Source organism: Brassica napus, chromosome C1, assembly GCF_020379485.1.
Source record: "Brassica napus cultivar Da-Ae chromosome C1, Da-Ae, whole genome shotgun sequence".
Lineage (NCBI taxonomy): Eukaryota > Viridiplantae > Streptophyta > Magnoliopsida > Brassicales > Brassicaceae > Brassica > Brassica napus.
Genome location: NC_063444.1, coordinates 10,048,378 through 10,177,136, shown reverse-complemented (window position 1 = coordinate 10,177,136; position 128,759 = coordinate 10,048,378). Strand labels below are relative to the sequence as shown.

The 128,759-nt window shown below is 37.9% G+C and overlaps 13 protein-coding genes and 1 long non-coding RNA gene across 16 annotated transcripts; 5 read left to right on the top strand and 9 right to left on the bottom strand.

Moving 5' to 3' along the window:
* Nucleotides 1-23,818: 23,818 nt before the first annotated feature.
* On the bottom strand, nucleotides 23,819-27,615 carry LOC106435501 (L-ascorbate oxidase homolog). The gene is made up of 6 exons (XM_013876397.3): nucleotides 27,357-27,615; nucleotides 27,161-27,270; nucleotides 25,971-26,241; nucleotides 25,075-25,523; nucleotides 24,605-24,973; nucleotides 23,819-24,315 (listed from the first exon to the last, which is right to left on the bottom strand). Exons 1-6 carry the CDS (start codon nucleotides 27,489-27,491, stop codon nucleotides 24,024-24,026), a joined length of 1,626 nt encoding a protein of 541 aa, XP_013731851.1. The 5' UTR covers nucleotides 27,492-27,615; the 3' UTR covers nucleotides 23,819-24,023.
* Nucleotides 27,616-33,078: 5,463 nt separating this feature from the next.
* On the bottom strand, nucleotides 33,079-33,971 carry LOC106435503 (ATP-dependent DNA helicase pif1-like). The gene is made up of 2 exons (XM_048743632.1): nucleotides 33,200-33,971; nucleotides 33,079-33,125 (listed from the first exon to the last, which is right to left on the bottom strand). The coding sequence occupies exons 1-2, from the start codon at nucleotides 33,969-33,971 to the stop codon at nucleotides 33,079-33,081; spliced, it is 819 nt and encodes a 272-aa protein (XP_048599589.1).
* An 8,705-nt stretch (nucleotides 33,972-42,676) lies between these two features.
* On the bottom strand, nucleotides 42,677-45,651 carry LOC106435504. The gene is made up of 9 exons (XM_013876401.1): nucleotides 45,361-45,651; nucleotides 44,677-44,982; nucleotides 44,385-44,449; nucleotides 44,189-44,313; nucleotides 43,682-43,763; nucleotides 43,490-43,601; nucleotides 43,255-43,412; nucleotides 43,066-43,186; nucleotides 42,677-42,973 (listed from the first exon to the last, which is right to left on the bottom strand). Exons 1-9 carry the CDS (start codon nucleotides 45,649-45,651, stop codon nucleotides 42,677-42,679), a joined length of 1,557 nt encoding a protein of 518 aa, XP_013731855.1.
* A 12,519-nt stretch (nucleotides 45,652-58,170) lies between these two features.
* Nucleotides 58,171-60,029, top strand: LOC125580680. The gene is made up of 2 exons (XR_007318414.1): nucleotides 58,171-59,511; nucleotides 59,611-60,029. It is a non-coding gene; the product is annotated as an uncharacterized LOC125580680 (long non-coding RNA).
* A 12,786-nt stretch (nucleotides 60,030-72,815) lies between these two features.
* Nucleotides 72,816-74,159, top strand: LOC106435499. Of its 2 annotated transcripts, none has more exons than XM_013876396.3 (2): nucleotides 72,816-72,997; nucleotides 73,540-74,159. In XM_013876396.3, the coding sequence occupies exon 2, from the start codon at nucleotides 73,545-73,547 to the stop codon at nucleotides 73,935-73,937; it is 393 nt and encodes a 130-aa protein (XP_013731850.2). In that variant the 5' UTR covers nucleotides 72,816-72,997; nucleotides 73,540-73,544; the 3' UTR covers nucleotides 73,938-74,159. The 2 variants fall into 2 exon arrangements, with proteins under 2 accessions (XP_013731850.2, XP_048601571.1); XM_048745614.1 differs by lacking the exon at nucleotides 72,816-72,997 and adding an exon at nucleotides 73,019-73,201.
* Nucleotides 74,160-74,494: 335 nt separating this feature from the next.
* Nucleotides 74,495-76,430, top strand: LOC106435512 (5'-adenylylsulfate reductase 3, chloroplastic). The gene is made up of 3 exons (XM_013876409.3): nucleotides 74,495-74,734; nucleotides 74,834-75,001; nucleotides 75,079-76,430. Exons 1-3 carry the CDS (start codon nucleotides 74,656-74,658, stop codon nucleotides 76,242-76,244), a joined length of 1,413 nt encoding a protein of 470 aa, XP_013731863.2. The 5' UTR covers nucleotides 74,495-74,655; the 3' UTR covers nucleotides 76,245-76,430.
* Nucleotides 76,431-76,491: 61 nt separating this feature from the next.
* Nucleotides 76,492-77,694, bottom strand: LOC106435513 (autophagy-related protein 8a). Its single transcript, XM_013876411.3, has 6 exons — nucleotides 77,549-77,694; nucleotides 77,387-77,440; nucleotides 77,158-77,213; nucleotides 77,032-77,084; nucleotides 76,831-76,949; nucleotides 76,492-76,754 (listed from the first exon to the last, which is right to left on the bottom strand). The coding sequence occupies exons 2-6, from the start codon at nucleotides 77,421-77,423 to the stop codon at nucleotides 76,651-76,653; spliced, it is 369 nt and encodes a 122-aa protein (XP_013731865.1). The 5' UTR covers nucleotides 77,424-77,440; nucleotides 77,549-77,694; the 3' UTR covers nucleotides 76,492-76,650.
* A 5,588-nt stretch (nucleotides 77,695-83,282) lies between these two features.
* Nucleotides 83,283-85,507, bottom strand: LOC106435510 (uncharacterized protein At3g43530). The gene is made up of 3 exons (XM_048745613.1): nucleotides 84,980-85,507; nucleotides 84,744-84,905; nucleotides 83,283-84,659 (listed from the first exon to the last, which is right to left on the bottom strand). The coding sequence occupies exons 1-3, from the start codon at nucleotides 85,505-85,507 to the stop codon at nucleotides 83,880-83,882; spliced, it is 1,470 nt and encodes a 489-aa protein (XP_048601570.1). The 3' UTR covers nucleotides 83,283-83,879.
* Nucleotides 85,508-85,808: 301 nt separating this feature from the next.
* LOC106435509 lies at nucleotides 85,809-87,672 on the bottom strand. Of its 2 annotated transcripts, XM_022712875.2 has the most exons (3): nucleotides 87,469-87,672; nucleotides 86,834-87,372; nucleotides 85,809-85,938 (listed from the first exon to the last, which is right to left on the bottom strand). In XM_022712875.2, exon 2 carries the CDS (start codon nucleotides 87,303-87,305, stop codon nucleotides 86,844-86,846), a length of 462 nt encoding a protein of 153 aa, XP_022568596.2. In that variant the 5' UTR covers nucleotides 87,306-87,372; nucleotides 87,469-87,672; the 3' UTR covers nucleotides 85,809-85,938; nucleotides 86,834-86,843. The 2 variants fall into 2 exon arrangements, with proteins under 2 accessions (XP_022568596.2, XP_013731859.2); XM_013876405.3 differs by lacking the exon at nucleotides 85,809-85,938 and having other exon boundaries at nucleotides 86,629-87,372; nucleotides 87,469-87,649.
* A 5,386-nt stretch (nucleotides 87,673-93,058) lies between these two features.
* LOC106435511 (peroxidase 42) lies at nucleotides 93,059-95,347 on the top strand. The gene is made up of 4 exons (XM_013876407.2): nucleotides 93,059-93,477; nucleotides 93,642-93,830; nucleotides 93,933-94,098; nucleotides 94,573-95,347. Exons 1-4 carry the CDS (start codon nucleotides 93,247-93,249, stop codon nucleotides 94,980-94,982), a joined length of 996 nt encoding a protein of 331 aa, XP_013731861.1. The 5' UTR covers nucleotides 93,059-93,246; the 3' UTR covers nucleotides 94,983-95,347.
* A 5,799-nt stretch (nucleotides 95,348-101,146) lies between these two features.
* LOC106435514 (calcium-dependent protein kinase 15) lies at nucleotides 101,147-103,721 on the bottom strand. Its single transcript, XM_013876412.3, has 8 exons — nucleotides 102,891-103,721; nucleotides 102,544-102,687; nucleotides 102,299-102,451; nucleotides 102,107-102,219; nucleotides 101,859-102,026; nucleotides 101,628-101,755; nucleotides 101,453-101,552; nucleotides 101,147-101,376 (listed from the first exon to the last, which is right to left on the bottom strand). The coding sequence occupies exons 1-8, from the start codon at nucleotides 103,702-103,704 to the stop codon at nucleotides 101,278-101,280; spliced, it is 1,719 nt and encodes a 572-aa protein (XP_013731866.1). The 5' UTR covers nucleotides 103,705-103,721; the 3' UTR covers nucleotides 101,147-101,277.
* Nucleotides 103,674-104,808, bottom strand: BNAC01G13350D. The gene has a single exon (XM_013876413.3). It carries the CDS (start codon nucleotides 104,500-104,502, stop codon nucleotides 103,981-103,983), a length of 522 nt encoding a protein of 173 aa, XP_013731867.1. The 5' UTR covers nucleotides 104,503-104,808; the 3' UTR covers nucleotides 103,674-103,980.
* A 3,390-nt stretch (nucleotides 104,809-108,198) lies between these two features.
* LOC125579784 lies at nucleotides 108,199-109,257 on the bottom strand. The gene is made up of 2 exons (XM_048743631.1): nucleotides 108,558-109,257; nucleotides 108,199-108,503 (listed from the first exon to the last, which is right to left on the bottom strand). Exons 1-2 carry the CDS (start codon nucleotides 109,255-109,257, stop codon nucleotides 108,199-108,201), a joined length of 1,005 nt encoding a protein of 334 aa, XP_048599588.1.
* A 10,081-nt stretch (nucleotides 109,258-119,338) lies between these two features.
* Nucleotides 119,339-120,110, top strand: LOC106363831 (protein pxr1-like). The gene is made up of 2 exons (XM_013803510.2): nucleotides 119,339-119,736; nucleotides 119,804-120,110. The coding sequence occupies exons 1-2, from the start codon at nucleotides 119,339-119,341 to the stop codon at nucleotides 120,108-120,110; spliced, it is 705 nt and encodes a 234-aa protein (XP_013658964.1).
* Nucleotides 120,111-128,759: the final 8,649 nt, after the last annotated feature.

The window sequence follows — 128,759 nt, the reverse complement described above, 5'->3', positions numbered from 1 at the left end:
AATGGTGTTGATCAAAATGTGCAGATAAATTGATCAGACTGAAGGTTCTAGCAGTGAAGAGAAAGGGTCAAAAATACCTTGAGGATAGTCTGTTTATTTGGTTTGGATCAAGACAAGAAGGATTCTAACTGAAAAAGCGAAGAGTTGAGGAAATTTGGTTTGTAGTTCATTTGGTTGTAAATGCAAATCAAAAACAGATGTACTTGGCTCAAGGAAAAGTGACTCCATCGCGTGGAATTAGACAAGGAGATCTCCTCTCACCCTACCTCTTCATCATATGTACTGAGGTCCTTTCTAGACTGTGCTATAGGTCAATGCAGGATGGGAGTTTGGCTGGGATCAAAGCGGCAAGAAACTGCCCTCTCATCAACCATTTATTTTTCGCGGACGACACCATGTTTTTCACAAAAACAAGTGTCGTCTGCTGTGAAGCTTTGAAGTGTGTACTCTCCTTGTATGAAGGAGCCTCAGGACAGTGCATCAACGTTGGCAAATCGGCCATAACTTTCTCTGCAAAAACGCCAAGCGAAGTGAAATCTCGGGTTAAGGAGCTACTTAATATACATCAGGAGGGAGGAACTGGGAAATATTTAGGACTCCCCGAGCATTTTGGAAGGAAGAAGCGTGACATCTTTGCCAAGCTCATTGACCGGATCAGACAGAGATCGATAAGTTGGTCAACGCGATATCTCTCGAGTGCTGGGAAACAAGTGCTACTACAGGCAGTGCTTGCAGCTCTCCCAACATACACAATGTCATGCTTCAAGTTGCCGCTCTCTATCTGCAAACAGATTCAAAGTGTACTGACCCGGTTCTGGTTGGACGCAAAACCAGAGACGCGGAAGCTATGTTGGGTATCATGGACAAGGTTAACTCGGCCGAAAAGAGCTGGGGGATTAGGATTTAGAGAGATAGAGCAGTTCAACAATGCCCTGGTTGCGAAACTCGCGTGGAGAATCCTTAAGGAACCTCATTCGCTGCTTGCCCAAACTCTTATGGAAAAATACTGCCACAACTCAAACTTCCTTGATTGCCTATCCCCTGCCTCCGCCTCGCATGGATGGCGAGGTATCCTTGTAGGTAGAGAGGTCCTCAAGAAGGGTCTTGGCTGGATAGTGGGGAATGGAAAAGATATACAGGTCTGGTCTCAACCTTGGTTACACCTCGACAGACCGACAGCTCCCATAGGTCCTCCAACGCAACAAAACGTTAATCTCTACGTAGTGGACCTTCTAAAGCCAAACTCACCCAACTGGAACCTACAAGCGATCAGAGAACATCTACCACAGTATGAGGAAACCATCAAGGCGATCATCCCTAGCGAGTGTAATATGAAAGATGAGTTGGTATGGCTGAAAGACAAGACTGGGATTTATACTACAAAGTCGGGATATGCAATGGCCAAACTCAACTCTAAAGCGGAACCATCTGATAGCTTTGACTGGAAAAAGCACATTTGGCAGGTAAATACCTCCCCAAAACAGAGACACCTGCTCTGGAAAGCTACAGCAAGAGCCCTGGCAGTAGGATCAGCTATCAAAAACAGAGGTATCGACACAAATGCGAAGTGTAAGCGGTGTGGTGCTCATGAAACGGAAATTCACGTCTTGCTACACTGCCCGTACGTTTCAAGAGTCTGGAACCAAGTCCCCTGTTTACACTCACCATCTTCGCTAACTCAGAAGCCCAACTCAGTCACGGCTCTACTTGATAGCTGTAGCAAGATCATCAACCTGCCTCCAACAGGCTTAGGAGAAGTACCTATCTTCCCGTGGGTCTTGTGGACCTTATGGACGAATAGGAATAGACTATTGTTTGAAGATAAAGACTTCTCTGTGGAGAAAACATTACTTAAAATTTTACAAGATTCAAGAGCTTGGAAGGGAGCTCAAGAATCAAAACAACACCAAAAAGTGCCACAGTGTGTGGATCCTTCCCTGCGGTTGCCTAACATCCAACGGCCTTCTATCTTTCCTATTTCAGGTACCACCTCATGGAGCCTCTACTCAGATGCGGCTTGGGATCCTAAGACTGGAAGATGTGGCATGGGATGACATTTTCGAGATGATACAGACGCACCAGCAGGCAACTTTTCACTACAAGAAAACACATGCTTAACGACAAAAATTAACGAGGAAAAACAATCCTCGTAAATTTGTGTCGAGTTTACGACGAATTTACGTGAAAAACTAAAGTCATCGTTATTTCCTCGTAACGCAACGACAAAACTGTTTCGTCGTAAAGTGGATGTAATTTTACGAGTATTTTATGAGGAAAAACTATTTCCTCGTAAATACGACGTAAACTTTGCGTGGTATTTACGAGGGAATAGTTTACGTGTATTTAGCGAGGAAATTTTTGAATCCACCAACTTCATAGGTGTTACACGTTTTTTTTGCCCACCTAATTAATTTTCGTCGTAAATTCATAGCAAAATTACAACTACCAGATTCGAATTTTCCTATAAATATGAATGTTTGAACATCATTTTAAACACACCAACAACAAAAAACGTGAAAGAAAAAAAATGGCTGGCTCCGGGACTATTTACGAGTTGCGGAAGTGGATGTATATGCATAGAGATGCTAACGGGAGAGTGACGAAAGAATACCTTGCGGGCCTGGAGACATTTATGCATCAAGCAGATTCAACACCGCTCGCCCAAGGAAGTGGTAAGATGTTCTGTCCTTGTCGGAAATGCAATAATTCGAAACTGGCAAACCGTGAAAATGTTTGGAAGCATTTAATAAATAGAGGTTTCACGGCAAATTACTATATCTGGTTTCAACATGGAGAAGGTTTTAATTATGATCAGAATGAAGCTAGTAGTAGTAATAGCAATTTTCAGGAAAAAGAACCGGTTGATCATCATTTGCATAATGAACATAGTTACCATCAGGAGGAGATGGTAGATTATGATAGGGTTCATGATATGGTAGCTGATGCATTCGTAGCTCATGATGAAGATGAAGAACCTAATATAGATGCAAAAAAGTTTTACGAAATGTTAAACGCGGCGAATCAACCACTTTACAGTGGTTGTAGAGAAGGTCTCTCTAAATTGTCGTTAGCTGCTAGAATGATAAATATTAAAACTGATCACAATCTACCTGAAAGTTGCATGAACGAATGGGCGGACTTGTTTAAAGAGTATTTGCCGGAAGACAATGTTTCTGCTGATTCTTATTATGAGATTCAGAAACTGGTTTATAGTCTTGGGTTGCCTTCGGAGATGATAGATGTTTGCATTGACAACTGCATGATCTATTGGGGAGATGATGAGAAGCTAGAAGAATGACGATTCTGCAAGAAGCCACGATTCAAGCCGCAAGGACGGGGACGTAATAGGGTACCGTACCAAAGGATGTGGTACCTACCAATTACAGACAGATTGAAAAGATTGTATCAATCAGAGCAGACTGCTGGAAAGATGAGATGGCATGCCGAGCATACTCAGACGGATGGTGAGATGACTCATCCATCAGATGCAAGAGCCTGAAAACATTTCAACAGAGTACATCCAGATTTCGCTAGCAATATCCGGAATGTGTATCTCGGATTATGCACAGATGGATTTAGTCTGTTCGGAATGTCAGGGAGACAATATTCATTGTGGCCAGTCTTTCTTACTCCATACAACTTGCCACCGGAGATGTGCATGCAACGGGAGTTACTATTCTTGACCATATTAATACCTGGTCCGAACCATCCAAAAAGGTCCCTGGATGTTTTCCTACAACCACTGATAAAAGGGTTGAAGGATTTGTGGTCAATAGGGGTGAGGACGTATGACTGTTCAACGAAGACGAATTTTACGATGCGAGCGATGCTTTTGTGGACCATAAGTGATTTCCCTGCCTATGGGATGTTGTCTGGATGGACTACACATGGGAGATTAGCTTGTCCATATTGTAATGGAACGACAGATGCGTTTCAACTGAAGAATGGTAGGAAGACAAGTTGGTTTGATTGTCACCGTCGATTTCTTCCCATTGGCCATCCTTACCGAAGAAACAAGAATTTGTTTAGGCACAAAAGGGTTGTGAGAGACACTCCTCCTCCATATCTAACTGGAGAACAAATTGAAGCGCAAATCGACTACTACGGAGCTAACGAAACAGTTCGTTGGGGTGGTAATTGGCATGTCCCTCGTAATATGCCAGATTCTTACGGTGTTCATCACAACTGGCACAAGAAGAGTATATTTTGGGAGTTGCCATATTGGAAGGATCTTCTTCTGCGCCACAACCTCGATGTGATGCATATAGAGAAGAATTTCTTTGAGAACATCATGAATACAATATTGAATGTCCCAGGGAAGACAAAAGACAACATAAAATCGAGGTTGGACTTGCCGGATATTTGCTCAAGAAGCGAGTTACATATTAAAAGCAATGGACAAGTTCCCGTTCCGATATTCAGATTATCTTCAGAAAAAAAGTCGGTGTTGTTCAACTGGGTGGCATCAGAAGTGAAGTTCCCCGATGGGTATGTTTCGAATCTCTCTAGATGTGTTGAAAAGGGTCAAAAGTTCTCCGGGATGAAGAGTCATGATTGTCATGTATTTATGCAACGACTACTGCCCTTTGCATTTGCGGAGCTACTTCCAACAAACGTACATGAAGCACTTGCAGGTACGTAGTGTATTATATCACAATAATTTACAAAATAATATATGACTAACAATGTGTTTAATTTTTTTTGAATATAAAAGGCATTGGAGCATTTTTCAGGGATCTGAGCACACGCACTCTTAAAGAAGAAGTTGTGGAACAGCTTCAGGAGAACATTCTCATCTTATTGTGCAACTTGGAGAAGATATTTCCTCCCGGATTTTTTGACGTCATGGAGCATCTAGCTGTCCACCTCCCATATGAGGCATTGCTTCGTGGACCTGTACATTACGGATGGATGTATCAGTATGAGCGAGCCATGAAATATTTGAAGGGAAAAGCAAAGAACCTCGCCAAAGTTGAAGGTTCTATAATTGCTGGAAGTTTGACGGAAGAAGTTTCTCACTTCACATCGTACTACTTTGCGTCAAAAGTACGTACACGGAGAAGAGCTCCAAGAAGATATGATGATGGTGGTGTTGCGCCAACATATGCAGTTGCTGGTGTTCCAGACATCTTTAGCCAGATTGGGCGACTCGGTGGGAAGTCTAAAGAGGTTTGGTGGTCGAGTGAAGAAGACGCTCATAGTGCACACACCTATATTCTACTCAATTGCGAAGATCCATTGATGCGTTATTTTGAAAGGTAACATATATTGACACTTCGAAACACATATAAGTATAATTAATTGTATAATTGCGAGAGATTCATTCCTATAAAATGTGATTTTACAGCCTATTTGTTTCTCAAGTCGAAGAAACATTTCCTGGTATATCCACAAGTGACGTAGACAAAAGGAAAGATCAACACTTCATTAAGTGGTTGCGGAATCAGGTATTAACTAAAACGTTTTTTTCATACATTATCTGTATTTCATTAACATTCTCTTTATTTTTGCAGGTTGATTATGACGACGACGATGCAGATTATCCTAAGTGGTTACACGAAGTAATTCAATCTCCACTTGTAAAGGTCACCACATCACAGATGTATTTCACACGAGGCTATACTTTTCATACATATGACTATGGTAGACAGCGGGCGACCAGTAACTATGGAATATGTGTGAAAGGGGAAACAGATTTCTACGGGATCTTGACGGAGATTATTGAAGTCGAATTTCCAGGGATACTGAAGCTGAAATGCGTCCTCTTCAAATGTGAATGGTTCGACCCCGTCGTCAACAGAGGTGTTCGGTCTAACAAATTCGGTGTAGTTGATGTCAACGGTGGACGAAGGTACAACAAATTCGAGCCTTTCATCTTAGCTTCACAAGCAGACCAAGTTAGCTTCCTTCCATACCCTCGGATGAGAGATTCAGGTATAAATTGGTTAGCAGTGATCAAAGTTACACCTCGAGGACGAATCATCAGTGGAGAAGAACCACCATTGCAAGAAGAACAGATAAATGAAGTTGAGGAACCTGAACAAGAAATTGATGACATCCTTCTCATTGATCCGCATAATCACGAGTACGAAGATCTTACCGATGATGCCACAGACGAAGCTGTTGAAGACGAGTTTAATGAAAATGATGATGTTTCTAGTGATGACGAGAATGTCGATGTATCCGATTGATGTATTTGTTTTATGAATAAGATGAGGGAGTTTGTTTTATGAATAAGATAGTGTGGGGTTTGTTTTATGAATAAGGTAATGCCGGGAGTTTGTTTTATGAATAAGCAAATGTGGGAATTGTGGTTTGGAATGGAAATAAAGATGGGGTTTGGAGTATATGAAGTAGAAAATAAGGAATATGGGGTTTGGGGTTTCGGATTCAAGGGATTTAAACATAACACTCGTTAATTCCACGTAACAAAAAATCGTCGTAAAGGACTAGTAGGTCAACGAGGAAATATAAAAATACAGAACGCGGGACTCGTTAATTCCACGTAGGACAAAATCGTCGTAAATACCACGTACGATGAATTCGTCGTAAAAACCACGTAGGATGAAATCGTCGTAAATACAACGTAAGACAACGAGGAAATAACGACGAAACCTAAAAATAAAGATGGGGTTTGGAATATATGAAGTAGAAAATAAGGAATATGGGGTTTGGGGTTTGGGGTTTCGGGTTTCGGGTTTGGGGTTTGGGGTTTCGGGTTTTTGGTTTCGGGTTTCGGGTTTAGGGGTTCGGGGTTTGGGGTTTGGGGTTTGGGGTTTAGGGGTTCGGAGTTTGGGGTTTCGGGTTTAGGGGTTCGGGGTTTCGGGTTTCGGGTTTTGGATTTCGGGTTTCGGGTTTCGTGTTTCGGGTTTGGGGTTCTAGGGATTTAACCATAACACTCGTTAAAAATAACGACGAAACTTAAAATTAAATATGGGGTTTGGAATATATGAAGTAGAAAATTAAAGATGGGGGTTTGGGTTTCGGGTTTCGGGTTTGGGCTTTCGGGTTTGGGGGTTGGGGTTTGGGGTTTCGGGTATGAGGTTTCGGGTTTCGGGGTTGGGGTTTCGGGTTTCGGGTTTGGGCTTTCGGGTTTTGGGTTTTGGGGTTGGGGTTTAGGAATAACGACGAAACTTAAAATTAAATATGGGGTTTGGAATATATGAAGTAGAAAATTAAAGATGGGGGTTTGGGTTTTGGGTTTCGGGTTTGGGCTTTCGGGTTTCGGGTTTGGGGATTGGGGTTTGGGGTTTCGGGTATGGGGTTTCAGGTTTCAGATTCTAGGGATTTAAACATAACACTCGTTCATTCCACGTAGGATGAAATCGTCGTAAATACCACGTAAGCATAAATCGTCGTAAAGACCACGTAACCAGAAATCGTCGTAAAGACCACGTAAAAAGATTTAAACATAAAAAACGTTAATTCCACGTAAGCATAAATCGTCGTAAATACCTCGTAGTGTAAAAACTATAAAAAAGGGAAAATGATCAAAATACCAGAATAACATGTGGCAAGACTTCCAGCAATTATAATACGTAAGTCTCGCCCACATGAATTCTAATATCTTATCCTTTTCCTATTTTTTTCAAATATTTATAATTTGAATATGATTTTGCTGAAGAATGTGATTTCAGATAGGTGTGTGATTTGGGAGTTTATGTGTGGTTTGAGAATGAGAGTTGTGGGTATATTTATAGGAAAGCAAGCCTCGTTAATTTCACGTAGGCAAAATCGTCGTTAATACCTCGTAAACAAAAACACGGGCCTTTGTGATTCCTCGCAATTTCCTCGTAAAAAAAAACACGGGCCTTTGTAACTGCTCGCTATTTCGTCGTAAACTTACGACGAATTTGCGACGATATGTAATCTTATATATACACCCGAGCGCTCACTCTTTCTTTCCTCTCTACTTCCTCTCTACTTCCTCTCCATTTCGTAGCAATGGTAAGCCTCTCTGATTCCTCTCTAATTTGGTTAGTTTAGGATAGATTAGGTGGTTAGTATAGGGAATTTAGATAGGTTTGCGGATTTTATGTTATTTAGTGTTGATTAGGTGGATAATGTTGGGAAATATATTGTTGATGTTAATTTTAAAAATTTTATTTTTTTCCCAGGTTCGAAAAGGAAGACTTACTGCCCATTACAGAGAGATCTTCGGTGAGCCGGGTAGTCGTTTAGACCCGGCCTCTTCTTCCGCTCCCAGTTCTTCGGGCCAGGAGACTGTCCCCGAGACTCAGTACACTCAGAGAGTCTCTGGGTCTACTTCTTCTAGTGCACCATCGGCTCCTCATGTGCCTCCTCCGATGCCTCCTCCTGTGCCTCCTCCGATGGCACCTCCGATGGTCGCCGATATTCATCCTGATCTGATGGTGCCTCCGAGTGCTCCTTACTCGCAGTACACTGTAGAGGACATTCTCAGTCTGCCAGGCAGAGAAGGTTTACCAGTCATCGACCCAGACCGACCGGACGGAACGTTGTGGTATGTTGCATTAATTTTTTTTAATTCGTTTAAATTTCTTTTATAACATTAAAAAATAATTTATATTTTAAATTTGTATTTTCCAGGTGGGGGGTTGACGGATGTCTTGCATCGGACGTAACCGACACGATCAAGGGTTACTTCTCCATGGCACATCCAAACTGGAGTAAGACGCCTCACTACGTCAGAAAGACGTGGTTCAAAATTTACGCTGTAAGTTTCTATTAATTAATTATATATATTTTATTTTTTCATGATTTATATATATACTTTCTAAAAAACTAATTGTTAATTTATTTTTTCCAACAGCAAAAATATAATTGGGCCTTGGGGATCACTGAGAGGGTGAGGAAGAAGTTTAACGCGAAAGCGAAAGTTCGCTTGTTGGACACGGTCTCCAACTGGAAGGGTGACTGGATCGTGAAGGGGTATGAGCGTGGCAAACCCGCTGAGCTCACCACGGATGTGTGGGATGGCCTCATCCGTTATTGGCGCCTTCCTGATTCCATTAGAATCGCCCAGGCTTGCTCTAACTCCCGTAACACGGTCGATGAGCACGGGAACGGGCCGATGCTTCACACTACGGGCCAAAAACCCCACGCCGGTGTCCGTTTGGAAATGGTAATTAAATATTTTATTAAATAATTTTTTTAATACATATATTAATTTATTCTAACTTTCTTAACTGTTTTTTAGGCCAAAGAGACGGGACATCTCCCGTCTCTTATGGAACTTTACGAGAGGACCCACAAGAACAAGGCGGGCGTATTTGTAGATGGCAAGTCCGAGCAAATCTACAACGACGTAGTTGCTCGGGTTGAAGACCGCCAGACTCAGCTGACCCAGCAGTCTACCGACGGATTACCCGTCACCTTATCCACACTTGAAGTGGATAAGATTTACGAGGAGGTAAATTTTCAAAAAAAATAATTTTTAATTATTCATTTAATTTAACTTTAAATTTTTACTTACAATATTTATTTTTTGTTTTTAAGGTTGTCCCTAAAAAAAAGGGACGGACGTTGGGTATTGGTTCCGTCAACGATGTTCCGAGAGCGACATCGTCTTATGGTCAGCGACGGGATGATGAAGTCACGGAGCTGCGTAGAGAGTCCGCTCAGCTGCGTAACGAGTTGACCGCGACAAAATCTCGTATGGGTGGAGTCGAGGGCTTCTTGGACGTTATTGCGGCCACAAATCCGGAATGGGAGTCCATGTTGAGGAACATGCGACAACAACATCCCATTCAAGGCGAGTCATCCGACGTACATAACGAGGCGGATGTTACGAGGAGGAGTGATGAATTCTACCGGGCGATGAACGACCCTTAGTTTTTTTTTTGGTTGTTGTATTATATAAATTCAAAACTTATTTATATATAAAATATTTTCATATTGATTTATTTTTATTTTGAATTTTAATTTATTATTAAATTAAATAATTTTAATTATTTTTTAATTATATTTTTAAATTCTGTAAAATAATAAAAATGAAGTAAATTCGTAGCCAATGTACGACCTCTTTACGTGGAAACCTTACGAGGAAATGACGAGAAACATTTAACGAGTATTTTACGAGGAATCATTTACGAGGAAATAACGAGGAAAAGTTTACGACCATTTTACGAGGAAATCATTTCGTGGTTTTTACGTGTATTTTGCGAGGAAACTCTTTCAAGGTATTTACGTGTAGGTTACGAGGAACTATTTTCGAGGTATTTACGAGGTATTATAGCGACATCCTTACGTGGAATATTGACGTGGTCTTTACGACGAATCGTCCTACTTCGTCTTTACGACGAAATATATTCCTCGCTAAGTTACGACGAATTAGCGAGAAAATATGTGTTACGACAGACGTGTAACGAGCAAACGCGTTTCCTCGCTAATTCGTCGTAAATCCTCTTTTACGACGAATTAGCGAGGAAAACCGCCCTCGTTAAGATTATGTTTTCTTGTAGTGTTTCATCAAAGCGCCGCTTTGTTCCCTCAGCCCTTGTAGCAGAGGCCCTGGCGCTAAAGGCCGCAGTCCAATCTGCAGTGTCTCGAGGTGTTGACGCCATTAGAGTCTTCTCAGACTCCAAAAGTCTCATCTCTCTTCTGGTCACTAGCTAAGAGAACAATGTTTGGATTCAAGGAATTCTTTTTGATATTCATTCTCTATCACTTTCCTTTAGTAGTATTTCCTTTCGTTTTCTCCCCTGTGGGGGTAATACTTTGGCAGATTCACTTGCTAAGGCAGCGCTACTCTCATTGCCTAACTATCCGGGTTGTGGATCAGTGTTTGAACCCTCTGTTTTCTTAGTTTCCAATCAAGTACGTTTGCCCAAAAAAAAAAACAGATGCACTTGATGTAAAAAAAATTTCAAAAAAAAAGATGTTTCAAATAGGACAAGCCATGCCCATATGTATAAATAAATTCTCATCAATTTGCTAGGATCTTTTTAGGAGAAACTCTTTCTTTTTCTTTCTTTCTTTTTAGTTTTTATATCTTTTTATTTTGTAAGAAATTTACAGAGAAATCATTGATGATAATGAAATTATGAACTATGTTTTAACATTTATCCAAATTTTTTTTTTTTTTATCTTTGTTACTATATTGAAGATTTGAGTTTTGAAACCTTTAACTTCAAATTGTGTGATCAACATGTTGACTTGATGTCATAATTTTAATTGAGGAACTATGGCCTATACATACATATTGACATGTATGTATATAATATATATATATTTCTGAGGTTCATATGAAATAGTAAAGTCCCATCCGGCCATCCCATGTGACTTAAAGAAGGTTTGGGACATAAGGATTTGGTGTTTGGTATATGTAGAATATTAGATGCATAGGAGTAGTTAGCATATTGCGTGAAACTAATATTTATCCAAGAAATTACATTCTTTTATCATTGTAACCATATTGAAAATTTGAGTTTTGAAACCGTTCAAATAGTGTGATCAACATGTTGACTTGATGTCATAATTTGATTTGAGGAACTTTGGCCTATACATGCATTTATATACATATTCATAAGGTTCATATGAAATAGTTAAGTCACAGCCATCCCATGTGACTTAAAGAAGCTTTGGGACATAAGGATTTGGTGTTTGGTATATTTTGATGCATATGAGTAGTTAGGACCTATGTGTTTGTGTGTGTGACGATTTCAGATTATACATTAACCAATTAATGAACAATTTTTTTTATATTTGGTTCTATATTTATAATTATCTGAATTCTACGATACCATGTATATGTTAGGTATATTGCGTGAGAGTGAGACTACCAATATCCAGCCAATTGTATTAGGTTAGAAATAATAATTAAATAAATGAAAATGAGCACGGCCATCGGCATGCGACCCCTTAGTAACACCATATCCGAAACATTTTAGTAGCTGCTATTTTGTTTCTAATTAAGATTTAGCCTTTATATTCTTCTTGGATCATAACTCTTTATTTGCTATATTCAATGCACAGTCTAGGTCTGTGCATTTCGGGTATCGGTTCGGTTCGGGTATTTCGGGTTTCGGTTAGTTCGGGTAGGGGACTAGAGGATCCATTTACTACTTGACCTATTTTCGGTTCGATTCAGATAACTTCAGGTTCGGTTCGGTTCGGATAGTAAAACTAGGAACCGTATAATATCCAGAAAAAATCGGTTCTCATTTGGATCCGGTTTGGGTTCGGATAGTTCGGGTAGTTCGGATAATTCAGGTAAAATATCGGTTATTTAGGGTAAAATATCAAATAATTAGGATGATTTAGATAAAAAAAATTGGATATTTCGGATTACTTTGGATATTTCGGATATAACTATCCGAATAGTTTCAGATACTTTTGGGTAGTTCGGATACTCTATAATAATTTACTTATCCTCAACTATTTTCAATAGATTTTTAAATAAAATATATATTTTTAGTTATGTATATATAATTAATATTTTTTATATTCGGGTACCCGTTCGGTTCTCGGTTCGGTTCGGTTATTTCGGATATAGAATTGTAGGAACCATTCAGGTATTTGAGGGTATTGATCCGGTTCCGGTTTCGGATATTTCGGTTCGGTTCCGGTTCGATTCTTTGGTTCCGTTTATTTTGCCCAGGCTTAGCACAGTCGTGAATTCATATTCCATCCATTCTTTTCGTCGGTAAAGTTCATAGTGTATTGAGGGAAAATAATAAATCCACTTAATTAGACTTATATGACCCGTTTCAAATGTTTGAAAATATTAACATAACTAAGATATATAATTGTCTTACTCATATTGTGGCAATTGGCTGGATATTCAAATGAAATAACCCGCATGAATTGATGATGCTTCCCTTCAAAGAAATACATTTCTAATATGGATACCAGGCGTTCAAAAATATGTAAATCTAGGATTTGATTGGTAACATGTATTACATTTTTGTGTAAGACATATAACTCAACAATATTAATCATGAATTAGTTTTGAATTTTTAAAGTTGTGATTGATTATTAGTTACAATTTTGAGTTATAGCTTTTATAAAATTGATAACTCAAATGTTAAATCAACATCAACAAAAATCTCATATATTAAGACTTGAATAAGAAGATTGGGTTTTATAATAACTGCCCACGTCCATCTTTTATTTTTATCAAATTAAACAATTTACAATACTTGATCATATAGTTTAGTATGTTTAGTTATATTAATTAATACCATATATTTAATCATTTAATATAGCTATCTAATTGTTAGCCAAAAAATTCTTAGAAAAACTATTCACACTAATTAGTTAATCAAAATTGTTTTCGCTTCTTTATTGTTAATTGATATACTATGGATTTAACCTATTTTCATCCATAGTTTATAGGTGTTTTTACTAATAATTATTATATTATAGAGTCTGTTTATTATATTTATAAGATCAGGAGTGTTTTGGAGATAAGTGATGATCTTGGAGCATTTTGGAGATATTTGGAGTAAGCACCCGAGATGATCATCGAGCTCGACCATCAGTCGATATTGGAGAGGAATAATCGATCGATACTCACATCTGTGTATCGATCGACAGCGAAGCGCGCAGAAAGCTCGTTTGGTCACAGCCGACTTGAAGCCCAAGTCTTCACCATTTTACAAGATTACCCCTAACGAGTTTTCCCCTAATTATATAAGCTTTGCCGCCATGTTAGATGCAGAGTGTGTTTTTCTAGTTTTATTATTTTTACAGCAAAGGTTTTTTAATATTTTGATAAATTGGAGAGAAGATCCAAAGTTATAATTAGTGATTGGAATTTCATTAATATCTATTTATTATTCCAATGAAGTTTTCTTACTTAATTGATGTTATGAATTGCTTAACCATGTCTGAGTAGTTACATTGTTAGATTTTAAGGTTTAAATAGGTTAGGAAGGATTAGCCCCAACTATAGATTGCTGAGTTGTGATAATCATCTTTAGGATTGTTCATTAATGCATGTGTCTAGATTAGCTACCTAGAACCTGCCCTTGGATTGATTGATAAAAGCGAGAGCTTTATTCTCATCTTGAAAACATTCTAATAGAACTATGTTTCTTGCTATGAGCAAGGCGAGAGCTGATCTAGTGAGCTTAGTAAACTATTATTCAATCCGCGCATAAAGCTTGACAAGAACGCGTTGATCGATATCACACTTTAATAATCGATCGACAAAGCAAAAGGTGTATCGATCGATATCCCTATAGGATTATCGATCGATACTTTCTATTGATCAAAATACGACAGTTGAGATCAATAGATCTAGTTAATAGACAAGTCAATACATGCGAGAGCTGATTGACTTGTTGATCAAGTAGTTGAGCTTTACATTATCATGCATGCAACTCATTAGGCATCTGTAGGATTATAATCCCAATTTTCCTGAATAAAAACCCTAAGTCTAACTATTTCCTTTTTAAAGCACCAAAACCTCAAATCAGCTATTGAACAAATACTTGTTCAATATAAAACTGCAATTTATATTTAAAAACTCTAAAACCATCTTGCTTAACAAATCATATTAGATTTCTTAGGTTTCCTAGCTCCCTATGAATTCGATCTCTAAGTATGACAACTCGGCATCTTATTTGAGAGAGTATAAATCACTCCTTAGGGTAATTTGAGTGGTATCATTAATTTTGTTTGGTAACTAAAAATTTATGTGCATAAATTATTTTTTATATATATGGAACATTTATATATATATATATATATATAGATATATGAATATCGTTAGTTAATCTTCAAGTTAGTATATTTTATTTTTCTCTAAATATGTGTATTTAATATTATTTTTATTATTTTTATATGTTAAAATTAATACATACTACAATTTATACATTGTAAAGGTTACCAATCAATTATGTTGCAAAAATAGTAACTCATATTTTTACACCAAACTCACCACATAAATCTATTGTTTGTACCATATAGTTTTTACTGCAAGTTACACCAAATCATATTACCCAAAAAACTAACAATTAAGAAATTAACAACAATCAAGTTACATCAAACCATATTAAAAATCATTTTAATTGTTTTAGTAGAATTTAATTTTAGCGTGCTAACAACTAATGCCAAACCATTACATTTCTTAATAGATACTAGATCTTGACCCGCACATCCGTGCGAGTTTTTTCGTTCTGCGCTAAAATATTTTAAATTTATATAACAAAATTTAATAATAATTTAATGTAATTTAGTGTTATATTTCTATAATACCTATGTTTATGTGACTTATATATTATTACTATAAATTTTATAATTTTTTTTATGTAACAAATTTTATTTTGAAAACATTATTATGTAATGGATCTTTCAAACAAAATATTTGTAAAATGTATTTTATAAAATTAATCATTTAAATTTTAATTATCATTAAAATATAGTTAATAATATTTTATATAATTTTAAATTTTTTTATAAATCAAAACTAAATTTTGTTAATTTCTAGTTATAGTTTATTATAATTTAAATTTAAATTAAGTACTTGTTATAAGTAAATTTTAAAATGATTCTGAATTCCTTTTAAAAGTATTTTGTTAGAATTTTCTTAAAAATATTTATTTGTATTTCAAATAAAAAGATGACGATATTAAAATCATGGCTATATGAATAATGTGTATTATAGTTCTCTTGAACTCTAGATGAAAGGATACAGTTTATAATGTTCCTTTTTAATTAAATAGCTAAAATGAAATTAAAAAAAAAACACATGTTAAAATAAAAAAAGTGGCATATGTTTAGGAAGGAAATCAGGAAAATATCTCATTAACAATACGTTGACTTAGTTGTTTAGAAAAGGAAAATATCGTTGTTCGGAACTACGCTAGGCGCTAGTTGGGCGGTAACCCCGGACCTAGAGAGTTACCAAAAAATCGGAGAATACTCGGGGATTACGCGGAGTCTAGTTTTAAATACAATTTAATATATTTATAATACATTTAGCTGATTTTAAACATGATGATACAAGTTCTTAGACATAATTATATAGTTTTTTTATATATAATTTTAAACACTCTTTTTTTATTCGCAAATGGTGGGTTTGGTATGGAAAAAAATCCCTAAATGTAGTATGTATGTGTTTGTTTTGGGTTTGATAGCTAATTATAATTATTTAGTAATGAATAATTACACAAAACCTGTCAATAATTAGTATTATCAACCGTGTTTTAACTTACACGGACGGGGAAAAAAACTTAGGCGGTCAACGCGGAAATTAGGCGGTCTTACGCGGATCAACGTCTGACTACACCGATGTTGGCATAATCGCTGCGGTCAACCTCCAAACAGCGCCTAGACGACCGCGTTTTTGAACAGGAGAAAATACTAAAATGTAACCACAATTATTGTTATGATATTATTATGCAAATAGAAAAATTCATTAAAGTAATTATTTAGGAAAATGTCTAACTTAAAAAATTACACATGAAAAAAATTGTGACTTCTGTTTTAATAGATAAGATATATACGTAGTAATGTGGAAATACTTATAGCTTTGGATGAGTATGAATTAACATCTACAATACGTATAGGGAATTTGGGAGAGCTTAGCGTTGAAGGAAGTCGTAGATGGGAGAAGTCTAGTCTTAGATTGGTACTCGGTAGTTTTAGTGGAAGCAGCTATAGTGGAAGCAGCTAGAGAACTAGAATAAAGTTTAAACTATGTGTGAACGCATGACCAAATATGGAATACTACGCTGTAATATATGGCAGCGTTCACTGCATTTTAAATCGTCCAACAGGCGGCGACTTTAGGTTTGTCAATCTCGATCAAATCTTTAGTATGCTTCGTCTGACATTGAGGCATTTTCACTTTATGTAATGTTTCGGGCCTATAATCGTGACCAATCTTGACCTCTAAAAGAAATCGGACTAATCTTGACCCCTAAAAACACTAATCTTGATTCTTGACCCCTAAAGAAGTTCATGACAAATTCTCCTGTATTTTTCGTTTTAAAGATATTTTTTGCAAATTTTTTTAACCGGTTGATCTCAAAATTTGTAGGTTTTTATAATTGTTGCGCCGGATTAGCTGGTATATATATGTTAGAATATATGATTAGATATGATTAGATATGTAAATATCTTTGTGATACACTTAGATACTCTCTAGACCCTTCTATTGTATCCTATATATTCCTCTCATCTCTAATGAATATACTCACGGAGTTTACCAACTTACATGGTATCAGAGCCTTTAACCTAGCCCCCAAGCTAAGCGATCGATCCAAACCTCCGCTCTCTTTCTCTTCTCTTTCTCTTCTCTCTCCATCCATCTCTTCCTCTCTTCTTCTTCTTCTTCCTCTCTGTCATGGCTGCTTTCACCGCCAAAGATAAGCCCTACGGGATCTCTCAAATCAAGGCCTACATCCCCATCACCCTTGATATGAGCAAGCTCAACTATGACAAATGGCGTGAGCTCTTTGAGACCCATTGTGTCAGCTTTGGTGTAGTTCAACACCTCGATGGCTCCTCTACCCCGACTCCTGAAACAGAAAAGGAGTGGAAGGAGCGCGATGGCTTGGTCAAGATGTGGATCTATGGAACCATATCCGACTCTATCATCGACACTATTCTCAAGAAGAACGCTACGGCTCGCGATCTATGGCTCTCCATCGAAAGCCTCTTCCGCGACAACAAGGAAGCTCGTGCCCTTCAACTTGAAAACGAGCTTCGTACAATGGTCATCGGCGATCTATCTATTCATGACTATTGTCAAAAGATGAAGACAACTGCTGATTTGCTTGCCAACATTGATGCTCCGGTCTCGGAACGAGCTCTTGTTTCCCACCTCCTGAACGGTCTGTCTGACAAGTTCGACTCCATCATCAATGTTGTTCAGCATAAAGTCCCGTTTCCAACACTTCTGGAAGCGCGATCAATGCTGCAGATGGAGGAAACTCGTCTTTCCAAACAAACGAAACCAACCGCACGCCATCATGATACACCGTCGTCTTCAACGGTCCTCTACACTGAAACCGAAACAAACCCACGCAACTTTAACAACTCTGGACGTGGAAACAGAGGCCGCAACCGTGGTGGCAATGGCGGCAATCGATCTCGTGGCAAAGGTCGTTTTTCCAATAACTGGCAACACAATCAGCCTAATCAGTTTGCGTCCCCGTGGTACTATCCTCAGCAACCTCCAGTCTATCCTCCGATGGTACCATATCAATCATTTCCGGGGTATCCTCCAGCCTACTCGCAAGCACCATATCAGCCTCGTCCTGGAAACACAAGCTATCAAGGCATCTTAGGGTCTCACCCATCACGACCTCTCCAGGAAGCAAACCTCGCTCAGCAGACCCCAGCTCCACAACTGACGCAAATACCTGCTGGCCTGCATCAGGCTTTCAGCACGATGACGATGCACGAGCCTGATAATACTTTGTACATGGACTCCGGAGCGTCCACTAACATTGCTTCCAACACAGGTAATCTACAATCTCTTTTTAATACTAGCACCATGCCTTCTGTTACTGTTGGAAATGGATCCATAGCAGCCGTTCAGACCACCGGCCATGGTACTATAGCTTCTCCTAAACGTTCTTTCTCTCTTCGTAATGTCTTAGTGTGCCCTGCTATCATTAAAAACCTTATCTCTGTTCGCAAGTTTGTTACCGATAACCTTTGTACTATTGAATTTGACCCTTTCGGTTTCTCCATTAAGGACTTGCAGTCTCGGATCACTCTACTCCGATGTGATAGCTCTGGACCTCTCTATTCAGTGACGCCTACTCCACCACCATCAACTCATTCCGCTTTCTCAATCACGTCACTGGATAGCTCAGTCTGGCACAAAAGACTCGGTCATCCCAATAGCTCTACCCTTTCTCACGTTTTATCTACTTTTTCTACTAGTATTCCCAAACCCGACTTGACAACTTTGTGTCAAGCGTGTCAGCTTGGGAAGCACACTCGTTTACCATTTTTTGACTCAAACTCTACTGTTTCTTCTCCGTTTGAGATTGTTCATTCTGACATTTGGACATCTCCAGTTTCCTGTATTAGTGGGATGAAATACTATCTTCTTTTTCTTGATCATTATACTCATTTTCTTTGGGTCTATCCCCTTCATCGGAAAAGTGATACTTTTGGAAAATACCTTCATTTTTCTAACTATGTGCAGACTCAGTTTAACCGACAAATCAAATCTCTACAATGTGACAACGGCGGAGAGTATGATAATCGTTTGTTCAAAGAGCACTTAGCATCAGCTGGCACACTCTTGCGGTTCTCTTGCCCACACACCTCGCAGCAAAACGGCCGCGCCGAGCGCATGCTCCGCACCATCAACAACATGATCCGTACATTACTCTTTCAAGCGTCGGCTCCTCCAGAATATTGGGTCGAGGCTCTTTACACAGCAGCTCATCTTCTCAATATCCTGCCATCGACAGCAATCAAGAACGACGTACCATACACACGCCTCTTCAACCGCATGCCCACATATCAACATTTACGGACGTTCGGCTGCTTGTGCTATCCAAACCTACTCTCAACGGTCAAGCACAAATTAGCTCACCGGTCCACTCCATGCGTGTTTCTCGGCTACCCTACGGACCATCGCGGATACCGGTGCCTCGACATCAACAGCAAACGAATCATACTCTCTCGCCATGTCATCTTTGATGAGTCGGTATTCCCTTTCCCCACTATCTCTGCTTCTTCCTCACCTTTCTCTACTCCTTTAGTTCCTCCTACTCCTATCAGTCGTCCCACTCGACCCCAAAATGCTGTTCCTCCGACACCTCCAATTCCTTCACCACCTCCTTCTCCTACTCCACCTCCGTCACCTCACGTTCCTTCTCCACCACCTTCTCCTCAAATTCCTCTTCCTCCTCCTGCTCAACCTCAAAACACTCACTCCATGGTCACTCGTGGTAAAAGCGGAATTGTCAAACCACGTCTTCCTGTGTGTCTTCATACTGACACCTCTATCTCCCCTATTCCTTTATCTCATGTTCAGGCGGCTAAGGATCCATTTTGGAACAATTCAATGGATGTAGAGTATGGTGCTCTTATTAAAAGGAGAACGTGGATCCTAGTGCCGCGACCTAAAGATACTAACATTGTGCGTTCTATGTGGTTGCAATAAGCATAAATTTAATGCTGATGGAACTCTCAAGAAATACAAGTCCCGCCTCGTTGCAAATGGGAAGTCCCAACAACTTGGAATTGACTGCGATGAGACCTTCAGCCCCGTTGTCAAACCGGCTACAATACGCACAGTTCTTCACATTGCTCTTGCTCGAAACTGGCCACTTCATCAACTTGACGTCCAAAACGCCTTCCTCCATGGCGACCTTGCGGAGACCGTTTATATGCATCAGCCCCCAGGCTATGTGGACAAAAGCAAACCGGATCATGTGTGCTTATTGAAATGCTCTCCCTATGGCCTGAAACAGGCACCTCGCGCCTGGAACACACGCTTTGCCTCCTACGCTAAAAGTTTGGGTTTCAAACAGAGCAGCTCTGACAACTCTCTCTTTGTCCCCAGTTCTGGAGCTGACCTGGCATACCTCCTTCTCTATGTCGATGACATAGTCCTCACTGCCTCCTCTACAGCGCTCCTGAATCGCCTCATCTCCGCTCTCAGTTCCGAGTTTGAAATGTCTGATCAAGGACCACTTCATCATTTTCTCGGCATCACGGTCAAGCGCAATGAGTCTGGCCTTTTGCTTCATCAACAAAACTACGCAGCTGACATCCTCCTCCGTGCAAACATGTCAAACTGCAACCCCTGCCTCACTCCTGTCGACACGAAACAGAAGCTCTCCGCCGACGACAGCCCACCAGTCTCTGATCCTACAATGTACCGGAGCCTAGCAGGCACACTCCAGTATCTCACGTTTACCCGTCCCGATCTATCCTTTGCGGTGCAACAAATTTGCCTCTTCATGCACGATCCGAGAGAAAACCATCTCAATGCTCTTAAAAGGATTCTTCGGTACGTCAAAGGTACCATCTCTTACGGTATCAAGATGACACGTTCTACCTCCCTCTCCATCACTTCTTACTCCGACGCAGATTGGGCCGGCTGCCCCTCTACCAGACGTTCGACCTCTGGCTACTGCATCTACATAGGAAACAACTTAATATCTTGGTCATCTAAACGCCAAGACACAATCTCCCGGTCAAGCGCAGAAGCTGAATATCGTGGTGTAGCCAATGCAGTTGCAGAAACGACTTGGTTGCGCAACCTTCTATTTGAACTCAAGATCAACGTCACTCATGCAACCGTCGTTTACTGCGATAATGTCAGCGCCATATACCTCTCCTCTCACCCGGTGAAACACCAAAGAACCAAACATGTTGAAATTGACATTCATTTTGTCAGGGAAAAAGTTGCCCTTGGTCATGTCCGGGTTCTACACGTACCATCCTCACAACAGTTTGCTGACATTTTCACAAAAGGCCTCCACTCACCTCTGTTCTTCGAGTTCAGAACCAGTCTCACCGTTACTCCAACTGACGCTTCGACTGCGGGGGAGTGTTAGAATATATGATTAGATATGATTAGATATGTAAATATCTTTGTGATACACTTAGATACTCTCTAGACCCTTCTATTGTATCCTATATATTCCTCTCATCTCTAATGAATATACTCACGGAGTTTACCAACTTACAATATAATCCTGCACAACAAATTATATTGTCCATTGAAATTTAAGTCATTTTTAAAATCAATAAATTGCTCACTGACTGAAAATATTATGCTACTCTTATCTCATTTATCTTTTATGAGAATTTATTGGCTTCTAGCATCAGCGAGTCATTCAATATCATATATGGATGATACGCGTGTAGATGAAGGGTAAATTTGGACCTCACTTGGAATGAGGTATATTGATAGTTTGGTGATTTTCCCTTGCTCATGCACGGATATATATATTTCTAAAATATGCTATAATACTTGATTGCTGTTTATTTTTAATTTTAAATTAATTTATAATTTGTATGTATCATTTATATTCATAATAATATATTACTCTAATTATACATATGATTTTATATATATTATATCTAATTGGTTTTGTTATTTTTACAGTCGATTTAGTTATCATTTGGGTAAATTGAATTGCATCTCTAGATTCAATTGTAATATTTTTATTCTATATATTAAAATTTTGATTAATTTCTTATTTGCATTTAGGTGGTTGTTATCTTAGATATGTAAATATATTTTATGAAGGTTATGTATAACTTAAGATATATTGTGCTTAGAATGAAATAAAAAATAAACTAAAGTGTCTGATTCCAAATTACATAAATTAATATAACGATAATATTCCGAAGTCTCATGCATATATATAAATTTTACAAAAGAACTAAATTGTAGCAATTGGTTAATATTTTTTTTTTAATATGTTTTGAGTTGTCCTATGATTTATATTTATAAAATAAATTACTATTCTTGTAAAATTATATATTCTTATCGTAGTTAAATCTATGATTTTAGATATAAGTTGGATTAGTCGAGTCACTCATGTTGTGAGTATATTGAGTTACATATATTCTTTCAAATTTAAAATTATGTATAATTATTTGTTATTATAATTAAGTCAAGTCAAATCAAATCAATTTTATTTATCATTTAAATGTGCATGTATTTTCATGATATTTATCAAATTATATGTTGATGTATTTAAAAAAATAATAGAAAATAAAACGATGATCAGAAGGAAGTTACATGCATAAGTATCTGGTACATTTTTGAAAACTAATGAACACATATCAATATTTACAATAATTAAAATATTTTTTAAATTCTAAATAACTTTATGTCTTTGATTTATTGAATGAAAAAATGAATTTTATTTTAAATAATCTTAAAAAGAGAATTCAGATTTGCTTTAGTATTTTGATTATGGTTCTATTAAGTTCCACAAACATAAAACATAAAATTTTAAAGTAAATTTAATATTAAGAAAAAAATAGCTTTAATAATGATAAAATATAATATATCTACATCATTAAACTATTTTGTAACTATTTGATCAAACGATGTTTATTTTTAAAATTTATTTTTAGTTTTTTTTTTAACATCTCTTAAAAATAAGCAGTTAAAATTGTGATTGTGTTTGAAAATAAGATTATATAAGTAAAATATAATTTATCAATATTTTTTTTGTAATTGAAAGCTATTATAGTCAACAAAATATGTGAAAAGTAAATAAAACATTTCAATAATACTAATTATAAACTATTTTTAGTCAATTAAACATATATTAGTTTATGTTGCTTAATTATTTCATGTAATAATCTAAGAAAATAGACAGATATATAAAATATTTCTATTACTTTGAATTTTTTGGTATTGTTTAAAATTATGTTTAAAAAAATATTTATTTTTCTAATATCAAGATTATATGTGTAAATTTCTTTTAATGAAATCACGTTATATACAAATTTATTTTTCATCTAAGAAAATATAGAAATAAAGTGTTTTATTACTTCAAAATTATATTCTATGTTATTTAAAAATATTTTTTAAATATAATATTACTATTTTGTGAATTTTCTCTTTTTTTTTATGAAACCATATTATATATACATATATTTTTCGTTTTTCAATTCAGTTTTTTTTTACTTTATAAAAAAAATCTTTTTTTATTATATGTATATGTTTTGGAAAATTTTAAATTAGAAAACTAAAAAAAAAATTAATAGTCTTTTAAATGTAATATTTTTAATTCATTAAATATATAAGTGTAATCAACCACCGTGAGAGTTAACGTGAGAGCGATATATACGAAACTGACTTCTGAGATAAGTCTCGTGGTCACGTGATAAATAACTTTAGTAAGTTCTAAAAACATGTAATGAAAATAGTTTTAAGAGTTTTAAAAACAAGAACACTACATTTGATTTCATCATTCAAATTAAATTGAAAGCTCAAGTCAAGCTCCAAATTGTTTTCGTAACTTTCATGCCGTAGTGAACAAAATCCAGGAAGCTCACATTTGTTGCCACCCTCTCGTGACAATACTAAACATTTCAGATCATCCGATCATAAATAAAAAAAGTTGAGCCGTTGGATTTTGATATTCGTTCTAGAACGGCCTAGTGTGACGGCCTCTAGCTCGTCCGCACATAAGAGCGTTCTTTGGTGGCGGATACTCGTCTCGGTACGAAGTAGAAGACGTGTAAACTCTGAGATAGAATTGTTGCCCTAAGTATTGTCGTGCCCAATTCTCCGACCGTATGTTCCACATCCCAACATTGTCTAAAGCTATGTAGATAGCTGTCCATGCCCTCGGGTAAACCTGAACAGTGGATCGTGAAACTGCGTCCCGGAGGTTGTACTTTGATCGGCTCCCCTGTGTCCATTGGCCTCCGTCCATTCTGTTATCCAAGAAGATATGAAATACATCAAACATAACTCTAAGATCAGTGTAATGGATCTACACATCCTAAATGAAACGAGACTCAGACCACGTGAATCTCTCATCAATTATATTAATATTTTGATAGAAAATTCTCGGTAAAAAACTATTCTCGGATAAATCTCTTTAAGTTTTTGAGAAACTTTCTATTTAAATACTAATATAATTAATGAGAGATTCTTAACGCTAACGCCCATTTAAACAGAACCAAAACAAAACTGAATCGTTAATAAAATTGACTTTCTTACCCAACGACAAAGAAAGAGTAACCGGAGATGTGCCAAGACTGGACTGAGTTTTCCCAGTTCTGGAAAACAATCTCGATGAACTCTCTGAAGTTAGCAGCCATAACAGAGGTTGTAAGGTAACCTCCGTTCCCACCAGGGGGATTTGTTGGGATGCTTCCGAGGTTGAAAACGCCAGGGATCTTGAAGTAATCGGCGAGCTTCAACGGCGTGTCAGGCGCAACAAAAGAGGCACCGTTCACGGCGTATCTTTGCTTGCCGTTAATCCACGGAGCTGAGTTGGCGAGCATGATCGTACGGGCTGGTTTGATCAAACCGTAATGATACGAGCCTTGCGGGTTTGGTCTCGGACCACTCGCGGTTAGATTCCTCCTGTTTATCGCATCAAACACACATCAACAGAAAAAAAGAACACCCTGTACAAATCCCTTATCTATAGCAGTTACTTGTGCACCAAGAAACGTGTTTCTTACTTGATAGTTCGAGCTTGGAAGAGCGAAGAGGCAATGTTCAAAGTGGGTCCAGATGGAGCAGGACCAGAGACGCCTCTTCTCGAGTTACTGTAATGGAGAATCGAAGTCGTAGTGAGGACTTTCCGCGTGAACCTTGAGGAGACGACAATGTAATAGTCTTGTGGCGCTTGGTTAGCGGTAACGAGAACAGAGTAAGACTGTCCCAAATGAACGTCGAGTGAAGTGTAGACGTTTTGAATAGTGTGGGAGCCTTCCACTTCAACGAGCTTCATTGTGTGGCCTTGAATCCTGAAGTTTAATGTTGTCGCGGTCCCAACGTTTGATATTCTGAATCTGTAGGTCTTACCGGGTTGAACCGTGAAGGTATTGCCTCCCCAGCCACGGCCATTGATAAGAACTCCATCAGGGAACGGTATATTCCTCCCGGCTTCCAATAGACGTCTCAAAACCTAATTCAACGGAAGCAATGAGATTTGTTTGCTAAAACCGAACTAACCCAAACAGAGTCGGTTCAATAATTTTATTTGCTCTAGAAAAAAACAATTTAAGCCATAGAAACTAATATTATTTTAAAATTTTAATAGATATTGTTAAAAAAGACACAAATAATATTTTGATAAAATTTCTGATGAAAAAAATATATTCTTTTATTAATTTTTGGTACAAATATACATCTCTTTTTTTAATGGGGTACTAAACCGAAAACAAGGTTGAAACAGCGAACCAGTTAAATTTAACCGGAACTAAACCAAATCACAAAATGGCTTTATTTTCTTTGTTTATAGTAAACCGCTAAAACCAAACACCCTAGAAACCGAACCGAAATCAAACTTGCAACCGTATAATCCAACTCTTTCTTGCGATTTAGAAGTAATAGAAATAAGGAGTGTACTTACATAGTGATTGGTTTTGTACCAATCTCCGGCAAGAAGCCAGAAGTCACCATCAGGAGAAGGGAACGGGACGGGGATACGAGGACGGCTCCAGACACGGATGGCTCCAAATGCACCAGCGGCTTTGTGGAAGGCAAGAGAAGGAAAGTAGTAGAAGCTACCGATTTGATCTTTAACTTGAATTATGTAAGTGAAGTTTTTGCCTGGTGGTATCGGACATGTTGTCCCTATGACTCCATCTTGATATGAGTTCTTCCTCTGTTGGACACCGTTCCTAAAATGAAACAGTCTTCGAAGATTAGGTATATGGTTTAGCAAATTAAGAGTTTGGGTTTTCAATTTGGATACTTTAATAGATCAGGGAGTTTAAAACTAATCATAGTGCGGTTCTAATGTTTCCTACTGACTCTTATTTAAACGTCACATGTGGCATCGCATGTGACTTAGTTGCATGGATCTAGTGGAATATTGTAACTTTCTGATGGCATCTTTATTTTAGAAAAGATAAAACCTACTATATTTTATCTTTGGGTCTTGGACAGCCAATCATGTCGGGTGTAAGAAGAGCTTTTAAGGCTCAAAAAAATAAAGAAATTAACATGTTCAAAATAATTAAAACAAGAAAATAATTTCGGATTTATTTAATTAAACTACTACACTGCTACATTTTCCTGATTGAAGTGAATAATCCCTCTTGAGACTTTATAGTTTTATTTAAGACACTGTGGTTATAATTTGTATATACTCCTTTAATTAGCTAACAACAAACAATACTACTATTAAACAAGTACTTTTTTATTTAATGTACATATACCTTTTTAGTAGCATTAATTTTTTGGTAAAAAAAAAAAGAATAACCGAATTTTTTCTATTCATTACAAGTATCTTTCATTGCAATAGATCTATCTTATACTGTATTTTTCTTGTAGGCAAATACATAGATATATAGACACATCACAATTCATACATGTATATGTAAGCATTAATAATGTGTGAGATCAGATGTTTTCAATATACATTTTCCAAAATCTGCATTTAATGGGACAACAACAACAAAAATAAAGATGCCGTAAATCAAAAGTTAAGATCTTATCCTACTTTTCAATCGTTGTTGCTCCTTTCCGTTCAGAATATTCAATTTTCTTGGCAATCGGTAAAGCATATTTTCTAGGGAAAGAATCAAAAGAACTTACCAAGAAATAAGGAAAGGCTCTCTCAAGTAATTGAAAACACTGATGATGATATTATCATTTGTGACTGCGTCAATGTGAGGTCCAGGAAACTGCCCGTTTATCAATATTCCCTGCATTTCGTAGATGACAATGGAGGAAATGTTATCACCAGTTTTCAAAACCAAAGAAATGTGAAGAAATAAAACAGTAAAAATACCTGTTGTTTGACACCAAGGGGATAAATGTCACCATACGTTATTTTCCATGTGAAGAATCTATAAGGGTTATCTCCCAAGACACCATTGATAAGAACCAGAAGAAGAACTATAGAGACTTTGCAAGAGTCTCTCATTTTTCTCTCTTCTTCTGTTTATTTTTGGGAGGGGGAGGGGGTTTGAGTTATTGATTTGAGTCTGAGACTGTGAAGAGGTGTAGATCCATATACAAAGGATTTTGGAGAATTTATTTAAAATGCTCTCTTAAATTTTATTGGCAGTGGCACCGACGTAATTAATGTATTTTGGTATTGTAAATGATTTTTAATTTGGACGTTGTAACCTTTTTTTAAAACAGAACAAAGTAACTTAGGGGGGTGTATTCAATTAAGAGGTTTAGAAGATTTTAAAGTGTTTTAATTTTAGTGAGTTTTAAGGTGATTTCAAAGTTAATGAGTGGTTTTAATGAAATCTTAAAAAATAAAAAATAGAAATCTATATGTGATTTGGTAGATATTCTCCATAAATTTTAGAGTTGTTTAGGTGATATTGATCACATATACGTGGTTATCTATCAAATCCTACTAAAACAACTAAACGAGAAGCCCATATTATAATTTTATAAGAAAACTGCTCATACGGCATAAAAATTATATATATTGAACTTGAGCATATGAAGTTAAACTTGTACGTCTATGCATATTAGAAGACTTGGATGCAATCACTGGGTCTGACAAAAGTGATGTTTGTTTTTCCTATAATTTTGTACTTGTTATAGCAACACGTTTCTCTCTTGCTGGGCCAGTTGTAAGCCAGCACCCTGAACTGCAGAGTTTCGCCATCAATATTCTGAATAAGACATGTGAAGATCCTTCATGATACAAGCTGAACGGAGAAAGAATTGATGCAATCATTGTTTTCGACTGAGCACGTGAAGAAGAAGATGCCGACAACAGCAACAACAACAACAACTGATGAAGAGGTTAAGAAGATCTTTGGAGAAAATGTTTCAGAGATTGTTCACTGAGACTGATGAAATCGCCATGCTTCAAGGCTCTTTTTATTTCACCTTTACTAGAGGAGATCCTTACGAGAACATGGATGTCTTTTGTATTAAGTCAAGACGTTGATTGATTTCAATGCTTCCAAAGCTGATAGATACCTATTCTATATGCTGACGTGGAAAATGAGGAAGCTGACTGGGACAAGGAATCAGAGTGAAGGAGACCTTCTAACTGGTTCAGAAGCTTTGCCGTTAGTGAGAAGGAGGCAGCTGCATGAAGATGGAGAGTATAAAGAGGAAGCTTTTGATGCAGAGGAGTTTCATGCTTTGTATGTTGTTGTTCGTAGACGCCATGAGTCTCGGCACGGTCGCCATGAGATCGTCGTGATCAGTCATCTTCGCCATGAGAAGGTGATTGTGATCGGAATCTGCAAAGCTATCTTGTATTCATTGTTCTATCTTGTATTCTGGTTTGATTGAGGAGTTAGAGATATCCAAACTCTATCATTAGCTCAGATAGTTAAAAGCTAAAGAGGTGATGCTTGAAAGAGTTATGGAAGCTACTGGAGTGAAGAGTTAGAGCTGAAAGACTTTTGTATGGATACTGACCCGTTCAGCTTTTTGTGAGTTTGTTGTTTCTAGTTCTTTAGTTTGTATATTCATCAAAGGTATGACTTTTATATATTTTTGAAGTTGGTATGAGATGTGAGAGTCTCACCTTATGTAGCAGTTTCATTGTGGCATGCACGCTTTCGCTCTTTCTGATTTTGGAGTTGAATGGATTCTATTGTGGAGCTTAGATCAAAAATCTTATGGTAAGGACGAATCAAAGAATGAACTCCTTCAAGCAGCATCACACTGATATAACTTACGTTTTGCTCTTCAGTTTTGTGCTCACAGAGACATATATCGATTAGGTGGTGTTTTAAGTTCGACAATGATAGTTTCTACTAACAAATCAAAGATGGTTTCCGCTGGAGACGGAAGTCGTCTAAGTCAAACGCCCACGTTCTGCTTTCGGAGGCAAGAAGACGTTAGACGTCTCCTAGTTCTAGGTCGATGTACGACACTTTTTTTTTGCTGAATGTTTTATTTTACTTTTTAATCTATTTGCAAGTCTCTTCAAATACCAGCCTTGGGGATGTTATTCTAGATGAACTGTTTTTGACTAAAAATGAATCTAAACTCTCCTAAAATCCTTACCACAACAGTTTTTTCTTAAATATTGTTTAACGTTGAATAACAGTGGATTTGATATAAGTTTTACAAACTGTTAATTGAATAACAAGGGATTTCAAGTGATTTTCAATAGCTTTATTCAAATTTTATGTTGAATAACACTGGATTTGAAAGGAGTTTTTAAAATCATCAGTTCAATAACATGAGATTTTAACAAAATCCTAAAATCTCTTAAAACTCTTGTTTCAATACATCCCCCTTAATCTCTTCCAATGTTATCAAAGTGATTTGCACTATTAACAATTGATTTGTATTTAATATGGATACCGGGTTCAAGTGAAGAGACTTTTATATAAGTTCGACATCATTTTGTAGTATTTGTCCACTACACGTTTTTTTGTAAAATATAAATGTATATGCGTACGTTGTAAATATATTAAAACATCACAATTCATTTTTTTGGTCTTATAAAAAACACTCTTAATAATTCCATTAATCAGTAAGCCTAGTATTACCAGGTGTTGTAACTGGTTGTAAAACAAATATTTTGTAAAATAAAGTTAGTTATAACCAAGGGGTTCATATACCATTAAAATATTAGATTTGTCTTAAGATTCTCTGCCTTTTCCCTCTTTTTGATCTCACATTTCTAAATTAAATTAATATTTTTAAATGTTCAGTCTTTTTTGGGTCAAGAGTACATCATCGACCATCGCTCCGTATTGTCCGCAAGCGAGGTGTTTTGAAACGCGGCGTGTGAGCTGTCTGGATGTAGACATCACGTGTGTTTATAAAATGTTGAAATGAATCTAATTGGTCGTTGGATTTTAGCAATAGCTGAAGTCAATGCAATGTAGACGGTGGAGATTATAGATCAGGTTTACTAGCGGTGAGGGTGTACGGTGGATATGAAGCGGACGAAACAAGTTCTGCGCTTTCACGTGCTTGAGTACCACTCTGCACCATAAGCATAGATTGAATAAAAATACAGACAAAAACAATACTGTTATTTGAAATAGTATAGTATTTTACATAATCATAATGGAACTGGTTCAAAAAAAAATAATAATAATAATCACAATGGAACTGGAAGAGCATGGTTATGTCATCACTTGAGCTTTTTTTTTGTTTAACTTACAGTATAAACTTACGTTCATGTTTGTTGAATTATTTCCAAGAACAATTTTTTTTTTTTTTTGATAATCCAGGGGTTCCCCGCTTTGCGGATCATTCCCCTGGGCCCGGTCAGGCAGCAGTCCACTTCACCCGGGAGGGCTTTACCTGGGCTGGATCGAACCCAGTACCGCTTTGGTGTCCAGAAGAGGCAGGGTAGTTTCCGCATGGAGAGGAAATCGAACCCGGATGGTAATTGCCACCACAGGCTCGTCCTGCCACTTGGACTACCTCGTCCGAACCAAGAACAAATTTTTGAAATAACAAATGTATAGTCTAATGCAGCCTTTACACTCACAAATCAATCAACTGGTATTTAAACAATAATATGTTTCATCTTTTCGACTGCAGGGCAGGAGTAGGACCATAAGCATGAATAACTGATTATGTTCTTTCCATTTGAAAATGTAAACTGTTAAGAGAATTTTTTATTTTAAGAAGATATAAAATATTTTCATATTCTAAATATATTTTTATTTTGTTAAGAACTATATAACTGTAGGCATGGGACGGATCGGATATCCGAACAATTTTAAGGTATCCGGATTCGGATCCTTATCCGGCGGATCCATAATTTTACTATCTTTATCCGGATCCGGGGTTCTCGGATATCCGGATGTCGGATATCCTTCTAAAAATTGTAATATCCGGCGGATATCCGGATCCGGATTTGGATCCTTAAAATAAATAAAAAATAATATTAATATATATAAAATATTAAAAATAATTAAAAATAAAAAAATATATAATGTTTTTAATTATTTCTATGTATAATATTACAAAATTTACATACAATTTATATATACTATTATAAAAATGAAAATGTATTAAATAAAATTAATTTTTATATATAGATATTATTATTTTTGAAATAGTTATTAATAAAACTTACGGATCTGGATATCCTGACTAAAAAATAAAGATATCCGAATCCAGATCCGGCTTTGACGGATCCAATATTTTACTATTCGGATCCGGATTCGGCCACTCCGGATATCCGGATTTTCAGATCGGATCCGGATCAAATCTCGGATCGAATCCGGATCTCGGATAAAAGTCTTAGACCTATATAACTGGGTGGTATAATTGACTGAATTTTTAATTTTTTTTTTAAATAACTTTTTTGAAAAGGAAAATTTTTAATAAATTTTAAAATAATTTTTTAGATATACTTAATTTTAATAAATTTTTAAAAATTACTCCTTCCGTTTCATATTGTAAGTAGCTTTAGCGAAATGTTTTTGTTTCAAAATGTAAGTAGTTTTCGTATTTCTAGGTAACTTTTACATTTATTGAATACAGTGTGACCAATCCAAATTAAATAGATTTATTTTTTATTGGTTAAATTATATCTAACCAATAATTTTCTTAATCTTCGTGCTTTTAACCAAAACTACTTATATTATGAAACGGAATGAGTATATTTTATAACAGAGAGAGTATCATTTTTTTGTTCACGTGGAGATTTCTCATAATTGAATGTATTATGTATACATATATTGCCATGCACCGTGTAATTAATACGACGGAGTCCACCGTCTCTCCGTCACCAATAATGTGTTAATAAACTAAGGATCCGAATGGTAACAGCGGATTGAACGGTGTGGGACAAACGGTTTGACTGCGGTGCGGTTCTGGTAGTTATAAAAACGTATAGATATATGGTATATGTAGAGATTTTTGTTACTGTTAACTACGGTGCGGTGCGGAACGGATGTTACCATTCGGAGCCTAAATGCATTTCCGATCGCCTCATTTAATGCTATTAATTGAGTATATTTTTATGTTTTCAGCAAAATGCTTTCAGATCTATCTATCTATCTATTATGCTTCTACTTACGCCACATCAGCATAGAGCATAAGGCATTTTGCGCCCCCTGTCACCCAAAAATTCTTTTCAAGAAAGCTGACTTTTCGTTCTAGGAATCATTTTGAAAACTAGAATCTTTGTCCGCGCTACGCGCAGAAAATGGGTTTGAATATATTATTAGATAACCTCATTTAGTAATATTAAGAATCTGTTTGCTAAGTTCAATTATGTTTGATTGGATGTTTTCATTTTGTATAAGTTTTAATGTTTTTTGGTTGGTATAAGAGCATTATTGTATCTATCAAAATGATGGAAAAGTTGGTGAATATCAAGTTATGCAATTGTTTTAAAACAAAAGGAGTAGCTTAACTAGTCATAAATAATATCAGAAGGAGATCAAATGAACATAAGCTACGATGTGGATCATGAGAAATAAATAGCCTGAAATTGGTAAAGATTAAGTTAGTTTACTTAAAATTAATTATATCCTAAGCCATGATTATTTATATACAAAAGATACATACTTGGCATAGCTGGGTAGAAACTCTGTATAAGTCCTTTATTTGATTATCTCATCGTTTAGTTGATATGTTGGGCATTGTAAATCTGTGAATAGAATAATTTATCAGAAAATCTTTGAAAATTGTGGATGTGAAAAGTTCTATTTTAATTTAAAATACCTTTGTAGGGAGGAAGACCTTTGAAGATTTCTTTGTAAACTATGTTCTTCACTTTCAGCTGGTGAGAATCTTCGCTTTTGATGATCGTTAATCCTGCTTTGCTTGTGACACGTGAGAGGGCCACATAAAGTTGACCATGAGCAAAGACTGGTTTAGGCAGATATAAGATGACCTCTTTTAAACTTTGGCCTTGGCTTTTGTTGATTGTCATTGCGTAACACAACGTGATAGGGAATTGGCGCTGACGTAATGTGAACGGTAGCTTTGTTTCTTCATGCAAAAGAACAATCCTTGGGATCAAGACTTCTTTTCCAATGTGCGAACCAGTGATAATTTCTGCCTTAAGCATGCGGTCGCCTATGTGGGTTAGGATCATATGGGTACCATTGCATAATCCCTTCTTTTGATTTATGTTTCGCAGAAGCATAACCGGGGCACCAACTTTCAGAATAAGTTTGTGCGAAGGCAACCCTGAGAATTCCAAGGAATTGAGATACTCAACAGCGTATAATGTATCATTTTTATCTGACTGCGTGTCCGATATCTCAAAGCTGTCAAAGCTGAAATAATCTCTTGACAGCTTGTCGGTGTGCGAGATGGTATAAGCATTAATTTCATCGATGGTCTCATTACGGGGGGTGAGTATAGCTTTATCAGTGTAGGAGGTCTGGGAAGTTGTCCTTCTGATGACTTCCCTATATGCGGCATCGACTACTTCTTTTAATGGGTCAACATCACTCTGACGAATCAATGATCTATCGACAGTTATCATTTGTTCGTGGTAGTCTTCACACTCATATTCTGATCCTGGTTGTGGATGACCTTCCCCGACCTGAAGGAGCTAATCGGAGAACTCCTTTTCTTCATGATTGACTCTCATATTTGTTTTTAAAGAGAACTTGTGGCAGCTATCTCATAGGTATGTGTGACTTATTGAAGCTAAGATAGTATCAGCTATGTTACCTTGTGGAATCAAAAGTAGTATCTGTCTAAAATTACCTCCTAATAGAACTGTCTTTCCGCCAAAAATCTGATCCTTTGCAGAAGGATTATTTATAGACATTATGTCTTTCAACGTTTTGTCCAGTGCCTCAAAAGCATGCTTATGTGTCATAGGTGCTTCGTCCCAAATTATAAGATCCGTTTTCTCGATTAACTCAGCCAGCATCGTTCCTGGTTTGATGTTGCAGAGCTTATTTTCGGTGAGATTTAAAGGGATATTGAAGCGTGAATGAGCTGTTCTACCGTTAGGTAGCAACAATGCGGCTATTCCTGAAGAAGCAACCGGTAGAACTATTTGTTTTCTTGACCGAATCCTGGGTATAATGGTTTGGTATAGGAATGTTTTTCAGGTGCCACCTGCGCCATATACAAAGAATAGCTTCCCATCCTTTTTATCAACAGAGTCTAAGACTGATTCGTAAATTGTACGTTGATCAGCATTAAGTTTGTTGAATTGCATGTCATGTCTTAGTGTTTCCTTGGAAACATCGTAATCCAGTTCTTGGTTTCACAAATTGTTTCCCAGTTCTTTTAGAAAAACATGTTTGATCTTTGGCATCTCTTTAATATCACTCAATGAGCGGTCATGCATGCGCATCAACTTTTCTATTTCGATTAACGTGTATTGCTCAAGGGTCTCATCATCCAGCTCCAGATTTGTATGAACTAAGATTCTCTGCTTCTTGTAAAGTATGTCCTCGTTCATTGATCTCCATGAGTTTTCCCATAGGGTTTTAGGACTCGTAACAAAGCAGTTGTTTAGGAACGTGACAAACATATCGCGGAGTTGGTATGGGGTAGCCCATCTAGCACCCTCTGACATAGACTAGTTCCATTCAACATCATTATCCAAATAGCCGCGTGCGTGGCAAACCGATTTGAAGTTAGGGTATTTCACATCGTTCACATCGTTAAACGTTCTGAGCTCGTCATAACTTCTAGAACCCTTAATCTTATTTATGAGGATCCTTAGATAGTAACGATCACCTGCTGATGGATGGACATCTATGATTTTCCCAATGCATTTTCCTTTCTTGCGTTCAGTCCAGACTTTGGTATTGTTGTTCTATACGAAATATTATGGTATTTGCACATAAGTCAATGTTCGTGCAAACTCTGACCTTCTGCATAAGACCATCCACTCAGTGAACATTGTCTTCTCGATGCCTGGCTTGAGGATTAAACGGCCGAGGTTATCAGTTCCTTTAATTGTGATATTATGTTCACCTTCTAAGTGAATGATAAGCTTCTCAACTGATGGCTTTCTTTTGTGTATGTGGAATGCGAAAGTCCGCCACATAGACTCACAAGCTGATAAATACCTAGCATCGATGTAGTCTTGGATCTCATTCCGTTGCTTCATAACTCTCTCTTTTGGTTCGCCAGTGGCCACTGTGTCAGAGGTAGTTGCCGTATTTCCTTTTCAATAACTGCGGTTGCTCTGTCAACCCCCTTGGTTATATACTTGAATAAGTACTTCACTGCACTTGTACGATTACACCATTCAACATTAATATGAGCTTCATATTTCTTCAGGAGTGTTATGAGGTACAACAAAATTGTTGTTTAGGACTGTCCCATCCTTTACCACAAACACATTTTTGTTCATGCGCCGACGATATAACACATACCCTGATTTGTCAATCGATGTATAGTCATTATACGGCCGAGGATACTTTTTCGTGCACACATTATTCTCCATACATGGTGACTTCCGATTAATAACACCACATGGACCATAGATCATGTGTTTTGTTACTAAATTGTAAGCTTCTGGGTCTTCTTCTTTGTCTGGGAGTTCAGCTGAAATTATCTCATCTACTTCCTCTGCACTTGGTGTTCTGGAAGAGTTTCCAAACCACAATAATATATGTGCATGAGGGAGCCCTCTTTTTTGAAACTCTATCCTGTGAAGAGCTGATGTGTATGGCTTGAAGAAGGTTCTGTATTTGAAATCTTTGAGTAGCTGATCTAACTTCATCTTAAAGACTCGACATTCAATGTCAGGTCTATCATTGGAAGAGTCTCCACCATATTTCGAAAGATGCCCTTTAATCTCTCTCCAATTAGGATTGGCCGTTATTGTGATAAACAAATCTAGATTTCCGTATTCTCTGCAAATAGCCATCGCATCATGGTATTTCTCAACAAAGTACCGGGGCCCGCCTGTGAAACTTGGTGGCAGTATGAACCTTTGACCAATCATTTTAGCATCAGTGTCACCCTTCCTTACAGCATCGAGTACATTACTGTAGAGATCGGCTCTCAAGAAATCTTGATTATTCCTCACCCACCTTAGTCGATCTTCCTCAATTGCCGTATAAACGTCCACAACAAATTGATGGAGGAGACGACCTCCTTTAATCAATGTCATCCCTTGGTTAAGACGTGTCTGGATTTGAGAAGCGTAGTATTGTCTTGAAGTGTCTGTCTCAAGATGTAGTGGGATCTCTGGGTGAAACCCATACTCACCATATGGAAACAAAAGAGGATATTGTAGGCTCATGTATAGAGGATGATCATCACGTATTTGCTGCAGAGTGTCAGATTGAAATCGGACCACTATATCTCGTACCCCAATTGTTGATGACATATCCCCTACAATAAGGCCTGCCACCTCACTTGTACTCGGAAGACCATATTCTTTCCCCTTTCCTTTATCTGGGAGCAACCTAATAGCAAACTCTGTCCTAACGCCTTCGTAGTGGTCACGTGCCCGTCGAAAAATCTTAGCTAAACAATTATTCTCGTCAATCATCTCGATGAGGCGCCATAAGGTTGTCTCATCGAGATTACCTTCTACTGAAGTTTTCTCCATCGCATTTAAGCGGTTTCTGACTTCGTTGCTCGTATCAAATATATAAAGCTATAGATATTCTGGGAGACGGCCTTGTTGCGGTATAAGCGAACCAATTTTGTGGTGAGTTTGACCTAGGATCCGTATAGTGTAAGGACCAGGCGCATGCACCACACTATAATCCATTTTCATTCCAACGGATGTGAAAGCCAGTACATAATTATAGACTGGGATAGTATCTTGGAACCATCTCAACTGAAGAAGTTCTTCTAATAGGGCTGGGGGTTGATTGATCTGCGGAAGCCTGATTTGACCATGGTTACAGCAAATTGTGAACGTTGGTTCACCTGTTTTGCGGTCCGTACCGTGCTTTTCGAAGCTCACATTAACGCACCACATTTTGAGCATGCTAGGATTGGTTTTCTTCGGTTTGTGATGTATATCCTTTATCTGAATTAATATTTGTTAAGAACTATTAAATCATAGTTTATTTAATATTTTAGAAATTTAACAGAGTTTAAATTTGATAACATCTATTGTTATTTGCAAATGTATATATTCTATAAAAAATATAGGGTTTTGATAGTATGCACTTTTCTTATTTGCTTGAGTGTGATGCAATACATGTGGTCGTGGTGGAGCATCTGATTATGTGCATAAACAATGTGTATTAGAATTTAAAATGTATTAAATCTAAGTGGATTTTTCTATGTATGATGCTTACCCTGCAAACGTGCTAAAGTTCGTTTCGATACCAAGATGACTTTTCTCATACTACGTGTATTTTTTGCTTGACTATTAAGATTAAAAATTATTAGCTTAAGAGGATATAACGTAGGAGATACAAATTATAGTATTGTTTCTTACTGTAAGAGTCGCAGTCATCGCAACCACCTATTTGATTAAATTTGAAAACTCAGTTTGTTTGATGAATAAGTATTGATTAAAGTATAATGTTATAATCCATATAAACTTACAGTCATAATATTTTGGTTTGAATGTTGGTCGATCATTAACCAGATGAACTGAAAATATACATAATTAAAGTACTATGATGAGAGAATTTCAATCTTAATTTTAAATATTTTATGAGAGTAAGGACTCACCTTTCGTACGTGATCCACGCAGACGGCGTCGTTTCTTTTTTGCGGTTGTCCGCCTGAAATATTTGTATGGTGAAAATCAAATAACTGTTTATTTTAAATTAGCAAAAAAAATTTAAAAATTAACTACACATTGTTGTTTTAATGTATTTTGGGATTTAATGTATAGTATAAATTTAATTTGATATTTTTATGGTGATGTGATAAATGTATTTGTATATTCATCTAAATATATGTATTTCTGTATACATCGTAATAAATGTTAATTAACTTGGGATTTCAACTATAGTTACAGTTATTTGAAATTGGATTATAATTTTTCATGTGCTAACTAAAATATGTTTGAAATAAATATCATAATTAGATCAGGTTTCAACCATGTTATATATGTTTAAACAGTTCAGAAGAAACTATATATTGTAAAAAGAGACAAATTTTAAGTACGAATTGATTGAGTACTATTTTTTATTTTTTATTTTTGAATACGCAATTATTTTTTACTAATAATTAATCTATAAAGAAAAGGTGCACACTATTTAAACCTAATATATATAATTGATTGTTGTCACTTTTATTGGATAGTGATCTGAATATATAATATCCTTGAAAAATTGTACGTGCTATTGGAATTATTTAGGGGTGTTAAATCCGATAAAAAAGAATCAACTAAAAACGAACCGAACCGAGATATAGAAAGTGGTTTGAATTTGGTAATACCGAGTATACTGAATAGATTTCCTTTTTAAGAAATCCTAATATATGGGTATAGTTATGTATATAAACCTTTCGGACTAAATAAATCAATCAATTAAAATATATTAGTATAAGTATATGTAAATTATATAATAAAACTAATAATATATACCTGTTTTAATTTTTTTGATGTGATCCTCATATTTAAAAGTTTATTTTAGTAATTTAATATTTTATTTTAAGTTCAAATTTTTTTCCAATAAAAAAAAATTATTATTTTTGGTTAATATTATTGGGGATTACTAATATATCTTATTTTTATTCCTTAAGACTATTACTTATAAACTGATAATTTAAAATATAATATTTTGAGTATATGTTAATTATATAATAAAATTAATAAATATACATGATCTATTTGTTTGATATGATCCTCATATTTAAAATGTTTATTTAGAAAATTAATATTTTATTTTAAGTTCAATTTTTTTTTTATCAAATCAAAAAGATAACATAGTTTTTGTTTGTTTGTTTAATACTATTATGGATTACTAATATCTAATACACGTGTTCCTGGTGAGTGCTGACTAAGAATTTGTATCTGACCAACTTTATGTCCATGTAATTAGGTATGGAACAGAGAAACACATTTGTTTTGATCTTTACTGAATATAGATTACATCAATCGACACAAACACAACTGTACCGTATGTAGCCTTATACACAATAGCTAAGTAGTTTATTTTGATCCAGTCGGTTGGTTCTCTTTCAATACAGTTGACGTTGTGACGGTGAAGACTATTTCCAACAGATGTTTGTTTAGTACTTTATCTAAACCAAATTAACTTATTGTCTAATAAAAGTTTCCAGGGATAAAATACTTGTTGCAATTAAATTTTAATTTAGTTTTAATTTGTAAACGTAAATATAAAATATGTTACATTTAATGATATTAAAAATTTGCATTGATTATATTAGGAAAATAAATTTTGTTGTTTAAATAATTCTCTATATTACATTATAATTAATTTTGCTTTTTTTATATATAGACAGTTTTTTTATTGATAAATGATTTATAATTTTATATTTGTATTTGTGGTCTATATAGTTTAAATTTAATTATGTTAATATAATTGTTTTTATATTTTTATAATTTAAAGCGTCAAATAAAAGGATGCAGTGATAATAATTTTTTTAACGTATTTTAAACAGTCAATGTAGGCAATCACATTAAAAAGTAAAAATAGTAGTGAGAAGAATGCAACCGGTTATCACTATTTACATGTACACCTTAGTCTTTTTTATTTCTTGGTTTATTTTTAATTTTGTATTCATTTTATTTGACCAATTTAATTTGAATATTTTACTATTCTTTCTTACTGGTATATATGTAGATTTTTTTTCTTTTATAGCACATAGTTTATGTTATTGTAGTTTATGATTACGTTACTAGTTTTAAATTGATTTTGATACAAATCTTGAAACTGAAATATATTTTATAACTATGATCAATTTATTAAGGTTAAGACCAAGTTATGTTTATTAATTTGTAACTTCTTTACTATTCAACATATATTAATGTTGTAACTTATGGTGTATTAAAAAAAACTTTTAGAATTTGCCACATATATAAATCCCTACATTCTGATTCCATTATACAACTCCTCCATACCTCTAAACAACTCCTCCAAAATCTAAACATGAGTCAAGTATTTTGGGTTCTACGCCACAAAACGAAACCATCTTTATCATCTCCAAAAAGAATCATTACCATGAAGATAAAGAGGCCAAGGACACAACAAACAAAAATTGTGATATTCGTCGTCCTGAATACAGCAAGCAATGGCCACCTAATCCACGATACGGTAGGCGATATGGAGTACATGCTTGAATACCATGAAATTGATTTTGATTCGGTGATGAAGATTATCAAGCAGACTTCTGACTTTGTCGCATGCACTATTCCGACGCTCGATGATCCCACAGATACAGATCTTGATATAATTGTTAAGATATCTGATCACAACCTAGACGCTTTCCGCAGAATTGACCTAGGCGTCTATATCATCGAGCTTCGTTAAAACCAAAGAGAACCCATCCCTAGTGAAAAAGATGATATATGCCCAATTTGCGGAAAGCAAGTTTTTGCGGAAAGCAATTCCGCAAATTGGGCATAAATCATCTTTTTCGCTAGGGATGGGTTCTCTTCAGTTTTCACGAAGCTCGATGATATAGACGTCTAGGTTAATTCTGCGGAAAACGTCTAGGTTGTGATCAGATATCTTAACAATTATATCAAGATCTGTATCTGTGGGATCATCGAGCGTCGGAATAGTGCATGCGACAAAGTCAGAAGTCTGCTTGATAATCTTCATCACCGAATCAAAATCAATTTCATGGTATTCAAGCATGTACTCCATATCGCCTACTGTATCGTGGATTAGGTGGCCATTGCTTGCTGTCTTCAGGGCGACGTATATCACAATTTTTGTTTGTTGTGTCCTTGGCCTCTTTATCTTCATGGTAATGATTCTTTTTGGAGATGATAAAGATGGTTCCGTTTTGTGGCGTAGAACCCAAAATACCTGACTCATGTTTAGATTTTGGAGGAGTTGTTAAGAAGTACGGAGGAGTTGTATAATGGAATCAGAATGTAGGGGTTTATATAGGTGGCAAATTCTAAAAGTTTTTTTTAATACACCATAAGTTACAACATTAATATATGTTGAATAGTAAAGAAGTTACAAATTAATAAACATAACTTGGTCTTAACCTTAATAAATTGATCATAGTTATAAAATATGTTTCATTTTCAAGATTTGTATCAAAATCAATTTAAAACTATTAACGTAATCATAAACTACAATAACATAAACGATGTAATATAAAAGAAAAAAAAATCTACATATATACCAATAAGAAAGAATAGTAAAATATTCAAATTCAATTGGTCAAATAAAATGAATACAAAATTTAAAATAAACCAAGAAATAAAAAAGACTAAGGTGTACATGCAAATAGTGATAACCGGTTGCATTCTTCTCATTACTATTTTTACTTTTTAATGTGATTGCCAACATTGGCTGTTTAAAATACGTTAAAAAAATTATTATCACTGCATCCTCTTATTTGAAGCTTTAAATTATAAAAACATAAAAACAATTATATTAACATAATTAAATTTAAACTATATAGACCACAAATACAAATATAAAATTATAAATCCCTTATCAATAAAAAAAACTGTCTATATATAAAAAAAGCAAAATTAATTATAATGTAATATAGAAAATTATTTAAAACTTCCAAAGCCTCACGCTTCTTACTAAACCATTAGTTTATTCTCAAACATAAGAACAAAAATATTGAAATTTCATTTTCATACTGCAACTCCACCTCAAAAAAAATCTAAAAACTGTCCATAGTTATGACAACATTTAAATTATAGTCAAATAGGACGTGCTTTACACACTTGAATTCTAATATGAACCATTTCTAATTTATTACAAATTTAAATCATAATCATTAAATCTTGGCCACCTTAACCGATCATAATCACACCTCCCTGTTTTGGCAAGTAGTATTTTAACCTACGTTACGAAGAATATAGCAACAATTTTTTATATACACTACTCCGTCGTTCAGCCTTCAAGCAGGTATAATGATTTATCTATCATTTTTTCCAAATTCTCATATATATATATAGATAGGCATTATTGTTTTTTTAGTCAAACTCTATAACATGGAAAGAGATTAATAATAGATATTATAAGCAAAAGAGATTATAACCAAGGTTGTTATAATGCTGCAAAGGCAAAATCCCGAAAAAGGAAAAAAATAAAGCATAGTCTTAAATAAAACAAAACCAGTAATAAGACTTCATTAGCCACTTTTGGCACGCTTAGCACCTTCTGACTCAATCCCATCATCACCCCTTTTCACCGACTCATCTGCATGATCCTCCCTTTCATTATCAGGTTCCTCATCAACATTCTCTCCTAAGTTGCCTTCGGGTTCTGGGGCTTCAAGAGGGAGCACCTTTGTCACAGTTAAAGTCTGGCTCTTGGCTGTCAGATTGTGATTTAAAACCTTCACAATGAACTTCCGTGTCTGTCCAATGGTATCAATCATAGCTTGAGGCACTGGAACTATATGATCCTCTCCTACACTATCATTGGCCTAACATACATTTAGACATTCTCAGAATACATCTTCAAATTTTTTGTAAGAATAAGTTTTTAAATCTCATAAACATACAGGTTTCTAATTACCTGGTAATAGCTCTCAACCAATTCAGCAGCTTTCTTTCCAGTCAACTCCTCACCAGCATCACCAAGGACAACAAATACGGCTTGATCATTGTGGTCATAAACAGAGAGCTTCGACAGGTACCTGTAACAGAGAGACATCAATAACCATTGCAGTCAAAGAATGTGTATAACTAAATCTAAACCACTTACTGTGCCACACCAACAATTTCACTCTTCCCACATTTCTTACACAAAAGCGTTGTAGGTCCTTTGGTTGCCTTAGTATGGCACACACCACAGCCTATATAATACCACCCAGAACCGTGCACAACATCATCAATAGTTTTTGTGCACTCAAACCAAGCAACCTGGAAAAGTGTTTGTAAAATTCAATGAGAAACTTAGATTATCTTATTGAATGTATCAGACATTGGGACTATAATACCTTAGCGGGTGCCTGCTTCATATAGGAGAAAAGTTTCCCCAAGGTCGCTGTCTCAGGCTTGGTGACCACCTTTGCGTTAACTCTGTTGGCAACATCTAACTTCGAGTTCAGCCTGAAGAAAATGTCAAACCAGACATTACAATAGTGGAGTAATTCAAATGACATTCCAATACATGAAACCTTAAACCTTACCAACTGAGGTATAACCGGGTTTCTTGGACATCACTATCCAGAAATACCCGTGAAGGCGTCATAGAAGATAGAGATAGGACGCCTATAACAGAACCAATGCCATGATACAGAAGCAAAATTATGATATAATGAAATTAAGAGAATATGCATATTCATTTGAATATCTGTTACTCAGATCCTGTCTTGCTCAGTCTACTCTTAATTATTCACATATTTTTTAAATGCTTCATAGCTAATAAACTCTAAAGTCAATTCAAAAAAGCATTTCTACCAATATCTTTTTCTCAGATCTCATCTAGCTTAGTCGACTCTTATTTCTTAACATATTTTTTCAAATGGTACATAGCTAATAAACTCTAAAGTCAATTAAAAAAAAACAGTTCTACCAGTATCTTTCAATAACTCTGCATCACAGAAAATAATACTTACTTAAAGCTAACCTAACCAGATACGATCCCAACCCTATTTAACATCTTAAAACAGCAATTAAAAGTTGGTAATACAAACCTACAAACCGTTTCGGGTTTAAGGTGGTGACTAAGATAACACGTGCAGTGCCTCCAGATGCTTTAAACTTTTCACAGAACTCAAAGGCAACCTTGTCCCAGAGGTACAGCTTCAACACGAGATCGCTGTAACAACACAAACTCGTGTGGTAAGATAGACCATATGTGAATATGGAAGAAGATAGAGATTAACTTACTCATGTGTTTGAACATGAAGCTCAACTCGGCGGGATGCAGCTATCTCTGCTTCATCAAGCAGAGACTGTCATTGGGAACCTGCCCATTCAAAAGTTTGATGTGGCCAACATAATCTGCAAGAGAAGACAATCAAACTCAATGTTTTATATGTTATAAACCCAGCAATAAAACCGAAATTTCTGAGTCTGTATGAAAACATTATCCTAGGCAAACACTTCAGAATCAATACAATATTTAATCAGATGATAACATAATATTTAAGACTAGATTAAACTATTATCCAATACAAACAGTGATGGGGTGTAATGATGTTGAGAACTTACCATAAAGATCACCTCTCAAGTCGCATGCAGCTTCAAATTCTTTGTATCCATGGATCCGGAACCAATCCTCAGGGAAACGGATCGAACTGTCCTCGAGAACAGAGATGACAGAGTTCCCTGAGAAGCTAATAGTGACACTTGGTTCAGCTACCCGGTAAATAGTCTTGCTCTTTGATCCGTAAAACTTGTTGAGTCGGTAAGTAGCACCAGCTTTCATGTGACGCAAATAAGTCTCAATCCTTCCATGGGGAATGAAGCTCTGGATTACAGTTTCCTGTTGTTAAAAGAGAATCAATTAGAGATGCTACTGAGGATATCTTTAGTTGAAAACAAAAATAATTAAGATATTTAACCTACAATGAACAACAACAAAATTCTCATGATGGTGCTAACAACAACTAATTATCTAATCAATCTATTTTGTTGCTAAAGTAATCTTAACTATCAGTATGTTGGATGTTGCTGAGATCTATTAAGACATCTTTAGCAAACATTTGGTTTAAATCCACTATGTGAACGAATCGTAACCGTTAAACTAACTTAGTCTTCTTAACTGTGTAAGCGATGATTAGCAAACAGGTGTTATGATATCATAGCATTTCGACCAAACAATTTTCTAAACTAATCTTGTAAAAAAGATCTCGGTTTATACCTCTTCATCGATGAGAAGCATTTCGAGGTCGATAAGCACCTTCGTCTGAGCATTCCAAACCTCCCAAAAGTGGATCAACCGAAACTGTACCTCGCCTTCATGGGGCCCGAATGTCACGCCTTTGAAGGTAACCACATCCCCTACGTTGTCGGAGACGATAGCTTTGCCTTTAGCGCTGGAAGAAACAGAGGCTTTGCCCCTAACGCCGATGTTGAGGCTGGAAGAGGCACCGGTTTTGCCGATTAGTTTGATCGGACTGGAGGAGACAGCCGCTACGCCTTTTGATTTCATCTAATTGACATCGCCGGAAGAGACACCGGTTTGGGCGACGGGTTTGACCGGACTGGAGGGGACTGCCGCTTCGCCGTTCGTTTTCACTGTGTCGGGAACACCGGAAAACGTCATCGCAATGTACAGTCGAGAGGATATAACGACTTTTGATGAAAATAAAACACCGAGTAAGATATATATATAGAATCTCAGAGAGAGAAAGCGAAAAGAATCCATAGAATCTCAGAGGGAGAAAGTGAAAAGGATCCATTAATGAGATTAAAGAGTGTACATGAGTGGGGAGGGAATTGATTGTTCGTAGGTGAAAGATTCGTGAAACGGAGGAAATGAAGAAGAGGAAGAGGAAGGGTTTGACAATCGATTTTGCAAAATTAGGGTTTGTACTTCGCGGAAAGGGGAAAGGGAACTTAGTCGCGAGATGGGCTTCACGGGCTTCTCGAATTTGAACGATGTCGGGCCGGTGAAATTTGAAGCCCAAATGGCGTTGGCGAGGCCTTTGACGTGGCAGAAATCTGTTTTCCTATAGGTCGATTTTTTTGGGGATGTGGACACCCTCCTCATGGCTTATATTTGCTTTTACTATTGTATTGATTGATACTTGCATCTTCTCGATTTGTTCAGATTTCTTCATGGATTAGTTACTGTTTGTACGGGATTCAGTCGACTAGGTTTAAAAAACTCGAAAGTGGGATGACTGAAGACGTTTTATTAGATCTGATCAAGAGGGTTACAAGAGTGACAAGAAATCAAGGAGACAAGCCGGAGCTCGAAGAGCTAACCGGAGGAGGTACCAAGCGATTAGAAGTAAAGAGAGACTAAAACCCTAGATATAGTCGCTTAGTGTGTGTGTGTAAAGTGTCGATCCCCCCTTTGCTGCTACTTCCTCCCCTTTTATAAGCTCTTCATCCTGGAATGTCCTAATCTGAGCGTGTCTTTGGGGCCTTATCCAAGTGGACCGAGTAAATGGGCCTTCGGGGAGTCCCTTCGAGCCATACACTTTTGGTCGGCTCGGCTCCGTCGACTAAAAGCACTATGGGGCCGAGCCGATGATTTTAATCGCCGAGCCGAGTAGATCTCCTGCTTATTGGGCTAGACCTTGTTATCTGATGGGCCTTGTGGAGGGATGCAATCCATCTCCTACAATAAGCCCCCGCCCCCAATTCACTTGTGAGCATCGCAACGGTCTCAAGTGAATTTGTGGGTCAGGTTTGCTCGGATAACAAGTTCTAGGGCAAGAGACGTGTCATCGTTAGTCGACTGAGTAGAAAGATCATAGAGGTCTTCCTTTCGTGAGTTTCAATTCTTGGTTGAGAACACATTTTACTCGGCCTTCCTAGCCATCCTTAAGCACGTTTAGTCGCTTGTAGTTTCTTCTCGAAGTGACTGTGAAGATGCGTCTCCCTGATCACCGTTAGACACGTTAGTCCCTTGAGTAAAGTTTAAGTTTTGTCGAAGTTTGCCCGCTTCGTTCTTGTCGTTTTCACGGCATAGGACGCTTTTTAGGCGGATCAAGAGGTTTACTCACTAACCATCTAACGGTAAAACCCGGTCTGGGTGTAAACCGAAGATTGATTTTTGTTTGTTCGTTAACCAGAAATCGGTTTGGGCGAGAAACCGAACCGTTGCGAGTAGGTTCTTGGGCAAGTAGGCGTCCCTTGAGGCCCATTTCGGCCTTTCTAGACCTAATGATTACGCTTGGGAAGTGTGCCTCCATTTTTGCTATAAATAGGCTTCTTTACTTTGCTTTCGTCATTCTCCTCTGCATACTCAAGTATCCAACTTTCTCTCCCTTCTCTCTAGTTTAATTTCTCTTTCTAGATTCGTTTTTGGTGAGTCAGCGCTTCGATTGTCAGTTTAGTCGTCCTCAGAATGACAAGCACGCCTCCGAAGAGTCGACTATCACGCGAAGAGAAAGGAAAGGACATTGCTACCACTCCGAGCCCGACCAAAGACTTGACGGCGAATGGTAGCCCGTTAGATGAGTTTGATCTGATCCATCGCGACGTCATGCGGGATACGGAGAATATGAGTCTATCTCAGCGCCTTCTAGTCGCTGAGTCTCACATGCAGATTCAAGAGAAATCCGCTGGTCGTACCGAAGTTAGTGTAGGTAGCGATGCGAGCAGTAGTGGGGATAATGACCGAGAAGATCGAAGTGGTGTCTCGAGAAGTTTGGAACGTCACAATTCTGGAGAGTTAAGCCAGGTTTCGAGGCCTCCGAGACCGGCTCGTCTGATAGACTGGCCTACGATTTACCATCCTGACGGAATCTTCGAGGAGCTTTCTCCACTTCCGCCGGAATCGTTGCGTGATCCACGGGCCGACGGTCAGTCGTGGAAGAACGTGTTTGATTCTTGCTTTTCTCACAAGACGGTGAAGAATTTGTTGAGGCGATGTGGAGGTACCGGCGCTACATACATCATTCCTTCTAATGGGCAGCGTCCTTGGTCGCCTCTGGTCGGCTACTAGTGTGTGTACGAGTCCTATTTCGGAGACCATACGAAACTCTTGTTTCCGATTCCCCGGCTGATCACGTCCTATGCGTTCCATCGGGATATTGCAATCTGCCAGTTACTTAACGGGTCGCTGCGCATTGTAGTCATGCTGATGGTATTGGCCGCAGAGATAGACATCTCGATGAGCGTGAGAGTGTTTGAAGAGTTAACTTTCACGAAGGCTTAGCCGCATGGGATATTCTCGGTGAAGATGAGTTTGAACTATAACGTTTTGATCAGGAATCCGAACAAGACGAAGGACTGGCAGCTTTCTTACTTTTATATCAAATCTGACGAGCACGTCTTCGCAGAGCCCCCTGGGGACGACTATCGCGTTCTTTGGAAAAAAACGCTTGGTAGATACCGTATGTTAGTGTCATGTTTTACTCGGGGGTCCTGGCCATGTGTTTCTTTTTATTGTTGCAGTTCGTCACCCGAATACAATCGCATACCCGGAGAAGTTCTTCGACAGTGCCCAAGTGAATGCAGCTCACAGCCATCTCCGTTGGCCAGATCTTAGTCGAGAGTGGATAAGGCGTCAGCATGCTTGGATTGCTAGAGGTGAGCTCTTTGATCTTTGGCCGAGAAATTCTGTTGATAGATAATTGCGTCAGCTTCACGTTTTTGTCGTCTCTTCTATTTTGCAGTTGATTGGGAGTCGAGACTTCCTGTTGTACTTGGCCCTCGCAAATCTCGCCTGTCCTTATTTACCTGGAAGCAGAAAAAGATTTTGAACAAAGCTAGAGAGATGGAGAGAGTTTCAGATCTGAGTGCCTTGCTAAAAGGGAAACTTAAGATGTTGTCGATGAGGTCGTCTTCCGCTGGTGCTTCAGATGTTAGGCCCAGTCTTGTCGTGGAAGACGCAAACGTGGAGCCGTTGGCTCCAAATTATGGAGAGAAGACGATGGGGAAGGCGAAGAAACGTGTCGCCGAAGGGCAGCAGTCTGCCTCTCTTGAGGAGAGTGTTCCTTTGGAGGAAGCTCCGCCTTCTGTTGATGTCTCTAAAAGTCTCAAAGAAGAAGAAGAAGAAGAAGAAGGACGGGAAGAAAAGGCCTCGTAAGGATCCTTCTAACGACCAAAATGAAGCCTCAACAGTCGTTTGAGAAGACACTGCAGAGGGCCCTGCGCAGACTGGTTCTACTAAGGCGTCGCCTGAGGAGCGACCGAAGAAGAGAGCGAAGAAGAAGAAGTCCGTCGAAGAGGGGGCACGTTGTTCAATTGACGGGGACCGTCCCGATGATCTCCCTTCATCTGAAGATCCTTCGAGGGGCGAAGGGAAGGCGTCTAGATCCGAGGGTGAGCCTCGGGGTGAATCTCCATCAAGTGAGAGGGCCGCTCCTACGTTGGCGACGAGGAAGGGCATTTAGAGTGAGGGTTCACTCTCGAAGAGGACGAGGGTCGAATTCCCAGACCGCGTGGAGTTCCTGTACGACGAGAAGACTCCCCTGGTGTTTAATCCTCTCCAGTGCGCGGAGTTGACGCGCCAGATCCGTGGCGGGACTAGGGAGTTGCCGCCAATAGGGGACCTATACTTCAAAGACGAGTACATCGACGCCGCCTTCATGAGACAATGGGTAACTTGCTTACCCCTTTTACTAGTCTAGACAGGACCCTCTAGTACGCTAAAGGAAACCATTGTTGTTTTTGCTATTGTGCAGAGCGACGAGAGTATGAATTAACTCATCGAGAAGTATGACAGCGCTCTGAAGCAGACGATGATCCAATTAGGCGCGTCAGAGAGGCTTGTGCGGACCAGGCTGAGCGTGATTGAGAGATTACGGGCTGAGAACAAGAAAGCTAACGACAAGGCGGCTGAGGAAAAAGAAGTTCTTCGAGTCATTCGAGGAACTCGAAGGCAAGCTTAAGTCTGATCGACTTGTAAAGAAGGAGCTTATGCGCGAAAAAACTCGTCTGGAACAGACTGCCGCTGCCCTTGAGAAGGAGAAGGTGAAGCTTCAAGAAGAGAGGGATGCCGTTGTTGAGGCGCTGGTCAAGGAGAGGCAGCACTTAAGGGACTCTCGAATTCAGGAAGTTACTCGCGAGAGGGTCAAGGTCCAAACTGCCATGGCAGACAAGTCTACTCGCTGCCTTGGTCGAGTCAAAGACCACTTAGCTCGCCTTGATGCTTTCGAGAAAGCCAAGAATCTGTATGGACAGGCCTCAGGAACGAGGAAATGCCTCGAGGTGATAAGGGACAACGGGACGGAAATCCCGCAGGAGATGATAAACATTTTCATAGAGCAGGAGAAGCTTCACGAGGCTGAGGTTGCCAAACTTCGCCTTGACCCGCTATCCGAGAGCGGCCTTACTTTGTCCCCACTTAACCTTCCTTCTAGGTTCGTTAGCGAGGCGTTTATGGCGACGCTTGACCCATATGGGTCAAATAGTAAGTTGATTGGATTAGAAGCGACTTCACAACTGCTGACTCCATGCGATACTGCGGAAGATCATTCCGAAGGGAGATCTGGGGGGCCGCCGACAGACATTACGTCGGCTCTTATGGAGGCGACCAAGGAGACAAACCCTAAAGACGATAGTGTCTTGGTTCGAGAGGAGGGAGTAGAGAATGTGGATCCAAAAGATCATGTTGTGGTCCTGGACTCTTCTTCTGAAGAACAGGACGACGGTGATCAGGTCAAGAAGACCGAGGAGACCGTCGAGGAGGAGGGAACAAGTGCAGATGACAAAGGAGGTGACACGAGCGTCCCGCCTTCGACTACGGATGTCGATCCTCTTGCAATTACTCCGGGTGACGCTGAGGGGCCACTTCCCTCCATGACTGAAGAGGCCCGAGACCCTCCTGTTCCGAATGAGTCGACCGAAAGGGAAGTTGTCGAAGATCCCGTAGCAAAGCTTGGTCCCTTCGTTCTTCGATCTCGTCAAAGGCGTCGAGCAGCATATCCTTGTTGAGCTCTATGTACTGGGGCATCTTTGAGCGTCAGAGGCTTGTAACGTTGACCTCCGCAGGGGCCATATCCTCGACACCGTATGCAAGTGAGAATGGTGTTGATTTAGTCGCACCTCTTGGTGTCGTGCGGTGACTCCCCAGGACTCCGTCGAGTTCGTCGGCCCAATGCCCTTTCTTCAGATCTAGGCGCTTCTTGATGCCGTCAATCATAAGCTTGTTGGAGGATTCTGCTTGACCATTTCCTTGCGGGTAGCGAGGGGTGGAAGGGCTTAACCGGATGTTCCACTTGCTGCAGAATTTTTTGAAGTTGCCTGACATGAACTGCGATCCGTTATCAGTAAAATTTTCGTATGGCAAACCGTGGCGGCCGATAAAATTCTTCCATACAAAGTTGCGGACTTCTTTGTCCGTGACTTGAGCGAAGGCTTCAGCCTCAATCCACTTTGTGAAGTAGTCAGTGAGGACTAGAACAAAACGTCGTTGTCGAAAACTGGGGAGCGGTCCTACGATGTCCCCATCGCATGAATGGATATGGTGCTGTCGTCGTCCGTAGCATTTCAGTCGGGCAGTGGATACTTGGTGCATGTCTTTGGCATTTGTCGCAACGTATGGCGTAGGACTTGCAGTCTGCGTTCATCGTCGCCAAAAGAAACCCAGGCTTGTCACTTTAATTGCCAAGGCTCGACCGTTTGAATGATTGCCTCCAACGCCTTCGTGTGTTTTGGTCATAACCCTTACGGTTTCGTCGCCGTGAATGCATTTGAGGAGTACTTTACTCGCGGTCCATCGATGGAGTTCATCATCTCCCTTGCTAAGATAATCGATGAACTCCGTTCTCCAGTCGGGGTCAAACCTTTTAGTATCCGGCGTGGTGGCCTCGTGACCAGTCCCATTGTCGGTGACCGGGACCACGATGACCGTTTGGTCGGTCGAGATATCAATACCTGGCTTCTCAATACGGTGTATTGGGATGGTTCGTTTAACCTGATCTCAAGCTTGCTACCAAGCACCGCGAGGACGTCGGCGCAGACGTTCTCTCCTTTGGGGACTTTGTTGAGTTCGAGGAATTCGAACTCTAGTGCTAGACCTTGGACTATCTTGAGGTAAGCGTCCATTCGGTCGTTGCGGGTGTCGTAATCGCCGTTGAACTAACTGTCGACTAGTTGTGAGTCACAGTAGACGCTTAGACGTTTAGCCTTGACAGCTTTCGCTAAGCGGAGTCCAGCGATCAGAGATTCGTATTCTGCCTCGTTGTTCGATGCTGGGAAGCCGAAGCTAAAAGACTATCTGATCAATTCTCCGGTTGGGGACTGCAGCTAGACTCTGGCCCCCGCGTCCTTGTTGGTTGAAGATCTGTCGAGATAAAGGGTCCAGTTTGGGTTCGGGAGTGCGAGGTCTTGCTCCAGATCCGGAGCCAGCTCAACTAAGAAATCTGCGAGGACCTGGGACTTTGCTGCCGTACGGTTCTTGTAAGTAATATCAAACTCACCGAGTTCGATAGCCCACTTTGTTAGTCTTCCCGACCTGTTGGTGTTTTAAAGTATGGTTCGGAGAGGCTGGTCGGTTAGTACCTCCATCGAATGTGACTGAAAATACGGGCGAAGCTTTCTTGTTGCTTCGACGACAGCCAGGGCCATCTTCTCCAGAGTTGGATATCGCGTTTCCGGTCATGTCATACGCCTACTTGTGTAGAAGATTGGTTTTTGCTCGCCGCGGTCTTCCTTTATTAGAACAATGTTGACTGCTGCGGGGGATACCGCGACGTAAAGGGATAGAACGTCCCCGGCATCCGGCTTGGCGAGGACATGCGGTGTAGTCAGATATTGTTTGAGTTGAGCAAATGCTTTTTCGCACTTCTCGTTCCAGATAAACTTCTTATTCCCGCGTAGGAGATCGTAAAATGGTAAACACTTGTCGGTAGATCGAGAGATGAACCGATTGAGTACAGCAATCCGACCCGTGAGCCGTTGGACTTCTCTACTATTTTTTGGACTTGGGAGGTTCATGACCGCTGAGATCTGCTGCGGGTTGGCTTCAATTACTCGTTGTGTCACGATGTAACCTAGCAATTCACCTGAGGAAACTCCGAAAGTGCACTTCACCGGATTTAGCTTCATGTCATACTTGTTGATAGTTTCGAATCAATCTCGTAGATGGTGGAGGTGATCGGCGGCGTGTAGCGACTTAACAAGCATGTCATCAATGTATACTTCCATGGTGTTATCCAGCTTATCTGCGAACATTCTATTCACGTGTCGTTGGTAAGTTGCCCCCGCGTTCTTTAGGCCGAATGGCATGACCTTATAGCAGTAGGTTCCCCAATCTGTGATAAAGGCCGTTTTCTCGCGATCATCAGGGTGCATCATGATCTGGTTGAATCCGGAGAAAGCATCCATGAACGTGAGCATCTCATTCCCGGCTGTGGATTCGACTAGACGGTCGATATTGGGAAGAGGGTAGCCGTCTTTTGGGCATGCTTTATTTATGTCGGTGAAGTCGATGCAGACACGCCACTTCCCGTTCTTCTTCTTGACCACCACTGGGTTTGTAACCACTCAGGGTATCGCACATCAGCGATTGAGCCGGTACCGAGTAACCGCTCGACCTCTTCGTTCACAGGTTTTGACCTGTCGGGCCCAAGCTTTCGTCTCTTTTTTCGAATGGGATTGAAGGTCGGGTCGACATTAAGCTCGTGCGTCGTTATTGCTGAATCAATTCCTTTCATGTCTGCCATGAACCATGCAAAGGTAGATATATTCTTCTTGAGGAAGTCGAGGATTGACTGCTGCATATCCTCGGATAGATATGCGCCGATTCGTGCGGTCTGGCTTGGATCCGTGTCGTCGATGGGCAACTCGAGAACTTCTTCTTTCTGGGGGCAAACTTTGGAGATCGGAGGAGAGACATAGTTAACGGGTAGAGAAGAACGTTGGAGCTTAACAGTGGCGATCAGTAGGTCTCGAGCGGCCTTCGGATCTCCTCGCAACGTTTTAATTGTGCCATCCGTACCGGGAAATTTAATGCACTGGTGATAAGTGGATGGGATTGCTTGCATCGAGAGTATCCACGGGGTTCCAAGGATCGCATGATATGGTGCCTTCGTGCTTACGACAGTGAAATTTACCGTTCGAGTAACTCCGCATGCGCGTACCGGAAGACGAATCGTCCCCAATATCGTTTCAGAAAATCCATTGAAGCCAATTAATGTCATGGATGATGCCTTAATGTCGTCGAGGTCCACTCCCATCTTTTGCAGCGTTCCTCGGAAGATGAGGTCAATGGAGCTTCCTGTATCAATGAGTACTTTTGTGACGTCGTACTCCCCAATTCCGAGAACGACAAGAAGAGGATCATTGTGGGGGATGTGAATCCCTGCGGTGTCATCAGGCGAGAAGGTTATCGGAGGATGATTTGGCGAACTAGTTGGCCACCTTTGCGAAGTTGCGACTTGCCGACGGTAATACTTGACAGAGCGAACAGAATTTTCTGCAGGGAGGAGAACCGCCCATAATGACGTTTAGTCGCTGTCTTGTGTTTACTCGCTTGGAATTTAAAAAGTCGCGTAGGTCAGCTGATGTGTTGTCATCGTTTTGCGACAGTGTAGGATTGCCTGGCGTCTTAGTTTGTTCCAACCGTCTCCGGAGATCCGGTGGGCTTCGAGCGGTTGAGGAGAACGCGAAGATCGCACATGCTAGCGTTGAGTTTGTCTCGAAGATCACCGCTGGGACGTTTCGGATGCTCTTTGAGGACATGACCATTGGTCGAGTTACGTTGGAACTTCCTTGCGTTCAGCGTTAACCAAATATCAGTATTTTCGGAACTGTTGTCGTCCTCGGGCTCGAGCTTTCGTTTGAGAACATCTCTCAGATCTCCGGATATAGGCGCATCGTCGTTCTCGTCGTCTGACGATAGGATTTGTTGAGAGAGTATAACTTCTATGCGCCTGCGATTGGCCGACTGTTCTTCGTCAGCTGAGGAGTCGTCTTCACCGTCGTCCTTAGGAGTTTTATCTTCGTCTCGCTACTGCGTTTCGTTTTGTCGGCCTTTGTCGGCCGCTTTGCGCTGAGCTCTTGTTTCCTTATTCTTGCTCCAACTTTTGCCGTTTTTGGGCTTAGCTTTTAGGCGCTCGAATTTGATGTCGCCGCTGGCGAGAGACGAGAAATAATGCGCGTAGAGTGATTTACACTCCGTTGTGTCATGCCCTTTGACGTCGTGATATTTGCAATGCTTGGAGAGATCGACGGTTCTGGAAGGACCCGCCTTGGACCTGCTGCTTTTGCAGGTTGAGTCGTGCAAACAATATCAGTTGGTTCACCAGGCGAGTCGAGCTCTCTGACCCATTTGTTCCACCCTTCTCCTCGGACTACAATGGTCGAAATCGGTACGTTATTTTCGTTGACGATATACATGTAACCCTCTTTTCGGCCGTTTTTGTCGCTAGGAGTGTGCTGGCTTGGTTCTGCTCACGTGTTGGCATTTTTCGTCGCTGGAGTTTTCGCCGCGTTCATCTTGCTGATGATTGCGTTTGTATCTTCTTCCATTTGGATAAAGTTGTAAGGGCGAGCGATAGCGTCTTGGAGCGACGTGGTTGGATTTTGGTATAAGTCTCCTCAGGGCATCGATGGCGATTTCGTCTGGGATTGCAATCCTTGAGACTACCGTTTTGAACTTCTCCATGTAGTCGCGGAGGCTCTGATCTTTGGTTTGGTTGAGGTTCCATAGGCTAGAAGCAGTAGCGATGCGCTTTGTGAACATAATGTACGTCTTGAGGAACGCCGCCGATAGGTCACAGAAGCTTCCGATCGAGTTCTCCTCTAGTTGGGAGAACCAGGTCAGGGCTTTCTCGTGGAGTGTCTCGACAAACAGTTGACAGTAGCCAGCGTCCCTCTCTTCATCGGAGAGTCGATCCCGTGCCATCGCGATATTGAAAGCTGTCATGTGTTCAACGGGGTCTCCGCCGGGTTTGTACTCCGGTAGGTGCAGCTTCTCTATCTTCCTGAGCTGCACGTTGGTTAGTGTGATAGTGAAAGGAGTTCATGAGGTTGCGGCGAGTACGCTCTCGATTTGCGGAGCTGCACTAGTAGCTTGATGGATCTTCGAGCTCATTTGCTGAAAACTGAGTTTGAGCTCGGCGATATCGTGTATGGTCGCGAGATCTGGTCCTATCTGGGGAGCGTCAGCGGGGAGGAGTTCGTTAGGCTCCGAATCATCTTAGACGTGGTCGCCGCCCGTCGCCGTAGGTTTTGTGTTGAAGAGGCGGCGACATATCATTTGGGGACGGCTCGTTTGGTCGTCAGGAGCAGTGAGTGTTGTGACCAAAGCAGCTAGCTGATCGTTGGTGGTCTTCTGAACTTCGTCTTGTCGAGCGAGTCGAGCCATGACGGAGCTCATGAAATCTGCGGAGATTGGCGGCGCGGCTTTAGGCGTAGGGGTTGGTTCTTCGCCTGAAGCGCTGAAGGTTGCGTCGCCTTGAGCGATGTAGATCTAGAATGTTACTTTAGTCAGTCCCACGGTGGGCGCCAATTGTTTGTACGGGATTCAGTCGACTAGGTTGAAAGAACTCGAAAGTGGGATGACTGAAGACGTTTTATTAGATCTGATCAAGAGGGTTACAGAAGAAATAAATCAGGATTCAGGATTTCACCTTTGATTGAACTCATCACTCATAACTTTGATGGGAAAGTGTTGGGTTTCATCAAGGGATATAAACGTGTCTTTGATCTTGCTAAGACCATCATTAATGCAGTTTCTTGGTAGGGTTTTTAAACAAAAGAAAGCATTTAACTAAATCAAAACAAAAAGAAATTATGGTAACCGATCCTTAGTGAAGTGTTTTGGCAACCGATCATTAAGCGGTTTTTTAATACACGTGTCATGAAACTGTTAATTTCTTTTTTTTTTTCTTTTCTTTCTCTCCTTTCTCTCCTCTTTTCTCGTGTTCTCCGTCGGGAGGACGATTGGTTTTGTGAAAGGAATCATCTCCTCCGTGCAATCGGCGTATCTCTGTTTTTCCCTTCTCTCGTCATCTCCTGTGAAGAGAGGGTACTGGGGTAACAAAATTGGCAAGCCGCATACGGTTCCTTGTAAGGTTATGGGGAAGTGTGGTTCCGTTACGGTGAGGATGGTTCCTGCTCCCCGAGGTGCTGGTATCGTGGCGGCTAGGGTTCCTAAGATGGTGCTTCAGTTCAATGGGATTGATGATGTTTTCATTTCTTCCAGGGGATCTACTAAGACTCTTGGAAACCTCGTCAAGGTTTTTCTCTTTCTTCTTTTTGAGTTTGTGTAGAGGTGAAAGTTGGGTCCTTTGGTGCCTGCTCTGAAATGTCGATTACGTTGTTAAAGTTGGAACTCTTTTTGACATCTTAGATCGTTCAGTGATTGTTTAGTGTCATTTCTGAGCTGTGTTCTATAGCAAATGATGTAATGAGCTATGTGTTTGTCGTGATTTGCTGTGTGTATATGTCTGATGGCAAGCTTTACAGTCTCTTCAGACTTGATTAGTCTGAACATCATCATTTAACAGTCAATAAATGACAAACTGATGTTTGTTCTTTCTGTCTCTTAAATTGTTTAGTATCATTTGTTAGATGTGTTCAGTTGTAAATGATGTATGGAACAGTCGGTTTGTTAGATTTGTTTTTCTTTGTATGTCTGATCGCGAGCTTTTCAGATGCTTCAAATTTTATTTGTCTGAACATGATCAATCCTGATAGAGATTTTAATACAGTTTAACCCTCAAGTTTGTACCTGTTTACATCATTTCACTTGGTAAACTAAACTCTTCCTTTTGCCTGTTTAACATCTTATACAATCTGTTGAATTCTAGTAATTAAAAGAAGAGATTTGTCTGTGTGGCAGTACTCATGGATGATCAGAGAGAGATAGATATTTGTGTTGAGATGTGACAAAGCCTTTAGAGGTTCTTTGTTTATCATTATGCTCTTCTCCATCTCTTAAGGTAAGCTCTATATATATATTCCAGCGCTGTTTTGGAGTTAACACTTATCAATACATCTATTTGCAGCTAAAACAAAATGGATTGGTTGGAAACTTTTGCGCTTGGAGCAAGCTATATCAGTTTGCCATGGTAAGATATCTTGTGGATATCATTATATGTTGTGCTTTCATCTCATTGATCTTTTCTTTTATTGTTCACTTGATGGATAGGTGGGCTGGGCAAGCATTGTTTGGCACTGATGCTGCAAAATGGATATGCGTTAGTGCTATAGACGTTACTCAGCTCTCTGTTGCCCGGTATGTAGTATGACTTCTATTTCTTGTGCTTGATCTTATGAACTAGATGATCATTAGTGAATGTCTATTCTGGTTGCAGTGTATCTTGTGATCAAAATTTATACATAAAGTAATCAAAAACAATTTCTACTTTTTAATCACATATATGACATCTTCTTTTCAAATCTATTTTTACTATGTTTTATTTAAAAAAAAAAATTAATTTTAATACAACAATGTTTAATTTTTTTTTTTAAGAACCCTTCATTAAGAAACTCCCAATGGAGCACAAAATCTATAAGTTTCTTAATTAAATTTTTTAACTAATTTTTATTATTAAACAAGTCACTAAGAAACCCAAATGGAGTTATAGGGATAATGATGCTCTAAGTCTTTGTTCCTTTTTCTTTTTGATTGGTTTATACTTCCTTTTTTTTTTTTTTTTTTTAAAAGGACTTATTTTGGCTAACTAGACAAAGATGATTAATATATGATGTTAAATATTGTATTTGAATCCACTAGATTAGAACAAGTGTATGTCAGCAATGATAGCGAACAAAGATGTTGCTTATGGTTTATACTTGCCAACTTGATTTTATGGGATTATTTGTGTTTGATGTGATTGGCTAGCTTGCATTGAACATATCCTGCAAGGACTTGCACACTCGAGATAGATAAAGAATCCATATGCTAAGCCGAAATTCTAAAGTGTCTATATATGATTGAAGGATCTTAGAGCCTCATGTTTACTCAAACATTCCTCTGTTCATACAAACAATTTAATACTTTCTCGACAGACATTGAAGATCAATCAGCTCGGCAGCGTCGTAGTAGGGAAGAGAACAATGAGAAGATGCCCTTATGTGTCCGAATACCAGAAGAAGATCGTTCTGCTATAGAGATATGTCTCAGCATCTAAAAACTAAGGATCTAACTTTGACGGCTCTCATTCCATAAGCTTCCAATCTCTCTCTCACTCTCTCTCTCTCTCTGATATTAATCAGACCCTTATAGGGTTATCATCTTTTTAAGATTCTCGATTTCTGTCGAGGTGTTAATGGTCTAAATTGAATTTTCCTTTTTTTTTCCTTTCTTCGTTTAGTTTCAGGAATCAGCTCCTCGCTTGAAATCTTCAACCGTATGACCACACTCTTTGTTGTTTTAGCTTTTCACACTCTTTGTTGTTTTAGCTTTTTCTCGCTAAATTTGTTAACACTGATATTGGTACGTGTGTTCATCTTCTTCAGTTTGGATATGTTATCTCTGATCTGATACTGGTTTCTTCAAGCTTCCTGCTTTGTATCCCTGTTTGGTATGTTGTAGGGTTTTAGTCGGAGTAGACTGATATAGCTTGATGGTTATTATTAAGCCATCACTGATTTACAGAAGAAGCAAATATATTTTACCAAAGAATTTGGTTGCGGTAGTAGATATTGTGTGGAAAAGATAGCGGATTGGTTAGTTGGTGTTTTTTGGGGTATAAAGGTGAAGTCTTTGCGTGTGTAATCTGAGATAAGGATTGGATGGTGGGAAAAGAGGATGCGATGGGAGAATGATGAGGATGCTCCTGGTTTTCACTGTTTGATGTATCATGTTCATGCCTTTATCTTGATCGTTATGTTTATGTACAATACTTTGAAACATATAGAGTGTGAGTATGATCTCAAGACATGTATAGATTTTTCCAAAGTGAGTTTCACAACATGCAGTTCTATGAAATAAAACCTCATAATGTTATCTTATATTTATGTCACAGACCTCAAAAGTTTATATTCTTTACTCATGAATAAACAAAGTTTTTTTTTAAAAAAGTTTGAGCACAACATGTATTTTCATGGTCTCGACTTTTTGTTTCAACTTTCATAATAGATGAAATTAAACTACATTTAAAAAAAAAAAAAATTTAACTACTTTTTCAAAAATTACGAAGACGAGAACTGTAGCTATAAAAAACGTGTGAATCTGTAACTTTGGACTATGGCAAACAAACTAAAACAACATAAGACATTAAAAAAGCTTCCTTAAGTACCCGCGACAATTCAATTTCCTAGATCCCCAACACCTTGAATGGTAACCAAGGGAATGAAGTGGAACACTACATTCCTTAACGTTCCTCAAAAATGTTACCATTCATGAGGAATATTTTTTCCTCTTCATTCCTTCTCATTCCCTTTTTTGTAGAGAATTATAATGCAAATTTGTTCCTTGTTTATTTTGATAAGAAACTCTCATTCCTCATCATTTCCAAAATTTTATTCCTATTCATTTTTTTCCTATTTATTCCTAATGTTCTTCGATGGTTACCAGTCAAGTCAACGCCAAAATAGCCAACACTAAAAATAAGGATTGAGTTATTTGTTTTTTGGTTTTAGCATTTCAAGAAAAAAAACAAATTTCAGAAAGTACATGTATGTTGTTTGGTTCATCTTAATTTCCCGATTATTAACGGTTACACTACATTTTAGTTATTTTGGTTAACTTACGATTCGGTTTGGTTCACTATAATTTGTTCGAAGTAAATTATTTGACATGATGTGGTATGAAACTCAAGTAAACTTCAATTAAAAATGTAATATTTTATTAATTTATAAAACTATTAATCTGTAAAAAAATATTTTCAAATAGCATGAGCAAACTTTCCAACAAATAATTTTGTTATAAGACAAAGTTTAACAAATGCTAAAATAATTTACAAAAGATAATTTATAAAATCCTAAAAATTAAATAAAATTTCATTATAAATTGAAAATCTAATATAAAGTGAAACAAACATATATTATAAAACATCAGTTGTTGTTAAATAAAATATATTAATTATTATCTATGACATTGTTGAAACTATTTATATATTACTTTAAAATATAAATTTTTATAATATTATTACATTATATTATATTTTCAATTTATTTAGCTTGGAAATAGATTAATTAATATCGTTAGAAATTAATTAGTGTAAAATATTAAAATTTGAAAAACTTACAAAAAATGTATCGGTTGTTTTTTATTTTAGATTTTCTTCTACTATATCAAAATGAAATAAAAATCGAAAAAATAAATATAAATCCTTAAATTTTCCTTAATTTGTTTTATTTAATTATTTTATGTTCACTAAAAATTTGTTAGCGGTTATTTCAACTCAAACCAACAAATTTTAATCAAATTTACAATATAGTCTTAAATTTAAAATATCTTCATTGTTTTAAAATGCTTTATGAAATTAAAAATATTGAAATATTAAATAATTTTGTTGTAGATTTATCCGTCCGTAGGACTGGCCAACCCCTAGTAAAACTATAGTCTATTTATTGGAAAAAAAATAGATGTGTTTTTCATGTCGCGTATCATATAGTAGCTCTGATTTGCACTACTAATTTACTACACATGAAAACTTGAAAAAAACATACGGAATATAGTACCTGAATTTAAAGGTGTTGAAGTATCTGAAAACTCGCGAAATAGGTTGACTTTTTTTGTTTGTAATGAATAAATTTTCAGAATTCACGATTGCAATATAATAATGGATCGGGTAAGAATTCACTATGTGACTATAAGGCCCAAGTATCCAAATCTAAAAAGCCTAGTATCCAATACAAACTCCTTTGCATGTCCAGATACCTATACAATATATATATTATTATTATTATTATTTTGATATACCATATTGGTTAACAGTGGCAGACCCAGAAATATATTTTACCGGTGTCAAAAATAACTTATTTATTAATTTTGAATATATTTAAATAATAATAATTAAAATTAAATTTTTTATTAAATATTGATTACATATAATATTGGATTGTCAAATTGTTAACTAAAAAAAATACAAATCTTCTGGTTAAAAAAAAAAAAAATCTTCAATTTGGGCTTAGAAACCCACGTAAATGTATAAAAACAATAACTAAAGTGAACTGTCCAACCCAAATATTAACTTGGGTCTACATAAAAATGCAGAAAATATATTGGGCTTTTGGCCTGTAACAAAAAGAAACAAATAAAATCAGAAAAAGGTGCAAACTACGTACATCGAACTCGGGTTGCGTACTTAAGGGGTGTCAGAGAAAGAGATTTTTACCAGCTGTGCTAAGATAGATCTTTGTACACGGCTTACAAAGAAACTTTTTATTATTTAAGGAGTCCCCCTACTCTCCATGTAGGTCCGCCTCCGTCGGTTGATCCGGTCGGCTCCTGGAAAAACGCATTTAGTACTATAGAGTTGACTGCTAAGACACAGTCTGGCTGGAATATTTTTAGACTAATGCATGTGGATGCAGATACCTATACTATATAGTTTGGTTGGGTACATGCGAAGACTTATTTAAGAGTTGCTGCAGACCCAAAATTGGATGTACCAGTTGAATGTACGAGTAAGAGCTTAATGCAATTCGAATTTTATATACTCACACGTCACACCTAGCTCATGTATTATAAGTTCTTGATGACTAGCAAAAGAATTGTAGGGCTGTTAAATATTTCTTATCTTTTTTTTTTTTTTTTTGATCAATTAAATATTTCTTATCTTAGCAAGTAGTATCAGAGAGAGAAACAAGTTGTAAACACAAAAGAAGTTTTTTTATTCTGAATTAATTTTACATTCTATTAAAAAAAACAATGACCTGAATTAAAAACTTACGTTAAAAATATCCGATAGCAAAGCTTTATTCAAAATTATTAATAGTGACAAATTACTAATAATCTTCTGTGTATGTATACTAAATCAAATTCCTTAACGTATATCTTCAGAATTCGGAACAACTGATTTGTTGTTACAGTTTTGGTGGAAGTTTCAGTAAACCCAGACAAACAAAACAACTACATTAAAAGGCGACTGAAAGGCGATTAGGGTTTTTCACCTCTTTCTCGCCGCCGACGGCTCCGGCACCACGCCATTGTCGAGAACTCTCTGTCTCTCCTCTTCTTACTTGTAAACTTGTCTTTCCCTCTCAATGGGGAGGCGTAAAAAACCTGGTGCTTCGATGCTTGCGGCCTCTACTAAGCTAGGTCGTCTCGCGGCTCGTGGTAGAGGGACCTCTGCTGCGACCAAGAAAACTGCTATTCTTCCCGCAACCACTGCTCACTCTGTTGCAGGTGATGTTCAGGAAGAAAAGTCCTCTCCAGATCTCGCTGGTGAGCTCGATTTGTTGGGCGAAATCCAGAAGTCGATGGAACCTTCATCTCCGTGTGCTGTGGAAGGTTCATCTTCCAGTGCTATGACTATCTCAGATCCTCAACCGGCAAACTTGACGAAGGCTGAGGACCCTGTATCTGATTCTCCTCCGTCGGCGTATGTGGCACCGACTTTGTCTGCAAGGATTCAAAAGTCAACCTTGCTTCAAGAGCTGGGAACGCCTACATCTCATGTGCCAGGTGCTCCATTTGTGATGATACCTGATGAGAACATTGAATCTGCAAAGGTGGAATTCAAGGAATTCGTGTTCGCTCGCTTCCCGGGGGATGTGCCACCTATGGGAAGGATTATTGGAGTTGTTAATGCGATTTGGGCTCGCACAGGACCTAGGATCTTTGTCCATAAGATTGGAGAAGGAACTTCCTTACTGAAGGTTACAAATGAGAGAACCAGGGATGCTCTGCTGAGTCGACAAGTCTGGATGATAAAGGGATGCCCAATGTTCGTGGCAGCCTGGTCCCCGGAGTTTACGCCTGAGCAGCCTCAACTAACATCAGCAGTGGTGCCAGTAGAGCTCAGAGGCGTTCCCTACCTTCTATTCAACCAGCAGAGTCTGAGTAGAATTGCAACTGCAGTAGGAAAGCCTGTTTCACTAGCACCAGAAATTGAAAGAAAAGAAAATTTCGAGGTTGCTAAAGTGTGGGTTAAAGTTAATTTATTGACTACCTTGCCGGACAGGATTGTGTCAGGATTTTCTAATGGGAGGGAAGTGGAGATCTCTGTTTCTTACCCCTGGCTGCCTGAAAAATGCACAAACTGCGGGAAGTTTGGCCACAGACAACACCTATGTTCATCTCCAGGCTAAAAAATGGCGACCTATAGTTCCACCAGCTACTCGAAAAGATGTGCCTCCCTCAGCTCGTTCCATGAGTCGTGAATCCAAGGGTAGAAAGCGCTCTAGACCTGGAAGATCAGCCCGAGCAAGGAGACGGGACCGCAGTAGGGGCAGTGACGCTTCTGTTGCTGTTAGCACCGGGCCTTCTAGTCCACAAAGTGTTCTACCAAGTGTGGAACAAGAATGCCAACATGGCGAGTCAATTGATGCTCTTATAGCACCCAAGGAGTCAACAGATGATCTCCAATTATCGATGGATGCAGGAAGTGAGGAATCTTCTGAGAATTCAACTAAAGAACCTGCAGCCGAAAGGTCATGCATAAAGGAGTCATCACCAAAGTAGGTGGTCTCGTTGGATAGGAACTTGGGATTTTCCACAGTTCATATTTATCACGAAGATGATGGTTCTGCCTCAGGTTCTGATAAGGCAGGAGCTTCGAACGATCCTTTCTTCTTGGTTTTGAATCGGAAGAGTAGCCGCAAGGCTACCAAAGCTTAATCATCTTTTGAATCATGTTTTTTGCGTGGAATGTAAGAGGTCTGAATAGCGAAACACGCCACACTTCAGTCAAGGACTGGATAAGAAAATATAAACCCCTTTTTGGAGTGTATCTTGAAACAAAAATACAACACAACAATGGAAGTCGGATTTCAGGAGCTCTTCCAGTTGGATGGAAGCATTTTGCGAACTCGGATAACCAATCTCCAGCAAGGATCATCGTTGTTTGGCATCCGACTGTATCGGTGACGATCTATCAAGCTTCGCCTCAAGTGGTTACTTGTGGCATATTTATTTTGGCTGAAAACCTATCACTCACGGTTAGCTTTGTATATGGGTTTAATCAAGTTGAGGAGAGGCAACAGTTGTGGGATGAACTGGCTTTTATAAACGCTAATTCCCCTGCTTTGAGATACCCTTGGGCTGTATTAGGGGATTTCAACCAGATACTAAGATCAGACCAGCACTCCCAACACTTGACGACTGATGTGGATACTGCTGGGATGGAGGATTTCAACTTGGCATTGCAGGAGGCTGAACTGTTTAAAGCTCAGGCCAACGGCCTCACTTATTCTTGGTGGAACAATCAAGATGCAAACCCAGTGGCGAAAAAAATTGATCATGCGCTATTCAACCAACACTGGGCTCAATTGTTTCCTGGCTCTTTTTGTGAATTCCTGGAACCGGAAAAATTTGATCATGCACCTTGCTTGGTTAGGATGCCTTCTCAGACTCGGCGGGCACCTAAACCATTCAAATTTTTCCATCATACAATTGATCATCCGGACTATTTGGATACTGTGAGGAGTTCTTGGAAGTTTGAGACAACTCAGGGATCTCAGCAGTTCAGGCTTGCTCGATCTCTCAAGCTACTCAAGCCGGCTATGAGGAACTTGAATGCAAGAAATTACAGTGGTATCACCTTGAGAGTAAAGGAACAGGCGTCTCAGGTTGTTTTGATCCAGAGGCAGCTTCTATCTAATCCTGATACTGAGACTGCTAGGCAAGAGCACGAAGAAAGAGGAAAGTTATAAGTGCTTGCTAAGGCTGAATAGAAGTTTTATCGGCAGAAATCTAGGGTTCAGTGGCACCAGTTAGGAGATAGGGACACTACCTTTTACCAGAAACCAGTGATCCAGAGAGCAAGCAGGAACCATATTCACTTCTTCAGGGACTCAGAGGATCACATGATAAACACAACTGAGGGTATCAAGGAGCATGCTGTAGACTACTTCAAAGGCATCTTGGGCGAGACAGATTTGATGTAATCACCAGCAACAGTGGACGAGCTGCGAGAACTCATGGACTTTAGATGCTCCGATGAACAAAAAGCAGGTTTGCTGAAGGATGTAACAAGTGAGGAGATTACTAAGACTGTTTTCGCTATGCCTCTTAGCAAGAGCCCCGGACCAGACGGTTACTCGGTCGAGTTCCTTAGATCTTCATGGCCAATCGTGGGTAATGACTTTGTTGCTGCTGTCCAAGAGTTTTTCAGAAATGGAAAGCTACTAAAGGACCTCAACAATACAGCGATAGTCCTAATTCCTAAGACTTCTCAGGCTTGCAAGCTCGGAGAATTCTGCCCGATAAGTTGCTGCAACATTGCTTACAAAGTGATAGCAAAAATCATTGCCAATCGCCTGAAACCTATACTCCAACATTGCATTCGCCCAAATCAATCTGCATTCTTAAAAGGAAGAAGCCTTGGAGAAAATGTTCTTCTGTCCTCATAGTTGATAAGGAATTATGAAAAGGCTACATGTGCAAAGAGTTCAATGCTGAAGGTTGATATTAGGAAAGCTTTCGACACCATCTGCTGGGATTTCTTGATGAAATTGTTGGAGGCGCAGGACTTTCCTCTAGTATTCCGGGAATGGGTCAAGGAGTGTATAACATCACCGAGATTCTCCATGTCTATAAATGGAGAGCTAGCGGGGTTTTTCAAAGGAAAAAAGGGTTTAAGACAAGGAGACTGCATATCTCCGTATCTGTTCATTATGGTGATGGAAGCTCTATCAAAGATCCTTGAAAAGGCTGCGGTACAGGGGAAGATAAAGCTTCATCCAAAGTGTGAAGACCCTAAAGTCACACACCTTCTTTTTGCTGATGACCTCCTGATATTCTCTGACGGCTCTCGTCTCTCGCTGGCTAGAATCTCCCCTGTGATGATGGACTTTAAGAACATGTCAGGTCTGGAGATGAATCCCTCAAAATCGGAGATTTTTTTCGGGGGATTTAATGACAGTGAGGTTGCTGCACTAAGTGGTATCTCGGGTTTCAAGCAAGGTATCTTTCCTACTCGCTACCTTGGCCTGCCGCTAAATCCGGGTAGACTTACTCTTTCCACCTTACAGCCACTCATTGATAAGATAACAGGAAAGTTGCATTCTTGGACTGTCAAATACTTATCGTTTGCTGGAAAAATAAGGCTTGTTGCTTCAGTAATATATGGGATGGTTAACTTTTGGAGCGGAGTGTTTGTGCTACCAAAAGCTTTCTATGCAAAGGTCGACTCTTTATGTTCAGCTTTCCTTTGGACGAATGGAACGTCAGCTAGAGGAGCGCAAGTATCGTGGAGAGACATATGTATGCCAAAAGCAGAGGGTGGTCTGGGTATAAGGCACCTTGAGGAGTTTGAGACAGTATTTCGTCTAAAAAGAGTATGGTCTTACTTCTCAGCACCAGCTTCTATTTGGGTCTCCTGGATGAGGAAACATATTTTCCACCGTACTGGGTTCTGGCAGACTACTGACTCACCTCGTTTCTCACCAACAATCCGTAGTATGCTGCAACTAAAACCCATTGTATCAGAACTTATGAGATGTACTATTGGAGATGGGAAAGCAGCTAGTTTCTGGCATGATCACTGGACAGATTTGGGTCCATTAATTGGAGTGGCGGGTCAAACTGGTCCTCGCAGTCTAATAATCAGGGTTGGGGCCTCGGTGGCTGATGCAGCGGTTGATGGGGCTTGGAGGTTCCCGGCTGCTCAGAATATCCAAAGGGTAATAACTTCAATTGAACCACCGACATCCTTGAATGGATCAGATTGTTACTTATGGCGCAAGTCAGGGAACTCTTTTGGGCCTTCTTTTTCTTCCACGATCACATGGGAACATCTACGGATCCCGGCACCGGTTGTGTTTTGGCATAAAGTCATATGGTTCAAGGAAAACATTCCTAGAAACACGTTCATGTCCTGGTTGGCTCTCCTTCGACGGCTTCCTACTAAGGACAGACTTCGAAGATGGGGCCTAAATGTGACTGATCAGTGCGTGCTCTGCAACTCAGCGGTGGAAACGCATCACCATCTGTTCTTTGAATGCAATTTCTCCTCTGCGCTTTGGTTGACGTTTGCATCTAATATTCTGCCTAACCCGCCTGAAGATCTACATTCAGCAGCAGCTTGGATTGCATCTTCCAGTCGAGTACTCTGCAGAAATCAAGTGATTCTACTCTAGCTTTTCTTTCAGTCCATCATCTATATCATCTGGAGAGAAAGAAACTCGTGTATCTTCACCTCTGTGTCTTCTTCGCCTGGTGTTCTCCATCTAGCGCTTGACAGGTTACTTCGTGACCGGCTCCTTTCAGTCCCAGCACCCTCCCCAGCCGGCCCTTCGCTCCTTCAGCTTTATTTTGCCTCGTATCAGCTTCCTTCAGGTTCTTTTTCGACTTGTTTTGTGTTGTGTTTGTTCTTGTTTCATTTCGTGTAATAAGTTGCTTGCAACATTGTGAAAAATTCAAAAATGGTATAATATTAACATTTTACCAAAAAAAAAAAAAAAAAAAATAGAAAGCAAAATAAACATGTGAATATGTGATGATAGTTTAATGTTGGCACATGCATTAGAATGCTCAGTTAGGTGAAGCACGTAGTAGAATACATTAAGTTGGTAAACCGTTTCCACGATCGCTTTTGGATTAAATGAGTCCATAACTCCATATTGTGCCTACTCGGATGAACATCAAATCGACATCCGAAAAAGTATTCAGATCTTCAGTACCTTTGTCATTAATGGTTTAGTGCTCCACTAGGTAGTGATCTTTTTAAAATTTAACGATTTAATATGTTATCATTCTCGGTCCGAAAATTTTACTTTCAGTTTTTATGGTAACATTCCAAATTTATACTTAAGGATATGAAAATATAGTAGTTTTCTCAACAATACATACACAATGAACATGTTCATGTTTTTTTGTAACTGGCATTAACATGTCTATGTTGTTGAGTTTGCAAAAGTTAAAACCTTTTGCTCTAAGACGACATGCGAGATTAAGTTGTCATAAACAATTTTAAAAGTTTGAGATGTAAAGGCCAAGACATACCTGTGACTGAAGTTTCGTTAAAAAATGTGGTAAGTAAATTGTCTGATTGCAACCAAAGGTGAGGTAAGATAAAGAGCATAAACTTCTAAGTCCGGTATTCAATTCATGCGAGTAAGAAATTGTCACTTTGGCTATATATATATATATATGTGACACATAACTATATCTTAAGCCTAATTTAAAATTGTAGAGTTACGCTATTCACTGGTATCAGTTTCATGAAAGATTATTTACGTTTTGATCCAAACACCCACAATTATAAAAGAAAATCGACTGGTTTATATACAGCAATAGTCAACAACAAAAAAGAGTGATAGACGCCAGAGGATGAATGTGTTACTACTATAAATTACTAGGGGCATTGCCCCCGCGCAAACGCGGAGTTGTGTACAGAGTTCTTGTTTCATCTCAATACTGCTAGGGTTATTGTAGTTGTGAATTTTGCGTTTTGAGTTGTTTTTCAAGCTTTTTAATTGTTATAGGGTTAGAGTTGTGATGATGAACTGTGTATGCATTGTTCTCTACTTACGAATGACTAAATTGTGTTAATAATGTAATTGATATAGTTTGTGGTGTTGTTTGCCATGTCACTGAGACTTATTGTTTGTTTGTCTTTTTAATTTGTTTCTTGTACTGTTGAGAGTACATAAATTATATTAAAGTTGTTGAGAGTACCTTTTGTTTCTAGATATTTTTTCTCCAGTTTAGTTGTGTAAGTTATGTGTAAGTAATAATTTTTATTATCCTTATTATGTTTGTTATATGTTTTTATTTTATTTTTTAACTTGTTGCTCTTACCGGACCTTTAAAACAAATACATGAAGACTTGTAGAAATAACTATAAAATGAGTGACAATCCTGAGTATTTGGGTCTTAATTAGTTTTAAACGAATTTATGCATTTCTCATAAGAAGACAATAGCATAGGCATGTTTATATTGGGCATGTAAGCTATTTTTATAAGGCAAGAGTAGGGAGCAGGTGGAGATGTTGTTGGTGCCTTTGTGCCTGTCAGGATTGTCTCTTATATCTCCTCGTGTAGATGTGTTTGTTTATCTTTTATTTAATGGGTAATATGTAAACAAAAATCATTGTTAGCAGTATTTATCAGAGTTTGTAATTTACTTTGTTTTTTTTGTTTAGGTCATTTTACTGATTTTGGTTGTCGTCTTTGTCTTCTTTGTTGCGAAAGTAAGTTTGTAAATTGTTAAATAGTTGGCCGTGTAGTTTGTATTTGTTTAGCTGACTCGATGTATGTGTCGTTGAGTTTTAGTTGAAGTGATTGGATTGGTTGGTATATTTGTTTTGAAGTTTACTTCTAAGATTAGACAAAAAAGAGAGGTAATTATTAATGATTCGTCTTTTTTGGAATTCTAGTTTTTGGTGTTTTGATTGTTTGGGTTGTTGTGGTTTCTTTTAAGGTGTAAAATAAAGGTTTGTGTAAAATTAGTTTGATAAGTAAGGGAGATAAATAGACGACCACAAAATATGAAATATTTTTGATTATTAATGTTAGCACAATATAAATAATAATATAAAGAGAATTGTGTGTTGATTGTTTCTTATGGATCAATGAGGAGACGAATAAGGACTCGAGTTGTTTCTTTGGTAAGGTTAGAGCCCTGGACAGAACGGATTTGTCCAACCACATCTGCGAGTTTAAATATCAGTTATGATATCGAAACATAATATAAACTCAAATGCAATATGATAATATACCTGGGAGTTCTAGGTTTGTGTTCGCAATCACTTGGAAATTGTCGAACAGTCTAGTTATGACTGAAAATTGATCTCAGGAGCTCCCGTGATGACTTCATCATTAATAGTTGGTGAGATGAAACGAATGAGGAATGGATGATCAGTTATCTTGTACATGCTTGAGCACCTAACAACCTCAAAACGATCGATTTTCACAATGGAACCAGCTTTCAAAGATGACATGTAATGATTAGCACGTCCGGCGGGAATAAACCCATGAATCACGGAATCTGCAAATAATATTATTCAACAAAGAATCAAGAGTTTGATTATTAATGTTAGCACAATATAAATAATAATATAAAGATAATTGTATGTTGATTGTTTCTTACGGATCAATGAGGAGACGGATAAGGACTCGAGTTGTTTCTTTGGTAAGGTCAGAGCCCTGGACAGAACGGATTTGCCCAACCACATCTGCGAGTTTAAATATCAGTTATGATATCGAAACATAATATAAACCCAAATGCAATATGATAATATACCTGGGAGTTCTAGGTTTGTGTTCGCAATCACTTGGAAATTGTCGAACAGTCTATTTATGACTGGAAATTTATCTCATGAGCACCCGTGATGACTTCATCATTAATAGTTGGTGAGATGAAACGAATGATGAATAGATGATCAGTTATCTTGTACATGCTTGAGCACCTAACAACCTCAAAACGATCGATTTTCACAATGGAACCGGCTTTCAAAGATGACATGTAATGATTAGCACGTTAGCACGTCCGGCGGGAATAAACCCATGAGTCACGGAATCTGCAAATAATATTATTCAACAAAGAATCAGGAAATCAATTAAAAACAATTATATTAAATAAGTGTGATAAATCGAAGATTAACTTACCTTTTCATCAAGGAAGAGAACCGTGATTCCCATAAACTCACTGTCTTTCTTGAAATTCAGGGAATCCTAGAAGCGAGGAGGTTAGAGGCTATGCTCTGACTACTATGACCAAGACGGAGAGACTCGAAGGTTGAGTGACGGACGCCGAGGATGCCGATTTGAGGAATTGGAGAGGCAGAAAGAGATATTTTCTAGAAGCTGATTAAAGCTAAGAGGAATCAATGAGTTTTGTGGAGATGCAAATTGGGTTCATCAAATATGAGAATCATATATATAGGGTTTCGAGAAGGACTACGAATCAGGAACATTTATGATCAAGCGATTTAAGATGAGGAGATGAAGAGTTCACTGTGAAATAATAGATCACGAACAGACACACGCCGCAATTCTGTAACTCAGTATTGTTTAAGACAATGATGAAAAGAACTCTAACTCATGTTAAACAAAGACAGTTTACAATATGGGAAAACTATAATTGTTTTTTTTCATATAACGTGATGAATCTCATTTAAAAATAAAACTCATAATACACTTGTAGGCCCGACCCACAGAAAAAACCGAAGAAGCAAGGATTTCCGACCTTCATAAATATATACTAGTTTCGGTCATCAATGTGCAAAGTATCATTTAGTTTAGTAGTATAAATGATGGTGTTTATATCTCAATAACCCGGATTCGAACTATGTGCTTGACACTTTTTTTATTCTTTTTAAAAGTGAGACCCACAAAACGCTGACATGGCGCGCTGAGGAGAGTGCAAAAACTGAATCATTATAATATTCGGCCATCAATGTGCAAAGTATCATTTAGTTTAGTGGTATAAATAATGGTGTTTATATCTCAATAACCCAGGTTCGAACCATGTGCTTAACATTTTTTTTATTCTTTTTAAAAGTGGGACCCACAAAACGCTGATGTGGCGCGCTGATGAGATAGCAAAAACTGAATCATTATAATATAGATTTTTTGTAACGACAGTGATAAATTAATACGTACAGTAGAATGTATTTTGGATTTTTTTCTACATAGAATAATACACATGTATAGGATACATATATTAGAAGAAATAATAAGTCCGTTAAATTCTTAATTATTTATATACAAATTCGATATAAAATATTTCCGGGGGAAAAAAAGGAAAAGGGCTAGTGGGCTACAAAGCCCAACGCTAAACCCTGAGTGTGTTCTTCGTCCGCGCCGCTTTCTCACTCTTTGTTGGTTCCTTCTCCGACCTTCCTCGCGTGGTTTCGTCTTCGATGTAAGTGTTTCCTCTCATTCCCTTGCTCGTGTCGATCTCAAAGTAGATCGCTTTAGTTAATAATCTAGGGAAAGAGATGAGCTAAGCCTAGCCGTTCCATTTCTATTGCACAATCATGACCTAAGTTAGTCCAGAGGAAGCCCTTTGTCAAAAAAAAAAAAAAAGTTAGTCGAGAGGGATTCGATCCCAGATTCTTTAGATTTGGTAATCGAAATTGATTGTCGATGTTTAGGTTGCGTCGAGTCTCTTAAAACCAATCTGAGCTTAGTTTTGTTACATATGTCGTGTCAGTTTTCACGGTCTCTATTATGATGTTCTTTCATTACCACCAAACATCTCTCCATGTCTTAAAAAGTTTTGTTCTTTGCTTCAATGCATCATATCATCGTAACATACAATCTTTAAATTGGTTTTATCGGTTTTTAATTTACAAGAAAATGTTTAACTTTATAGCTTTCTTAACAAAGCTTGATCTAATTGTGTCACAATTCTTGCTGAGTGATGGGTTTAAATAATTGTGCTTCTCTTTGCTATTACTGCAGAAGCAATGGCTGGCAAAGCTGCAGAAGCCGTGGCAAAGACCATGACGGCGGTTCAGCACCCATGGAGGGCGAAGCTGGATAAGTACAGAACCGAGCTGACCAAAGGAGTGTGGGGTTACTGGGAGATGGGAGCGTGGAAGCCTCTAGGGATAAGCGCACGCAGGAGGGCGATGCTGAGGAAAGAAGTGCTGACTGCTGGTGAGGATTGGCCTTATGATCCAGAGAGGAAAGCGATGAGGACGAAGAGGAAAGGGCATAAGTGCGATAGAATCTCAGCTGAGAAAAGAGAGAACACTGCGAAGCTTATGCTGAAGATGCCTCAGATGCTGCTTGATTACAAGAAGAGAAGGTGGGAGAAGAAGATGAAGGAAGAGGAAAAAGCTAAAGAAGACAAGTGATGTTGTTGTGTCACTGTAGTCTTTGGATGTGAAACAAAAAAAGTCTGGTTGAGTAGTAATAATCCGGTCTTTGGATCGTATGAAATCTGGAATTTGATGTTCCATAGATGGTGGAATGCTTTTGCGTTATGTGTTTTTTTGCTTTTTTGTTGTCCTATTTTGAACTAAAACCAAACGTTGTTGAGGTTAGGATTGCATTTGTTGGATTGAAGCTCAGACTAATCTTGACTGTGAAAATTGGTTAATGAGCTAATACATTTGCAATTTCTATGAGAAATCAGTAGGCCAGGAAATTGTGTTATGTTTCACTATATGAGTTATAAGAAAACTCTGGTTAGTGATGATACTAAATGATAAAATCATAATCTAGCAAAAACATCATAATTAGTATATTTTCTTAAATCAGATTTCTAGAATAAGAATAAAAAAACCTAAGAATATAACATTTAAAACATTTTGGTATTAAGTCAGTTAGTTATTAGAGAAAAGAGTTGTTGGGCCAATGTTGACTGACGTTTCTTTACCACCCACGATCAAAAGTGACGCAAGCAATGATACCAAGAAAATGCCGCCACCTAAAATTGGAAAAGGTGTCCAGGTTCAATGAACCTAGTTTCACCTGTTTCTTTTATAATCCCCACGTTCTTTCAGACAGATCTCTCATTCAAACAAAACAAAACACACTTGGGTAATAGAAATCTGTCTTTCTTTGGGTGAAATGGCACTAGCGATCAACGTTTCTTCATCTTCTTCTTCTGTGATCTCAACCTCTAGCTTCCCTTCCTTAGAGCTCAAAGGTAATTTAAAAAATTGCTTAATGAATCGTTGTGAATTTTGGGTTAGATTGGTTCAAAATTCGAAACTAATTCGAACCCGGTTTGTGTTTTATTCCTCAGTTTCGGCTCCACGGATCGGTTCATTGAGGTTATCCGATCGTGTCAATGTCTCAACGGCGTCTCTGAGTCTATCCGGGAAACAATCATCATCGGTGAAGCCTCTGAATGTGCAGTCAGTTGCAAAGGAGTCGTTTGTTCCTTCTCAAGCAGCGTCCATGGTGACTTCTGGTAAGTTCTGTTTAATTAAGATCTTTGTTGGCTAACATAAAGTTGATGCTAATGATCTCGTTGCCTTTACAAAACAGAGGTTACAGAGAAACTAGATGTGGTGGAAGTGGAAGACTTCGAGGAGCTAGCAAAGAGTCTAGAGACCGCTTCTCCTCTTGAGATCATGGACAAGGCTCTTGAGAAGTTCGGAAACGACATCGCAATCGCCTTTAGTGGAGCAGAAGACGTTGCTCTCATTGAGTACGCTCACTTAACCGGAAGACCCTTCAGGGTGTTCAGTTTGGACACAGGGAGATTGAACCCCGAAACATACAGACTCTTCGACACCGTGGAGAAGCACTACGGTATTCGGATCGAGTACATGTTTCCAGACGCTGTTGAGGTCCAAGCTCTTGTAAGGAACAAGGGTTTGTTCTCTTTCTACGAAGACGGTCACCAGGAGTGTTGCCGCATCAGAAAGGTTAGACCATTGAGGCGTGCGTTGAAGGGCTTACGCGCTTGGATCACTGGACAAAGGAAAGATCAATCCCCAGGGACGAGATCAGAGATCCCCGTTGTTCAAGTTGATCCGGTGTTTGAAGGGTTAGACGGAGGAGCTGGTAGTTTGGTGAAGTGGAATCCAGTTGCCAACGTCGAAGGGAACGATGTTTGGAACTTCTTGAGGACTATGGATGTTCCCGTCAACACGCTTCACGCTGCGGGGTATGTTTCAATCGGGTGTGAGCCGTGCACGAGAGCGGTTTTGCCTGGTCAGCACGAGAGAGAAGGGAGATGGTGGTGGGAAGACGCCAAGGCTAAAGAGTGTGGACTCCACAAAGGGAACATCAAGGAGAACAGCAACGCAAACGCAGCGGCTAATGTCAATGGGACGTCATCCACGGTTGCTGATATCTTCAAAAGCGAGAATGTTGTGAGCTTGAGCAGGCAAGGGATTGAGAATCTGATGAAGCTGGGGAATCGTAAAGAGGCTTGGATCGTTGTGCTTTACGCGCCTTGGTGCCCGTTTTGTCAAGCGATGGAAGGTTCGTTTGATGAGTTGGCGGATAAGTTGGGTGGGAGTGGCGTGAAGGTGGCTAAGTTTAGAGCTGATGGTGACCAGAAGGAGTTTGCTAAAAGGGAGTTGCAGCTTGGGAGCTTCCCGACGATACTTGTGTTCCCAAAGAACTCTTCAAGACCAATCAAGTATCCATCGGAGAAGAGAGATGTTGATTCTCTGACATCGTTCTTGAATCTTGTTCGGTAAAAAGAGCAAAAAATCAGTCGACTTTGCAAAACAAAACCATTCAGTCTAGTTCTAGAGTGCTAGAACAGATGAAGTAAGAGCTTGAGATTCTCTATTTGAAAGCTTTCACTTTTGTATAGTTGTGGTCTATCCTTTTGTAAAACATTTGCCTTTGTGATGATGATGATATGAGCAAGTTTTCAAACATCGATTACTCTTATATGGAATTGATTCAGTAGCACAATTATAAAATGAAAGAGAAGGTATATGAGGGGAATGGTTTGTGAAGATTATAAACCCAAATGTCAAAGATTCAAAACATGAAAAACAAAGCAAAAGCAAAAGCCAGGGAGAACAAGGAAGGAATGTCCAACTTATCTTCCTCCTTTATCTATGTACATTCATGGAAAGATGGAAATTTACTTATTCAGGCAACGAGGAAAGATCCAAAAGTGTTCTCTCCGCTGTAAGTCATGTAGAGGAACCCATCTTCATCTTTGTGTTCCTCATAGATTGCAGACATCAATGCAGCTATTACATAAACAAAACAAAAAAGACCAGTGAGACCAAGTTTTTAGTGTAAAGAATGAAACTTTAAAGCCCTTACCAGTTGGAGGCAATGTGTCCTTGACAAAGACGAAGATAGCTTTCTCAGCTCCAAGCTTGATTCTTTTGCGGACCACGTACACAAACTGACCAACGGTTAGATCAGCTGGGACGAGATACCTAAAACAAAGTGGAGAAAACATTAGTGTTTTGATCAAGCACAATGTTCACAAAAAGAGAGAAGACTCAAATCACTACTCACTTCTTCTTGTCAATGTCAGGAACATCACTCTGTCCAGCCTTCTCCACAATCACCTAAACGTTGCAGATTCTAAATTAGAACACAATGCTCAACTTAAAGTTAAATCAAGAGAGTGAATTCACGTAAAGGGACTCTGTCAGGGTACTTCTCTCTGATTCGAGTCGCTTCATTCATCCTTGTCTCTGATAATCATCAACGAACCAAAACAACATCATGATCATCTCAAGGATTAAGACATTAGTTAAACTCGGTTAAGTGTATGTGTATCCCTAAGAAGATATAACCAACACCGAAACAGAGATACAAAGAATCAAGATCATAAGAATTCTACAAAGAGAGGATCTAAGAAACTAACCCAGCGGATTAGAAAGCTGGAATGAGCTCTTAGCCATGGCGATTCGATCCGACTCTGCAAATTTCAAGCACGCGAAGATCATGATTTCGAAATTACAAACACGATCGGTGAATCAATTCGAAGCAGAAGAACCCTAGATACTTGAATTGAGAAGAAACGTACCCGAAGAAGAAAGTGTACGCGATTCGTCGAAGCTAGGGTTTTGCTGAGGGGAAAAAAAGAATCGATTTTGATGGAAACTGGAGAAGGAAAGAGAGAGAGAGAAGTCAATATCGAGTATTTAAATTAAATAATTATATATATGAGAGTAATAATTGATTTAGGGTTGCCTACACGGAACCGTAACCTCGGTAACCAAACCACTTGGATTGATTAATTAATATTCGTTGATTGGGTCACAAGAAATCTATTTCGAGCCTTTGGGCTGATATGGGCCGTCTTGTAGTCTCAGATGTATTGCTTTTAATGTTTTCCATTGTGTAAACTAATGGCCCAAATGTTCAAAAAAGATTCCTAAGTTTCCAAAAGAAATAAAATTGCAAATCAAACCGTTGGCAGATTCTACATTTCTTTTTAGGTCTTGGGGGTAAATCTTTTATCGACATCGAGAGTAATCCCATAGAAAAATTAGATAATCTTATTTCTTATTACTTAAAAGTTAAAACATTTGCAGTGGCCAAATGAATCTCTATCTTTTAAAGATGTTAAGACTTTTTTCACATCTTTTACTTCACGTAACCACGTCGCTAATTGCTACTTCATGGTAAAGCTGAGTGAAAATATGGATTGAATAGAAGTATAAAACCGAACCGAACTGAATATTATTTGAAGTGCAGAAACATTTTGATGAAAATTGAAAATTTACATATATTGTTTATATACGTTATGTTTATAAATTGAACAAAATAAACCAAAAGCTAACCCATACTCGATTTGTTACAGCTGATCGTTTAGCACCGAGCTGAATAAATTGAAATTATCAAAAAAAAACTATTGTTACTAATATAGTTTGAAAAAAACTTATGTACTATTCTAGTAAACGTATCATATGTTGTATAAAAAATTAGTATGTATTGAAACTAATAATAAAAAGGAACCGAACAATCTAAACTGATTTTTTCAAACTAAACAAAATGAATTTCAGTTACAAAAGAGTTTCTAAAATAAATAAAAAATCATAACTACAAACCAAATTGGGTAAAAGATACCCATTCCCTAGCAGCACCATCTCTAGTTGCTAGGAACTTCTAAAACATTGAAAAGTGAAAGCTAATGAGCAATATGACACGAGCCCTTAATCTTATGTCGGACCAAAAATGTTAGTAGCATCCACAACATTTTCTCTTGATCGACCCCAAATGGCGAGTGGATCGAGGGGTTCTCATAATTCACAATCAAAAGTTCCAAAGGATATGCCATTTTTCAAAATATTATAAAATTTTAAGCTCATTTCTAAAGAGTTAAGCAAAAGACCATTGAGAACTACAAATTAAAGACAACATAAGAAAAAGAACACTAACTCCAAATGCCCTTATGGAAAAAAATTCATTCTTCTTGTCCCTTCTCTTTTCCCATTACCCTTTTGTCTTTGAATTCCCTATACTAACCTTTCTTTCTTTAATATATTTATTCTCCACCTCATTAATTCATTTAATTTTTCAATTAAATACACTCAACCAAACACAACAACCAAATGGGGTCCACAAACAACTTTAACCAATCAGATTTACCTTGGCCCACATGTCTTCATGTTTCCTCTCCTCTCTCCTCTGTCAGCGTGAAGAGCTCTTCTTCCTCATCCTTCATTGACGATTTTGAAGCTTTAACATCAGGTAATTCTTATCCGTTTTTCATGAAATTTTGTGTGAAATATCTTTTAAATGTTTGTGTAAACCATTGGTAACCTAAAAAAGTAAGAATTGATGAAAATTTGGAAGAGAAAAAATGAATTTAAAAACTGTGTATATGAATTTCGGGTTTAATTTATGTCTGTTTTTGATTAAATTTTTGCTGGAATACTTATAAAAATAAGTGTATATATCGGCTAGTGTAACAAAAGAAAGGTTGAATGCAAATTTTAAGAGATTTAAAAGGATTTTGTAAACTGTATTTATTGGTTTTAGGGTATATTTTATGTACGTTTTGAGCCCGTTTTGATGATTTCTTCGGTGTAATTTCATTAATATGAATTATATAACATGGGTAATGCAAAATCCGAATAAAATCGGACTAAAAACTTGATTAATTAGTGAAATGAAATGGGTTTCGGGAGATGGTGACGGGAAAGATGAAATTCACACTATTGTGTTGAAGAAATCAGTGGATGAGATCACACGCTCTGTTTTGGTTGAGCGTATTTGCAGAAAGATAAAGGTAGATGACTATAAGATGGAAGCGAAGATTAGTTACTTTCCAATGGTAATGTATTCGAACAAGCCATCATATATCTGGGAAGATGAAGACGTTTTTTGTTATCTAATGCAAGTAAATCAAGAGAATTGTAGAAGTGTTCTACATGTGGAGTTCAACAAAAGGGATGATGACACTGATTTCTATGGCAGTCTATCGGATAGAGAGGCTACTGAAAGAGGGGTTACTGATAGAGAGGCTACTGAAAGAGGAGCTACTGATAGAGAGGCTACTGATACAGAAGCTATTGATACAGAGGCTATTGAGACAGAGGGTGGTGATGAAGAAGGTACTGAGAAGGATGCAACTGATAATGAAGGTACTGGTGGTGTGCTTACACTTTACGAAGACATTGAGATGCATGAGAATGCCACCGAAAGAGAAGCAGGACCCTCAGTTGAAGTCACACCAGTTGTCTATAAGGAGTGGGATGATGGTATGGATTTGGTTTTAAATCAAGAATTTAGAACCAAGGAGGAAGCGCAAACTCATATTCAGGCGGCGTCACATGTTAAGTGTTTTGAGTATGAGGTAATTAAGTCGGATACTAAGAGATATGTGATAAAATGCCGAGGAGCCAAAGAAGGCTGCAAGTGGTTTGTGCGTGTTGCAAAGTTAACGAATTCAGATCTTTGGTCAGTTAGAAGTTACATCAAGCAGCATAGATGTTCTGTTGTTACCACAAGAACACTGCCTAATAGAAGGAGAGGCACACAACAAATCGTTGCATCTATCCTGGCCCAAGATTATCCTGGAAGTTTTGACACACCACGTCCCAATGCTCTGATCGATTTGGTTCATCAGAGAGTTGCTGTGGAAGTATCATACACAACGGCATATAGAGGAAGAAGACTAGCTGCTAATAAAGTGCGCGGAACTCCTGAAGAGAGTTATTCTTTATTATATTGTTATATGCACATGCTGGAGCAGGTGAATCCTGACACAATAACTCGTGTGGTTGTGGATGAGGGCAAAAAATTTAAGTATCTGTTTTGGGCTTTGGGAGCTAGCATAGAAGGATTCCGCGCGATGAGAAAAGTCCTTGTTGTGGATGCAACACACCTGAAGACTGTTTATGGTGGAGTGTTATTTGTTGCGACTGCTCAGGATCCCAATCATCACCACTACCCAATTGCGTTTGGTGTTGCTGATGGTGAGAAATATGAGAGTTGGCTATGGTTTATGGAACAGTTGAAATCAGTGATATCGGATCTCCCTGGATTGGTGTTTCTTTCGGACAGAAACAAAGGCTTGATCAAGGCAGTACATCAAGTGTTCCCTCAGGCCGCTCATGGTTATTGTATATGGCATCTGTCTCAAAATGTTAAAGGCTACGTCCGTAACAACAGAGAAACATGTGCATTTAAGTTTATGGAGTGCGCACACACTTATACAGAGGCGGAGTTCTTGGTCCTTTATGACGCTTTTGGCAGGAAATATCTTAGTGCAGCGGAGTATCTTGACAGAAGTTGTGAACAAAAGAAATGGGCTAGATGTTACTTTGAAGGAGTTAGGTACAATGTTGACACCACCAATTCAGCAGAATCTTTTAACGGTGTTATTAAGGACGCAAGAAAGTTCACCTTACTTCCAATGTTTGATTTTATCATTGGAAAAATTGCTGAATGGTTTAACAAGCACAGGAAAGAGGCAGCTGAAATGCCACCCGCACTGAAGCTTGTGCCTATAGTGGAGGAGGAAATGACTAAAAGATGTGTTGATGCAGGGTTTCTTTGGGTTGATGAGTTAAACAGCTTCCATCTCGAGTACAGTGTGCATGGTAGTGACGGGAAGTGTTATACCGTGGACATGGCTATGAACACGTGCACCTGTGGGCAATTTGATAAAGACAAATATCCATGTGTTCATGCAGTAGCTGCTGCCACATTCATGACTGAGAAAGCGGGAAAGGAACTCCATCTATCTGAGTATTGTTCTAAGTACTATTTGGTAGAGCAATGGGCTTTGGCTTATCACCGGACAATATATCATGTTCCTCATATGTCTGATTGGGTTATACCAGAAGAAATTAGAGCAAAGAAAGTACTTCCTCCAGAATTTGAAGTCAAGAAAGGAAAACCACAACAAACAAGGAAACCATCAGCAGGAGAAGCGCGTGGAAGAGGAAAAAGAGGCAGAGGGAGTGGAAGAGGGAGAGCCACAAGCACAGACACAGGGAGAGCCAGAGGAAGAGGTATGGCAGCGTATTTTGAATGTGGAAGTGGTTCAGGTTCAGGTGTTTGATTGTTGAAATTTGTTTCATTGTGCTATTCCGACTACTAGGACTACTGGAATTACTATATGTTATTTGGACTACTAGAACTACTGGAATTACTATGTGTTATTTGAACTACTAGGAATACTGGGTTTACTATGTGTTATTTGGACCACATATATATTAGTATGAGTATTTATGTTTAGTATGTAGAATCGATATATATTTTATAATTATTATCAATTTGTAGACTAGTTACTTACTAAATATATATTAAGACTATTTTTATGATTATTTCAGCAGTTTAAGAAAAATCTTTTCATTTTTTCAAAAAACTCTCTTAACTTTCATTGTTATTGTATGAATGGTTAGACCATAGTAAGGAAAATCTAAAAAAATACGTATTCCTGGCAAATGCTTCCTGAAAATGTCTTCTTTAATAATTATTATAGTGTAAAAGCATCAGTTTTACTACAAAAAAGCTCATTTTCTCAGGGTTTTACTAGATAAACCTAAAAATTGTCAAAACATTACTATGTATAAGGTAGTATTACTAAGTCCTTGAAACTTACCAAGAATTACTAAGTGTAATCAAAATATAATATCAAAATATATGACGGCTGCACGTTTTACATGTGCATTTTTTATCCATGCACGTTTTACATGTGGTTTGCATTTTACGTGTAAACTGTTTTTAATTATTTTATAAAATGGAGTATTTTTCAAAAATTTAAAAAGTAATTTTTTTCAAAATTATGAAGTATTTTTCCAAAATTTTGACCAGAGTTTCCCCTGTAATTTTGAGTTACCACACCTGTTTAAAAAGCATAAAACATCCAGAAACTTAACATAACATCCAGAAGCAGAAACATAACATCCTAACAAGTTCAAGAGAAGCATTTTAGGCAGAAACATAACATCCTAACTTGAATAATACATATACATAACATAAGCATTTTAGGTTTTTGTTTTAAGCTTCTTCTTTGGCACTTCTAGCTCATCACTCTTTCCCTCAGTGAAAGGAGACTGCACCCACCGTGATGGTTCACTTTTTCTCTTCTCCAGCAGCGGCGTACATGGCTTCAATGTAGCCTCAGTCTTCTTCGGCCTGCCTTTCTTCTTAGGTGCACCATCAGCTTTAGCTTTCTTTTTTTCAGCTCTAGCTTTCTTTTTTTCAGCTTCAGCTCTCATTTTTGCTAGTCTCTCAGCCCTGGGAATGCCATACGGCACTGCTATGACCTTGACCTTAGGCTTGCGCTTAGTCTTTAACTCTACCTCAACTGACTTCTCAGCTAACTCAGTCTGTTTCTTAGCGGGACTCTCCACAGGATTATCTTCACTTTCCTCTGCTTTTTCCTCCTCTTCATCCACATCTTGATCCTCTTTCTCAGCTAACTCAGCATCTTTCTCAGTAACCTCAGCCTCTTTCTCAACAATCTCAGTCTGAATAGCTTCTTGCTCTGTCTGAGTAGCTTCTACCTCAACCTCTTTCTCAGCTAGCTCAGCAATCCCTGTTACCACAACAATCTCTGGTGATATAGAGATTGCTTTCCTCGCAGCTGCTGCCTTAGTTCTACCACGTGGTGTAATGACTATTACTCCGGTAGAGGTAGGAGTTCCCTTGGATTCTACTTTCTCAGCCTCTTTCTCTTCTTGAACCTCTTTCTCAGCCTCTTTCTCAGCCTCTTTCTCACCCTCTTCCTCACCCTCTTTCTCTTCTTGAACCTCTTTCTCAGCCTTTTTCTCACTCTCTTTCTCTTCTTGAACCTCTTTCTCACCCTCTTTCTCTTCTTGAACCTCTTTCTCAGCCTCTTCCTCACCCTCTTTCTCAACCTCTTCCTCAGCCTCAGACTCATCATCAATTGTCCTCTAAAATTCTTCTGCTTGCACTCTCACTCTTTCCTGAAGCCTTAACAGAGAACTTTCTCCATCTGATTCCTCCACGTATTCTTCGCCTTTCTCAACAGAGTCACTGTTTTCTTTGTCTTTTTCAGGTTCTTGGTCTTTCTCTTCTTCACCCTTCTCATTGTTTTCTTTCTCACCATCCTTACTGTTTTCCCCACCCGAGACCACATCCTTTTCCTCGCCAGACTCACTGTTTTCCTTGTCTTCCTTAGCCTTCTCACTGTTTTCCTTCCCTTCAGCTCTACCATAATCTCTATCATCCCATCCAAAATCCATATCTTCACCATAGTTCCTCTCCTCATTTTTGTTGCTCTCAATAGAAGTCAGCTTTTCTTCTATTTTCTTAGCCCTTCTTCTAAGTTGGTGCTGGTTCTTTTCAAATTTACTCATCCTCACATCCATATCACCCAGGTTTGCCTCCACCACTGATTTAAGACCAGAAAACCCTTCACTCATGGCCCCCAAAATCTTTTCTTCCAGAGCTTTCAAGCTCTCCAACCAAGATTTAGAAGACGAATCTTCTAAAAACGTCACCTTTTCTTTGTCCTTCTTCTTTTTAAACACTCGTGCAGCAACATCTAAATCGTATAGCTCTTTCCAAAATATCTTCTTCTGCTTCACATTAAGCCAGTGGTTCCAAGTATCACTTGTGCTTCCCTCACAATGATACTCTCGCTCCTCATCAATTATACGAGCCAGCATGATTTCCTCACCCACAGTTGGCACCAACACACTGTTAATAACCTGAAAAAAAAAACAGAAAAGGAAAATCAGTTTAAATTTTATTATATTCTTCTAGTTTCTACTACAAAGTATATATACATATACCTTTGTGTGTCCAAGTGCAGCATATATATCTTCCAAAGGATAGCCCTTCATGCTACTCTTTGTAAAGCGGCTCTTGCACATCCTAGGACAATCTTCAGAAGGTGTGTCTGCAGATAGTCGAAATGTTTTCCCCAGCTTAGGAATACACTCAAAAGCCAAAATCTACACAAATATTGTAGCGCTGTCAGATTTACGGTTATAAAACAACTCATATTTGACTAGATTGTATGCTTTACCTCTAATGGAATTATGAATCCAGGAAAGCCGCATGCCGGGTGCACTTCACCCTTCAGAAGCTCCATCATATGCTTAATGTTCTTTATTGCATCTTCAAATGTCAAACGACCCCATGGAAATGTTCTGCAAACATCCAAATCTTCCACGATCCTTAAGATGAACGGGTCTACTGGTCCGGAATCCTTTGCCTGTCCTCTGATAACCCGACCAAGGAAGAACAAGACAGCCATCTTCAATCTATCATTGCATGGCGTCTTCATAGACAACAGCTTCTGCTCCACATCTGTTATGGTGATCTTCTTTAGTCCACCGAAGTAATAATCCACAAACTTCGTACTCCCGAGCTTCAAATATTTCCTTGGATACTCATGGCAGTCTAAGCCCGAGATGAGGGCATGCTCCCTCATAGAATAGCGGATGGGAACACCATTCAGACTAAACCATGCAACATCTTCTTCTTCAGTCGAAATGGTGCGCAAGAGTAACATCCACATTCCTTGGAGCTTCAGGTATTGTTCATCAGGCATGTGGAAGAAGTGACGAAATTGAGGATGGGTTGTGAACCATTTAACCTCCTCCTTAAGCTTCTTAATCACGTCCACTGTATTCTTCACAAAGCACTTGGTTTGAATCTTGCAAGTCTTCGTGAACTCTGTGCTCTTGAAGTATAATTCAAGGGGCTGTGGTGGTTGCCTTGCCTGCAATCATAATATATATGTATTAGTCATTTGTTACTACTAAAACTAGTATACTTTCACACTGACAATGAAACGAGTGCAAAAACTACCTTAGATGATACATCAGACATGTCATCACTTTCTGAATCAACAGAGAGAGAAACTACAGTCGTTTCTCTTGCCGGCTCATTCCCAGCTGAGACCGCCTTTCTAGCTCTAGTTCTACTGGAGACTCCAACGCACGTAGTAGATGGATTCTTTCTTTTTCGGCCCTTCATTTCCTGTACAAGAAGTTAGAAACGCTGTTAAGAACACAACAAGTCACCGTCAATTACTCCAAATGCAAACCGCATAGCAAACATCAATTATTACATCCCAACAATGCAATACTCAGAGGAAACTACTCACTTACGAAAGGAACGAAGATGGAGACTAGAATTTCTTCGGAGAAAGAAGAAGAAACGAAGCGGTTCTCGATTCTAGAGAGTTGAGACCCGAGAAATAAGAGGGAGAGAGGACGTCTACGGAGAGATTAATGGATTCTTGATTTAGACGAAGGAGGACGACGAAGAAAGCCACAACGCACGGAGGCTAGGGTTTCGTCGCAATCGCAAGAGAGAAGCCGGAGAGGAACGAGACGGGATTTAGATTTAGGTGGAGAGGGAGAGAGACAAAACGCTTCGTTTAGAGAATAGGATCCGGTTCAGTTTGGTTGGGTCGGGTAGAGCAGGTCGGGTTGGTAATAAGTTGGTTTCATTAAGGTCCCTAGCGTCTTTAACCACGTTTTACCCGATTTTATATTTAAAAAAAAATAAAAAATATATTCTTTTTTATTACAGGATGAATTCAGCATTTCTAATGGAGAGTGAGGGGCATTTCGAGTTAAAGTCCTAAGAAAAATGATATGGGTCCCATGCATGGAATTGACAAGTCATCCTCATCGTCATACTTATCTAAAACATCCAAAAACCTAACAAACAACAAAAAATAAAGATAACTCAACCATATTGGTATAGTGTCATGATGATTCCCAACATGATGAAAACGACAATAACATTGGATAGTTAAAACAAATCATGTGGATAACATAAAGTTTAGGTTTTAATTTATGATAATGATACGGTATGGAATAGTAGTGGTTAAGGGAGTTTATGAGATATTGAGCATGCTCCATACCATGACATAACTATGGTTGTGGTGATGTGGATGTGACGTTCGATTCCAAGAAACCTGTTTTGGTTAAGACATCATTTCTTGTCTTGCTGAGATCTCTTCCTTTGAGTGTTCTTCCTATTCCTTCGCACATGGAGAAAGATGAGATCTGCGTTCTTGCAAGCATTTTTGCTACCAACTCGTGTGGAGGAACCACTGAATCGTCATCGTCATCTTCATCATGAGTGGTCCACGAATGCAAATGGTTGCTTCTTGTGTTCCCATAAATCTTGGACCAGTCAGGTACATTCATTGGAGCAGATGACTGTTTGGCTTTAGAGACCTCCTTGCCCTTAGGAATGTACCTTGCAGAAGATGAAGAAGCAGCTGAGAAGATATTGTTACTTTTGGACATTTTCATTTCAGGACCTGGAGTTTCGTTTTCTCTCAAAACTGACCACACTTCTTCTTCTTGAAACTCTTCTGCCCCTTCCATTGTCACTCAAGAAAGCCCTTCTCTTGAATATTTCTTCTTCTGCTGCAACTAAGTGGTTTTCATCCTCCTGAATCCATGAAAGTACCCCCATCATTGTATCTTATAACCAAACAGAAAGAAGAGAGAGAAAGAGAAGAGAGAGGGAAGGGAGAGAATTAATTACCTGAGAGAAGCAGAGGAAGATTCAGTGAAAATGTGATGTATAAAAATGTGAAGCATAAACAACATTAAACAATCTCTCTTTGCTGGCAAATGAGAGACAGAGAGGTCATTGATTGCTTCAAAGGAATCAAAAGCCTCCACAATAGGCAGAGGCTTCATAAAGATCCAAAAGCTGTAATAATTTTGTACTTTTTTGGGGGGTGCCATAACTATGAAGTAAAAATAATAATAATTAAAAAGGGTTAGATAGATGAGTGATAGCCTTTGGTACTATTTCTACTAAAGACCTGCCAAAATTACTGATAAGAGTCTGATTCATGCAAGAAGACAAAAACAAAATGTACTATTGGAAAAGACTTGCTTTTATCTCAAACTTTAATTAATTTGCTAAAGCCATCTTCGAGGAGGGAAGATGTAAATTCACTCCAAAGAGCTTGTGATATTATTATCTTTCATGAGAATCATATGTTTAAGCATTTCTTTTGAACAATCTAATTATATGATTGTTGTTTTTCTACTGCTATGCAATTATGCAATTATGTATAGCTACTGAGTTACAACGAATATATAATATAGTTTCATTATGATAAAAAGTAACTTTGTATTTTGTCACACCAAAAATCTGAACCCCGTGTCCGGACACATATAAATACATCAGTCTTGTTGGTGGGGTAAGAAAATCAAATCGATTTGTAGTCTCTGAAAAATCAATTTGTTAGGCTATCCAATCCAACGCTTCGTGGGTCTCTCCTCGCAAGAGATGTTATGCCAAACCACGATGCATTAAAAAGTATAGTTTTCAGATAAGGCCTTTAAATTTTAAAAGTTTCTTACTTAACCCCTCTGATTTAATAAAATATATGTACCCTAAATTATAACGAACCTAGAGTCTAACTTAAGAAAAAACCTTAAGAACATATTTTTCCTTTGTAAGAAAACATATTATACATACAGAATATACTGTTAATTGTAGTACATAAACCTGGAGATGAAGATGTTTCAAAAAGAAAAAAAAAAGATGTTTTGAAGAAAGTGTGTGCTAGGAACTAGGGTTAGGAGAAAATATTTAAAAAAAAAATAAGTTGTTTAACTTTAATTTGTTAACAAGTCGAGTTTACTCACTGGACCATACTGATAATATGTATTAAAAACGATTTTGATATACTCTGTGAAATTAAAACAAGTCAATGTTCAATTAAGTAGTTGTCTTCGTTTCCAGTATTATGATTGAGTGTAGTGTGAAAATTTCACATAAGATGTTAATTTTTTTAAAAAATTGAGGCTTGGTGTCATCAAATGAATGAATGATATAGCTTGAATGCTTGATTCTTGGATCCTTCAATAGCGAGAATCTTAGCTTGACGCTTGCCTACTGTAAACCCTGACTGTTGAGTCTAAAGGCAATATTGAGCAACGTGAATATGAACATGGTTGTGGCCAGAGCCGAGAGATTTCAAGTGTTCATTAACCTAAGCAATTTGTCTTCAGTGATTTTCATTGATGTCGTAGATCTCTCCTTGTACGGGAGAGAGAAAATAACGGGTGAATCATGAATCAGGGTAAAGGATTTAGTTGGAAGATACAAAACAATAGCTGCACTTTAACGGATTAAAACATCCCAAACGATTGGCCTTGTGGATATTTATAACGGGCTTAATTGTGCTTAAAAGGCCTAGGGCCTTACTTTTTCACGTTTTCAAAGCCTTTTTAGGGTACGATCAACTTTGGTAAAAGGGTAACTGTAGCGATTAGGGTGCTCAATTTAGGATGTAGACACAGAAGCTCACGGTTTCATAGAGTGCGCAAAGTTCACTGTTGCTATTGCCAATGAGAAAATGGAGTAAGTGGTTGCTGCATTGGTTTTGAATACATTGTATTATAGTGCAAATCATGGTCTTTCGTAGATTTAAGTCTTGGATTTCACATGGCACAGATGTAAAAGTCATTAATACATCTTTGTAGATAATTTCTCACGAAAAAGTCTTTAAACGATAAATTGATAAGTTGGATAATTACTTGACCATTTGCCAGGCGCCATGTAAACAAAAATCATGTGCTGCCTTCAACTTTATCTGTTGTTGGTAAACTTATTGGAAGTGTTGGTGTCATATAACCTTTAATTAGTATTCCTTGATTTGTATCTGTAACATCCCGAGTTGTGATATGTGAAAAAGATTTAAGAGAATTGATTTGGCTACCTATGTCACCAAAGTTGATTTACCTTTTCCGGAGCACATTCTGAAAGAACTCCGGAGTTAAGCATGCTTGAGCTGGAGTAGTGGAAGGATGGGTGAACTATCGAGAAGTGATTCGCGATAGCGTGCGAGTGAGGCCAAAACATGGGAAAATGTCGGGTGGTGATTGCAGAGTCATTAAACAATGATTTCGATATATAGAAAGGTTTCACCTTTGGAGTGAATCGAGTGATTCAACCTGCATGTGCAATAGATAAAACATTCCTACAACAAAATTGACGTAGTTTGGTGCTTTTGTGGGATTAGTTAGACATGTTCAAAAGGACGAGTATGTGTATGTTGCTCAAATATTTTATTAGGATGTTAAAATGTCTCGAACTTCCAACGTAGGACATTTTAACACTCTAATATCTTTCAATCTGATTCAAAAATTATCACAGTTGAGAAATCTCTATTAACGAGACCTGGCCACATTTTTTGGTGTTACTAGGAGAAAACTTATTGCTGCGTTTTCCCATATATCTAGTGTGAGTGAAACCAAGGTGATCAATATGATTTTAGGCGTTCTTCTTTTATCATGTTCTCATATCTGGTTATGTGATGCTCATAATCACAGAGGTAAACTCTTCAGAGAATTGATGGTTTTTGGTTAATTGACACACTAATTTGGCACTTCGAATCTATTGAACAGAAGCTATTCTAACTCGTATATGTTGTCATTTGTGAGTGATATAATGAGTCACGCATATCCTTTGTATCCTAACTAGAAATATTAACCTTCAAATCCCCCCAGAAAAGATATATATTGAACGGTGCTAGAAAACTAAGCTATGTTTAACGAGTTTTCAAATCAGCCATACGAAGGATGAAATTCAAGAGACCTTGCAACTACATCAGGGTCCAAATTCTTCACTATTTGTGGGAACTCAGAATATGATCCGTAATTTGCTTTTTAAAACTCTGGTGAGAGAAACAATTATTATTTACGCTTTCATTCTTTTGTCTTGGTATTGAATCTTGCAGGTCCCCATGGTCGATGTAACGTCAACGGCACGGATGAGACGATGAGTACAGTAACAAGTGTCAATTCATATACTGAAATAAGATTCACATACTTAAACAGGTAACTTAATCATTATTACCGGTTATGAAACTGTTCTGTTCAACATGCACACATCTTACACAGATTACATCAATTGTTTGTTTGTTAGAACTTGTTTATCTGTGCTTAGCACACATGCGGAATGGAGAGCCCACTGAGCTAGAGAGCGCCAATACAGGGGGGCCCTCCACTGTGCCATTTGGCGAACATCTGGATATAGGAACAAAAGTGTCGGTGGTCACTATACTTTCATTTTGTTTGAAAACAAAAATGTTCAAATATATTTATGTAAATTCTGAATTTTCGGTTACAATGTGATCTTGGTAAAAGCACCGATACTCCTATAATAAAAACTTTTTAGTGTACTACCTTCAAGTTTTATCTACTTTTCAATTTCTTTTATATTTCCAAAGCTGGTTAGTTTTAAATCATTCTGATCTAAATGAGTTCTGGATGTACTGTCGGAAAAATATATTATAGTTTCACAAACAATAATAGAGGAGCCTTTAGCTTGACACGTAATAATATCGTCAAGTTGAATCCTTTTTTATATAGTTTAACTGTAAACCCTCGCCCTTTAATTTAAATAAAGTGATACTCCTAATACGCAACACTATTCTAAACGTCTATGCAGTACTAGTAACCTAAATCAAGTTTTTTTTTTTTTTTGCTAAAAAGGTAAATATCATATAAATATAAATGAAAGTTTAAACTTTGCAAGAAAGAAAGATCTAATTATGTTACACCTTGGCAAAAAAGCTAAAAACAAGGTAATAAACCGAATGAGGATGAGCCGGACTAGTTTCCACGTACAGCGCATCCACTTTTCCATGAGTTTTAGGAATTGCTTCCTCTCTCTTCTAGCGGTGATGATGTTTCGCATCTCCTTGTCAATGAATCTGAAGATTGTTTCCGGCGCAAGGACAAGGTTGTTGTGCAAGACATTGTTTCTTTGTTTCCAAAGATGATATACTATAGACTGAGCTGACAACCTAAATCAAGTTTAAGCCAACATGATTAAAACAGAAAACGAAGGGAGCAGTCGAGAGATTGCAACGTGGAAGCTTTGGCTAGCTAGTCTCATCTTCTTCAATACCAGTTTGAATCAGTTTTGTTTGACTTTCTAACTCAGTTTCTCTTCTCATACCTTGTCTAAGAGTATGGTAAATCACTTTCTTCCCCGTTTAAACTATGCAAAACATTGTAGCATTTAAGAGACAGCTTGATATCGGTTATAGGTTTGAACTTGATTCTTTTTCTGAAAAAATGAGAAAAAAATAGTCGAGTAAGGAGTGGTGAACGTGTATTTAATAGCCCATCCCGAGGATCAAGATGCAACCAATATTTATAAACTTTACAATGGATGAGCATATAAATAATTTATAGTCTATAGTCTATACTGACAATTATTACATTTAGTAAACTAGTTGTAAATATAAATAATTTCTGAGAAAAAGTATACAACTGGAATTGTAATTTTACAATAAATAACTGAGGTTGCAAAATAAATAAGAATCCACATTGACTTCATCGAAATGAAAGATTCCCTGATCTAAAGGAGCGCTATATTTTGAATAATTGCAAATCAACCCGTCAACGATTTCTATTTCAGCTATTACACCCCTTATATTACATTTGTTACAGCCGCCCCCTTTGTATTGAGTGACAAAAGAAGTAGATATTTTTTGTATGTCACACAGGGTCCAGTTACCAGTACCAGTGATGCACTCGATGAGACCAAAATCCAAAACTTATTGGTTTAGCTAACCAAAACACCCTTCTAAATTACACAAATTATCCAAAATGCCATCCACTTTAAAATCTACAACAAACTTGTGTATTTTCTCATAGGTACAGTCACTGTGTACTACGTAGCCAACTAGCATTGATAATACAAAATGGTTTCATTGATAATACAAAATGGTTTTAAATTTCTTACCTAGTTTAATTTTTCCATAAAAATGTATGTTTATAAACCTTAAGGTGTTGCCCAAAAAAAAAACCTTAAGGTAATTTCAAGTAAATTTCCACAAAGTAGGTTATAAGACAACAGTTAAGAACTTAACATCAAAGTTCATACATAAATATGCAATTTTTTTTTTTTTTTTTGTATAAAATGCTTACAAATTGTTCGTAGTAGTGTATGCAATACAATATTCTTAATCACGACTGATAGAATTGACAACTATTGTAGTCTTATGATAATAATTTGATTTCTAAAATTTAAACAGGAATAATTCATAAAGTAGAGCTTAATGGTCTATTAGTATATGATCATCGATGACATAAATATATATTCGTGGAAACGTGAAAACCTAACCTACTTGCCTTAGTTTACTATAACCTCCAAATTAATAAAATCTTTTTTTTGTTTGAAAAATAAAGAAGAAAACTGTATTTTCCTTTATTTAAGGACGCTGCATTGCTTGCTCATCCACTCAACTCAAGAGTGTAGTGAGAGAGAAGACGAAAGAGAGAAAAGATGGGAGGAAAAGGTGCGATGATGGTGGCGATGCTTTGCCTTTGGGCACTCTCTGCAACAACCGAAGCAGTTGTAATGGAGGAGGAGCCAGGCTTGATGATGAACTTCTACAAGGACACGTGTCCTCAGGCTGAAGACATCATCCGTGAACAAGTCAAACTCCTTTACAAACGCCACAAGAACACCGCTTTCTCTTGGCTCCGTAACATCTTCCACGACTGCGCCGTCGAGGTCCGTACTCTCTCTATCTCTCTTTGCATGGTGGAGTTTCGTATATTTTTTGGGATAACTTTAGTGGATAAGTACTGATCTCTGTGTTAAAACGTAGCTATAGGTTTGCTTTTTTAACTGAAACAGAGCTTAAGATTTACTATGTTTTGTTTTGTTGCATATAGTCATGTGATGCGTCGCTTTTGCTGGATTCAACAAGAAGAGAGCTAGGAGAGAAAGAACACGACAGGAGCTTCGGTCTGAGAAACTTTAGATACATTGAGGAGATTAAAGAAGCTCTCGAGAGGGAGTGCCCTGGTGTTGTCTCATGTTCCGACATCCTCGTCTTGTCCGCAAGAGAAGGCATCGAAGCAGTGAGTTAAAACCAAATTTCATGCCGTTTATTTCTCTGATTACGAAACTGCATGTTGTTTTTTGGGGAATCTTATGTAAAGTGTGTGTGTGATTTTGAGTAGGTGGGAGGACCACATATTCCCTTGAAAACAGGAAGGAGAGATGGACGTAAGAGCAGGACTGATATGCTTGAGTCTTACCTTCCCGACCACAACGAGAGTATCTCCGTCGTTCTTGAGAAGTTCAAGTCCATCGGTATCGACACTCCCGGCCTTGTCGCCCTCCTCGGTACCATTACCTTTTCTCTTCCTTGATTATTTACTCACCTAGTGTCTAATAAAAATGTAACGCTCGAAAGTAAAAAAAGTCTATCACCATCCAAGAAATAGTCTTGCTCATATGCCCTAGTTCAAGAAACTTACTCATGCATGAAAGTATGAAACATTCTTAAAAATTAGGAATATCAATTAACCACTTGTACTAGTCTCCTCGGATCTCATCGAAATACGCGATCTGAGTTGGAAAACTGAAAATAATCCTTATCCGATATCTCCTGGTAAAAACGGATCGGTACAAAGTCAAAACTAACCACCAAAGACTATAATACCCTTTGCTAAGTCCTGGTCCATTGACCATAGTACAAGGTTATTTTGGTCAAGAAAATTAAAAATAGTATAGGAGTACACCAATACAAATTTATTTAGGTCTTTTATTAAGTTGGAGACTGTACGATTTTGACATTTTGTTTTATCACGTGTGTAGGATCACACAGCGTGGGAAGAACTCACTGTGTGAAGCTGGTGCACCGTTTGTACCCTGAGGTGGACCCATCCTTGAACCCGGACCACGTCCCTCACATGCTCCACAAGTGTCCCGACTCGATCCCTGACCCAAAGGCGGTCCAGTATGTGCGTAATGACCGTGGTACACCTATGGTACTAGACAACAACTACTACCGTAACATCCTAGACAACAAGGGTTTGCTCCTTGTGGACCACCAGCTCGCACACGACAAACGAACCAGACCAATTGTTAAGAAGATGGCTAAGGACCAGGCTTACTTCTTCAAGGAGTTCACTAGAGCCATCCAGATCTTGTCCGAGAACAACCCTTTGACTGGTTCCAAGGGTGAGATCAGGAAGCAGTGCAATCTGGCAAACAAGATTCACTGAGATTGCAAAGGGTGTGAGAGAGAGAGCCTCTTTGTGTTTGGGGTTCTCTCTGTACTTTCTTGGCATCGAACCAAGATGAATAAAATTATATTTTAAGAAGTTAAAATGAAACGAAGGGTGACGATGATGATGTATGCAGCATCATAGTGGTGACCACATATGCACTCTTCTTTTTGTGTGTTGTTTTAGCCTTAATGCTTTAATTATGTGGTAGTGGTCTTTTGAGTTAATTAATGTTAATGTTGTTTCTTTGTTGATTTTGGGTTTGTGGTGGGGTTGATGATGGAATGGATGTATGATATGATAGATTGTGTGTAATGTAATGATTAGTAAATGGTGAAATCGTACCTTAATCTCTGTTTTAATTTCATGGAATGATATACATTCATATGTTAAACCAATGAAATAGCTATAACTCAAGTTGTTCAACATGCATGAATCATGATACCATACTTTACAGTACCGTGTATGATGATAACGATATATTTTACTGGTCTCACTAGAGAGTTTTTGGAAGCAAATGACATATACTATGAATACGATTAGACTCATTAAAAAGATTCCAACGAAAAAGTTCAAAATAAAAGAAACGGGGCCCATGCGTAGAATAAAGTCGAAAGTCACAAGAAATAAATAAAACATAAACATGGCGTTACAGAGTAATAAATATTGAATCACATGACCCACAATGAATTATTAAGGACAAAGACGTTCTAAAATATAGATAATATCTAACGGATGACATTTTATGAGGTTCTGATTTTAATATACACTTGTAAGCTTTTTAAGCTATTACGGCAAATAATTTAGTTAAATTATAGAACGTTAGGTAGACTGTAACTTTTAATTTAATGCGTAAACGAGAGAGACAATAATGGTGGTGGCGTGTAGACAACAAGGGCAGTGGTGCGTAGTTTTTTTTTTTCCAACTGGACTATATTAGCAAAAAAGCCGAAGCCCAAAGTGAGTTACAAAGACCTAAAAGCCCAAACACAAAGCCCAACTTAAACGAACCAACCTGCTTAGGCCCATGCCCGTTACCCTCAAACCCAAACTCGCCGACTCGCGGTTCGCCCTACCTCAAAAAACAGACCCGCAAACGTCGCCTCCACCGGGAGCACTTACGTCGGAGAACGGACGCGTCTCACCGGCCACTACAGGAACATGCCTCACCGTGACAAACCAGATCCCATGACCTACACACACTCTTCACCACCGCCGTCTTTTACTCTAGTGTAATCTTTACCGGCGAGATCAATCGCCGGAGCGAGATCATCACCACCACCGTTCGAGCACACACCAGAGTAACAACAACGGCTCACAGAACATCACCATCTTGATACGTACGCTTCTCTCTTCCTCCAACGAGAGAACACACACGGGTCTCAAACATCATCAACGCCATAAACAAACACAAAGGCCCTAAGAAACTAATCTAAAAATTAAGCAGAAGAAGAAAAGCAAGAGCCGACGAGGCAAGGTACAGGACGCCTTCACCCCTCGGTGCATGATCCGACGACGCAGAGCTGAGAGAGCCTCTACCTCCCGGAGACTTTGCCGGCGACGCAGAGCTGAAGAAGCCTCCACCCCCCGGAAACTTGAACGGCGACGGTGGAACTAACGGAGCCTCCGCCTCCCGGAATAAACCCTAACTTCAACTCAAAAAACTAACAAGCTGTCACGACGAGCCGCGTCCTACTACCTCACCACGAATCCAGAGAAGGAGATGTTACCGCCGTTTGAAACCCTCCGTAGACAGATCTCTTCCGGCGATAAAACCCTAGTCCAGATCCGAAAATATATCGGATAGGACAGCAGATCGACGCGCACAGTGGGAAACCCAGCATGGATCGACAAGAAGGGAGCCACCGGCGCCGGCACGCGCGCATACGCGCCGCCGGACGTCGGTGCTTTCCTCCCACGTGTTTTCTCTCTTTTCTCTCTCTTTTTTTTTTCTTTTGACCGCGTAATGACAAAAAGTTATCGGCAGTGGTGTGTAGTTAAAGATTAAAAACATTAGCACTTTTAAATAGATGAAAATTACTGGACTTATTCTTGGGTGAATGTTATTTAATATTCGATATTTTTTTAAAAAGTAGATAAAATATTATCAAGTTATATTATGTTTTTAAAATAAAAGGATAATAAGTTAAAATAGTAGTAGTTATACAAAAAATATTTAAAAAAAAATATTTTTAAAGTCGTCAGAAAAACACCAAATCCTAAATTCTAAATAAAAACAGTAAACACTAAACACTAAAACACTTAGGGTTTAGGATTTAGGATTTAGGGTTTAGGGTTTAGTGTTTTAGTGTTTAGTGTTTTTGATTTAGAATTTAGGATTTATCCAAGGGTTTAGAGTTTATCCAAATGTTTAGGGTTCAGGATTTAGGGTTTAGTGTTTTGCTAACGATGTTAAAAATATAAATTTTTTAAAAAAAAAATTCTGTGACTACTACTATTTTTATTTATTTATTTTTTACGTTTTTATTTTTAAAAACATAATATAACTTGACAATATTTTGTTTTCTTTTTAAAAGATATCTAATATGAAATAACACAATCCTATTGGTTGGTGAAGCCGGAAGTAACGAATAACTCGATTTACTAAACCGTAAACAGTGACATAGACACTTGGTCTACGTTTAAAGAAACTTATGATCCTACATAATTAAGATAAAGAAACTTATGATCCTACATAATTAAGATAAATAATGATACGCGGCATACTACTTGTTAGCTTCTGTATCAAAATCTATTTTCTACCTATCAATTCGAATCCATTTTAATGGTCAGCACGATTCCAGTCGACTACGACTTCGGTTGGACCCACCGTAATTAATCATTCTAGTCGATTCTTCACTCTTTTAACGTTATACCAACTAAGAACACCATTAATCCTAGCACTTTTAATGTTTTTTTTTTTGATTTTTTTTTTGATTAAAAAAAAAAAAAAAAAAAATAAAACAAACTAATCGTAGGTCGCTACGTGTCAATAGAGCTCACAAATAGTGCAAGCAACAAGTGCTTGTGATGCTTAATTAAGCACTCCTCTTTCTTTTTTTCTTCTTTTTTTTTTTTAATTAAAAAAATTTAAACACCCTACAAACATCTTTGGTTAATGATGTTCTAATTGGTTTGTATAAAAAACCAACAAACTAAAAATTTATAACTCGAAAAACTTTCAACTAATTTTATTTAAGAAATTAAACTTTCTATCTATGATATCGATACAATAAACTATTGTTAGATTTATCTATGGTATCGAGTTTTATCCACACCAACTTAATTAAAGGATTTTAACATTTAAAATCTTAATTACAATAAAAATATGTTAAGTTTTAATATTATCATTTCAAAAAATTATGTAAAGAAATAAATTATTATTTTTCTATAAAATCTACACTATATACGATATAATCCATGCCAACAACTTTGTTGACTTTTGTTTTAAAATAATGGACAAACCAAATATAACTTAATTCATCACTTGTAAAATTCTTTTTCATTATGTGGAAATTTACACTTTCATCTCTTTTTTTTGATATGATATTCTGACTATACAAATGCTAATGTTATAATCTATACTTTTTGATAAACTATATTATATTGTTGATCATACAACATTCATATACTAGACAAATTGTACTATATTTGAGCATTTTCTTAAATGTACAAGGCTCATAGTATATTTTTTCAATAAATTGTACTATATTATTTCCAAGAGTGTCTTCAATTCTTTGTTTCGTGGGTATCTAATGATAAATTAATATATGCTACAATTTTATGAGTTTTAAAATTTATTTAAAAATTTAGAGGTAACAAAATAAGCAAAATATAAAAACAAATGGGAAAAGCACAACTATAATTTCCTAAAACAAATGTGATGTGTTTACCATCCACATTAACAAAGCTCTTCAAGAAGTTAATCTCATGTATACTCGGACTCTGACAAGAATGATATTTGAAAGAGAAAGGTTTTTCAGTAGAGTATTTTCTCATTTGAAATGAATTCACTCGGTCACTCAGATTTCAACATTGTTCTAAGTGTCCTCCAAAAGATAACATAGTTATAATTGTATCTGGCATGGTAAAAGAAAACACGAAAACAATTAGATATTGTTGATTCAATTCATGTATGTCATATGTTTGATAAGGGAGCCGGGAAATCTTTTTTAAAAATGTACTCATCATCTAGAATAATAAATATTACATTTCGGCGCTGATATATTTACAAGAATCCGGCCACAACGTACTCCTGGCACAAAGACCAAATGAACATGGAGACAATATTAGCAATTTTAAAGCAAACTAGATTTTTACATCCACTTAAAAACGTAGGTTTTTTTAGATTATAAAAACGTTTTATATGTATTAATGTTTTGAGATTGTTATACATTATTATTTCAGATTTTATCTCTACATTTTTATCTAATTTTTTCATACGATTCGACAGTTTGTCGGACCTGAAAAACTAAATCTGTAACCAATTCGAAAATACAGGTGCAGTTCGGGGTATGAGTCATGGGCAAAGTACCTATTCAATATCTTTTTGGACCGCGAATCTCTGTTCCAGTTTGGGCCATATCCAAGACTCGATCGGGTACCCAAACTACCTGGAATGATTTATGTATATTAGGTATGTTTGGGTATTTCATATATGTTTTCGGCATTACAAATATTTTTAAGTTTCTGGTTCGGGTTTTCGGTTATAGTTTGGGGTTATGGGTAAAATTTCAATTTTAGAAAAATATATTTTGGGTTGGTAAAATTTTGGTGTTTTCGGTTCTTCAGATTAGGTTTACGGGTAAAATTTTGGATCTTTTGAGTATATGAATATTTTTCTGGTATTTGTTTGGATTTCAGGTATTTTTGTGGTTCAAGTCTTTTTTGTGTTTTAGGTACTTCGTATTTTTTTAATTATAATACCCAAACCAATCTGAACATGTTATGTAGTCAAAAATTAAATTTATTTTACAGATATTTGAATTATGAGTCCGAACCAATCTGTAACCAAAAAGAACCGACCATAGCTTAAACTATCGATTTTAAAATATTTAGTTATGCCAAACGTTTAGGATCCGAAGAACTCAGACCCGCGAATCCAAACATAAACTTATGTTTCGAAACATTTTATCTCTTTTGATATAATGTAGAAATATTAAAGGATGTTGGTATAACTAAACTAACATATGAAACATCTGATATATTTTAAATCAAATTTTTAAAAATTAAGAGTTTAAATTAAATATTTTAAAAGTCAAGATATCTTGTACATTCGTGTGATTGAAATAATGTGGGTTGCTAAAATGTAAAAGGATAACAATTGCTATAATAATTGTTGGAAATCATGAGTTATATATTAAAATGTAATAAGTTTTAATTTGTTGTTATAATAAATGCATGTTATGATATTTGATTTTATATTAAAGGTTGGACTAAAAAATGAAAGGGTCCAAACAACTTTCATAGGTAGATTTTTTAGGATTTTTTCTCTTTTAATAGTATTGATACAGCCAAATGTGATTGGTTTAGTTAATTGATTTGGTGATTAAAAAAACAATATATACACATATATATATATATATATTCAAATACATTGTATCGTAAATTTAGTTTAAAATCTGTAATATATACGACATGAAGTGATACTATCCATATCCTTTCTAGTACAAACCTTACCGCTCCAAAACCATTTCTTCTTTGATGTACATTCTACGCAACAATCACATGGAGAAGAAAAATTCAGGTGGGATGGTGAGAATCCTCTAGATCCGACTGGTCTTGTCAAATTTGTGAATAAGACGATACAAAACAGATTTCTTTCAGTTCAAGTATATCAACGAAAGTTTGGTTACTTGGTTCGGGACAAGAACTCAACATTCAACAATAACCATCCAAGCTGAAGATCATACTGAATTCAATTATGGGTTTCTTAGTTTCATTCTATACACAGATTTTAGAATATATGCACCTGATGTACCACTTTGATTGAATAACCTTTTATTCTTTCAAATAAAAAAACAACAACGTGTTGCTCTACTTGATAAGCAGATTGTTTGTTACGTTTTTCTCGATGATTCACATGAATAAAAAAGTTGTTCCTCCTCTTAATAAGCCAGATTATTCTGCAACTTGTATGAAATTTATCTCGAGTCAAATTATTGAATATTCGAAAAACATAAACTACTTTTTTCTAAAACTTTTCATCGGTTTAGGACTTGAACACTTTACGCACATGAATCTAAGACAAATGTTGGGAATCAAAACTAATGTTATATTCCTCCTTTTTCGACTAATCAATCAATGGAATGGAAGAAGTCTTCCCTTGTTGTGGCTGTGTGGTACCACTTCTCATCATCGCGCAGAATTCTTCATAGTTTATTCTTCCATCCTGCACCAAGAGACCCATTATATGTTGGCTAATAACTTCTTTTGTTAGTTGCTATGTAGAGAGAAACAGAACTTACATTATCTGTATCTACTTCTGCTATAACTTCTTTGATGCTAGTTTCATCTCCCATACCATACTCTTTCATTGCTGACTTTAACTCATCCATTGTTATAAACCTGTGTTATCCAAAACCATCTTAGTGTCTTAGAATAGTTTTAACTTCTAAGTTTATATTTTCTACGCGAACTTACCCGCTGTTGTCTTTGTCAAAGTACTGGAAAGCTTTGAACAAGTGCTCATCTCGGTCCAATCTGTATCTATGCATCGTTGCTGAGATAAACTCAATGTAGTCGATTGTTCCATTACCGTCTACATCAGCCTGAAAACATATATATAACATGGTTTCTCTTCTCAGATTCTATCATTTTGATGACGACTATGGAAGAAGAATGGAAGCAGGGAAAGAAATGAAAATTACTAACAGCTTCCATGAGTTGTTTAACTTCAGCTTCAGAGAGTTTAGAACCGAGTCTAGCCAGCCCGGTTTTGAGTTCTTCGTAAGTGATAGTGCCACTTTGATCAGTATCCATATTCGCAAACATGGTTTTAAGACCTTTGATTTCTTCTTCTGATAGACTTTCAGCAATAACCTGCAAGAAACACAACCAATGATCATGCAAAACAGAAGAGAAGGATTACTTCTATAAGAGAAGTTTGTAGTTTCTTTAACCTTTAGAGCTAGCTTCTTAAGCTTGTTCATTGCTCGGAACTGCTTCATCCGAGATAACACAGCACTATCAATAGGATTATCCGGCGCTTCTCCGCCTCTGATCCAAGGATGCTCTATGAAAACATTACACAACCACACTTAAATATTTTGTTTAGCAGACTAATCTTGAAGAGGTTAAGTGGGCATTATTACCAAGAGCTTGTGCCGCAGAGATTCGTTTCCTAGGGTCCATAGTGAGCAACTTCCTCACAAGGTCTTTAGCACTCTCAGATATAGAAGGCCATGGCTGGCTCTCAAAATCAATTTCTCCTTTTATTATCTCCTCAAATATCCCCTTCTCAGTTTCTACAAACGTAACAATCACAACAACATAAACAATTACATAACTAAATGGATAAACCAAATTAAATAAAAATGGTTATCAGCTTTTATATTACCTGCCCAAAAAGGAGGCACACCACAAAGCAAAATGTAAAGAATAATCCCTGCACTCCAAATATCGATCTCTTTGCCGTAACTTCGTCTTAATACTTCAGGAGCAACATAATAAGCACTTCCTACTATATCTCTGTACACTTTCCCTGTAGATTAAATGAATTCAAGATTATCAACTAACTGAAATGGCATAACTTGAAGCTTAGCACTATATACTATAACAAAATGAGATAAGATTATTTAAGTTATAGTCTATTCTATATCCACAACATAACTCAAACATTCATCAGAATCTTAAAAAAATTAAAACAATAAGCAAATAAGAAGAGGATTTGGTTACACATCTTACCTTCTTCAATGAACACAGACAATCCAAAGTCAGTAGCCTTAAGCATAGCATCCTCATCTTTACTACTGAGCAAGAAATTCTCAGGCTTGAGATCACGATGCATCACACCCATGAAATGGCAAATCTGCACAACATTCAGCACCGATCTAATAACACCAGCAGCTGCTCTCTCCGAGTAATGACCCTGAGCTATGATCCTATCGAACAACTCACCCCCACCACACAGCTCCATCACAAGATGTATCGACTGTCTATCCTCGTAAGCGCCTCTGATCTCGACGATGTTCTTTTGTCCAGACAAATGCTGCATGATCTGAATCTCTTTCTTGACGTCGTCTCTGTCTTGCTTCCTCGTTAGCTTTCGTTTGAGTATGGACTTGCACGCGTACGTGTTTCCCGTTGAGTTCTCCTTGCAAGTGTAGGTTATACCGAACTGCCCTCGACCTAGCTCGTGACCTAGCGTGTAGAGTCTCTTGATCTGTTCGAAGGGTTTGCCTAGGATCGTCTCTGTTTCTAGGAGAGCGATGGGTTTCAATGGTTTGAAAACCTGATACTCTTCGATTGGCTGATTAACGGGTTTGGATTCTTGTTGTTCTTGTGGATTATGATGATGATTCTGAGTCGTTGTCGGGATTTGAGGCTCGGTGGCGTCACGAGAGACATGAGTTTGCGATTGATTTGTCGGAATTGAGCTATGTGCGGTGACGTCACGAGGGACATGAGTTTGTGATTGGTTTGTCGGAATTGACCGCTGTACGTTTCCATTGACGACGTCACTCTGTGTTCTTCGATGTTTGCTGCTGAAGCAACCCATATTAGGGGTTTTTTTTTTTTTTTTTTCTGAATTTCTTGTGTTCTAGGTTAGAGGAAGAAGAAGCACGATGGGGACAATGTGGTTTGCTCGATCTCACAAGTTTTGTTTGTGTAAGAAAAATATTTGTTTTTTTTTTTCCTGCCGTCATTAACGGTTTTGATATTTCCACGGAAATAATCCATAACATGATGATGACATTATTGTATGGTGCTTAATTACTCCAAGTCTATGTACAAATATATTTATATATATTAGTAATTAAATTAAGTACCTAACTTAACCATCAAACCCGGTCTGGCTCCACACGGCGTCTCTAACGCGTCTCATGTCTCTTCCTTTTAACGTCCTCCCCACGCCTAAAAACATCGATGAGCTACCGTCACCGTTACGGCTACGCGCCACGTATTCATGAGGCGGCACCATCTCACCATGACCCACCTCAGCAGCATTGTCGTTATGTAATGACTCGATAGACTCCTTTTCCTTTAAGATCTCGCTACAGTCAGGCACTTTCACCGGCGCAGAGCTCGCCACGTGTTTCTTCCTCCGTCCATCATTGTTATCGGCCAGGCCACCCATGCCGCCCCCGTTCTGTCTCCGTTCACCGCCGGTCGTTTTGGGGGAGCGTATGGTCCATGCGTTTGGTTGTTCATGAGCCTCCATCACCGACCAGACATCCTCTTCCATGAGTTCCATCTCGACGGAGGCTTCTCCATCCATGTGACGGTCACTGGACTGATGATGATCCCATAGAAACCGCTCGCTCCGGCTAATCGTTAATCTGCGACCTTTGCGCATATTTATCTTTATGTTAAAAGGAAAATGTATAGACGCTTCTATTTTTGTGCTAAGTTATCTCTATGAACCTACTACTAGTCAAAAATTAAAACATGTTGCGAAAGTTGCAATGTGTTTCAAGATCTCTTCTTGCTTTGTGTTATGACTGAAAGATCGAAAAATGATGATGAGCATGTGTAAGTATATAAATTAGATGTGAAGAGTACTGTTTGCATTTAGTTCACGTCAAATCACCAATACAGTAACTAATATATTGTGACTTTGAATGGATTAAGCGGTGAGACACAAACGGATCGGATACTATCGTACGATTGAACTGTAGTTTACATAAGAGAACGCGTATTGCAATACAATTGCGATTGGTCTAAAATAAACGGTTTAAAACAAATTATGAATAATAACATGAGAAATACCCTAGGATAACACTAAAAAAGATTTTAGTCACAAAAATAGACCACAAAGAGGAAAATGACAAAATGTTTCATTAAAGAGATAATATACATTTATACCCTTAGAGTTAACTAATCTAAACCTTAAGGTTTAGAGTTAAGGATGAGGATTTGAGATTGAGGTTTAAAATTTTATAAAATAAAAAAATAAATATTAAAAATTTGAAAATAAAAATTTTAAAAATAGTTTCAAAAAGTATTTTCGAATTACAAAAAGAAAATTTAAAGTAAAAAAATCGAAAAAAAAGTTCAAAAAAAAAAATTATAAAAAAGTTCTAATTTGAAAACATATAATCTAAAACAATTAAAAAAAATTCTTTTTTTAATTTTTTTAACTTTTTTAATTATTTTATTTTTTTATATCTAGGGTATTGGTGTCATTTTACCTATTAAATAAAATATTTTGGTCATTTTTCTCATTGTGGTCTATTTTTGTGACCAAAACTTGAAAATGGTCTATTTAGGAGAATTGCCCCAGTAACATCTATAATATTATTTGAGAAGTGAATTTGCTTAGTTATCATCTTCTCCATGATTTTAAAGAATTTTGATTATTTATTATGTTTTAGTAATGTTTATTTGAGAAGTGAATTTGCTCAGTCATCTTCTCCATGATTTTAAGTAATTTTGATTATTTATCATGTTTTAGTAATTTTTAGCTGAATCAGTAGTTCATTAATTTGGATAATATTATTATTTTAAATTAAGTATCAGTAAGTGTTAGGATATAATCTATAATATAGATCAAGATTATCTATATTTTTGAGTAATTTTTTATATTACAGTTAAATAATAGTATAAATAGAATATGTAAGTGATATTTATCGTAATCTATCTTATATTATAACAATATGCGAATGCTAATACATAAAAGATATAGTTAACTAATATTATATATGATTAATATTTGTTGTAATCTATTTTATCTACATTATTATTTGCAAAGTGATTTTTCGCATTCGAGCTCTCACGTTAAAAATTAGAACGGTTAAATCATTGTACCCTTAATGAATAATTATCTTAGACATTAGTTAATCATAAAATATTTACAATAAAAATAAAAATTAACCAAAAAAAGAAACATATTATAAAAAAAAAAAAATTAGTGTATATTCCAATGTTCCCGTTGATGCAATAGTGTTATACATATTTTAATGGTTTATTTTATGAACTTATATTATCAAGATAAACATGTTGTTACAGCTTTTATTTTCAATATGTTCTTACAAACATCATTTTTTATTCCTTCTGTTGTTAAGTTTAAAAAACAAAGATGTGTAGTTATATATTAATGAAAAATAAAATTTTGTAAATAATTCATTACATAATTAATTAAAACGAATTTTATATAAATAATATTAAATTTATAAGTTATATTAGGTAATTTATTATAAATTATATAATAAATTTTTCAAAATAAAATATATTTTTAAAAATAAGTTAATTATTATATATTGTATTATTATCTAGAAATAATATTTTTAAAATTATGATGTAAAAAAGTATAATTAAAATTAATTGAGAAAAAAACATTTGAATAAGGATATTTTAAAAATATTTTTAATATGTGAGTGGTTTAAAAATTTAATACAATAATATATATATTGATGAAATTTCATATATTATCATACTGGTTTTTGAATTAATAAATCATAAACTAATAAGTTTTCATAAAAAAATTATCTCTGCATATGCGGACAAAACACCTAGTCTATGATGAATAGTTTAAATATGGGATACATATAATATATTTATATTTTACAAACTAAAAATTAATGATACTAAATTAGTTTTTAAAAATATATATTTTAGTAAAAAAAGCATTTTACTAAATTAGTTTTTAAATAAGAGACTTGCAATGGACCACACTAATATATCCATCTATTAATAAAGTCTCTTAAACTCACTTTTCCTACTAAAAATTATTAAAAAAGCTTAAAAATCCCTAAATGTCTCTTAGGATGCTCTTATACAAACATATTGACCTACTTTAACAAGACTGTAAAGTAATATTTTGTTTTGTTTATTATTTTATTTTTCTCTTTATCCAAGAAAAAAAAAACAGCATTGCTGACAGCTACGTCCAGCTAGAGAATGCCTTCAAAGTTCATAACTTTAGACCATGTTTATCTCTAAGAAAACTAATGGGTTTCTTAAATATTTTTTTTGTCTAAAAAAAAAAAAATTAAAAGCAAACTAATTGCAGACTGTCACGAATCAGTAGGGTCCGTGAACAGTATGAAAAATTCACTAAAATCGGTTTTTAATTAATAGTTTTTATAATCGATCGTTAAAAATTTTGTGGGAATTCACGCATTAAGAACTTCACTAAAAACCCCAGATAAACATGCTCTCGTACTATCAACTATCCATCCGAAAGATTTCAATCATAACTATAGTTTTAGGTGCCGACGTTTTTCGTGCGTTCTAAACTTTATATAAAAAATGAGAGGTAAATAAATGTAGGTAGCTCCTCTGTTGATCCGATGTATTCTCTAATATAAGGACAATTCACACAATAGAATAGACTATATGTCCAGTTAATAAAACAATGTATATTATAGTTGCAAAAAAAAAAAAAACAATGTATATTTGGCTTATTTTATTTCAGTGTATATAACTGTAGTGGGGGCTACATCAACATCTCCGTATGGGTAAGCACATAAGACATGTCGCAATTCATTTGTGCGACACGTTTGCACTCATTGCAAGCGGTCCAACTATCTTGTCTACTAAAACCGACACGTGACCTAATCTGAAACCAACAATACTTGTCAGATTAAGACCGAACTCGACGAGTTTGTTGCTGGATTAGAGAGTGAATGGCTGAAGCGTGACGATGGAGACCGACGAACTTAAGTACCAAAATCTGCATGTGGTGCCTCATTTTTTTTTTGTAACTCAACTTTCAACTTTCATTTAACCTTCTTTCTATGTCATTCCTATCTTTAAATTTTAACCAACTTGGCTCTACAGAATATAACTTAGGAACATTAGACATGTAACTAAAAGTCTCCTTCGCTATCCTGTCAGCAGCTTTATTACCTCCTCTTGGACTAAACTGCACTGCAACTTCAGGTATTTGAGACAGAAGATGAGATATAACCTGCATCGTTGGCTAAAGAATGGGCCAGACTGTCTCCTCTTCATTTAGCATCTTTGCAATAGTCGAAGAGTCAGTTTCAAAGATCACTCTCTTGTACCCAAACCTCACCAAAGTCTCAGCTGCCCATTTCAAAGCCTCCACTTATGTCACAATACTCGACCCTAACCTTTGAATCGCTCTTGCTCCCACCCAAATTAGCTTCCCATTGTTGCCTCGACAGATCCAACCAAGTCCACAGTTCTCTCTGTCCTTGTGCCACGCACCATCAGTGTTACACTTGAGCCAATTTATCGGAGGTGGCTTCCATTTCTGAATCGGATTCACACTTTTGGGTCCTACTTGCAGTCTTCTTTTCAACCTTACATTTTTCACCCCTCTCCCTTTCTCTCCATCCCTCTGCGTCCTCTCTTGCTTTTGGAGAATGCTCATCGCCTCATACTCTTTCCCTTAGAATATAAAATCATTTCTATTCTTCCATAATCTCCACAAAATCCAAGGGCCTGTGTCGGCTTGAACATCCTCTTTAGGATACTCTTTCTCCAGATTCAGAACATGAAACAAATTAGAGTAGAGTGAGTTATCTAAGATACCTCCTGGAGGCGTGGGAATTGAGGATAGGGCCCAGACCAGTCTCGCCAACGGACATTGGAATAGAACGTGGTTTATTTTTTCTGTCCCGTGAGCACATCTTAGGCACTGCCCATCTCTAGCCATGTGTTTTTTTTTCATGTTCTCCGCAACATGTAGTGAGTTTGAGATACACTTCCACAGAAAATGATGTACCTTCGGGCTTGCTTTGGATTTCCACGCCAACTGATAAAGAAAGTCAAAGCTAGGTTGATTCATCATCGTTGGCTCACGGCGCTTCCCCACCTCATTGCACTGAACCCAATACTTTGATTTCACCGAGTAGTGGCATGTCTTGGTGTAGTTCCAAACATATACATCTTTACTCTTTGGTCCACCAATCTGTACCCTCTCGATGAGGTGTCTTTCCTGTGGTGGGACGATTCTCTCCACTTTTTCTCTATTCCACTCACGTCCTTGGTTCTGAAGAAGCTCACAAACTCTCATGTCTTTATGAACTCCTCTCCTACTATCTGCTATGTCGCAACGCATTACTCTAGCCTCTCTTGCTGGGTTTTGTTGTACCCAATGATCCTGCCATATCTTAGCTGTTTCCCCATTTCCAATCAGCATTTTTGCTCCCTGACAGATAAAAGGTTGTGATGCGTGTATGTTTCGCCAAGCATATGACGGTTTTGATCCCAGACTTGCATTCAAAGGGTTTGATTTCGTAAAATATCGGCCTTTAAACACTCTAGCCAGTAGGGAGTCTTTTAACCTCAACATCCTCCAGAGTTGCTTCCCCAATAAGGCTATGTTGAAAGCTTCAGATCTCTGAAACCTAGACCACCTTCATACTTTGGTTTGCTGAGCTTGTCCCAACTTCTCCAGTGAATGCCCTTTGAATCCTTATTGTTTCTCCACCAAAAGTGAGACATAATTGAGAGGATCTTTCTGCATACTGTTTTGGGGAGAAGGAAGCAGGACATGGTATAGGTAGGAAGAGCAAGCGCAACTGCCTTTAACACAACTTCTTTGCCTGCTGAGGAAAGGAACCGGGTCTGCCAACCTTGCACCCTTTCACTCAATCTCTCCTTAAGATAGTTCAGAATCGATACCTTAGAGCCTCCAAAGGATTCGGGTAACCCTAGGTAGATTCCTTCACCACCTTCTTGTTCGATTCCCAACTTTCTTTTGATATCTTCTTTCCTTTCTGTCGGGAAATTCTTCCTAAAGTAGATGCTCGACTTCTGGTAATTTATTCGCTGTCCAGATGCTACACTATACTCCTTCAGGATCTGAGACAAATTATTCAACTCTTCTTCATTACATTTGCAGTATAACATACTATCATCCGCATATAGCAGGTGCGAGATTGTTGGAGCCGTTCTTGCCACTTTGTGCCCTGTGATTTGTCCTTGCTTCTCTGCGTTACACAACTTTTGTACCAACATCTCTGTACATATTACAAAGAGATATGGGGCAGGGGATCTCCCTGTCTTAAGCCTCTTGTAGGCCGTATATCACCGTATGAAGTGCCATTAATAAGAACATGGTACTGTGCTAAAGTAACACATGCCATTATAAGCTTGCACCAGTCCTCCGAGAAGCCAAGAGTTCGCATTGCATCTTTTAGAAATGGCCACTCCACTCGGTCGTATGCCTTTGAGATGTCCGTCTTCACAGCAATAAATTCTTCGGAGCACTTGTTATTCGAGTTCAGAGCGTGTAATAACTCATGTGCCACGAGGATATTGTCGGAGATTATTCTACCTTGAACAAAAGCTGCTTGTGTTTCCGACACTACCTGAGGTAGGATTTTCTTTAGGCGTGTGGAGAGGAGTTTGGAGATGATCTTGAAGGCTACATTACAAAAGCTTATCGGTCTGAAGTCTGTGAGTCTATTAGCGTTCAGCTTCTTTGGTACAAGACATATGTTCGTCTTGTTTATTCCTTCCTCTAGCTGTCCCGATCGGAAGAACTCCTGGACCATCTTAGTTATATCATCTCCTGCCGTCTCCCAGAAGTGCTGAAAGAAAAAACCACTCATACCATACGGGCCTGGACACTTATGAGGGTTCATTTCAAACACTGCTCTCCGCACCTCCTCCACTGAGACCTCTTTCAACAGCTCGTCATTTTGATCTGAGGTAATCTTCCCCTGCACTTCAGTTACTCCTTCCAGCCTCAGACCCACATCTTCTGAAGCAAACATGTTTTTAAAATACTTTTCTGCCACTCGCCTAAGGTCTTCCTCATCGTACCACTCAGTGCCATCTTCATCAATCAGACTGTGGATTCTGTTATGCGCTCTCCTGTTTTTTTGTTACCGCATGAAAGAACCTCGAGTTTATATCCCCTGCCTTAAGCCAGTCCAATCTGCTCTTCTGTCTCCAGAAGATTTCTTCATTGTGGTATTCCTCGTTCAGCTCTTTTCTGAGTTGGCTTAGTACCCCAGGAACATATGTTGTTTGTTGCGTCTGCAGATCAATTCTATGATGAAGATCCATTATTCTATGGGCTGAGTTTGGTTTTGCAGTCCTTTTCTAGAAAGATATTGATTTCCTGCATCCAACAATACGATTCATCAGCCCTATCTGTCCTCCTCCATGGTTACCCCAGCTCTCCTTTACTGTTTCTATGAATCCCTCTCTCCTGATTCATCTCTGATCATTCTTAATGCTTTCTTTCCTCCTCCATTCAACACCATCCATCAGATTGATGATTGGGTTATGATCTGAGCAGAACTTTTGTAAGTACTTTGCTGAGGCGCTCGGGAACATACTCGTGAAGGCTTGGTTAGCCACTGATCGATCCAATCGGCATTGAACAACATCATTATTTCTGATACCAGACCAAGATAATTTGTAGCCTTTGTGTTGAATCTCCCACAAACCACAATTTTTTAGCATCTGTCTGAATTTAGATCCCTCTTCTTCTGTTTTTTCTACTCCTCCTACTTTCTCAGACTGGTCGAGAATCTCGTTAAAATCTCCTGTAACAAACCAGGGCTCAAACTATTTATCTTGCCATTTCACCTTTAGGTCCATAAGCCTGTTGCTCGCTTGGATTAGCTCAATTTTGCAAGAATCCTTCCACATAACTGCCAAACCTCCACTTCGACCTACTGGTTCCACCGTACGAAGACCGGTATATCCTAACTTTTTCACCACTCCTTCTAAGTAACCTCTTCTATTTTTTCTTTCACTGAGGAATAAGATCTCAGGAACATACACCCGATGTAGTTCTTGTAGATGTCGAACTGTAGGGGTATTCTCCAACCCCTGACAGTTCCAACTCATTATCCTCATATTGATTTTGAAGGGTTGGAATTAATCATCAACCCTTCTTCCAAATTTTTTCCACTACCCAACACTATCCGCTGCGCAGAACAGTTGGGAGTGCTTGCTGCCATAAGAGCAGAATGATTTAAAATACTTGTCCTCCTATCACCAGAACTTTTCTTATGCGAACCTAGCCTCTCAAAGATATATGGGTTCGTATCTTCAACTTCCGCACTGACTTTAGCCGTTTTAGGAAGTCTCTCATCACTCCAACTGAGTCTTCTTCTCTTCTGCCCACTAGGTCCAACCACTCTCCTTTTTTACCAGAGGAGGATGAAGGCTCTTTTCTACCCAATCTTTCAAACACTGAAGGGGTTTCCACTTCATCAATATGAGCTCCTTCTACTATCTCACCGCCTATTGCTTCAGTGCTTTCTTTCTCTCCCAGCCTGCAGAAAACAGATGGAGCAGTCTGACTAGCTCCAGAGGATCCGCCTGTGTTGCCCCTTCCTATGAACGGGCTTCTTCTGCTTCTTGGACCGGAGGTTTCCCCTCTGCTTTTGGAACTTCCAGCTCCTCTCTGCTCAAAGGTTTGGACTTCTTTGGGGATCCACTTTTAAGAATTACCTCCCCTAATGCCTTTGCCTTTCCTGCCAGTGATAACTCTGAGCTCCTGGGAACCCGAGCTTCTTGGGGTCTGTTCTGAACTGGTTATGTTGCCTCTGCCAGACCCTGCTGCAGTACTCGAGCTTCTGGCTATAACTACGCATCTTTGGTGTGTACCTGTAGGGGGTACATTTTGTTTTCCTCTTCCACTCTCAAAACTGCCTCCTCCATCCCTTCTTCTTGATGTTGGGGGTTCTGCAGCTAGCCCCTCTTGTAGTGGACAGTATAGTCGATCGTGTGTTAGTCTTTTGCACATAAAGCACACCTTTATCAGTTTTTCATACTCCAACTCCGTAGGAACCACCTCTCCTGATTTGAATCGAGCAATTCTTCTGAACTGTAGAGGTTCCTTCGTGTTTATCCACACCTGAGCTCTAACATATTCCACAGATGAGGAGTTTTTAGCGTGAAGCTCTACCTTCTCCACTTTCCCCAAGGGACCCAACAGAAACTCAATCGCCTGCTTCTTGAGTAGGTGCACTGGAATCCCCCTGATTATGATCAAAAATGGGATTTTACATAGGAAGTCAGGCCCTGGAGTTGGAGACCACTGGTCGAGAGAAACAATCCACCCGTTTACAAACCATGGCCCTCTAGTCAGTACATGATGGAGATCTCTTTCGTTTTGGAAGAAGAACTAGACTCTGTCTTCTCCAACTCCTCTACCTCGAACACTGTCTTCCAGTCTCCAAATAGGAGGAAGAGCTTTAACCAAGCCATATACTTTATGGACCACCGGATTTAGACATCGTACAATCACACTCATGGTGTTCTCCTCAATGAGGTAATTGTTCTCCAAGTCTGGGATGTCTACCAACTCTCCTTCCTCAAGTAACTCGATCTCTTTGAATTCCTCCATGAGCGACCCTTCCTTCTTATTTCTGGGTCGATTCATCCTTGGATTATCTCCCTATCACTCGTCGTTTCCAACAGCAATCGTAACCGAAGCCACGCAGGCTCAATGAGATCCTCCTAATCTCTAAATCGCAAGATTAGACAAATCAGGTTTTGGAGAAATCTCTACCTAGGCGTTGTCTTCCCGAGTTTGATTTCACCTCAGATCTCCAGAAACCTCCATATACAACCACAGGTCCGAGCTTTCTTGTAGTTGAATGAGGGCGAGGACTCAGCTTTTCAGATCTGAGAATAAGAAATCTGATTTTTTTTGAAAACCCTAGTCCCTTTCGAATCGTCCTTTTCTCTCTCTCTATCCTCTCATGTTTCTTAATGGTTTCAAATAGTCTGCATGTGGTGCCTCATTGTTTTGTCTTTTCTTTCCTTTTTATTTTGCCTCAATTATTTGCGTTCTTATTAAAATTAATTTTATTAATCAAATTCTATCGCTCTAATGAAGTTTTCTTCTTCGTTTTAGCCATGAATCCAACGAAATATGTATGATCATCCTCCATCTGCCTCACTGATGTGGTATTAGTATATGATTGATTGGATATAATAAGAAGAGCAATAATTTAGTTTGCCACACCTTAAACTTTTGTGTTACAAAACTCGTATAACCATGCTTACAATGATCTCTATATGGATAAGAAAAGAAAACAACCAATATGAAATAATAATCTAATTGAACTGTTCGATTTACGTATATACATACGCGTTCTCATGTATATATACATACGCGTTATCATGTATATAACATTGAGAAATGCAATATTTGATAATTAGACTTTTTCAAAATAAATATATTTGATAATTAGAACATGAATTTGCATATTGATGGGTGGACCAAACAAAAATAAATATAGTGTTGGATCAGACTTTTAGTTACTGGCAAACTGTCCGAGTGGGGACGATGTCGTTCCATCATTAGTCATTTTTACTCACTCGATCCTTGAAAGAAAGAAAAGGGGATTAGGTTTTCTTTCTCAAATCGATCGATTATCAGAACACCCTCTAACAGATTTTTCAATACCAAACCTTCTTAACTCAATCTTGACCTCTGGGTTATTAATTTGTCTCAAAATAAGATTTGTTTGCATAATAGAAGATCCGAAATAAACACCTTTTTTTTATAAGGCCTTAAAAATCTACATGACATGATCTCATGTCGGTATCATGAGATGATTAAAAATATAGAACACAAATTTTAAACTACAAAATATTTATAAGGTATATTGAAATACTAAGTATACTAGATTAAGATCCGCGTCTTGCGAAGAATGAATATTGTATATAGATACTATTTTATGTATTATTATTTATTTATGTTTTTATACTTATATTAAATTAGTGAGAGGCCAGTGATTATTATATATAAAACTAAGTTGGTGCAGACATATAAATCAAAATAATAATTGTTGTTTAAAATTAGTTTATGGTAAATAAATCAAAATAATAATTTTTATCTTTTATATTATTTATAATTAAATTTAAATTGATATCAACATTGATGTATAGTATATTTTATTAATATGACTATTTATTAAATAAAATATTTCTATTCACATGGTTTTATGATCATTTGTATTTATAAAAAAATCGAAACTTTATAACAAAATTTTTAATATGAAACTTTTAATATTTTTTTACTAATTTGTAATCATTTTTACAAATTCAATGAAAATTTTGAAACTAAAATATTAAATTCTTAGTACTTTTTCAATAAAATTTTTGAAATTTAAATATTTATACATTTTATATAATATATAATTTAATTTAAACGATATTAATATAAATAAACATATATATATATATATATCTTGTTATAATTTTATGAATATTTTATGATTAATTTATATTCGTTTTAAAAAATTCAAAATATAACATATATAGAAAAATCGGTTTTTTATTATTTGGTTAATTTATTGTCTAATTTAATTAAATAATAATAATATAACAAAATCATAGAGGATGTATAAATTATTATAAAATCTTCATTATTTAAAATCATTAATTATTATATATATTTTGATTAGATTAGGTAATTCCGTATGTTCGATTTAAGGAAATAATGAAGAATATTTTTATATTAATAATTAATTATATGTTTAGGTTAATGTAAAGTATATTATATGTTTAGATAGACCAGCTTATTTTTCTAAGGATTTTGAAACTGATTCTCGTGATGACGTGTGTCATGGTTCAAATATTGTAATGCTTCTCTTTTAATATATAGGAGATATATATATATATATATATTTAATCTAATATTTATTAAATAAGACATCTTACTCATATAATTTTATGAACGTTTGTATTTTTTTATATATTAAAATTAAATTAAAGATCACAAATTTTCAAAGTAAGATTTTTTAAAAGTTTATTAATTTATATTCGTTTTAAAAAATTCAAAATATAACGTATATAGAAATTTTTTTTTTTATTAATTGGTTAATTTTATTGTCTAATTTATTTTAATAATATTAATATAAAAGAAAAATGATAGAGGATGTATAAAGTTTTATCAAATTTTTATTATTTGAAATCATTAATTATCATATATATTTTGACCAGATTAGGTAACTCTGTTTGTTCTATTTAGGAAAATAATAAAGAATATTTTATATTAATAATTAATTATATGATTAGTTTAATAAAAAACATATTATATGTTTAGATGGACCAACTTATTTTCCTAAAGATTTTGAAATTGATTCTCATGATGACACGTGTCATGGTTCAAAGGTTGTAATGTTCTCTTTTAATATATAGGGGATAAGCTAAAATATGATACATAATTAAACTTAAATAACATTAAGGTATTGTTTTTAATATAAATATTTATTAAATAATGCTTTATATTTGTATGGTTTTATTATCATTTATTTTAATAATATAAAAATAAAATAATGCTATAGAAAAATAAATTATTGTCAATTTTTTATTATTTAACATAATTGATATGTGTATTTTTAAAACCATATTAGTAATTATATTTATAATTTTTATTTTTTTTTAAAATAAGATCTTTGATAAGTTACTAATTAACTTTATGATTAAATAAAAATAACATCACCATAGTAAAAATGTAACAATAGCACCCTGAATCGATAGCATTTTCTGGTTCATGCTGTAATTTGTTGTTTTTCATCCATTCTAATAACTTGAATTTCTCTTGATCAGAAAGGACATTTAAATAATTTTCTTCTCTCGTATGAATACTGTTATATTCATACCACTTGTTCACTTCGGTGTTTGAAAACTCGTTGATTATTTTGGATCCCTGAAACATATTTAACAGCACACATCAACATTTTAAAGATATTTTTAAAATTGACAAAAAAAATATAAATATGTAAAAGTCACTTACATCAACCCATACGAATTGGAGTTTATTCTCAGACGCCCCTATGACCTTTGAAAAATTCTAACTTCTCCTATCAATAAAATATAATTTGTTTTCTATTTTTTTTTTTAATACGAAAACGTGTTAAATACATCTATAACCCTAACTAAATCAGATAATTACGTAATCCAACCACCCAAACCCGACCCACCCAAACACATACAGGTATAACCCAGTTTATAAACTTAAACGATGCGTTTCAGTTTCCTCTCTCGTCTCTCCCTTTCTCTCGTGCTCTCCCCTCTCTCCTTTTGATTCCCAAAGCCGACGACAAAGAGACTTTTGTCTTCTCTCCAACAAAAACCTTAAATCGAGACTCATTGTTTCTTCTCCTTTCTTCTTTTTCCTCTGTTTTAATCAAGACTCTCGAATCGACATTCTTCATCTTTGTAAGTAATTTCTTAACCTTGATTTCGCTTTGTTTGATATTTATGTCAGATAAAAATTGGGGGAAATTGGAGATTAATTTGAGTGAATGAATGGTTTTGAGATTACATAAAGTAATTATTCTGGATTGTGCATGAATGTGTGTTGTTTGTGTTATTTTTGGATGTTCAGATGAAGGAGATAATGGCAGGCAAGCATGGAAGAAAAAAACCGACTCAGAAGAAAAGTGGGAACTCCACAAGTGCCCGAGAAAACGTTGCTCCTGTTGTAGAAGAGCATGTGGAAGAGCAATCCGACGGGAACAATAGTGATGATCTCTCTCCTGATCTGTGTGAACCCTCTGAGGTATAATATATATTCTTTTGGTTTTACTAGAAAAGGAGAAGTAAAAATCATGGTTAAGTTTTACTGATGTTGCTATTGCATATAAAGTAATTGAGTTGTTTTGATTAACATTTTGTACAGGAAATAAAGGGCCGGAAAAGAAATAATCGATCTAGTATATCCGGTGGAGTCTCCACTAGAACTAGAGCTAGAAAGGCGGTCTCAGATGGGAATGAGCCGGTTGGAGAAGATGTAGTCCATGAAGAGAGTACTCAAGTGAGAGAAAAGACTGCAGTTTCGCTCTCACTTGATTTTGAAAGTGAAGACATGTCTGCTGTATCATCTAAGGTAATTTTTTGCATTTATATTAATCATTGTTACTGAGAAAGTATAATAGTTTTAGTAGTAATGAATGTCTAATACATATATATTATGGTTGCATGCAAGGCAACCACCGCAGCCCCTTGAATTTTATTTCAAGAGCACGGAGTTTACGAAGACTTGCAAGATTCAAACCACGTGCTCTGTGAAGGACACAGTTGACGTGATTAAGAAGCTTAAGGAGGAGGTTAAATGGTTCACAAGCCATCCTCAGTTTCTTTATTTCTTCCACATGCCTTCTGAAAAATACTTGAAGCTCCAAGCAATGTGGATGTTATTGATGCGCACCATTCGTACTGAAGAAGAAGAAGATGTTGCATGGTTTGCCGTGAATGGTGTGCCCATCCGCTATTCTATGAGGGAGCATGCCCTCATCTCTGGCTTAGACTGCCATGAGTATCCGAGGAAGTATTTGAAGCTCGGGGGTACAAAGTTTGTGGATTGTTACTTTGGTGGACTAAAGAAGATCACCATAACAGATGTGGAGCATAAGTTGTTGTCTATGAAGACGGCGTGTAATGATAGATTGAAGATGGCTGTTTTGTTCTTTCTTGGTCGGGTTATCAGAGGACAGGCAAAGGATACCGGACCAGTAGACCCGTTCATCTTAAGGATTGTGGAAGATTTGGAAGCTTGCAAAACATTTCTTTGGGATCGTCTAACATTTGAGGATGCAATAAATAACATCAAGCATATGATGGAGCTTTTGAAGGGTGAAGTGCACCCGGCATGCGGCTTTCCTGGATTTGTAATTCCATTACAGGTAAAGCATACAATTTAGTAAAATATTAGTTGTTTTATAACCGGAGATCTGATACTGTGACAATATTTGGGTAGGTTTTGGCTTTTGAGTGTATTTCTAAGCTAGAAAAAAAGATTTAGACTCTCTGCAGACAGCCCCTGTGAAGATTGTCCTAGGATGTGCAAGAGCCGGTTTACCAAGAGTAGCATGAAGGGTTATCCTTTAGAAGATATATATGCTGCTCTTGGAAAAACAAAGGTATATGTATATATACTTTTTAGTAGAAACTAGAAGAATATAAACTGATCTTACTGATTGTTATTTTTTTTCAGGTTATTAACAGAGTGTTGGTTCCAACTCTGGGTGAGGAAACTTTGTTGGCTTGCATCATTGATGAGGAGCCAGAGTGTTATCCTGAGGGTAGCGCAAGTGATACATGGAACCACTGGTTAGTTGTGAAGGAGAAGAAAATTTGGTGGAAAGAACTTTATGAGCAAGATACTGGTGCACGAGTGTTTACAAAGGAGAAAGACAAAGAAAAGGTGACGTTTGTAGAAGGAGAGGATTTTGGCGTTTATGGATAAAGGATTTTCTGGTGTTTTGTCATCGGTGGAGCCAAAGTTGGAAGTTATGGACTGGAGGATGAGTAAACTTGAAAGGAATCAGCGACTGTTGAGAAGCAGGGCTAAGAAAATAGAAGATAGGTTAACTTCTATTGAGAGAAAAGGAAATGAGGCTGAGGAGAACAATTATGGTGAATATATGGATTTTGGACAGTGGGATAATATGGATTGTGGTAGACCTGAAGGGTTGGATAAAACGGTTGCTGAGGAAAATTATGATAGAGCTAAAGGAAAAGATAGAGACACTGGTGAGGAAGAAAATGAAGAGAACACGACAGATAAAAGGCTGAGCAAGAGACTGAACAAGAGGCTGAGGAAGAGCAAAAGGCTGAGTAAGAAGCTGAGGAAGAGCAAGGGAAAGAGGTCCAAGAGAAGCAGCAGCCGCGTGAAGATGGTGAGAAAGAGGTGAGGAAGAGCAAGAGAAAGAGGTCCAAGATAGTGAGAAAGAAGCCGAGAAAGAACCACGTGGTAGGACTAAGGCAGTAGCCGCAGGGAAACTAGTCCATACACCACCAGAGAAATTTTTTCAGTTTGCGAGACCCAGTGAGGAAGAGGAACTCGCAAGGTTGAAGGAGAGATGTGTAGTACAAGCTGAAAAATTGTGGAGGCAAATTGAGGAAGAGGAAAGTGATGAGAAATCTGTGGAGAGTTTCGCTGAGGAAGAAGTAGAAAAGACACAAGAAAATGTTGAGAAATTGGTAGAAGAACCTGAAAAAACAGTGGAAGAGGTGGAAAAAACCACCGAGGAAGAAGCCACGCATGTGATATACACTGAATAAGAAAAGCAAAGCTGGTACATGGTTGTTTACAATGGCAGTGAGGAGGAAAGTCCGACCAAGGAAGCAGCCACACCTGCAAAAAAGAAAACTAAAGCTGAGAAAAAGAAAGTTGATGGTGCACCTAAGAAGAGAGGCAGGCCGAAGAAGACTGTTGTTACATTGAAGCCATGTACGCCGCTGCCGGAGAAAAGAAAAGGTGAACCATCACGGTGGGTGCAGTCTCTTTTCACTTAGGGAAAGACTGATGAGCTAGAAGTGCCAAAGAAGAAGCTTAAAACAAAGGCCTAAAATGTTTATGTTATGTATGTATTATTCAAGTTAGGATGTTATGTTTCTGCCTAAAATGCTTCTCTTGAACTTGTTAGGATATTATGTTTCTGTCTAAAATGATTCTCTTGAACTTGTTAGAATGTTATGTTTCTGCTTTTGGATGTTATGTTATGTTTCTGGTTGTGGTATGTTTTGGTATGTTTTTGGAAAACATGTGTGATAACTCGAAATTACAGGGGAAACTCTGCTAAAATTTTGAAAAAATACTTCAAAATTTTGGAAAAATACTCCAATTGATAAAATAATTAAAAATTGTTTACATGTAAAATGCAACTCACATGTAAAACGTGCATGGATAAAAAGTGTACATGTAAAACGTGCAGCTGTCATATATTTTGATATTATATTTTGATTACACTTAGTAATTCTTGGTAAGCTTCAAGGACTTAGTAATACTACCTTAAACATAGTAATATTTCGAGAATTTTTACGTTTATCTAGTAAAACCATGAGAAAATGTGCTTTTTAGTAGTAAAACCGATGCTTTTGCACTATGCTTATCATTAAATAAGACATTTTCATCAAATATTTGCCAGGAATACATATTTTTTTAGATTTTCCTTACTATGGCCTAACCATTCACACACTAACAATAAAAATTAAGAGAGTTTTTTGGAAAACTGAAAAGGTTTTTCTTAAACTGTTGAAATAATCATTAAAATAGTCTTAGTATATATCTACAAGGTAACTAGTCTACGAATTAATAATAATCATGAAAATATATTGGTTCTAAATACTAAACATAAATATTGCTACTAATACATATGTAGTCCAAATAACACTTAGTAATACTAGTAACCATAGTAGTCCGAATAACACATAATAAAACTAGTAATCCTAGTAGTCCGAATAAAACATAATAAAACCAGTAATCCTAGTAGTCAAAATAAAACATAATAAAACCAGTAATCCTAGTAGTCCAAATAACACATAGTTATATTAGTATTCCTATTAGTCCAAATAACACAATCAAACACCTGAACCCGAAGCACTTCCACATTCAAAATATGCTGCCATACCTTCTCCTCTGGCTCTGCCCGTGCCTCTGGCTCTCCCTCTGCCACTCTCTCTGCCTCTTTTTCCTATTCCACGAGATTCTCCTGCTGATGGAAACCTTGTTTGTCGTAGTCTTCCTTTCTTGACATCATAATCCGGAGGAAGTACTTTCAGTGCTCTAACTTCTTCTGGTATAACCCAATCAGACATATGAGGAACATGATATATTGTCCTGTGATAAGCCAAAGCCCATAGCTCAACCCAAATACTCAGATAGATGGAGTTTCCTTCCCGCTTTATCAGTCATGAATGTGGAGGCAGCTACAGCATGAACACATGAGTATTTGTCTTTATCAAATTGCTCACAGCTGTAAGTCAACATAGCCATATCAACAGTATAAACCTTCCCATCACTACTTTTTAAACTGTACTCAAGATGGAAATTGTTTAACTCATCAACCTCAAAAAACCCTCCATCAACACATCTTTTGGACATTTTCGTTTCCACAATAGGCACAAGCTTTAGTGTAGGTGGTATCTCAGCTTCCTCTTTCCTATGTTTGTTAAACCATTCAGCCATTTTTGCAATGATAACATCAAACATTGGTATCAAGGTGAACTTTCTTGCTTTCTTAATTACACCATTAAAAGATTCCACTGAATTGGTGGTGTCAACGTTGTACCTATCTCCTTCAAAGTAACATCTAGTCCATTTCCTCTCTTCAACATTTTTAACAAGATACTCCGCTGTAGAAGGATACCTTCTGCGAAAAGCATCATAAAGGTTCAAGAACTCAACCACTGTATAAGAGTGTGCACACTCCATAAACTTAAATGCACAAGTGTCTCTGTGGTTACGGACGTGGCCTTTAACATTTTGAGACAAATGCCATATACAATACCCATGAGCGGCCTGAGGGAAAACTACACCTACTGCATTGATCAACCTTTTGTTTCTATCTGAAAGAAATACCAATCCCGGTTCATCTCCTATCACTGATTTCAAATGTTCCATAAACCACATCCAACTATCATTTTTTTCACCATATGCGACACCGAAAGCAATTGGGTAGGTGTGATGATCAGGATCCTGAGCAGCCGCAACAAGTAGAACTCCGCCATAAACATTCTTGAGGTGTGTTACATCCACAATGAGGACTTTCCTCATCGCGCTGAACCCTTCTATGCTAGCTCCCAAGGCAAAAAACAGATACTTAAATTTGTTGGCCTCATCCACTACCACACGAGTTACAGTGTCAGGATTCGTCTTTTCGAGCATGTACATGTAACTGTGTAATAAAGAAAAGCTCTCTTCTGTAGTTCCTCGCACTTCATTAGCAGCTTGTCTTCTTCCTCTCCATGCTGTTGGGTATGATACCTGCATACCAACCCTGCGATGAACCAAATCGATCAGAGTATTGGGAACTGGTGTCTCAAAACTACCAGGATAATCTTGAGCCAACATAGCCGCAATGATTTGTGGTGTGCCTCTCCTTCTATTAGGCAGTGTTATTGTCGTAACAACAGAGCATGTATGCTGCTTGATGTAACTTCTAACCGTCCAACGATCTGAGTTCACTAGCTTTGCAACTCGCACAAACCACTTGCAGCCGTCTTTTGCTCGTCGGCATTTTATCACATACCTCACTCTGTCCGACTTAATTATGTCATACTCAAAGCATTTCTGATGAGAAGCCGTCTGAATATGAACTTGTGCTTCCTCCTTAGATCTAAATTCTTGGTTTAAAACCAAATCCATACCATCATCCCGAGTCTTATAAACAACTGGTGTGACTTCAACTGATGGTCTTACTTCTGTATCTCCAAACACATGCTCATCTCTTTCAGTTAAATTCTCATGCATCTCAACGTCTTCGTAGAATGTGAGCACACCATCATTACCATCTTTCTCAGTACCATATTCATCAGTACAGTATTCACCACCACCCTCTGTATCAGGAGCCTCTCTATCAGTAGTCTCTCTATCAATAGCATCTCTATCAGTATTCTCTCTATCGGATATACCGGCATAGACCTCATTTTCATCATTATCTTCTGAAAGTTGCACTTCTTTATTCGTTTTGTATATATCATTGTTGAACTCTACATGTAGAACACTTCTACACTGCTCATGATTTACTTGCAGTAAATATCCAAACACGTCTTCATCATTCCAGATATATGATGGCTTGTTCGAATTCAACACCATTGGGAAATAACTAATCCTCGCTTCCATCTTAGATTCATCTACCTTTATCTTTCTGAAAATACGCTCAACCAAACAAGTGTATCTCACCTCCTCTACTGATTTTTTCAACACAATCGTGTGAATTTCGTCTTCTCCTTCACCATCTCCCGATATCCATTTTATTTCAGCCCCATCCTTCATATAATATCCCCCGTAATCAAAACAAATGATTGTGCATGTGAGAACCGAAATTCGCACTGTCGATTTCCGTTTAAATAAAGAAACTAGGAAAACCCTAATTTCCCAGAGGTCCCGGATATCTGCTAATACCACATGCCAAGCAAATCAGAACACAATAAGGACCACGAAGAAGTATAAAAATCGTAAGAAGAGAGCAAAGAGAAGTCTTATTCCGAATTTGCGTATGAGCGTTTACAACAAGGTATAAGCCTGAGCTCGAGAGCTGTCTGCGAGATTCCTAGTTCTAGCAACCCTAAGATGGCTAAACCTAGTTGAGTCGCAGCTCGAAATAACAAAAACGGAAAGTTGCCTAATTGCTCTAAGTGCAAAGTTTTCTCTGAAAAAGTTCCTCCCCATGCCTCTCGCCTATGACCTCTTATATACTGGCTCCAAGGTCGGTTTACTCTTTTCCTCTTCTGCCCTTAAGCCGCCATAGCATAAAAATGGAGATATTTCATTCTTTCCGATCTTCGTAATTATTTTCAAAATTTCGTATTTATCCGCGGAAACTTGACATTTATCTTCTCTTGCGAACCAAGCGTAAACCGACAAACGGTTTACGGGCTGTTGGTTAAGAAATTGTAAGTTGGGCCTCGAGTCATGTCTTAGGTCCCTTTGGGCCGTCTTTCGACTCGAAGCGTTTATTATGGCTTCTTTCGATAAAGAATGAACTTTCCGCGGTTTTTTACGGTAAAGTTTGATTGATAATCTTAGAAATGGCGGGGTACGTGAGATGGGTTCGCTATGGTATTCGGGAGATAGCATCGAAGGGTAGACAAGAATGCATGGACTGATGTCGTATCAACGTTTCGGAAGAGCTCGGTCGCTACGTAGCGACCAAACTTTGGTTCAAGCTCGGTCGCTACGTAGCGACCGAGCAAACGCTCGGTCGCTAAGTAGCGACCGAGCAGAATGGACGTTTGGTCGCAACGTAGCGACTGAGCTTTGGCTCGAATTCGATCGCTACGTAGCGACCGAGCGGAGCACGTGTTTGGTCGTTGCGTAACGATCCTTCTCGGGCTCTTGTCCGATGATTCGCGTTTCTTCCGCAAAGATTTTCGTAAAGAAGAATCTATTTCGAAAAAGTATTTGGCGAAGAATTTTTCTTCTCCGGGGATTTGGACGTTAACTTCGTCGTAACCGTTTTCGACCCAACAGTTAGCCCCCCAGCTCATTGGGAACGTGGATTTCTAGCGAGGTCCCAATGCGCGGTATGGCGTGTTCGGACGAGATTGGTGTATTTGGGCGAAGTTTGTGTCCAAAAGTCCGCAAGGAAATAGTAATTTCTCATGCCTATAAGAAGGGAAGTAATTTCTTCACAATCTTCACACTTACTCATTCTCATAGAGAGGTTTTTCTTGAAAAGTTCTTTCCCTTTTTTCTTTATCACTTCCTTCCTGATTTTAAAAGAAAAACACGAGACGTCGAGTAAGAAGAGGAGTTCGAAGAAAGGATCCTTGCCCGCGAACGTTTATGAGGAGCTTCGAGTGCCGAAGATGGAATTCGTTCCTCATTCGGTAGACCCAGCCGAGAACGAGGCATGGTGGGTGGCGTGTTACGGTTCGATCACGTCTCCCAAAGAAAAATCATTCCCGGTCATGAACCATCGCCCGGTGGAGGCAGGTGCGCCGAGTAGGAGTACTAGTGAATTCCTCGAGGTTATGCGGTCGTTCTACCATATTTCGAACGCGGTGGAATTCATGGTTCCTTGTCAAGGAGAATGCGCTAGTAGTCCCCCAGAGGGCTTCTTTACTTGTTACGAGGCATTCGTAGTGCATTGCCGTTTGTGGTTCCCGATCCCCGAGATCATCGTCCGTGTGTTGGATCGTTTCGGGGTGGCGATAAGCCAACTGAATCCTCTTAGCATCCAGCACCTCATAGGGATCCTGGTCCTGAGCTGCGAGCATGGTCTCTCTCTCACCGTTGATCATTTCAAAGCGCTTCTTCGATTACAGATCATCCGGGACACGGACACGTACAGGCTAGTTCCTCGGAACTTCATGTCAGTGGTAAAGGGGTTCGCTTCTAACTTCAACTCGTGGAGGAAGTTTTTCCTCTTCGTCCGTGTAGACGCGGCGTCCGTTGAGGAGAGTTGTATCTCACTGTTTTGGAGGTTGCCGAACGATCATCCTTTTATCAACCCTCTTCCTTTGTTTCCTGAGGCCATTATTGCGATGAGGGAACTGCTCAGGAACAGTCCTTTTTTCTGGACTTCCTTTACGCCGAAGAGAGTTCGAAAGGCGCCGAGTTTTGCGCATTCTGGTCCTGCTTTGGCCGGAGAAGCAAGGAGTGATTCTGAACCTGAAGACCAACGTCCCAACGCTGCTCCCACGATTGTGACGGGGCCAAACTCTTCAAAGGGGAAAGATATTGATCTCGGCGACCTAGAGTTTTCGGTGGACGACTGCATGCTTCCAGGATGGGATCTGAACCTTGCTTTCGGCGATGGAAGCGGTACGAGCGAGGTCCCTATTCTGTACTTCGATGATTTCTTCGCTGGTCTTCCATCGGGCTTTGACGCTCCTCAGGCCACGAGCGAGTCAGGGAGGCCGAAAGTCGTTGCGGAAGGATCTCGTATAATTAACGGGGTATAAACTTTAAGAATTCTGACGATCGTTATTATTATTATTTGCTTATAACGTGTCAATCGGTTTTATAGGGTTTGAACTTGCTTGGATTGGCCATCGATGCGAGCCATAGAGAGGCCATGATCTATCGCTTTAAGGCGGAGAAGGCGGAAAAGGATCTTGCTCGCATGCGAGACGAGATGCTATCGCGAGGCGCTCAACTTGCTCGTGATCATGCCAGGGCTGTTCGTAGGGCGGAACGGAAGGGCAAGAGGGAAATCGTCGAGGTGATGAAGACTCACACTTCTCAATTCTAGGTTGAGTACGGAAATCTCAGGGGCGCTTTCAACTCGCTGGGCGACTTCCGTGAGTGTCGCGGCTCCGTCGGGAGTCTTTGGAAGACGCAGGAAGATGACTACGTTTTCGAAAGGGATATGGAGTTAATGAAGGGTGGCATGAAGGATCATGCTCACGCTGAGGCGACCATTCTTCCGATCGATGGGAAGATTCAGAGATTCTGGGATCCCAATCCGGTTTCCCCTGATACCGTAGAAACTATGACTGATTTTGCCGGTGACGACGAGGAAGTGAACTTTCCCGCGGATGCATTCGAAGCCTCCTTGTCCGGGAGTTTTAACTTTGATCTGTGAGGGTTTTAATGGGTTTTTCCCTTTATATAGTATTTAGCGGTCGAGTTTGGCCTTTGTTCATGTATGTCTGGCCGAGTATGGCTTTCGAACTTTGTACGGGCCTATTTTGGCCGTTTTTGTCGAGATTGGCCGTTGGTGGCTTTGAACCCCTACCGCTATGCGGTTTATGTAATGGATGTTTGTTTGAGTTACTTTGTTTAGAGTGGGTTTGAAGTGAACATGAGTTGTCGTCTCATATTTATCTTCGTTGAGGCGTTCAATCTGTTAGTTCGTTCGAGACGTGAGTTTTCGTAAAAATTATTTACGATTTTTCGGAAACGTTGAGATATGAACGAAGAGAAGTGTTTTAGGAATCTCGTATCGTTTAGATATCTTGTCTTTGAGATGTTTGAGACCAATGCGATGAGTTTAGAGCAAGACCTTGGTTTACTCTCGGTTTTAAGGTTTGTGCGGTGACTAGCCGGCTATCGGTTTTCCTGTTGCGATTTCTACCTGATTTGTACCGATTAGAAGTCTGCGATAGGTTCTCCGCTTATACGACTTATATGGTACGAATCGAGCATCTTTCCAGAGACAATTTTTAAGCCAACTGGAAGTGCTAGACCAAAATTTCTGATTTTTTTTGTAGCGCGCTTTCGTCCTTGTGTTGGACGTTTGAAGATCAAAAGAGTGATCAGATTGCGTTTGTTTAAGACGGCTGATGTGTTCGTCGAGGCCAATCAACGAACGGAGTGTAAAATTTGTAGTGGTCGCGTTCGGACAATTTGTTCGTATCATCTCGATTTTTAACTTGGCGATGTCTCGTAGTTATTTCGAAGACTACACATATATTTTTGGTGCTGAAGTGAGATTGTTTTGCGATTTTGTCTTTTTAAATAGAGCAACGCATATTTCGAAAAATTTTTCGAAATCTCTATAGAATTCGATTACAATAACGCATCTTTTCCTATGTGGGAGTATACGAGTATACACACCCACTCCCCCCCCCCCTTTTTGGAGAGGGGGATAGCTGAACTCGTCCTTCGACGAGCTGCCTACGTACCCCTTTCGAGGACCAAGCCATCTCATAGTTCTGTTTTATGCCGCGAGCGCTTTCACTCGGCGGTTGTCGCCGTGCTGACCGCCTTGATCGAGATGATCGTGGCAAGGTCAATGTTCTCTTCCGGATGTTCCAGTTGAGTTGTAGTGTCGGCTTCGGACTCATGTTGAGTTTCGACACCCGAAGCGTCTGCGTCGGCAGACGATGTGAAATCGTCTTCTCTTGAAACGTTGTTGGTCAAAGATTTATCGATCTTCGTGCGTTTGTGATTTACCGTTGCAGAGGTTGTCATCTGTCTTAACTTGTGTTCTGCGAGGAAGCACAGTCGCGACTGTTTCTGACATCCCCAGATAGTTGCGATTCCGTTTGGGGTCGGGAATTTGACGCCCAGGTGGTACGTCGATGGAACGGCTTGCATAGCGTTGAGCCACGAGATTCCCATGATCACATTGTAGATGGCAGGATGATCAACTACCGCGAACTCTACGACTTTTGTGAGGGTCATCGATACTTCGCCAGAAAAGCATGTGAGCGGTTTCGGAGTTGGAGTTACTTCTCCGAGTTTAATGCTCATCCGATTGAGAGTGTCGCGGAAGATTACATTAACCGTGCTTCCCGTGTCAATGAGTACTCTTCCGA

What these genes read in the sequence shown, in the direction of transcription:
- LOC106435501 (XM_013876397.3), bottom strand. Translation starts at nt 27,491, where the DNA reads ATGAGAGACTCTTGCAAAGTCTCTATAGTTCTTCTTCTGGTTCTTATC. An exon ending in TTCCAAGCTCGAACTATCAA is followed by an intron (nt 24,974 to 25,074) that starts GTAAGAAACACG and finishes TGCGATAAACAG; the next exon opens with GAGGAATCTAACCGCGAGTG. An exon ending in TACTCTTTCTTTGTCGTTGG is followed by an intron (nt 24,316 to 24,604) that starts GTAAGAAAGTCA and finishes CTTGGATAACAG; the next exon opens with AATGGACGGAGGCCAATGGA.
- LOC106435503 (XM_048743632.1), bottom strand. Translation starts at nt 33,971, where the DNA reads ATGATAACTGTCGATAGATCATTGATTCGTCAGAGTGATGTTGACCCA. An exon ending in AGGTCTTCCTCCCTACAAAG is followed by an intron (nt 33,126 to 33,199) that starts GTATTTTAAATT and finishes TTCTATTCACAG; the next exon opens with ATTTACAATGCCCAACATAT.
- LOC106435504 (XM_013876401.1), bottom strand. Translation starts at nt 45,651, where the DNA reads ATGAAATCAAAAGGCGTAGCGGCTGTCTCCTCCAGTCCGATCAAACTA. An exon ending in AAACCCGAAACGGTTTGTAG is followed by an intron (nt 43,764 to 44,188) that starts GTTTGTATTACC and finishes GTTCTGTTATAG; the next exon opens with GCGTCCTATCTCTATCTTCT. An exon ending in TGGTTGAGAGCTATTACCAG is followed by an intron (nt 42,974 to 43,065) that starts GTAATTAGAAAC and finishes AATGTATGTTAG; the next exon opens with GCCAATGATAGTGTAGGAGA.
- LOC106435499 (XM_013876396.3), top strand. Translation starts at nt 73,545, where the DNA reads ATGGCTGGCAAAGCTGCAGAAGCCGTGGCAAAGACCATGACGGCGGTT.
- LOC106435512 (XM_013876409.3), top strand. Translation starts at nt 74,656, where the DNA reads ATGGCACTAGCGATCAACGTTTCTTCATCTTCTTCTTCTGTGATCTCA. An exon ending in CCCTTCCTTAGAGCTCAAAG is followed by an intron (nt 74,735 to 74,833) that starts GTAATTTAAAAA and finishes TTTATTCCTCAG; the next exon opens with TTTCGGCTCCACGGATCGGT. An exon ending in AGCGTCCATGGTGACTTCTG is followed by an intron (nt 75,002 to 75,078) that starts GTAAGTTCTGTT and finishes TTTACAAAACAG; the next exon opens with AGGTTACAGAGAAACTAGAT.
- LOC106435513 (XM_013876411.3), bottom strand. Translation starts at nt 77,423, where the DNA reads ATGGCTAAGAGCTCATTCCAGCTTTCTAATCCGCTGG. An exon ending in AGTACCCTGACAGAGTCCCT is followed by an intron (nt 77,085 to 77,157) that starts TTACGTGAATTC and finishes TGCAACGTTTAG; the next exon opens with GTGATTGTGGAGAAGGCTGG. An exon ending in CCTGACATTGACAAGAAGAA is followed by an intron (nt 76,950 to 77,031) that starts GTGAGTAGTGAT and finishes ACTTTGTTTTAG; the next exon opens with GTATCTCGTCCCAGCTGATC.
- LOC106435510 (XM_048745613.1), bottom strand. Translation starts at nt 85,507, where the DNA reads ATGCCTGATGAACAATACCTGAAGCTCCAAGGAATGTGGATGTTACTC. An exon ending in GATTCATAATTCCATTAGAG is followed by an intron (nt 84,906 to 84,979) that starts GTAAAGCATACA and finishes ATATTTGTGTAG; the next exon opens with ATTTTGGCTTTTGAGTGTAT. An exon ending in CTGCACTTGGACACACAAAG is followed by an intron (nt 84,660 to 84,743) that starts GTATATGTATAT and finishes TTTTTTTTTCAG; the next exon opens with GTTATTAACAGTGTGTTGGT.
- LOC106435509 (XM_022712875.2), bottom strand. Translation starts at nt 87,305, where the DNA reads ATGGAAGGGGCAGAAGAGTTTCAAGAAGAAGAAGTGTGGTCAGTTTTG.
- LOC106435511 (XM_013876407.2), top strand. Translation starts at nt 93,247, where the DNA reads ATGGGAGGAAAAGGTGCGATGATGGTGGCGATGCTTTGCCTTTGGGCA. An exon ending in TCCACGACTGCGCCGTCGAG is followed by an intron (nt 93,478 to 93,641) that starts GTCCGTACTCTC and finishes TGTTGCATATAG; the next exon opens with TCATGTGATGCGTCGCTTTT. An exon ending in CGGCCTTGTCGCCCTCCTCG is followed by an intron (nt 94,099 to 94,572) that starts GTACCATTACCT and finishes TCACGTGTGTAG; the next exon opens with GATCACACAGCGTGGGAAGA.
- LOC106435514 (XM_013876412.3), bottom strand. Translation starts at nt 103,704, where the DNA reads ATGGGTTGCTTCAGCAGCAAACATCGAAGAACACAGAGTGACGTCGTC. An exon ending in TGTGCCTCCTTTTTGGGCAG is followed by an intron (nt 102,452 to 102,543) that starts GTAATATAAAAG and finishes TTACGTTTGTAG; the next exon opens with AAACTGAGAAGGGGATATTT. An exon ending in TTAAACAACTCATGGAAGCT is followed by an intron (nt 101,756 to 101,858) that starts GTTAGTAATTTT and finishes ATATGTTTTCAG; the next exon opens with GCTGATGTAGACGGTAATGG.
- BNAC01G13350D (XM_013876413.3), bottom strand. Translation starts at nt 104,502, where the DNA reads ATGCGCAAAGGTCGCAGATTAACGATTAGCCGGAGCGAGCGGTTTCTA.
- LOC125579784 (XM_048743631.1), bottom strand. Translation starts at nt 109,257, where the DNA reads ATGCTGATTGGAAATGGGGAAACAGCTAAGATATGGCAGGATCATTGG. An exon ending in GGATGTTCAAGCCGACACAG is followed by an intron (nt 108,504 to 108,557) that starts GCCCTTGGATTT and finishes TTATATTCTAAG; the next exon opens with GGAAAGAGTATGAGGCGATG.
- LOC106363831 (XM_013803510.2), top strand. Translation starts at nt 119,339, where the DNA reads ATGGACTGGAGGATGAGTAAACTTGAAAGGAATCAGCGACTGTTGAGA. An exon ending in GTGAAGATGGTGAGAAAGAG is followed by an intron (nt 119,737 to 119,803) that starts GTGAGGAAGAGC and finishes ACCACGTGGTAG; the next exon opens with GACTAAGGCAGTAGCCGCAG.